The 144,179-nt window shown below is 39.4% G+C and overlaps 2 protein-coding genes across 8 annotated transcripts; both read right to left on the bottom strand.

The window, feature by feature from the left end:
• Positions 1–9,358: 9,358 nt before the first annotated feature.
• On the bottom strand, positions 9,359–102,650 carry ARHGAP18 (Rho GTPase activating protein 18). 7 transcript variants are annotated; one of them, XM_062639680.1, is made up of 16 exons: positions 78,723–78,860; positions 49,900–50,096; positions 47,340–47,575; positions 44,487–44,559; positions 37,130–37,299; positions 34,788–34,953; positions 32,620–32,711; positions 29,846–29,923; positions 27,356–27,515; positions 24,723–24,805; positions 23,328–23,534; positions 22,364–22,510; positions 16,284–16,408; positions 14,336–14,397; positions 11,637–11,742; positions 9,359–10,478 (listed from the first exon to the last, which is right to left on the bottom strand). In XM_062639680.1, the coding sequence occupies exons 1-15, from the start codon at positions 78,806–78,808 to the stop codon at positions 11,651–11,653; spliced, it is 1,974 nt and encodes a 657-aa protein (XP_062495664.1). In that variant the 5' UTR covers positions 78,809–78,860; the 3' UTR covers positions 9,359–10,478; positions 11,637–11,650. The 7 variants fall into 7 exon arrangements, with proteins under 7 accessions (XP_062495664.1, XP_062495665.1, XP_062495663.1 ...); XM_062639681.1 differs by lacking the exon at positions 78,723–78,860 and adding an exon at positions 102,542–102,650 and having other exon boundaries at positions 9,359–11,742; XM_062639679.1 differs by having other exon boundaries at positions 9,359–11,742.
• A 10,012-nt stretch (positions 102,651–112,662) lies between these two features.
• TMEM244 (transmembrane protein 244) lies at positions 112,663–119,762 on the bottom strand. Its single transcript, XM_062639686.1, has 5 exons — positions 119,674–119,762; positions 119,062–119,135; positions 115,520–115,645; positions 113,702–113,746; positions 112,663–112,817 (listed from the first exon to the last, which is right to left on the bottom strand). Exons 1-5 carry the CDS (start codon positions 119,730–119,732, stop codon positions 112,723–112,725), a joined length of 399 nt encoding a protein of 132 aa, XP_062495670.1. The 5' UTR covers positions 119,733–119,762; the 3' UTR covers positions 112,663–112,722.
• Between the last annotated feature and the right edge of the window lie 24,417 nt (positions 119,763–144,179).

Here is a 144,179-nt window from a genome sequence, read left to right on the forward strand (position 1 = left end):
CTGGCGCAGCAGAAAAAGAGAAATGAGAAATTAGAAAGCTGGTGCAAGCTGGGGTCGCATCAGGACATGAATATCTGGCTGCTTGTGGCAACTTACAGGGATTTCACACCGAGGGTGGCTTTCAGACAAGGAGCTAGACATGCATGCTATAGGACTGACTCTCCTCTGCCTCTGCCCTATGGGCAGTGAGTTACACTGGACAGACAACACACATTTGTGTAATAACCAGGTGGAAGTTTCACCACTCTGAAGGCAGAAGAAATCCCATGGGAAAGCAGCACAGAACTGACTGAGCTGCAGGACCTGATCTGGTGATGTAGCATGTGATCAGACTGTGCACGGGAACTGAGCCAGTTAAACCAAAACCCAGATACTTTTGAGAGTAAAGCATTACGGAAGTAAAATGGTAATATGGAGGGCAAAGCTCATTTGGCAGGTAAAATATGGAGACTTTGGCTCTCCACTTGAATGAGTGTTACAGTGTGTCGTGGTTTAAACCAAACCAGACAACTCGTTCACTCACTTCCCCTCGCTTCTTGCCCTGCCCCTACTCGTGGAGGGACAGAGAGTCAAAAAGAATGCAACTCCCACGGGTTGAGATAAGAACAGTTTAGTAACTAAGGTATAACACAAATCACTACTGCTACCACCAATAATAATAATGATAAAGGAAATAACAAGGGAAGAGAATACATCATCTCACCACCAGCCAACCAATAACTTGCCCCCCCAGCCCAACCAAGCACCGACTGATACCTCCTCCAACCCTGCAGTCTACGACCCCTTCCGGCTAACTCCCAGTTACCTCCTGGGCATGATGTGCTGTGGTATGGAATACCTCTTTGGTCAGTTTGGGTCAGGTGTCCTGTCTCTGCTTCCTCCCGGCTTCCCCTCCTCCCTGGCAGAGCATGAGGCTCACAAAGTCCTTGACCAAACCAAAACATCATTGTTATCAGCTCTGTTCCCGAGTTGAAAGTCAAAACACTGCACTGCACCAGCTACCAAGGAGAAAAATGACTGCTACTGCTGAACCCAGGACACAGTGCAATGGGAAAACCGAAGTATTCTTCCAATTATCCCAAAAGGGACTAATCAAGGAGTGGTAACATCTGCAGGGATTCTGAGCTACTACCACCATCTCCACATGATTCATAACAGAGGATCTGAATTACATGTTCCCACTACAGTTTAAAACATGTATGTAAAAGGCTGTGCTTTCATGCTTACCAGTTTTAGATGTGATCTTTATCCAGGAGGAAGCTCATTCCCTACAGCCCTACAAGCAGAGAGAACAGATGTACCACTACCCACCTCCTCACTGTGTGAACACCACTGACTGCAGATACAGCTGAAACCAGAAGGTGCTCAGTTAGTTGCTCAGTCTATAGGGAACGGAAGGGATGAACTATACTAACCAGAAGCTGCAGGGAAGATGCACCACAAAAGTCAGCCTAGGAGAACTGCAGCTTCAGCAATAGTCACCCGCATTACGCAAAGGAGATTCAGAAGTCAGAAGGCAACACAAGCAAGTACTTTCACAGACATCCAAATGCCCGATGGCAGTTCCTGATGGCTGGCTGTGAGCTCCAAGCACAGCCTCCCTCTATAGTCAGAGCATGTGTATGGTCTCTCTCCCACACCAGCTCTGATGCCTAAATAAAGGTTGATCTTACAACGTCATCTTCCCTTTAAACAAAGAACTCGCTCTGCCTCTGTCTCCCTTCTGTTTATGTAGTTTTATGAAGCTTGTAGAAACGTAATTATTTTTGAGACATTCCCTCCCCAACTCAATTTGCAAAAAATGATTGAAGTCTGCCAACAGATTCAAAAGCAATTAGGAGAAGACACACGTAGGCAGCAAGATTATCCCAGGCATCTTCCTTTGGAAACGAGGCTAAAAAATGCAGTATTGTATTCATTAAAACAGTTCCCTTAAGTCAGACTCATAATTGCTGTACTTTTGTTACTGGTAATAGGGAAGATTTTTAAAACAAGTTTTGAAGGATTATCATAGAATCATAGAATGGTTAGGGTTGGAAAGGACCTTAAGATCATCCAGTTCCAACCCCCCTGCCATGGGCAGGGACATCTCACGCTAAATCATATCACCCAAGGCCTCGTCCAACCTGGACTTGAACACTGCCAGGGATGGAGCATTCACAACCTCCCTGGGCAACCCATTCCAGTGCCTCACCACCCTTACAGTAAAGAACTTCCTCCTTATATCTGATCTAAACTTCCCCTGTTTAAGTTTGAACCCATTACCCCTTGTCTTATCACTACAGTCCCTAATGAAGAGTCCCTCCTCAGCATCCCTATAGGCCCCCTTCAGATACTGGAAGGCTGCTATGAGGTCTCCATGCAGCCTTCTCTTCTCCAGGCTGAACAGCCCCAACTTCCTCAGCCTGTCTTCATACGGGAGGTGCTCCAGTCCCCTGATCATCCTCGTGGCCCTCCTCTGGACTTGTTCCAACAGTTCCATGTCCTTTTTATGTTGAGGACACCAGAACTGCACACAATACTCCAGGTGAGGTCTCACAAGAGCAGAGTAGAGGGGCAGGATCACCTCCTTTGACCTGCTGGTCACGCTCCTTTTGATGCAGCCCAGGATATGGTTGGCTTTCTGGGCTGCAAGTTCACACTGAAGCCGGCTCATGTTCATTTTCTCATCAACCAACACCCCCAAGTCCTTCTCTGCAGGGCTGCTCTGAATCTCTTCTCTGCCCAACCTGCAGCTGTGCCTGGGATTGCTCCGACCCAGGTGTAGGACCTTGCACTTGCCATGGTTAAACTTCATGAGGTTGGCATCAGCCAAGTGTGTGAAGATCCCTCTGGATGGCATTCCTTCCCTCCAGCGTATCAACCGAACCACACAGCTTGGTGTCATCGGCAAACTTGCTGAGGGCTCACTCAATCCCACTGTCCATGTCAGCGACGAAGATGTTGAACAAGACTGGTCCCAACACCGATCCCTGAGGGACACCACTCGTTACTGGTCTCCAGCCGGACATTGAGCCATTGACCACAACTCTTTGTGTGCGGCCATCCAGCCAGTTCTTTATCCACCGAGTGGTCCATCCATCAAATTGATGTCTCTCCAATTTAGAGACAGGGATGTCATGTGGGACAGTGTTGAACACTTTGCACAAGTCCAGGTAGATGACATCAACTGCTCTACCCCGTCCATCAGTTCTGTAGCCCCATCATAGAAGGCCACCAAATTGGTCAGGCAGGATTTCCCCTTAGTGAAGCCATGCTGGCTGTCACCAAGCACCTTGTTGTTTTTCATGTGCCTTAGCATGCCTTCCAGGAGAATCTGCTCCAAGATTTTGCCAGGCACAGGGGTGAGACTGACTGGTTTGTAAGTCCCCGTTTCATCCATTTTCCCCTTCTTGAAAATGGGGGTTATATTTCCCTTTTTTCAGTCGTTGGGAACTTCACCTGACTGACTTGATCTTTCAAATATGATGGCCAGCGGCTTTGAAACTTCATTATAAGCCTCTTTTTTCATTTGAATTTTCCTCAGGAGCTCCTTATCCATCCAAGGAGGTCTCCTGGCCCTCCTGCTGCACTTCCTTCTAGTTGGGATGCAACACTCCTGAGCTTGCAGCAGGTGATCCTTGAATATCAACCAAGAGTCTTGAGCCCCCCTGCCCTCTAGGGCTGTATCCCATGGGACCTTACTGTCCTGGGTTCAGCAGTAGCAGTCATGTTTTTCCTTTGTGTTAGCTGGTGCAGTGCTGTTTTGACGTCCAGCCTTGGAACAGTGTTGGTGAAGCCGATGTTTTTGGTTGTTGCTAAGTGATGTTTACCCTGACCAAGGAGTTTGTGAGGCTCATGCTCTGCCAGGGAGGAGGCGAAGCTGTGAGGAAGCAGAGATGGGGCGCCTGACCTGGGCTAGCCAGGGAGGTATTCCATACCACAGCACGTCATGCCCGGGGTGGGGGGTAACTGGGAGTTACCCGGAAGGACACGGGCTTCCGGGTGGAACTCGTTTTATTGGCCGGTGGTATCGTATTCTCTTCCCTTGTTATTTTCCCTTATCATTGTTGTAGTTGATAGTAGCGGTGGTGATTTGTGTTGTACATTGGTTGCTGGACTGTTCTTGTCTCAACCCGTGGGAGTTGCACTCTTTCGATCCTCCTCCCCGTTCCTCCGGGAGCGGCGAAGCGGAGAGCCCCAGTGAGGTGGGGGGACACGGACCTCGATTGTTGTCAGCTCGGCACCACTCACTGGGAGTGAGTGAACAAGTTACCTGACTGGGTTTAAACCACGACACTTCCTAAGCAGGCTCCTGAAGAGGCCAAAGTCCAGGGCAGTGAGCTTGCTGCATGCTCTTCTCACTGTCCTGAGGATCTCAAATTCGAGCATCTCGTGATCTGATTGTATTTTGGTTTCTACAAATCAGACTGATTTCAGCCCTTCTAGCTGCAGGCCAACCAGTTATGAACACCTTTCTCATCAGTTAAATGGGATGATAAGTACTCACCTGCCTCAGATGTGGTCTGTGTCCAAACACAGTGGTTTGAAGATCTCTAAGGAATTGGTCTGCATAAAAAAATAATTATTATATATATTGCTGTGAGATTGGTGCAAGCATATTTTATTCTTTTTGAATGGCTGCAACCTTCTTAAAAGCACAATAGATGTATAATCCTCAGATATATTTATGCATCATACAGAGGAAATCATTCCTTCAGCAAATCTTTTGCCAGGTTAGCTTTCTGCTGCAATTTAACTCATTACTTAGTAAAAAAGCATATTTTACTGGACGGTATGATTGCTTTTAAGAAGAATATCTGATAAAGAAATAATGGGCTGGAAAATGTTTCTCAAACATTTGTCAGTGCTCACTGGATAAAAATGCATGTCCTTAGCCCTTGAAATCATCTCAGGCATGCCGCCACATACTGAAAGGCCTGACAGGAACTCACCCAATGCTTCCAGCACACCCAGACCAATTCGTCTTCCTGCTCCCGATCACCCTCCTGAAACTTCACTCATGCTGCTTGTTGACCTGCAACATGAGGAAAACCTGCCATGCTGCTGCTTGCCTCACTGCTGGTAACATAGGGGCAGATGGTTGGTATGATAAAACATTCAACACTGTCCCACATGACATCCTTGTCTCTAAATTGGAGAGACATCAATTTGATGGATGGACCACTCGGTGGATAAAGAACTGGCTGGATGGCCGCACACAAAGAGTTGGGGCCAATGGCTCAATGTCCAGCTGGAGACCAGTAATGAGTGGTGTCCCTCAGGGATCAGTGTTGGGACTGGTCTTGTTCAACATCTTCATCACTGACATGGACAGTGGGATTGAGTGTGCCCTCAGCAAGTTTGCCGATGACACCAAGCTGTGTGGTTCGGTTGATACGCTGGAGGGAAGGAATGCCATCCAGAGGGACCTTGACACACTTGTGAGGTGGGCTGATGCCAACCTCATGAAGTTTAACCATGACAAGTGCAAGGTCCTACACCTGGGTCAGAGCAATCCCAGGCACAGCTACAGGCTGGGCAGAGAAGAGATTCAGAGCAGCCCTGGGGAGAAGGACTTGGGGGTGTTGGTTGATGAGAAAATGAACATGAGCCGGCTTCAGTGTGAACTTGCAGCCCAGAAAGCCAACCATATCCTGGGCTGCATCAAAAGGAGCGTGACCAGCAGGTCGGAGGAGGTGATCCTGCCCCTCTACTCTGCTCTTGTGAGACCTCACCTGGAGTATTGTGTGCAGTTCTGGTGTCCTCAACATAAAAAGGACATGGAACTGTTGGAACAAGTCCAGAGGAGGGCCACGAGGATGATCAGGGGACTGGAGCACCTCCCGTATGAAGACAGGCTGAGGAAGTTGGGGCTGTTCAGCCTGGAGAAGGCTGCATGGAGACCTCATAGCAGCCTTCCAGTACCTGAAGGGGGCCTGCAGGGATGCTGAGGAGGGACTCTTCATTAGAGACTGTAGTGATAAGACAAAGGGTGAAGGGTTAAAACTTAAACAGGGGAAGTTTTGATTGGATATAAGGAAGAAGTTCTTTACTGTAAGGGTGGTGAGGCACTGGAATGGGTTGCCCAAGGAAGTTGTGAATGCTCCATCCCTTCAGTGTTCAAGGCCAGGCTGGACAGAGCCTTGGGTGAGATGGTTTAGTGTGAGGTATGCCTGCCATGGCAGGGGGGTTGGAACTGGATCTTAAGGCCCTTTCCAACCCTAACTATTCTATGATTCTATGATTCTAACTCTCATGTCCCCATCTGCATTTGCACACAGCAGCTCCCCCTGCACCCCGCTGCCATTCTCCTGCTGGCAACTCCCACTCCCTGCCTGCTTGCAGGGCCCCACATGACAGCACTGGCAGGTGACCCTGGCTCCAGCTGCAGCCGCCAACATCTGCTATCCCAAACCAGCCCCAGACCCTCTTCCCTCTCTGTGGGATGGGGACCAAGGGACTCACTGGGAGGAAGGGACGGAAGAAGATAAAAGGCTTGGTTCGGCCAGCAGCATCCAACAGGATGCTGGGTGCAGGCTGTTCCACGCAGTGACCTGAGCCTGGGCACACTGTGATTCTGTGATTCCATGACAGATTCCTTGTACGTGGCCGTGTTTCCCCCAGCTTGAGGAGCAGCCCAAGAAGCTTTGGTCATCGCTGGCACAGGTTGTGCCCAATGGCAGCACCAGACCAGGTGCCCTGCAGCCACCGGGGGGGTAGGAGTGAGTGCAGACCTTTGGTCCCTCGCCCATGCCCATCCCTGCCCACAGCTGCAGAGAGCCTGAAAGAGCCGCTCTGCCAGGGCAGGGAGCCCACATGAGGACAGTTGGGGTGCCCCAGCACCCAGCGCCAGCCCCCATGGCCCCTCCATCCCTAGGAGCTCAGGGCAAGTGGAAACCACTTGTCTGCCAAAGCCACGTGTGATCACAGTGAATACAAAGAGAGACAGGTTCAGAAAAGCATCAAGAAATGCATTTACAAAATAACAAAGAATAAACAAAATAAACAACAAAGAACAACCGTTCTTCTCAAAAATACAACTCTTCTACCTAAAACGACACCTATTCTACCTAAAAGTACAACTCTTATTCTTAGAACTACACCTATTCTACCTAAAGCTACAACTTTTATGGGAAAATGAACAATCTTCAATGAAAACAGGAACTCTTCTTATGAAAACTTCTTTAAATGTCTTGAAAACTTCCCTCTCCACCAGCCCTGGAAACAAGCAGCACAAGGTCATTTCAGTGAGGCTACTGATGGTCACTGTGTTTGCCACACGCTGGGGAGAGTGGGACTCTGCCGTGGGGCTCAGCCCTGGCTGGGGCTGGGAGCCAGGCTGTATGCGATCAGACTCGGCTCACGTGTCCCAAAGGCAGCGCAGGGCAGCGCAGTGGTGGCACTTGTGCCGCCAGGATGAAGCCACCGGGCACCATGTCTCTGCAGTGGGGCCATCGCACACAGCCCCAGCCCCAGCGTGCCAGCACCCGACCCACCCTGACTGCCAGCAATGGATGGGGGACACGTGCTGCCTTACCACTCATCAGTCCGTATCCATTGCATCATCCTCCTCCACCTCCACATCCACCTCCATCAGTTCCTCGTGCAGCCTTACTTGGGTCCTGATGGTGGCCTCTTCCTCCAGCTCCTGCATGTGTTGGAAAAGCCTAAGGCAAAAGCCAAGAAGAGTGCATTGGTGCTGCCCAGAGCAGTGGAGCGTAGCTGTGGGACAGGGGTCTGGGTACCAACCTCATGAAGTTTAACCATGGCAAGTGCAAGGTCCTACACCTGGGTCGGAGCAATCCCAGGCACAGCTACAGGTTGGGCAGAGAAGAGATTCAGAGCAGCCCTGGGGAGAAGGACTTGTGGATGTTGGTCGATGAGAAATGAACATGAGCTGGCAGTGTGAGCTTGCAGCCCAGAAAGCCAACCGTATTCTGGGCTGCATCAAAAGGAGCGCGACCAGCAGGTCGAAGGAGGTGATCCTGCTCCTCTACTCTGCTCTTGTGAGACCTCACCTAGAGTATTGTGTACAGTTCTGGTGTCCTCAACATAAAAAGGACATGGAACTGTTGGAACAAGTCCAGAGAAGGGCCACGAGGATGATCAGGGGACTGGAGCACCTCCTGTATGAAGACAGGCTGAGAAAGTTGGGGCTGTTCAGCCTGGAGAAGAGAAGGCTGCATGGAGACCTCATAGCAGCCTTCCAGTATCTGAAGGGGGCCTACAAACATGCTGGAGAGGGACTCTTCATTAGGGACTGTAGTGACAGGACAAGGGGTAACGGGTTAAAACTTAAACAGGGGAAGTTTAGATTGGATATAAGGTAGAAATTCCTTACTGTAAGGGTGGTGAGGCACTGGAATGGGTTGCCCAAGGAAGCTGTGAATGCTTCATCCCTGGCAGTGTTCAAGGTCAGGCTGGACAGAGCCTTGGGTGAGATGGTTTAGTGTGAGGTGTCCCTGCCCATGTCAGGGGGTTGGAACTTGATGATCTTAAGGTCCTTTCCAATCCTAACTATTCTATGATTCTATGATAAGTTTCTTCTTAGCACCCATGGACATCCACTTTACGCAAGGTTGGGAAGTACAGGAGGCTATGGAAAATGAGTGCAAACTCTTTGGTCTTTGAAGAAGACAGGCAATGTGAGAAAAGTGTCTACACCCCACTCAAGCATTGTGAACCCTCTCACCATCTCCCAGATATACACTGGAGAATGATTTTTGAGCACAAAACCATCCCTACATGCTCCACAACATTCAGGTAGTGGTATAAGGGGCCACTGCCTGCACCTTCCTTCCTCCCATCCAGTCCTGCAGTGCAGAGTAGCAAGGATACGTCTGGTGCAGCCAAAGGAGCATGGGATTGCACACTAAGAGTTAAATCAATTAATCTCTCAGCTGGTTGGAAAAAAAACCCTGTGGATGTATCTCCTGAGTCATCAGTAAATGGTCTGCTGCCAAATTGCCCAAATAAGGAACCCAAACAGCAATGTCTCCTTAATTATAAAAGATCCTTATCAGCTTACCTGAATGTGATTTGGACTTCCTCCTTGTGCCCTAATTTAAGTTTTTAATTATGAGGAATTAAGAGCCAGTATTTTCAATAAATGCTGAGAGGCTTTGCTGTTCCCTCATATATATCCAGTGTTATATTATGGATTTAGCTAAGGTGTGCTGTGATTGCAGCAAAGTTTTGAACTTTCAGCCCGTACTTCCAATAGGCATTCATACTGCAAGACTCTAACTTACCAATGTCTTTTTCACACACAAAACTACAAAATGCCTACAAAGACATAAAGTGAGAAATTAAAAAATAATCACCGCTTAGTGTCAACTGTGCACGCTTTACTTACAAATATAAGAATTCAAATGAGAAAAGTCAGAAAAAACAACATTTAATTTTTAATTACAAAAGATCTTTTTAAATTAAAAAAGATAATGGCACTAAACCAGAAACAAAGTTATTTAAGAGATCATAGCCACAGGGTGGTTGTAATTTCATACTGAAACTGTACAGCTCTTCCTATCATCTGCACTTTGTTCCTGATTAAAATAACATCTAGAGTTCCAGTAACAAGTAATCTTTTACAGAACTGTAATGTATTATGAAAACACACATAATTTTTGTATTACATGACAAAAAAAACTTAGATTACATTAGATTCATAAATATCTTCCTAAATATTGTACTGGTTTTCTACTCCTTACATGTAAAGAACAGGAAGTGTGGTTTGTTCTACTGACAAAAGTGATTTGTACTACAGGATTCACCCACAGTGGGACATATTGTGCTAACACCACATTGGGGTACTCAACTAGATGGAGCATTGATGGCAATACAGTTCCATTAGACCAACTTCCTATTTTACTCATCCTGCTTTTGAGTATCCTACCACACACTTCTTTTCCGTATGAAGACAGCCTCTGACTTTAAAAAAAAACAATAAATACCTATGCCCCCCAAATTGTTCGTACGCTGTGGATAACTAATAGTAGATGCTTAATTTTTCTATGACCTTTCAGAGTTCTGTTTTACTGCTTATATATAAAAGGGAGAGTTCCAGTGGTTACTTTGGGAACAACAGAGTCAGGGCCTGTGTCCAAAGCTCAGCAGAAAGGCCCTTTATTCCTTTAATCAGCTTTGATCACATTAAAAACAAACAAACAGAAAAAGCAATTCAGTCCTTGATTATATGTAGAATATTCCCTATGAGGTCAATATAATTCTGTGTGCGCACTAAAAGAAAATATTTCATTCCAAGGATACAATTTCACAGTAGTTATTTCAGGTAGTCTGCACACAGCTGTGAGCAGTTAAGCACAGCTGAGTTAGTTTACAAATAAGTTGTAAAGCAGTGCACAAGTTACTGAACCCAGGGTTGCTGTGGGACTGGGGCTCTGGAGCTACAGTCAACAGGTCTTTGTGCTGCAACAAGCCACATCAGCCTACAAATTCATTATCAGTGAATTCCATGGGGAGCTTTCAGCCCTCCTCTGCAAAGAGAAGGATTTGCAATAGTTTGCCGTTGGATTACTCACTTTTTAAGTGGTTTAGAGAGCATCTATCAGCATCAGACAAATCAGAACTTGATTTCTAGCCGCATCCAGGATAGATGAGACATAAAGCTGATGGTAGATAACATCCAAAAAGCCTTATGTGAACTCCATAGTAGACCTTTACATGATTACACAGTAGACCTTTACTAGATTTTGAGTGAAAGGTTTGGTGGTTTGCTACCTATGAAATTCAGACTACAGTTTCCCTCCACAGTTATTTTATTCTTCCTGAAAGTTTCTGTTGTGCTAGTAATTGGCAGGTTTTGGCAGGTCACAAAATCCAATCAATCAGATGTCCAAAAAACCTGAAACCAGTGTATACAGCATAGCTGCATATCATTGCTGGAAAACCTCAACATCTTTCTAACACATGACAATATTCCAGAAAAGACACTGCCAAGAGTGGTGAGCTTTAAAAATGACTCACCTTGTCACATGGTCCTTTAAAAAAAAACTTCAAGAATACAATCAACTGGAATAAGAATTAAAAAAAAAATAATTCAAAAGATCTAGCAAAAAAGTTGCATAGAAAGCATTTTCACAGTTGTTTTGAAACAGTTTTCATCAAACTTTACATAGAGAATGAACAAAATTAGGACTTCCAAAGACAAAATATAATGCATTGCAGTTTTTTCCTGTGAATTTCACACTTACTTGGGAAATTCATATGACTGAGTTTAGGTATTTTTAATACTGTACCATTCAGAAGTGCTGAGTAGGATTTGGTTCTCTAGTGCATTAGCACTGTAAAAACCTATATGAACACACAATTCTACACAAAAAGATTGTAGATCTCTAATATAAAGAGGTTAAACATCTGTTTGAAAAATTAATTCTTCTGATACAAGACCTACCAGATGGGAGGTAGATGAGTGCCATTAAAATATTTAAGGTACTTACTCTAATTTCAAACATGAGTGGGGAAACTGCTATCTCCAAAATTTTTTCTGCAAGTAAAACTGAAAATTTATTGGTAATCACTGTTGGGTTTCTGTCGCTTTTTTCTTTTCCACAGGATAGTTGAATGCTGAAAGGACACACTATCCCTTTGAAACATTCAGCCTTACAAAGTAAGTCCACAGGTTGTTCTTTTACCATTAATTGCCAGCTTAGCTCTGCTTAGGTTTTATAACCCACTCAGCATTTGGATTGAGCTGGTATAGGTCCTTCATGTAGGTATCATCATCAAGGCAGCGTTCTCCTAGAAACAGAAGAGTCATGTGGTTACAACAGTAATGAAAAAGAAAGGAAAAAACTTTCAAACTTCCTGTCACTGTTCTATTCCACTTAGGTTTCCAAGCCCTCCATATGGTATCAAACAAACGTCAATGCAGCTAAAACCCAGAAATGCTCTTACTCTTCCTTATCTGACTTGGAGAGGAAAGGGGGACAGAGGAGGAAGGAAGGGGCTCTGCCACCTCTGTGGCACGTTTTAGGTCAGACTCTTCACACAGACCGTGCACATGGGAGCTCCCCTCTGCAAAGGTTTAGGAAAAAAGGAACAATGCTCTGGCCATTTTGTGGTTAAATCCAGACACTAGTTGCACGGTTGCATAGAAGTCAATTAAAATTTCAGGTTATTTTCCTCTTCATAAATAGAAAGTTTGAGCAAGGTTTGTCCTCCTGCTAAGAAGGTATTACTCCCTATCTGGCCCCTCTTAGTCAGCAGTTCTGCATAGCACTTGTAATGGCTACTGTTTTAAGAGAGAAAAGTAGTTTAGTGTTCTTGGCACATTACAAGCAATTAATTTATTTCTGGTAGCTATGATAAAAATAGCATACACTGATGCATCAAGATCTGTGTACTCCTCCGATTCTCCTCCAGGCAAAGCATTACCTCATGCATTTGCAGCTGTACATCACAGCTCTTCTCCAACTCCACCATGCAAATAGTTGAGGTAGATGGTTTGCATGCTAGACAGATGTTTCCAGCGCATGTGCTCCTGAAGCAGGAGACAAGCAGAGGTGTGATGCTGCAGCTGAGTTTGTCTGACAGCTCTTTGGATTCCTTACACAGAGCAGGAAAGAAGGCAAGACTCTATGCTCAACCAGGCTCAGTCTCCATCTTCTCCCTCTCATCTGCTCTCCTTGCCAGATGGCAGGCTGTATTACTTCCAGGAATTTTGCCCCAACCTACATGACCTGTACCCACACTGCTGAATCAGGCCCTCTCCTCCTCACATGCCTGAACTGCATGTTCGGGCAGTGAGAGCACAGGGACAGTGGTTTGCCATGTCCCTGTCCCGTCCCAGACATGAAGCAATGACAGAAGTCCCATTCAGTGCCCTGAAGCTCTATACTGAGTACTCAAAAAATGTCTAGAGACTTCAGCAGCTCCATCTGCTAGGGGACAGGATTGCAGCATTGCACATATTACAATTATGAACTTAAGTATAAGCATATGAGTGTATCATGAGACTGTCAGGTCTTCTCACTTTTGGGCTACCTCCGTATTTAGTTGGTTGCATTGGGCAGAGAGAAAGGGCAAAGATCAGGAAAGCTGGTTTACTTAAACCTGACGAGCAGGTTAAAGTCAGGAAGTTTCTCCTATCTCAACTGAGACCATTTGTAAGGGCTGATTAAAGTTGAAATTGTCTGGAAGTAAACTATTCAGAGGAAACGTCTAAGCTTTCTGTCCCATATAATTTCATAACAAAACAAACTAGCAACATGCAACTAGCCAGGTATTTTCTCTAAAAGACACAATTTCTGTCACATGTTTAAAGTGACAGTAGGTTCTTCCATTTTCACTGGAATTCTGTTACAAAAACCTTACTTTTATGCAATGATTACATGTCTGTACAATAAAAAAGATATACCCCTCCTGCAAAGAAGTTTTACATCTGGGATCACAACCTGGGATCACAACTACTGTACAGTAAACACAGATACATACTGGATATGAGAACATGGAATACATTAATGTGGCATTCAGTTTAGTAACTTTTTTTTTTTTGCCATCGAACCTGGTAAAACTCCTAAAACATATCTTTTGTTGGGAATATAGGAAAGTTTTATTTTTATTTACTTCAAGTTTTTTGGCTTAGACACACACACACAAAGAAGAAGATTTAGAAGTATTGGGTATTCACAGAATTTTATGACTTCAAATAAAGTTTTATAGGTCACGGTTAATAAAAAAAGTAAATGTAAGCCCAGTCCAACAGTATTTTCTAGTTAGTTTTTTTTTCCAAGCATATGAAAAATACTGTGATTAGAAACTGATTCCCAATGCAAAAATACTTTTGCATTTATTTAAGAAAATTTCAGAACTGTGTACAAAATTATCCTTTGGCATTAACCTTGCTGATCTGCTATTTGCCTTAATCAAGAGGGTCTGAAAGACACAGAGCAGGACAGACTAACTGTTGGAAAATTTTATCACTAGGTCATGTTTCTGGTTGAGCGTTTTTCATCCCAAAGGAACCTGCAAGCAACGCTCAAACTGCAGAGCATGAAGGACTGTAAGCACTCTTATTATGGCTCAGTACAAACTGATGAATAAGATGAACTTCAAGCACCTTCCTATCCAACCTTTCTGTGCTTCTTTACTGTACATACATATCAGGAACATCTGTTAGAGTTGCTGTCTTCCTCTGGGAGAAATAGTAAGAGACTACTAAATATGATGATCACACCAACATTTCTGCTTCCTTCTTTCCAAGGTTAACTGTCTGACTTACTGTCAGGGAGAACTAGGAACATGAATAAAAATGCAACCACAGTGAAGCCCATAGACCATGTGTCAAGGGATCCTATTCTAGCAAAAGAAGTTGTACAGAAGTCGTTCTTACCAATATTTCCTCCTATTTCATAAAGAAAGACCTCTTCTTTCTTGAGTGTTTGGACATTTCCACTGTTGGGAACAAACCACAATGAATTACTATATTTTGAAAGAGCTCATACATCAGCTACTTAGACATGTCTAGGAGAAATTCTGCTAATTAAGATCAAAAGTGTAGTACCTGTCATAAACCTTTTGTGTTTATACTCATTTACTGATACAGCAAGTGAAAAAGAATATCCTTGCTTGCTAATGGAAATAAGTACTCCTGCAAGTGAGCAATACACTACTGAAAAGGTAAAGTAAGAGATATGAAGAAGCTGTGAGGTTTAGAAAAGAATTATAGAATCATAGAATCATAGAATAGTTTGGGTTGGAAAGGACCTTAAGACCATCTAGTTCCAACTCCCCTGCCATGGGCAGGGACACCTCACACTAAACCGTGTCACCCAAGGCTCTGTCCAACCTGGCCTTGAACACCACGCAGCCCTCTCTATTAATAATTCTATTGTTATTAGCAAGTAGACTGGTATTTTGGTTGACAAGAAACTGAACATTAGCCGGCAGTGTGCGCACACAGCCCAGAAAGCCAACCGTATCCTGGGCTGCATCAAGAGTGTGACCAGCAGGTCAAAGGAGGTGATCCTGACCCTTTACTCTTCTCTTGTGAGACCCCACCTGGAGTATTGTGTGCAGTTCTGGTGTCCCCAACATAAAAAGGACATGGAACTGTTGGAACAAGTCCAGAGAAGGGCCACGAGGATGATCAGGGGACTGGAGCACCTCCCGTATGAAGACAGGCTGAGGAAGTTGGGGCTGTTCAGCCTGGAAAAGAGAAGGCTGCGTGGAGACCTCATAGCAGCCTTCCAGTATCTGAAGGGGGCCTATAGGGATGCTGAAGACTTTTCACTAGGGATTGTCATGATAGTACAAGGGGTAACAGGTTAAAACTTAAACAGGGGAAATTCAGATTAGATATGAGGAGGAATTTCTTTAATGTTAGGGTGGTGAGGCACTGGAATGGGTTGCCCAAGGAAGCTGTGAATGCTCCATCCCTGGCAGTGTTCAAGGCCAGGTTGGACAGAGCCTTGGGTGAGATGGTTTAGTGTGAGGTATGCCTGCCCATGGCAGGGGTGTTGGAACTGGATGATCTTAAGATCCTTTCCAACCCTAACTGTTCTGTGATTGTATGATTTATCCTCTGATTTTTCTTCACTGCTGTTGCAAAAGTAAGTATTCTCAAACACTTCGTATTTCTGAAAAAGCCTTATGGTTGGGTTGGAGAAATGACATTCTTGCTGGTTTCAGTTTTCTCGCAACTAGAAGAAGTAAAACGCAGACAGTGAAATAATAAATTCCCCGTATTACAAAGGGGTTCTATTATTGTCACTGCTTAACTGTAATAATATATGTTAAGGCATAGCCTGTAAATAACTTTCTGTCAAAAGTATAAACCCCTAAAACCAGGATTTAGGAAAAAGCAGCTTCTTAATGTCAACTAGTGTATGATATTATTGTTTTAGCATGAATAATTATCTATGATGCACAAATGTTACCTTCTTTTTCTTGTCTAATCTGATTTCTTACTTTGGTCATATACACAAAAAATAGACGTAAATACTTGATTAAAACTTCCCCCTTTCTAAATCGATTTGTATGACTTATGTGTAGCTTTCCTGCTGCCTTGTCCCCAGAAAATTACAAAACTATTCATGACCCATCAGATTAAACAGCAGTTAAGTTTTACTAAGGGCATTTGTGTATTTGTGAAGGCTTTGTGAGCTTTAATGACATAAGGAGCATTAAGTCAATTCCTCAAGCATGTATTTTAATAGCTAATTCGGACGAAATGTTCATGAACTTACCTGGATTTAAGCTATTTTAAAACTTTTCTCTTGATGCAATGTATGAAAAGACACTTCTCCTGAAATGGTAACAAAGCAAAAATGTGTTTGTACCTTTTCTGGCTGAGAAACCTGGCTACTATATCACCAGCTTTCAGTTCTTCTGTCAGCTGTATTGCCATGGAAACTTTCGAAAGATGAGGTGCTTGCACCCGTATCACTCCCTGAGGAACATCAGCCTGCAAAGCAGTAACAGTGTTGGAACAAAGCTGCTAGAAGCTGGCTTTGATGAGCATCTCAAAATACAGTATGATAAGTAACTTAGCACGCTTTTCTGTACTTTATTATCTACTACACTTCACTGCACTGCAGAAAGAATAACTACACAGTAATTCAGTAGATTACATCAGGCCTTCAAATCTTTTTTTAAACTACAGGGAGAACTTTAGAATAAAAGAACGGTAGTGTTTTAATTCTTTTTCAAAGATGTTAAGAATAACAATAACAATTACTGCTGTATTAAGAACACACTTTGGTATGATAAGAAGCATATGAGATTGATATGAAAAGACTTGCGGCAGGCATGAAAGCCAGGCAACCCCCCTTTGCCCCAACTCCCCCTGCCCCACTAAAACTTCCAGAAGAAACTCTTCCGGTTTCATTTAGTCTGAATATCATGCCAAAAAAAAAAAAAAAAAAAAAGAAATCACAAAGTATTCACAGGTCAGTCTACTTTGAGTGATACCTCTTTTCAAATATCATGTCTTTTTAAAACAGATACTACTGCAACTTTCTCTCTCTATTTTTTACTCTCCAGAATATATTTATCTAGTCAACCTGCAGGCCTGACTACATAATGGATTCATATTTTATTTCAACCTGAAAGTCCTTGATGATGAATATCAATCATATTAGTCACAGAGAAGGAGGGTTCCAAAGGATAGTTTTCCTGTTCAACTTGCAGTACGTGACATTAAAAGTTACAAAAGGCATAATTTATTTGTGAATAAGATCCTAATTTCTGTTCCTGGAAATTCTGAGGTAATTTTTCTGTTCATATTACCCTACCATTTATCCAAATGTACTCATTCTGATAGGAAAAGAAATATGAGAGTCTCAGTAGTCAAGGTTGATTATAACAGTTCATTTTCTTCTCCCCCCTGCCCCTCCTCGGCCTATTTACTGCAATTGTAAGGCTGAACATTTCTTCTTCCATAATCAATGAACAAATGTGGGCACCTGTGAATCTAGAATAGCTTCTCTGAAACCATCAGTTAAACGAATATAGAACAAGTATAAACGTGAGCAGAATCAGAAACACAGCTTCCTGAAAAGGCTAAAGGCTCATTACTATACAAGTGATGAGCTGTGGTAAGTAATTTTAACTAAACAATTCTTCTATATCCAGTCTTACTATAAATTGATTTAAAAATACTACATATTATAACTATTTATGTCTAAAGCATTAAGAATCATAGAATAGTTAGGGTTGGAAAGGACCTTAAGATCATCAAGTTCCACCCCCCCTGCCATGGGCAGGGAACACCACACACTAAACCATGCTAACCAAGGCTTCGCCCAACCTGGCCTTGAACACCCCCAGGGATGAAGCATTCACAACTTCCTTGGGCAACCCATTCCAGTGCCTCACCACCCCAACAGTAAAGACTTTCTTCCTTATATCCAATCTAAACTTCCCCTGTTTAAGTTTGAACCCATTACCCCTTGTCCTGTCACTACAGTCCCTAATGAAGAGTCCCTCCCCAGCATCCCTATAGCCCCCCTTCATCAAACTGAGAATGTTCTTTGTAGTAATTAAGGAATCAAAATTTGTAAGACTGCAATGGAGCAAGCTCAAAAAGCAACTTCCTACGTTTTTCCCTACTTTTCTCAAACCTGTTCTTTAAGACCTCCAGCTATGGAAACAGTGGCTGTAGCTGTCTGCTAGGAAGCTAACTCCTGCTTAAAAATCTTCTACCTCTTTCCAAGCTGCAGGGATCCTGCAAAAGGAAAGGGAACTTTTAAGGATGAAATGGTTATTTACAAATATTCCTAACTGGTCTCTCATCAAATTCAGCATGGTAAATTTAAACTGGTTTTCATTTTTGTATACAATTCTGTACCACTTTGTCTCAAATATTTTAACAGAGTTTTTCCAGCCTTCAGCTGGGTAACAGGCTTGTTGAGTTTCTTTTTTTCTTATACACATGCATGTGATAAATGATGTAAAAACCTGCCTGCTTTGAGTAGATGAGAGAAAAAACAAGAAATGTCCACAGAACTGTAACATTATGGTCACAGACAAAAAAGAATAATTACTTTGTATATTCAGACAGTATCATTATTAGCTCAGCTAATGAATGCATTTTGCCACTTTCACCACCTGCATTTACAGAAGAACTCATGCTCAGAAGAACTCTATATGTTCACAGTGCTGAACTATAGACAGAACAGATACTGAGCATCACCTAGCCCATTCACTATGCAAGTTGGTAGGAAAGAAAACATGGCTATAAAACATCTAAGGGCAGAGTCCAGAAGGACCTGTTCTCTCCACAGCACAATTCAAAATACCCAAGTTAGGGCTCCACATCACAACATATAAGCCAAGTACCTATAAGGTAACTGACAACATGCTGAAGGACGGGTCACCTATACTATTTAATCTGTGAGTCCCCTCTCCTGCGTCACAGGCTGTCTCAGGTTTACAACACCAAAACCTCTGGCTGACTTAGTACTTGCACACTTTAAAAACCTGAAGAGAGATACATCCTTACTTCACAGAAAATACACTGGTCTACAGCATTTAGTCTGTAGCAGTCACAGCATCGCCTGTGGGGCAGTCATCTTCTTTCAAAGCGACTTGAATCTAAATTAAGCACAAAAAACCCCAGTGCAGCTGCTTGGCTATAGAATCTGGGGTGGGTTTCTTCCAGATTCTCCTGTTTCATTTTGCATGACACAAATATTCATCTGGCTAGATTAAAAGAGGAATGAAGTGACTATGCAGTATTTTCACTAACAGCTCAGAGGACAGAATATAATATATACTTATTAAATGTAGAACACTACCAAGCAGGAGTGGGGCACAAGCAGTATGGAAAAAAAAACAGGGATTCAAAAGGATCTTGCTACATGGGAGACAAAGTCTGAAAGAAATGCGATACAGCTGTTCACTTTGAACTACAAAGTATTGCACTGAGTCTGGGACAAAGACCTATATAAGGAGAAATTACTTAGCATACAGCAATTTTTTTAGTAAATAATCTGGCACTGCAGTACATAACAAATTCAGCAAGAGTCAGTAACATTATACTGTGAAAATTCAAACAGGTTATGCAAACAGAATGACTACAGGATACAACGGTTATTCTAACCTGTGTTAGATAAGCCCAGTAGCATTGTGTTGTGCTGCTAACATGACTGCTCCTTGTATTGGAACACTAGCAATATACAGAGGAATACAATGACAGATGGTATATATCTGCTGAATGCTAGTAGTTAAATTTCCAGTCCTAAGGGCACCTTTTTTTGCCTGGCTAGAGCATTATGCACCCCCAAAGCAACATAATGACTTAATCCCTGACACTGTCTTGAGGCCATAGGTACACATAGGTATCCTGAAAAACAATTAACCCTCATAAGCCCTCTAACATTAAGCACTCTCTTGTTCAGAGATCTTGCCCAAAGCTTGCTGTAAATGCTATTTAACTTCTATCTTAAACGGGGAAATGTGATTGATAGAGAGGCCTCATCAGAGATAAAATGAAATTTTATCCTCACGAGCTGACTGCATTAACAATACAGATACTGGGGTATTTCTAGAGAGCATGGAAGTGACTCAAGCTCTGTCCACCTATGTTTAAACTCATGGAATGCCACAGCATGTGGTAGAAAACAGCAACTTTCACTCATTTTTTTTTTATTCAGTTGCACACATGATAATTAGTTCTCAGAAGTTTCAAACAGTTTTCATTGGAGTGGGGATTCCTCATAAGTTTGGGTACCTCACTTGCCGTCTAATAGTGAAATGCAGAAACTCCACGGGAAACAATCTCAATTTCAAATTAAGAAAATATAAATTGAAAATTTTGAAAAAAAAAAAAATAAAAAATTCCTTAAAGAATGAAACAATTTTTGACTTGGAAAAATTTACAAAGTTGTCATTCACAATGAAGCCATTTCTGAATATGATTTTAAGAGTAATATATTCTCTGGCACCCAAATTACTGAATGCTTCAAATAAAAATTGTAGCATTTAATTTTGAAGAAAACCCCCACAGATTAAAGAAAATCACTGAATAGTAACTTTACATTTATATTTGAGTAAGAATGTATTACATGAGACTTCAGCCCTAGCTCCCTAGTGGATCAAACAGGCATATTTTACTCTAAAAGACCAAAGGAACTGAACTATAAAAAATAAATCCAAAAACCGGATATTCAACATCAGTTGCCCATTTCAGCTTATTTCCTGTTATTTCTATGTCGAACAGCGGATGGCAGCATTAAGCCTCATCTCATCGTAACTCAGCTGAATTATATTCAAATAATTCTTATTAGTGTAAAACAAATGTCAGTGTTTAATTAGCTTTATTTTTAAATTGTAAGTCCTCATTCTGTGTACAGACTCCTTCATATAAATAGGTATGAAACTAAGGCAAAGTGATGCCTGAGAAATTAATTAATTTTGGACATTAAGAGATGTGTCAAATATTGCATACAAAATGAGGTAGGAACACTGAAATACAAGTCTCCAACAGATACTGCATGCAGCTATCCAAAGGATTCAGCTATCTGCACATTCAAAAAATAAAAAAGGCATACTTGCAAGATCAAACCAGAAAGATTGAGGGACATTACAGCCTATTCATTTGCCATATTCTATTTTTCACTTAACAGCTCTAAAAAGGTCTTTATTAGAATATAAGAATCCTTTTTTGTAACAGTTTGCCATACACATACTTGGTAAGAAAAACGCAGACCATACAGATCAACGCATTTTTACAAGCTACCACAAGATGTCTCTAATTCATCAGAATATTCACTCTTGACTTCAAGCCCACAAGGTATTTTCAATACCAGCTAAATCTGATAAGCATTCATTAGGTTACTAGGACGCACACGTTTGGTGTTACCTGTTCATGTATTAAAATAACTTTGGAATCATGTATTTCAAATGCATTATAATTAAGATTCCATACTGAATAGGGTAATGAGAGCCAAAAAAAATTGTAAATACTAAGTTCATCGAAATCATAAATAATAAACAATTTGAATGTACACAAGATATATTTTTGAAACGTTTTATGTCAGTAGGAACAGTTCCATTAAAATATTTCTAAAGTATGGGAAAAATTAACACTCATGCCACAGGATTTATGGGGTTTTTCATCGTAAAAAAATGCATGAGAGTGTTATGCTGAAAGGCATGCCTTGACATCACTGATGGGTCTGGCAGAACCCATCAGTGGGTCAGTTACCTAGTGGGGCATATATACCTGAGTATATACTATACTGAACTGTAGCGTATATACTCAGGGGTAAGCTGGGAGTTGACACTTGGACAATAGTTGCAAAAGAAACAGTTTATCAAGTTTTTTATATTTTTTAATTTTTCTGTGGTTTCTTGGGTGGGTAGGTTTGCATGTTCTAGCATGCTCCACTTTACAAAGAATAGTTGAAAGATTCAGTGAGGCGGAAGGTTCAGTGATTTTGGAACTCCTGTAGGAAGACAAAGGATTAAATGCTAGCTTTGTTTCCAAACACTATTAAATATCAAATAATGAAATCTAGATATTTATTTTTAAGTAAGCACATGGTCTGCTGTGACTTTCACTGGGCTGAAATGCATCTAAACGTGGGTACAGTAATACTGAGTGTTGTCACAGCACTTCCTCCCTCTACACATACAGACCTAATGTACTTTAGTTTCAAACGCCCAAATCAATACACAACCTGTGGGATATCATTTTTCAGATTAGAAATATTTTGAAAAATCTGGGAAATCAAACAAACAGCCCAACCCTCTGAATGTGTCACACTGGTAACCAATAAGCTATGAAACCCATATTAACTTGCCATCTATTGAAATTTTCAGTTAAATAAATGTAGATATCCCCTCTGCTATGTTCACTTTTTCACTAGAAATTATAGTCTTACTAATAAAGTATTTGAAATGTATGTTTCCTTACATCATTAGGGGTCTTTTCCTGTTTCTCATGCTTTTCCCGGTCATATGCCATCTTTTTCAGAAGCTTCTTCATAGCTTTGTCCTTTTTCTCCTTCTTCTGGCTTTCAGTGTTTTGTTTTCTCACTTGGTTAACAATAAACTTAGGTATCTAGATGTATATGGATAGTTAAGTATGAATATCTATGTAAGTGCCTTAAGTAACTAATGTATCCAAATTTTGTAAACTGACAGATAGTCAGGTAGAACTTGAAAAAAAATAGTATTTCTTTCCAGTCATAATTAAAGATTCAGGTAATATAAAGCTGTGAAACAATTTAAATCCCACTCTATTTGTGATGCTATATTCCATGCAGTACGCTATCAGGGGAAGAGAGGTGGAATCATGCATTGTTTTTACTTTCCTCAGACAAAGAAATTCCCTAAACACTTTGTCCATACAATGGTGATAATAATTTTTCCTCACATGCAGCAAAGGTCAAAATTGTTTAACGTTGTTGATGGGCAACAAAGCCTGAACTTCTCCAATCTATCTAAGCTAGAGCTTTGTTTGAGACCATGACACAACTTCATGATTTATCAAAACATGTTTTATGTAATACGAAGTTTGGCCCAAAAGGGAAATGGACTAAACACTGTTTCCTGTTAATAACTCTAAGCAGAAAAGAATAAATTCCTCATAACAATGTATACTGATAGGCCAAATACAAAGATCCCCCAAGGACTTATTTTTGAGTTCACATACGGTACATACAATATTAAAACTCAGAACATCAGAGCTTAACTCGACCATAAGATGTAATGATTCTGTTCCACTCCGTAAAAGCTACCTATAAGCAAGAACTCAGCTGGATGGGACTGATATGTCTCTAAATCATGGAAATAAGCTCACATTACTTCTTTGTTCAGATGCTTTGTTTGTAAAATGTATTATTTCCCTGACCCCCACCCATTACTAATAAACTTACTGTCCAGAGAAGGTTTTGGTATTGAATCATAAAGCGCATGACATTTGCTGTTCCAGCTGCCATAACAAACTCGCTTTGTTCAATAGTCTTTGAGCTAAACCCATGAAACGTGAAAAGGTTTGGGGCCATCACCATCGCAACATTCTTTAACGTCATTTTATTTTTCTCTCGATGATCAATTACCCTTTGGAGGAATTCAAGCAGTACCTGAAAGAACAACAGAACTTACAGCTCAACTCTGCACATGAAAAAGTTACAAGTGAAACATGATGTTACATACTTTTGGAAAAAGCTCTTCATTCCTTGTAAAAACACATTAGAAGCAGTCAATAATAGGAAGTGCGGATATGTTTGTTCAGGGGACTGTAATGCAAGTTTTGTTTCCTTTAAGTAACAAAGTACATCATTCTTGTTATTTTTGAGGATAACATTTTCAGAAACACACAAATGACTTCAAAGCCCTGCACAGTAAGATTTTTTTTCAATATCTCTGTTATGCAGGTGCATAAGTAGCATCCCACAGATGCTTATGAAAACATTACTGTTGGCTTTTCTTCAGTTGAAAGTGAACACAGTACTGCCAGTTGTCATGATTATGGAAGCATGGAGTAGCTAGTTCTGTAAGGTAGGCAATTCATGAATAAACCACTGCATTGTGAATGACAGGTAGCCAGTTAGAAACTGACAGTCTTCAATTAATTCAGCTCCTGATATTTGTAACTCAATTTAGGAGCTGTCCTGACTGCTTCCACACAGTAAATAAATCAAAGTTGTGTTTGAAAAATAAGTCTTAATAGGATTTTTTGCTTGTAATAGATGTTGTTCTGCATCCTACACAAATTCTGCAAATTCATTTTTGATTGTAGCGATTTCAGTAGTAAGCATGTTCTAAAAAAGATGAATAGCTTTGCTGCAAAAGGACAAGCCCAAATTGGAAGACTCCATGTAATGTGCTGCAAATACCAACAGGAGGTGTAAATTTCTAGCTTATTAAGAAGAGAAACAACCAACACAGAAAAGCAGGGAATAAGAATTAAGAGCTAAACCCATTTCATAACAGCAAACTCTCATCCACAGTATTCTAACATTGTTTTTATTTTTGCAGTGGAAATAATGACTGCTGCTGAAAAAAAAAAAAGGAACAGAACTTGTAAGAGAAAAAGGTTGCTCATTGGGAGATTAGGGAGATTATTATTGCAATCTCCTGGAAGAATTTCAAGCCACATTCTGAAAAGTCATTAGGGAGGAATTAGGGTCCTGAGGGGGTCACTAGTTTCAGCATTGACTTTGAACTGGAAAACTGGAAAAAAAGAATGTGAAGAGACAACAGCACTCAGTGGATTCACAGAAACAGACAAAATATTTGTGCAGGAAAATAGTATTAGCAAATCTAACCTTCAGAGTGTCTCTGTTTGCTTCAGGTAGAAGGAGAACCAAAAGATTCAGAGCTTGCAGTTGCTGTTTCTTCGTTGGAAGTTCTGCAAGTGAAGCACATGAACCTCACTATTTTAAAGTGTCAGCTGTCCTCTTCAAGAAGCATGATTTCTAAGGGGAACCTCTTGCAAAATGCTGAATGCATACAAACGGCTAATTGTCACAGTGTGACAACAGACTGGCAGATCCTTGTTTTCTGATACTCATTTCCAAATGTTCTTTAAGGATTCAGTTGCTGTATGACTCAGCAGACTTCTGGCAATATTTTCTAGATGCCTTGTGATTCTTTGTTTTGCAATCTTATGAGAAGAAAGAGTCAGCTAACAGTTCCTCCCTTTTTGAGCCTGTGCCCTAACATATGAAAGAGTATATTCAAAACTGCTTTCACAGTTTCTCTGATCCGCTTAACAGTTGCATGGTCTCCCAAGTCACCCACACAGAACGAATACCACGTCTTGGTAAGTAAGGCAGGTCTCCAGCAACATAAGCAGCAAGCAGCTGCAGTGGCAAACCAGTGGGGATAAAGCCAAGAACAGACAAGCTTAACACGTATCTAGAGCAGTGAGTGCTGTACCAAATGTAGCGAGCTATAATTAAAGTGATGTTGGTTCCGCCTTTTACCCAGTTGCGCAGTGGTATGCCATTCACCCAAGATACAGGATGGGCACATCGCTACATTCCTCCACTTCCTAGAAAAGCTCCTACATTCTCTCAGTGCTGATCAGCAGAAAGTCCCAGCTTTCTCACGTTTGTCACTTGTGAAAACTTCCTCCTGTCATGCTTTAGAGGACACGCTCTGGCAAGTCTCAAGCAGATTCCTAATGAATCATGCCACACATAAAACAAGTGAAGATAGAAGTACTTGCACTTGACATAGTTTTACCACACTCAAAATTCAGCAGGGCTGTTCCTGTGCATCCTGCTGGAATTCTAACTGAACTGCTTTTTCAAATGTGTTTCATCCAAATCAGTTTGGGAGATACCACCAAAAAAAAAAAAATGTTCATCGATAAAAAAAACAAAACAAACCCCCACCAAACCAACCATCTTGCTGATTACTTTCTACAATAATAAAAATTAAGGACCTGAATAAATAACCAACAAGTTACATTGCCATTTAAAACATGCAAGTAGTGATAACAGAGTGCCTATATCTGCTCTAGAAAGACATACATTAAAAATAAGGCTTAAATTTAGTTCCAAAACACCAGATCACAATGCTCAAAAAGCAGTGAGAGCCAACCTTTCCCTAGGAAGGTAAGCAAAAATGGAATTGCAAAACAATTAAAAGTTGTTACATAAATCAAGGTTTTCTGTCTGTTCACCTAAATAACAGTTGAATTTTAGTTGTTTGAATTACTTAAATAAAATTGTTTAAATTTTGTTGTTTAAGTATTAAATTCTAACCACACTATTGGAATATCATGAAAAACACTGATTAGTGTCAGAAAGATGGCCCTTTTTCTCTACCACCTGATCTTATTACATGTAACCACCAAGACAGGCAGACACTTTATACAATGGGAGGCTATAAAGTGCTGTATCTGGTTTGCATTAAATCCTTTAGCTCAATGTAGAAAGTGTTTTGGATCCTGGCACCTGAGTATTTTCTGAGTAAGTAAAACCACATAAGCCTTCAGAAAGCTCAAGAGGCAAGAAACCCTCCTGGCTCCAATCAGTATCATGGAAGTGGAACAACCTTGAGGAGTTGTTTGCTGCCAGCATCATTTGAAAGCACTCCGGCTAGCTTTAACTTCCTGTTCAGTACTGCAAAATCAACAATACTATGGAGCAGGCTTAAGCACCAGCTCCCACACACTTAGTGGCCTGAAAGGCAGCTCACAGTCCGGAGACTGACGCAGCCCCCCCCTGTTTTTAAGAATATTCATCTATCTGCCCACCCATGGGAATACCCTGAAAGTGTCCATTAGAAAAGAGCCATTGCTCTGCCTGCAGACAAGGGGAACAGATTTTTCTGAAACTTGTGCTCCTGTGTTGACTGGGGAGTTTATGTTTGTGGGTTCTCACTCCTGATTCATTATCACAAAGCTGCCCTCTTTCAGTTACAGCTGATATGTTCGCTGCCTTGGTGACAAGTTGGCAAGGAGGACATTTTCACAGGCACTTGCTGATCTCAAGGGACCAGGGATGATCAGCAGTTCTGACTATTCTGCTCTAACTTCTCCTGGTATAAGTGGATGAAATACTCTAAACAGTATAAATTACCATTTTTTAGATTTTCTACAGAACTACTGTACCTTTGCTGTTTGCTTTTGAGGCAAATATTGTTTATAACCTGATGCCACAATACACCATTTCTTTATAATCCATCTGTACCTCCTAAAGACTGTCAGAAACATCAGAAAGTGACTGCGTGCTTTCATTTTATATGTAAGATATTAACCTTGATATTACATGAAAAATGTTATTTGTACATTAGCAACAATAAGCTCAGTTTTTTCTCAGAAGCCATATTGTTGTTATTCAATTTTTGTTTCTGTTTCACTTATTATTAGCAAAAATACTGCTATGGCAAAGAGGCAATTCACTGCACTGCAATTCTTCTCAGCTGAGACAGAAAGGACACTACTCACTCTGTACATCTTGGAAAGCTTTGAGATATTCTACAGTGAGGAGTGGCTGAGGCAGTTCACGGATGAAGAGTTTTAAAAGACTTGCTGCATCATGCTGCTTTACATTTTCCCAGTTGAAAGTCCCTTCATAAAATTTTGCTTCCAGTTCTTGGCATAGATTCTGAAAGGCAGTACAGAGAGCACCAATAACACTTGGCTGCTGGAAGTCATGCATTATACACACAGCAATACTTTCCACACTTCGAAAGAGGGGAAAAAGGAACATCTGAAATATCACTTAACTCCAGCTGCCGCTGATCTTTTGCTACAAAAAGATAAATTTGGGATTGGAAGCACTGCAAGCAAACACTTAGTAACAGGCAGCAGATTGGCAAATCCTACAGGAAGAAATCCCTTGGTGCTGCCTCAAGGCCAAATGGAATATATTCTAAGAACCAGATATCACACCCACGCACATAAAGGTTATGACTTCCCTTCCCCCAAAATATTGAGATGTGGCTGATACAGATAGCAATTCTGAAACTGCTATCAAATGGTCTTGCTGTAATGCATGCATGGCTATTTTCATATACAAATATGGCCATTGGGAAAACACAGGGAAAAAATTCTGTGACTGGATAGCCGGATGTTTGGCCATCTACAGGGAATCACTTCATGCCACTTGGCACATACAGCTTTGCCTAGCAGTGGATGTCAAATGTGCCCTTTGCAGAAGGGGACTGTACTGCGTAACATGAGGTTATGCAACAGAATAAACAGCATGCAAAGTCTCAGTGATACCTCGTAACTCTGAGGTTGGCAAAGGGCGTGATACTGTTTATAGTAGACATTACCCTGTACCTGCCCTGCTCCCACAGCAGGACTATTACTGGGCTTCAGAGCCGTATAAATGGGAACACACTGCAAAGACTGAGTCCTCCTTAGACTCTCATTAAGCATCAGTACCAGCCTTACATCCACTCCCAGTCTAGCAGAGTAGGAAGTGGCCTGAGTACAGGGCCAATGGCCCTGAGACACCTCTCACAAGTCCCTCACTTCTTGTCTCAGCTCTTTGAGGCAGAAAAGGAGGACAGAGGCACTGGTCCACATTCAGACCAAATCACTGTGGCAAATGGAGTATTAGGTATCTAGATAAAATTAATTGTTATATCTGAGAGGCAAGGGCAGAAATGTCAACTATGCACCCTAATGCACCAATGCTTAGATTTTAAAGTAAAGGTACTTAATTAAGGGGTATATGCAATGCTTTATTTTAGTAATAACTCTAAAATCTATAGAATAAGACAGCAAAATATTTTCCTTATCTGTGCCTTTCTATAAAACTACTTAATGAGGAAAACATTTCACTATTCTATAGGAGAAAAAATTAAGAAAATTAAGAAAAAACATTAATCCTTTAGTATGCTAAATTCTTTGTTTTTCTATAAAATTTTCTATTTGAATAAATTAGGGAACTTAACATCTTTGCTAACAAAACAATTGCTTAATTCAAAGAAGCGTCTGCAAATAAAGAGGTAAAAAAATAATGAAAATCAAATAGCAAATGATCCCCTGCCTTGGAAATCACTGATAAAAATCAAAGAATAAGCAAATAAACAAAATCCCTCTGAAATCATTCCAGTTTGCAGAACTGATGGAAAGTGGAAAATAAAGAATGGAGGAAAATTGTAAAAAAAAAAAAAAAAAATATCTCGTAGTTACTGGTAAACAAAGCCAATTTCCATAATATTCCCTTCTGTTCAGTTGTTTCCAATGAACCAGCTGCTGGACCAAGTTCTACATGACAGAGACTGGCAGACATCTCTGGACAGCTGAATCTACTTAAATGGTCTTTTCCGTTTAGAATTTAAGGCCAGCTCAGACCATCTTTTTAACACATTGACTCTTGGCGTGAATCATGCTGTGTATTTAGTTTCCTGAATTAAGGCAAATACTGGGGAAGACTGCATGTAATTGGCACTCTGCAAAGTGGTGGTGTGCACGGATGTGCCTAACAAGATTGCGCTTAGTGAGTTGTGATATTGCTGTTCATAAAAATAAATGTGAGAGGTTCTTAGTGCATGCTGGCTGCCTTGCCCTGTAACATAGGTTAAGTCTACCTATTAAAATAGGCTCAAATGCCAGGAAAAAAGCTTCCTCCTGGCATAAAAAGACTGAATTAACTGTTCAGATGATTAAGCTTGATCAGTGAAAAAGCAAAAGGCTGGAAAGCTCAAGCCAAGAATTAATGAGATTTTGGCACAACTGAATTTGAAACATAGCCTTGACTCTCCTTCAAAGTTGAAATCTAGTCTTGTCCCCAGAGCTACACTGGATGAAACCATCAGCTTTCTGGCTAATATAACACAATTTTCTTTGTAAAGAGATTTTGCTTTCTGTTTTTCAAGATTTTCATAACAACCCAATGTTAAAATAGATCTGTATGACAAAATGAAATCAGCAAACACAGGTAAGTTTTGGGAAATGTTAAGAATCTGTGCAATGTCTTACCTTTATTCTTGTTGCAACTCCTGGTATTCTAAGAAGTCCTTCTGTTTCCAGAGTTGCCTCTTCTATCTGGGCAATCAACTGCCAAACACAAACCAAATTACATGAATGAAGATGCCAATTAAAAATTACTGGTAGATAGTTCTGATATATTGGAGCTTTTATGCATGTATCTGTGGGTGTGCATATGTGTACACATGCATCTGCGCTGACACATGTAACAAGCAGACAAACACACATATGGATTACAGATGTTGCACAACAAAATCTTTAATACGGCTCTTCCCTGTTTTATGAACACTGTTAAAGAAGAGTTTGTCTATTTTATTAAAAGAGAAAACTGTATTTTTAGGCCTCCTTAAAGTCTCTTCCAAAGACTGAAGCAGGGTGTTTTGTTTTGTTTTTTTTTCCAAAATTACTGTGGTATCAAAACTAAATCCTAACTAGTACTTTTGTTGAAATATCTCAGAATCAAAATAATTAAGATAAAGTTAGTGATACTAACTTCCTCACATATACTCTTCTTCACAACTTTAACAGAGTAAATACTTTCAGGCTTAGAAAAAGCCTCAGTTTTGCAAATACTGGCATTCTCCTAACAAACCCAACAGTCTGCAATCCTACTCATGGCTTAGATAAATTAGTAGAAATTCTATAGAAGTACTTAAAACATGTATCACCAATTCTGTGTCTCTAAAAGATACACCTAGAAGTATTCACTGAAGGATGGATCAAAGAGTATTCAAACTACATTTGTAAACATCACAAGCTGATTACATCATTTTAGCACAAATGGTTCTCCAAGTGTTTAGCTAGGGCAGTGCCTTTGTTTCATACCTACCTGTGACAGCTCCTGAGTAAGAATTATGCAACATAGTTGTGTTTTCTCCAGTAACAGAAATTAAAGGGGGTTTACCAACTACAATATTTATGTAACTGATAAATTCTATAAAGACATTCAGACATAAAAAAAATAACAAAACAAAAACCACAAAGTTATAAAACAGCATTAAAGGTGTCACCGTGGTATATTTTCCTTGGTTAATAAGTAAATAAATAGATAAAAGACACTAACTGGCTGCATCCAACTCTCACTGTAGCTGGCTTACACCAGAGCAGCAGCTGCCAGTTTTATGCATCACACACGAAGTCACTGTGGGCATGTTATGAGATTTGCCACCACAGAATCATATAATAGTCAGGGTTGGAAAGGACCTTAGGTCTGATGGCACCACTGGTGACCACAACTCCTTCTTACACACTCACAAGTGCTATCTTGGCAGGCAGTTAAGAGGTGGCCACTGGCCACCAACAGCCTCCTGCCTACAGGAAATCCCCCCTTCATCTCTATCAGGGCTGTTTTGCATGGCTTCATTAGCAGGCGAGAGACCTGAATTATTATCAGCAGAAACTTCTGGTGGAGACACATGGATTGGTGTTACCCTGAGATTTTCCAGTCGGAAAACCCCCAGACTAAATTAGGTTGTTATTTTTAACTGCAATTCCTCAATGAAATAAAAACTAGGTGTATTTTTCATGAAAAGATATTTTTTTTTTTAATTAAGCAACCTTCCTATTACCTTGGCTTGTTTCATTTCAGTGATAACCAAAGTACATTTAAAAAGCAGCATGCACAAAAATGTTCCTTCTTCCAATTTATATAAATCTCCTATTCTTGGAAAGTACACGCTGTAGAGAATAGGCAGAAGAAATGGAAAACTCTATTTTCATATTCTCATTTAAAGAAAAACTGTATTCCAAGTGATGTCTGCACCTTGCAAAACAAAACGCATCTCTAAGCTAGAAATGTTTATGTAGAATTTTCTTCCTGAAGAACTATGCTTACAATGTGAGTAGGATAGCACAGTGATCAATCACTTTTTGTCATCTGATTTCTTTCTTTCTAGATAGCATCTTTCCCAGAAATATATTTTTAGGATCCTGAGGAAGTAATTTCTGGCATGAATGACACGGCAATAGTTTTAAGAGAGTGATGCAAAACTGCTTTGAGTTTTCTGTTTCTCAAAAAATAACTTCACAAGCAGGTCCACAAGCCTACTGAAATGGTGATGACATAGCACTGAGTTTCCATCAGTGTTATGCCAGGTCCACACAGTGTGTTCTCTCCCTTCTCATGCAGTGAGATTTGCTATGTATGGGCAGTAAATTCACAGTCTCTGTCATCCTTCCCATTCCTTTCCCCATTACCATGGCATCATACAGGCCAAAGCATCCCCCTGTGTACTAAAGCAACTTGAAGAGGGCCGCTGCCACTAACACAGGCAGTTATCCAGGCAGATTCTCAACTCCTAGCCACCTGCCCTGTGGCCCAGCTCACTTCCTAGAAAGGTAGGATCAGCCTGTGGGACAGGGACTGAGAACTTCTACAGAATTTCAAGTATTTGTTCTGAAAAAAAAATAAAGGACAGTCCAACTCATGATGGAAGTTACACCACCTTTACGAAATGGAATTTGGCTGCAGTAGGTTCTTACACAGATTGTCAAGTTTCACAGGCTTAGTAAACTTGCCTAAATCATGGAGACCAGTTGTAACAAAAACCAAATTTTATTCCTTTAACTCAAAATATGTCTGGTACAAGGCAAAGTATTGCATTTACTGAATTAATAAGTAAAGCTGCAAATAAAAGTTACAATAACTTTGATTGATTAGTCATATACTGAAAACTGTGCTACAAGCAGCAAATAAATCCAGGACAAAATGTAATTTGTTTGTCATTTGCAGCATGTAACAAGTTGACTTGTTCATGCCTATTCACCTTTTGAAAAATCAGTGGGATCTTGGTTCCTGGTACCTTCTTCTGATCCTGTTCCAGTAAAACTGACAGTGGGACACCAAACAAGCCACACTCTGAAGAATAATGCAAAAGAAACAGAGATATTATCCACATCTGTTCCAGTACATGTGGTAATGGCATAAACCCACATTTTTGAAGCAACAGATCTATTCAATACATTCAGAGCTATTGGCCTTCTGTTCAAAGTGTTTGAATGTCTTCGTCAATGAAGTTAACACACAAAGCTTTCTGGTTAAAAGGATTCATTCATCTCTTCCTTCAAACATAAATCAGGAGTCTTCTGTTTTGACTTCAAATTGTTATCCACATATTCTGCAGCACAGTGAAGCAAACTGCATAAATGAACCACCTGCATGGTTCTTATATGCAGAATGGATGTGATGATGACCCTACAGTGAAGATCTTCATCATTCAATGCAAGTTATAGTTAAGATGCAAATGGCATGAGTAAAACATCAAAAAATTTGGCTACTAAAATGAGACAGATGTAATTATAACAGACAGCTACTATGAATGCTTCTCTCTATGAGAGTTTTGAAAGAAGAGCTTGACAAACCCTGTGCTTTTGCATTATACAATACCTGCAGAATAGCAAGATCACCATCTCACCAAAAGGTGTTTTGCTTTTGAATTTTCTTTCTTTAATAGAAGCAAAAGTACAGTTAATTCCTGGTTTAAAAATATCCTTTACAATAGTGCTAAGACAATGCCAGTTAAAAAAAAAAGGAATCCAGTCTCAGTTAACCTAGCCCTAATGCAAAACTAGCCTTAGTCTTCAAGTAAATGGGACTCCCATGCATTTATGGCCCAGCTGAATAAAAGTGGATGATCATTAAGAAAGAACTGTATTGATAACAACTAACCCAAAGTTTGCTGACATAGAGCTTCTCTGTCAGAACTACTGACAATTGCTGTATGTGCAATTTTTCTGAAACAGCATATAATACTACATACAGCTAAAAACTCCTGCTTGGTATGTTGCCATGCCAATATTGAGCACAGAACAGCTGTAATTGCTAAAAAGGTGTCAGCCCTTCAGGGAATGTGATATATGTCAAAGAAACAGCTTCAGTGCCAAACCAGGGAATTCTTGTATCTCTATCAGCATAAAAAGTCTACCTATAAAATATGTAGAGACTCATACAGTTGATATCTATATCCCATAGTTTTATCATCTTGAAGATCTTGTCAATAATAAAAGTTTCTACTGAGATGAAGTTGGAAAACCAAACTGAGCCTAGCCCATAATTTTTAACTTTAAAAAAGGCTTTTCATCAATGTTTTTCATGACTGCCTGTCATTCAGATAATAATGCTATGAGTGAAATTCAATTAACAATAAATTTGGTAAGAAGAATCAAAACTAAATCCCAAAATACAGGAGAAGAAAGTATATTGGTGAAAGCACAAGCACTACTACAGCAGAGCAAACAGCATATTCTGAAGACTCTGCTGTTCATTGCTGTATATCTCTCAACCCTCTCTGTTGCTTTTAATTATTTAAAGTGAGCTATTGCTCTGTCACATTCACTGAACCTCAACAACAGGGTTTTGGCCAAAGCTGCCTTGTGATTAACTGGTAACATATTTCAAGTTCTTGTAAAGCATTTAGCAGAAACCAGAAATACAGAAAACAAACAAAGCACTGAAAACCTTCTTGAAAAAAGCACTGTGATTATACATATATATGCTCCAATAGCTTACAGAGCAAAAGGACACATTGCAGCTGTCTTGACATCCTCTGCAACAGCCCAAATCCTCCACTTAACGTGATGCCATTCAGCATAAAAACTGCATTATGGCTTGAGTAAATACTGAATGGGCAAGGCCTATGTGACACAGGAAAGTTTGTACCACACAGAAGAGGAAAGCAGATGGCAAAGGCTCCCAGCATTCAAGCCAAGGGCAAGAAAAGCAAAGACAAAGAGCAGAGTCCCATAGCTGGAGTGACCATGAACTTGCTTGAAGTATGCCTTGAGTTAAGGCATATAATTGAATGCTCCTCAGGACCTATGTTACTATTTATATATTAATATACATTTTCTGCTGGAAAATCATAAAGAAATGGATGCATTTGTTTATTGGATTAAAACAGACCCATTTGGTTCAGAATATGAAACACTGACTCACCTTTGGTTTTGATTTTTACAGCTTTTTGCTGCTTGAATTCTGTCCCAAGTATGTCATAGAGAGCAGTTAATTCAATCAGTGCTAAAGAATAGACTTTCTTCATGTCCTGAGGGGCCAGGTCACCAATCTTTGTGGTCCCTGTTTTGTCCTTCAGCACCCTGAAATTCTAAAAGCAGAGATTTGCAGCAAAGTGAATAATCCAAGTCATAGTAAATTACTTAGCTTCCTTCAGGGCACACCTATCATCATAAATCCTGCTTAAATTAAATCACAGGAGACTCTCCCAAACAGGTTGAAAAGCAGATGATCTTAAAATCATAGGAGGGTTTCGGTTCCTAGTGACTTCTGGAGGTCATCTAATTCAACTACCTGCTAAATGCAAGGCTAAATTCAAAGTCTGATTAGGTTGCCTGTTGCATTGTCCAGCTGAATTTTGAAGTCCCAATAACCTCTCTGGGCACCCATTCCAGTGCTTAATGCTCTCATAGGGACTTCTTTTAATTTTCAAAACAGAATTTCCCCTGTGGTCATTTGGGTTCACTGACTTTTGGCCTTCAACTGTGAACCTCTAAGAGTCTGGCTTTGTTCTGCGTGTAATCAACCACCTTCACCCCCATATCATCACCTTCTGCCCTTTTGCAATCTACAGTGGTGGAAATGGCTATCAGTGAACAATTCTATACACATACAATTGGGGTAGAAATCCCTCTGCAGTTATGCACACAAAATAACATATTTGGCTGCCTTTAATAATAAAGGGGTTCCCTTCTTAGGGAAGGAGGATTCTTAATTATGATTCATTTCTACTACACTAAATGCTCAGATGCTGCAGAGACCAGTATAAGGAACTCGGCTGAAAGGATGAGCAAAAGCAACTTCCTAGCTCATAGAGCTTTTTAGCTCTGTCAGCAGGCTTCTAAAGCAAGACTCTTGCTGCGCCTGACATTAGTGGTTCGCATGACTCAAAGCAGGAAGGCTGACAAGACTTTCTTCCATTTGAAAAGATATATTATACTCCAGTATTATCTTCTTATCCTGTACAAACCAGTGACAGCAAGGATGAATGTGTGGTTATGGTACATGACTACAAGAGCACATACTGAAACATAAACATAATTTAAATATAGTAGATACACAGTCAGTTTCCCGCCTTGAGGTTTCATTGACTTGTACAAACACATATATTTAAAAATAGCTGCCAATGACAAAGGTGCAACAAATACAAATTGTAGATTTAAACAGGTTACTCCCTTGCTTTCCCTATCATTTTGCAACAACTTCCATCACTGAAGAAATCCCATGGCCATGGGTTTGAGCAATCCTTCATAAGCCTAGCTAAAAGTCTAGCTAATATATGTTTTATACAATGTATTATGCATATATATGCATATATACAGAAGTTAAAGTATAGCTATCATTTCCTTGTTACAGCCTGCATTAGAGAAACATGACTCAAACACCCTTAGTGTCTGGTTTATAATGTTTAAACTAGGATACACAGGATAATTCCTATTTGAAGAACTGCACATGTCCTTATCTAGATTAAGTGGTTGAAGAACTGTGAAACATTATTACTTCAGACACTGTATTTACTCAGACATGTTTGCATACACTGTTAGGGGAAAGAAAATAGAGATGTTTTTCACGCCAGTCATTAGTTTACAGGTCATACATAACTGCAAGTTCATGAACTGTCAGATAGAGAGAGATCATCAGAGAGATGTCTGAGGATCAACAATAAAATGCCTGGGAGGATTTTGTTTTCTATTTGGATTCATTCAGAATGAGCCTTTTTTAATTAATGTTTGGAAAGAAAAACTGAGCACAAACTAATCCTTAATTCCCTGCCATTTGACTCTAGACCTCTACAGACCTTTCTGTTCTTCATTCTCACCCCTCACCTATCTGCACTAGATAACTGTACAAGGTTTCTACATGCATCCACCAACCTTTTTAAATGACAACACTGCTTTTTTTTACAGAGGTAAGGCATCTCACCTCATAAAACAGGAAAAATAGTTGTAAACAAATGATATAAGAACACAGTTTGCGTACAACTACCAAGCCACTATTCCACCTTAATATTACCAGTGCATTATTGCTTACACATAGAGTGCATTTTGCCATTCAGACAATGACATAAATAGGCATAAAAGTAGTTACTTCCATGTTATTGAGAATACCATTCCCAAAAATAAGTTTTCTTGAGAAGGTCTATCCCCCATGAAGCTGGATCCGACAACATTCTTCTAAGTCTAATTTACCCACCACCAGATAAATATCAAGCAAACAGCACCACTAGCAAAAACAAAGAATGAGAGCAATAAACAGGAAACACTTACTGGGAGAAGAGTGTCACCCCCTCCACCCTTGCACATTTTGCCTATTGAGCTGTCTTTGAAATTAGCTGCCTGTTCTGAAAAAGATATCTCCAAATTGATGTCAGTGTCCGAAGACGGCATGTCTTCAAGAGAGCTCTTCTGTTCATCAGTTCCAAGACTGAACTTTGGACCTGAAAACAGAGTGAAAAAAACCTACTAATCAACAGCAGTACAATTGAGGAACACTCAGTGAATGACAGTAAGTTTAAAACCAAGTAGAAGTTAATCCTGTGCAAGGGATGGACTTTCTGGTTGTAAATTCACTGATTTCTGCATATTTTTATCACAGTATCACAGTATGGTAGAGATTGGAAGGGACCTCGAAAGATCATCTAGTCCAATCCCCCTGCCGGAGCAGGAACACCTAGACAGTGTTACACAGGAATGTGTCCAGGCGGGTTTTGAATGTCTCCAGGGAAGGAGATTCCACAACCTCCCTGGGCAGCCTGTTCCAGTGTTCCGTCACCCTCACCGAGAAGAAGTTTCTTCTCAAGTTTAAGTGGAACCTCTTGTGTTCCAGTTTGTACCCATTACCCCTTGTCCTATCATTGTTTGCCACTGAGTAGAGCCTGGCTCCATCCTCGTGACACTCCCCCTTTATATATTTATAGACACTAATAAGGTCACCCCTCAGTCTCCTCTTCTCCAAACTATAGAGACCCAGCTCCCTCAGTCTTTCCTCATAAGGGAGATGCTCCACTCCCTTAATCATCTTTGTTGCCCTGCGCTGGACTCTCTCCAGCAGCTCCCTGTCCTTCTTGAACTGAGGGGCCCAGAACTGGACACAATATTCCAGATGGGGTCTCACCAGGGCAGAGTAGAGGGGAAGGAGGACCTCTCTCGACCTACTAACCACCCCCCTTCTAATACACCCCAGGATGCCATTGGCCTTCTTAGCCACAAGGGCACAGTGTTGGCTCATGGTCATCCAGTCGTCCACTAGGACCCCCAGGTCCCTCTCCCATACACTGCTCTCTAACAGGTCGCTCCCCAACCTATACTGGAACCTGGGGCTGTTCCTGCCCAGATGCAGGACTCTACACTTTCCCTTGTTATATTTCATCCCGTTATTCCCTGCCCAGCTCTCCAGCCTGTCCAGGTTTCGCTGGATGGCAGCACAGCCTTCTGGCGTGTCAGCCACTCCTCCCAGCTTAGTGTCATCAGCAAACTTGCTGATAGTACACTCAATTCCCTCATCTAAATCACTGATGAATATATTAAATAATACCGGTCCCAGTACTGACCCTTGAGGCACTCCACTAGTTACAGGCCTCCAACTAGACTCAGCCCCATAGACTACAACTCTCTGGCTTCAATCCTTCAGCCAGTTCGCAGTCCACCTCACTACCTGACCATCCAGTCCGCACTTCCTCAATTTAGCTGTGAGGATGCTGTGGGAGACTGTGTCAAATGCTTTGCTGAAGTCAAGGTAGACCACATCCACCGCTCTGCCATCATCCATCCACCGTGTTATTTCCTCATAAAAGGCTAAGAGATTGGTCAAGCATGATTTCCCCTTGGTGAAGCCATGTTCACTGCCCCTCATAACCCTCTTATCCTTGATATGCCTTAAGATGGCACCAAGGATAAGGTGTTCCATCACTCAACCAGGGATGGAGGTGAGGCTGACCGGTCTATAGTTACCCGGGTCCTCCTTCTTGCCCTTTTTGAAGACTGGAGTGACATTTGCTTTCCTCCAGTCCTCAGGCACCTCTCCCGTTTCCCAAGTAAAGATGATGGAGAGCGGTCTAGCAATGACTTCCGCCAGTTCCCTCACCACTCGCGGGTGCATCCCATCTGGACCCATGGATTTATGGATGTCCAGATTGCTCAACCGATCTCTAACCCATTCCTCATCGACTAAGGCAAACCGCTCCGTCGACCTGACTTTTATGTATGTAAAAAATTCAGCTTCTTATAAAGATCCATCTTTTGTAGTTTTTCTTGACTAATTCTGCTGAGTCATGGGGTTCTCTCCCATGTTACGGAAATATAAAGCAATCCACCTCCAATAGCAGACTCCCAGAATCTTCCAGAGCCAAACAGCTCTGGCATCAGGAGCTTCTTGCCATCAAATGCTTTCCAGCCTCTAAGACTGTAATATCCTGCAACCAAACCAGCAATTATTTCTGTTGGTAAAATTTCAAAAGCAAAACAGAATGTTTCCTCTATTATCCAAAGCACTAATATCTGAGAGTAACATGGAGATCATGTCTTTGTCCCAACATTTCTGTCCTCACCTCAGTCTGAAGAGTCTAGACTCTTCAAAACTGTTTGGACATGGTTCCATGATACAGGGAAAGACTCAGTACATAAAGAAGACCCTACTTCCCTTTCTTTGGTCCTTAAAGGAATAGAACACTAGACAAATTTAGAACTTTTTTTTTTTTCTTAAACCAACCAACAAAAAAAAAAAACAACAAAAAAAAAAAAAACAAACAAAAAAAAACCAAAAAACACCATAGGAAAAAAAAAAAAGGAGAGGCTTCTGCTTTTAGAAAAGCCCAATTTCATAGTACATCAACCACTGCTCTTCAGTCGGAAGTTAAAATATATCATGAAAGAAGCAAGGATACAATTACAATGTAAATAACACTATTGAATACAAAGCATCAAAGCCAATTTAGTCACAGAAAGGTTCTGATCTCTCCTCCATCTCTCCTGTGATATGGTACTCCTTAAAGGATACATCCAGGACTAGGTTTCTTGTACAAGACATTACAAATATCTTGCAAGTATATGTAATGAAACTCAGACTTCCGTAAAAGCAGGGCAAACAAACAATTCAATCCTGCTCATTTCAGTGGGACCATGATTGTGTCACTGACTCTTACCCACAGGAGACAAAAGCCTGGTCAAAGCTAGCATACAGAAGTGCAGGAAAACATGGGATGGAAATGGACATGAGCTGAGGACGGAAACCATGAGCAGTGCATATTCTTTGGTATAGGAGTATTGTGTAACATAATTAATTTCTTTACACCACTGTGGGAAATGTTTGTATGGCCTACAAGAACTATGCTACCTCAAGCCAGAGAAAAACTCCTAGAAAACAGTTACAGGTACAGCAACATTTGACCATGAAAGGTCAAAGGGGAAAGGCTACAGACAGGCTGATGTAAGAAAGAAGGCCTCAGTGAAGTGCTGCTCTACACTGATATTTTCAGAGGCCTAAAAAAGAGCTGAGCTGCAAGCATACAACCCAAACAACAAATGAAGCACCAAGTTTAAAAAACAAAATGACACCAGCCTGAATTTTTTTCGGAATCATACCTATGTCTACTTGAAAGAGACAAAACTGAGACTAGGCTCTGATATTCTTTAGAGTGAGCCCCGAAAATAACCTCAGTCTACTGGAACCAAACTCAGGGGACCTGATAGGCAAGTGGCTGCAGCCACCACAGCCACTCTCCAGTAGGACGTAATGCTTTACCCAACCACACCCATGTCAATGTAATTGATTTAGCGCTGAGACACTTCAAGGGAAGGTGGATTTGAGTCAATACCTTGACTCTACTTGCAACCAAGCAACGCTATGAGAAGTAGAATAAAACATGTCCAAATTTTGCCTATTGTGTGTGATATTCACCACTTGCTCTGTCCAGAATGGCTTCTGCTCCCTTTCCATAGACCCTGAAAGACATCTGAGGCATACACTAAAGATTAAGCTGATCCTGAAACTAGAGCTGCTCCTCTTGGCAGAGAGATATATGAGACCTCAGTAACCAAACATATCCAAGGTCACATTCATCCCTGGCTTCGATCTTTGGCCTCCCTGTGTGTATATTGGTATATATCACATAAATTGTTTAATGAATCCAAAACTAAAGGAAAACAGTTCCAGTCTCCCCAAGTCTTTTGTCATGCTAATGTAGCCTGTAGGAGACCTACATGCTTCCTATCAGCCCAGGAGGGATCTGATGTTAACAAACAAAAAAAGCAGTAGCTCCTGTTTCAGTCCTCTGGTCCTAAGAAGGCGCTGTGTATAGCAGATATCTTGGTAATGCTGTGTTTTTCAAGGTCTGGAAATGCTGCTGTTGTGTGGAGTTTCTGTGTGGTTGTATACAGCCTTGGTCCTATCGTTGTGCATTCATTAACAAGGAAGCAGCTGTAAGAGGAAGCAGCTTTGGTATTCTGCCAACCTGCTACAAAGCAGTATTTCATGAAAGAAACACAAGTGTGATATAGAAAAACGTAAACATTGTCCATAAGGATGTGGAAACCACATTTTGCATTAGTTAGTCCTGTACCCCTTCTTTGGTTCACAGTGCTTTTTAAAGATCACATAAAATGATGGAAATTCTTCAGGAGTGGGGTAGGGGTTACATTTTGGGTTTCTTTTTAATAAGACATAGACGTATCAGAAGCATAAACCTTGCTATTTCCTAGTTTTGCTAGAGAATCTAGAGTATACCCCAATGGAGCTGTGCTGATAGATCTTAATTTATATTGGAAAAGTAGAACAGCTAATTTATCTTATCTTTTTTTACTAACAAAGCATTTCTCTAAAATGTTAATTCATGGATAATTTTAAATAGAAAATAAAAAACTTTGTAAACTTATTCACTAACACCCTATCACTCCGGCCACAGATTCCTCATTTATCGTGTAAAATGAAAAGCAGAAACAAACTCTTTAATTATATGAACATGAGCACATTTTGGTCTTCTTTTTCCTACCAAGAAGGTTCTTTCCCCTTATGTTACATATAGTACACACAATTCTTTCATTCATTTGCCAGATCACTATGCTTTGAGATTGCTTCCATATAGAAGTTTTATCTAACATTCTTTCCTTGTACCTAACCCTGTGTGTTCAGGACAACTGCAGTCCCACAGTAAATTGACTTTTGCTGTTTCTCTATTTAAGTTAATGAGTCCTTAGCTTTTCATCTGCCTATTCTTTCCTACTTATTTCTTGGGATACCTTAACCAACACAGTTATTTACTCCTTTTCACAGGCATCAAAAGGGAATTACTGTTTCTCTTTGGTAGCTGTTGAACGTATTGCTAGCTTTGCAGGAGTTTAGTGAGTGTTATGGATTGTTAAGAAGATAATGTCTTTTGACAGCTTAATACATGATTCTGAATTTTCTTTTAATTTCCTGTAGACACGTTCTGTACCTATATGAAACCAGTAAGCAATTAAAGCCAGTAAGTGAGGGTCCTTCCACAAAACCTCAAATATGCATCTACCAACAAACAAAAAAAAATAAAATCTTAGGAACTCAAACTATTTTGCTTGAGCAGGATCAAGCAGAAAAAGAATAAAAATATAATGGTTTCATATTATTCCTTGCATTTGCTTACATCATTTAAGCAAGAAAAAAGATGTCTCAGATTAGCAAGAAAGGAGCTGTGAGAACAGGTTCACACAACCCATGTACACTCTAAGGGCAAACCATTATCATCCCAAGTCTGACGAAAGCAGTTGGGAATGAAGCATTCAAATACCAAATCAGGAACAGAGCCATCACCTTTGGAGAAGGGCCAGAGTAATTCACTCTAACTGCTTTAAGACATCTCAGTTTAAGCTTTGGATTTTTTTTTTGTAATGTCTGAAACATTTTTCAGGTAAAACCAGTACTATTTCTCTGCCAAAGAGGGTTTCAATTTCAAAATAATGTATTTGGATTTCATAAATATTTAGTATCTCTGCAATATCAGGCATTGTTTACTTTTTTCCTTAAATTCATTCACTGTTTGTATAACTCTAATATGCCCATCATTCTGGAGGAAAGATCACAGTACAGCACTGAAACAGGTGCGGCGCTTTTCATACAACCAAATTTCCATGGTCTGACTGCAAATTGAAATGATTTTTTCCTTCTGCGGGAGCAGAGCCCACTTTAGCATGTTGACAAGAGCAGAACTGTACCAGGATGTAAGCAGGCTGCATTTGCCATCCACACTGCAATCCATGCTGAGCAGAGCTAACATATGGGATTTGCCTTTCACAACTTCCCATTTCTAAAAGATTCATCAGGGCCACTGGAAAAAAGAACCAGATGTGATAAAAACTCTGTAATAATTGTTTGGTAATTTTCCAGCTCTGAATCCTACAGTGCAGTTTATTGACACAAGCACCCGGCATCTCTTCCTTCCCTTGTGCTGAACCAGCAGTCTGGCAGGCATCCCAGTTTTTTTGTTCTTCTTACTGGAGTGAGGTTTGCTGAGAGGAAAGGATTAACAGCACTTCTGGAAACACAGACCTGGTAATATTCTGAGCTGGTTTATATTCATCTCTTCACTTCAACTACCATGCACATCTGGTATTGTCTGGTGCTGTTTTCTAAATTTAATCCTAAAGTAACAATTTTTCCAGAATACTACTGGTCAGTATTCTAGAAGTGGAGCAGAATTTTATTCAATGGCTTAATTACAGGTAAGTAGCTTGCAGAGGGGAACCTGATCTGCCTGCTTGCCTATTTAAGTTACTATAAGCTTCAGTGTAATACCTATGTGCTATCCAGTCCCCTGGAAGAATTAAAAAAAAACACCCCCCAAAACCACAAAAAAAAAAACCCAAACAAGCAAAAAACCCAATCAAATAAAAAAAAAACAAAAAACAAAAAAAAAAAAAAAAAAAAAAAACAAACACAAAAACAAAAAAAAACCCAACATACAAACAATGCAGAATTTTAAAAAAAGAAACTCTTGTATCAGAAGGACTTCTGTGATGCTCTGATCTACCTGACAGTGAGAGGGTCTTACATGGGCACTGCAACCCTTTTGTGTAATCACATGCTGCTGGAACACAACCCCATCTTACACACGTGAATGCTATTTCATTTCAATTTTCCTTAAAAAAGGCAAACAACGTTTTTCTTCCATCCCTGTTTTCCTTTTATTTTGAGCTAAAGATACATAGCCAGTTCTCCATTTGGGGTTGGGTTGTTTTTTTTTTTTTGGATGTTTACAGTCCATTTGTCTTTGAACAGCTTACGTATGCTGTTTATTTCCTGTACTGTACAGCAGAGATAAACCAGAAGGGATAAATTAAGGATCAGGAAAGACCTAAGCATAAGCTGTGAAAGGAGACTTCTCCCAGATGACTCAATTATAAGATGATCACTGCTAACAAACAAGATTTCCCAAATGTCTCAAAGGACACTTTCTACAGCCACACTTAAAATTTTTACACTACAATGCAGGCCAGAACAGGTTTCTCATAAGAATTTCATTTTCTTCTGCTGAAAAGTTACTTGAAAATTGGACAGCCCAAAAGCAAGGGGAAAACCACATAAACATAAACAAACAAACAAACAAAAAAACACAAAAAGAAAAAACCCACAAAAAAAAAGAGTTGTTGGCATTACCTTCTGTTCCATCTTGCATTTCATTTTTGGTTTCACTTGTTCTCATGGTTGAGGGTTCATTTCCATCACACACCTAAGAAAGGTACAATAAATATGCATGCCTACAAAAACCAAATGCATGGTTGTAGAAACTGATTTGAACTCTGCACAGGATTCAAACACATACTCCTGCAATTCAGGTGTATACAGAAGCACACCTGTGTGTTTCAGTAGAAAACCCTTTGCCAAATTCTAAGGGGATCTGAAACCATGGTAATTAAAAAAGCCCAATCCCCCTCTTCCTAAAAGGTTAAATGGGCATAATAGTTAATTTTCCAGAGCTGCATATAAGAAAATGTACTCTTTGAGCTGAAGCCACAGCTTGCGCTGGGAAGATATGGGAAAGGAATCTAGAGGAGACATTTTTGACTGACTGTCCAAATCCCTTCCTCTTGCAAAATCTTACATTGTTGCCTCCCCCACAAGACAACCCCACCCCTTTTGCAGGGTGGCCTGATGTTAGTATCTGTGCTTACAGCTTAGCTTCCCAACAGCAAAACCAAGGCACTTCAAAGAAACAACAGAACAGGAAAGGTTTTGAACCATCTTCTTCTTTCTACAGTTGTGCTACCTAGTCTCAAGATTTTTGCACATTCTATGAACTGGATGACACCTACTACAGAAAAAAATATTTCACAACATGCATAAAATCTATACCCATATACAAATGGGTACACATATACCCATATGCGTTTTTACCCACATATTATTTTTATTATCTTCTTGCCAACTCAAGTCAACAATGACTGTTCAGCATCCTGGATTTTTGACTGTATTTTACTCAAGCACTTTAAAACACCATACTTAGCAAGAAAAAAAAATAAATCAAGTTTTAAAGATTTCTCCTACCAACACAAACCTGTATACTTATTATTTGGTTTTTAATCAAGAAAATCAAGAGGTGGAAGAAGATAGCATGACTACCCAAAAAAATATTACTGCTTCACAGAGCAGAAGAATGGAAAGCTGCCAAGGTACCAAAAGTCGAGCTTCTCTCTGGGAATATGGCAGGAAATTTAGGAGAAACATCAACACAATTGTTGCATTGATGGAAAACATCAACACTATTGTTTTACCTTTCCTCCTGCTTTCCTCCAGGTGAAGGAGGTTACATGATTTTCAGAGGCTATTATTAAACTGGAATGACTTCATACAACTGCAGATGGCTTCAGTCCTCTTTTGTTGCATAAAGAGCTTTCTAATGATGGGACAGTAACAAAGCACTGACAAAAGTTACCTAGGGAGGTTGTAGAAGCTACTTCACTACAGGATTTCTGTCAGAGATTAGATGAATAACCACAAGCAATGCTTTCTGAATAATTATCATGCTTTGGACAGAAGAATGCAGTTTGAGGGCCTACACTTTCAGTCAAGAAGACAGGTTTAGAAGGCTCCCACCTCCCCCCCAGTTATTTCTATATCTAATAAATATTCTAACTGATTTATACATCTTAAATAATTACAAGCATTTGTCTGTTTGCACTACTTCTCGCTGATGTTATCAATATCAAAACACAGTTTAAGAGACATGTAAGTCTACTGAACTCTGTGACATAATTTTCAAACATTACAGTGTGTAAATGCAGTAACATGAGTATTTCTTGTGCTTTACTGAAACAACATACTTGAAAGGGAAATTATACTGCTTTAAACTATGTAATATTTTACTTAAATTGCTTTGCTATTAGATCTTGTAATTTTTAGGTGTAGTTAATTCCAAATCAGATCCCAGAAAGCTTTTATGCAGTTAATATCCCTTCTGTAACCACATGCAAAGCAGAACAGTAAAAGGAAAGTTGTGCCTCCAGAACATACATTTGAGCTTCCAAACTACCCCCACTACATTTCACCTCTATTGAATTTGAAAGGAGTTGCTTAAGGAGAGGAAGCTTTCAGGGAAAGGAGAAAGTTAAACCTCCTCAAAATTTCCCATTGCTGCCACTGCACTGAACAGCAGCAGCAGGAACAAGGGATGGGGCTGAGGTCAGGTAAGCTAGCTATGCACTTCCACCTGGTCAGGGTCTTCCTATAGCTGAAGATCTTGCTGCTTTGGGAAGAGCAGACAGGACACACCACTTCTCCACAGAAGAGGAGTTCTAATCTTAGGCTCAATTTCCCTTCCTTCCCCTTTCCTGTGTATGGGAGAGGAGCTCTTCCATTCAATACCCCATGCAAGGAAACCAGGACCCTTCTCAAGACCTGTCAAAGCAACTTCCAACATAAACTTTAATGGCACAGACAGACCCTGGGAGTTAGCATGGGGTCTAAGTCCCCAGCTGACAGGCACAGAAGACCTACCCAAAATAGAGGAGGTCAGGCTGATGTCCCTTTTTGTTTTTATCTTTGGAGAAAAAAAAAAAAGGGAAAAGAAACAAGAACACCAGTAAGAAGTACTGGCTCCTTTCCAGCAGACCCATAAGGAGGGCTGTGCGGCACTACCACCCAAAGATGAAAGTGAGCTTTTGGTAGCTTTCTGGGTGATTGTTGTCAGGAGTTTTGCTTCTGCATTAAAATGAATTCATAATAATTTTACCACAGAGTGGTTGTTTTATTCATCATCACCTTTAATTTATTCAAGGCCAACATACGTAATTCTTTCAACATACTAAGAGCACTTAATGTAATGTCAAGTTTGAACCAAAGCTGTTCCCATAAACTAGTAAAAAAAATCACTTGGAAATCAGGAAAAAGTCAGACAGAAATCTTCTGGAAATACACCTTTTGTGCCTGGGCATCCCCCTCCTCTCCCCGCACCCATACATGTCCCTCCCTTCTTTCTGCCAGCATCAAACAAAATGATGATCAGGAACCTACTTTTCCCTTTGAGTCATTCTGGAGCCTGAAGATATCTCTGACATCAGGAATCTGGTGATGTTTGTTTTTTTTCCTCATGGTTTGTGTGACAGTTTCTACTCGCTTTTCTACCGCTGCCCTCTGGGTTCGGGTCAGTGTGGACAGAAACACCATGCTTTCCAGGGAGTCGCCAGAGCTCTCACCAAACAGATTTGAAAGACCTGCTTCCTTCAGCCATTCTTCTTCCAGTTCTCCCTCTGAGCAAAGCCAAGAGAAAAAGGCATAAACATTGGGTTTTGAGTATTGTTAGTACACTGTATGTTAATGACATGATAAAGTCAATGCAGTTCACAGGGCAAGTACTACAGGATCCACAATTAAGAATTATCATGACTCTCATGCCATGGAAAAAGCCTATTGTTTCTAAAGAGCTTCAAAAGGGTTAACATGATATCAAAGCTTTTAAAATACTTAATCCAATACAGACTGCTATGGGACAATCTTTATAATAATCTACAGCACTTTTATTAAATCATATACCATTTTATAAATGTATCTGGATATAAATGTGCATGGGGAAGCCTGAAAGCCTCTGATCATTGCTGCTTCGTTGATTTTTAGTCCAGTGCTCAATCTCTTAGCTCCCTTACTGACAGAGTTCTGCCCACTTTTCTCATTAATCCTACAAGCCTTCACTAGCTCACTTTAATGAAGGACCAAACTAGACTACAGGAGTCACCTTAATGCTATTTTTTAATCAGTTCTTATGACATGGTCTCCAAGCCTACTGACAGCCCACAAAACAATTGTTGCTTTAGTTTTATAGCTGATAAGGTATCCTTTACTGACAGATCACTGCACATGAAAGAGGAGAAAGCTATTAAATACCATCACTGATGGCAAAACTTCTGCTTCTGAAATCAGTATCTGTAAGGATACTTTAAGGCAATAATGTCTGTCTGTAGCAGCCAAGCTTGAGCTGAATGCCAACAACCCTCTCTTCCAATGTTCAAGCAACATTTCCATTTTTTAGGTATCTAAAAGTACTTCAAAACTGACACGTCAACTTCATTATTGACTGCAGTTTCCCACAGTGCCCAGTGCACATGCAAGTGGGTCCCTGAGTATCAACAGCATTAAAAAAATAGACACAATGTTTTAAGTATTAATTTTACTATGGCTGTGCAGCCAAATCCTGAGCCTCTCACAAAACTCTCTCAGGTTTTGTTATTAGGGCTGGAAAGAAGGGCTACACTCATTCTCCCAAGCAGATGTAAGCAAGATGTTTCTCATCTCTCCCCTGCCTTGTGTTTGCATGGCTGTATCTCAAGCAAGCCCCCACCTAGGCAGGCCCATCATCCACATGCAGTGTCACACAACTCCCAGGGAGTACCCGTTCCCCCGAGAGGTGCTGCACATTAGGCAAGATGCAGGGCAGAGCAACATCCACTCAAGCTGATCAACTGAACTGTGTTGACTCACTTAAGCTTCATACCAGAATCAGCAGCTCAAGCTAGAGTGGTAACTAGGGGTAAAAAGGCTATATATAAATAAAAAAGGAAATGGTGGGGTTTGGAGTGCAGAGCCTGAAAGCATAGCAGCATCAGTGAGCTGGGGGCTCATGTGCTGCAGAACAATGAACATTGCTTTGCGCGAGAAAGCCTCACTGCTCTTGTCAGATGTCCTGCTTCCTGGGTACATGGGCTCAGAGCTTTGCTACTTTCTCCAGAGGCCAGGCTGCTACCCCCTTCAGAGCACTTGTAAATAGCAGTGATGCTTCAAAACGCTTAGGGAGGCAGAAATGCAAATCCCTTTGAAACCTAGTGAAGCACATTCTTCTTGCTTATGTAGAGATCATGCTAAAATGCAAAACTCACCATTTTAATTTTGTAATCATTTACAAGAGACCGTGGGCCTCTTGTAAGAATAGAAAAGAGGCAGATACTACACTGCTAAAAAATAATCTTTGAGAGAAGGGCGGAATTAAGGATGTTACTCCTCTTTTTTCCTGATAGGACAAGAAAAACAAAGAAATTGCCCAATTTCTTTGAAGATCATTCCCTCAGGAGTGGCCCATAACTGATGCTTCTGAGAAACAAAAATAATACAACTGAACAGTTACAGTAGTTACAAGCGTAGAAAGTTACTCACTAAACTTAAAACCGGTTAATCATTGGCTTGTCTTCTAAAGCGTGAGGTTTCTGCCCACAATAGCTACAATAACGAACAACGCACACAAAGAATGAAAGGGTTAAGTTAGTATAACAGTAAACTACAAATAAAGCTTCAATTGTTGTGATTTGCAAGCACAGGTGCCTTTCTGACGTTCTGCAAATACCATTTAAAGGAAAAACAGCTTTCTATTTATATCTGATAACATTCTCTTGCAGGCCACTGGCTGTTTCTGGTGATACGCATTAGAGACAACAGAATTTTCAAAGTGGAAGCTCAGCAGAGTAGCAGAGTGACCTCCTTTTTGATTAAAGTGTGTTTGGTGGGTGCCATCACTTGAAATAAGACTTAAAGAAAAATCCCTAAAATCAGCAAACTGATGATCATTCACAAGAATTGATTTAATTACCATCTGGCTCTTTCACTACAAGTGCTACTCGTTCTTCATGATTATTTCCTCTGGTTTCATGGATGTTTTCAAGTTCTTTCCAGTAGTCATCCATAGACAATTCATCCAAGGAGTCCTGGGATCCTGAGCAGTCAAATGATGCTCCATCAGGGGTCTTGGAATGGTCATGGTTCATTGTATACTGGCCAGATCGACGGCTATAAGCATAAACCAAAGAGCAATTCCTGATTAGCATTTTAAGATACGGGATATATTAATATATCTGTGACGGCAGTTAGTGATTGTGTCAAAGCACAATACTGTCAACAAACCAACCAAGATACTAGAAATTACTTTTAAAATCTGGAATGTATTTACTATTCCTGTTATACATATCTCCCAATTTGGAACAGCACAGGGGTCTGTATTAAACAGGAAATCATGAACCCAAGTTCTAGTAATCCTAGTTACGCCAGACTTCTAATTCAACTCACAACAGTCAGCTCCATAAACTTCATGGTATGTATCTTCCTAGCATAACCCAGCATCATAAAGAATTTTTCAAAGTGCCCTTTCTCCTGCATAAATACTTATAGCTTGACAGTATCCTTACTTTTTTCCTTTGCTATTCTGCTTTTATTTTTTATGTTTAGTGTCTATGACGTTAATTATAGCTGAGAAAGGACAAAGTAGAATTACTGAAGTTACAGTTTGTGAAGTAAACTGGTGAGTCCAAATGTTTGATAAAGGCCACTATTTGTTTCTATCTTACTTTCTCTTTGACTGAAAGCTTATCATTTTTCTAGTTTGATCCTACCAGTTTTTGGTTCACATTATGTTGCTAAGGCTTTCAAACAGGATCTTTCATTTTAAGTACAGCTGCAACTAGAATAAAAGAACCCAATAAGCTGAAACAACCTCTAGGTCTCATCTTGACCTCATTAAATCACTGAAAAAGAAAAAAAAAAACCAAAACCACTGACCTAACAAAGAATTCTTCTTTAACAGCAAAGGTTGTAATGATATCATTGAAGTTGCAGGTCAGCCTAACAGTCAAATATATCAAATCAAAAGCCACAAACTGATTCAGAGTATCAGTGGATTACATGAGTAGCAACCTGATCTAGGTTCAGAGTTGGCCCTACTTTGGGTGGGGACAGATCAGACAAGATGATCTCCAGTGGTCCTTTCTAAACTAGGTTATTCTATTATTATGGCAGTATATCAAAAATTTGTATGAAAAAATAGTAAGTTCTTAACATTTCAGAAACTTCTTCAGATGCCTTTTATGTCTGAATTTGTCTCCATATTCTAAAAAAGAAGGCATGGTTTGGGGTTAAGTAATAAATATCACTTATTCCAAAAGAAAAACATAACAAAGATCAAGCATTGTGGATTTATCACAATGTAAATGCAGCAAAGTAAGACCTACCTTCCCATTTGGCTGACTTTGCAAGTTTATCTAGAATTAAAACAAAAGCACCTCGTCCTTACATTTTACCTTCGGAAAACTGATGCTTGTTAGCTGCCCCTAAGTAAAAAAGCCATACCTTTCTCTCCGAAGATAAGCCCCTTGTGGCCAAGTCACAAATCCTTTCACAGCATATGTGCCTGATTCTCTGATAAGAAATACTAACTATATGGACTTTGCCTTTAAAAGTAAAGAGCCTTATGGAAGGACTATGAGTTTCCACCTGCCCTGCCTTTCAGCTCCAGGTACAAGTTAATAAATAACAATGAATTACCAAGCTGATATGCACCCCAACATCACTCCTTAACCTGTCCTTAGTAGAAAGCCCAAGAAAATAAAAATATGTAAAGGAATGTTTAGCTTCTGTATCAATGGCAATAACAACATCTTGTTAGTAGCGCATGTTACCCAATAAACACAATTTCTCCATGGGGCTATCTCAGTTCTTAAACTCCTCCTGACAGGTGTGTCCCACAAGTGACCTGTGCCGCTTGTGAATCACACCAACCACTGCAGAAACACACTACTGGAGCCACATCAGAAGCGTCCCCAGCAGCCCACGTAGGTGCCAAGTGTGACTGAAGCAGGTCAGGCTTCCCAGCCTGTGCCCAGGCTTCCGTACTCTTGCAGCTAAAGGTGCTCTGAGCAGACTGGATCCCTCTCACAGGCTCTGTACACTTGAATTTCAGCCTGAGTGAGGTCCGATTTCAGCTTATCGTTCCTTGGTTTAACCCTGTAGAGCTGCTCAGCAGCTCTTTGGTGGCCTTTCACCTTTGGAACAACCTGCAGCTGAAATTTAACTGCCACAGTGCACAATGCAAAAGATAAAACTAACAGACTGAATATGTTAAAAGCATGCATTTTGGCAGGCTCTGGCAGGCTAAGGTGGGATACGCTGCCACAGGCCTGCTCTACTTGACCAAACATAAGGCTTTTCCTAGCCTGACCTTTCCATCTCTCATTAATGAACCAATACAGCAACTCCCAACTTTGAGCTGACTGTACTGCCACGTCTTGTCATGAAAGCCCTCACAGAGAGAAAGGCACAAATGACCAGGAGAACATTCCAAGAAATATTCACACAAAAAACTCACTGCTCTGCTCTGAATCACTGCTTCAAAAGAGTCCATATTGCTTTAGGCCATTCCCAGCTGGCAGCCCCAGCATCAGCAGCGCCTGGGCTCTGCCACACCACTCCCACTCCATTCACTGATTATTTGTCTTCCCTCATCTGACTCAATCAATCCCCCATCCCCAGTTTCTGTTTGGACTGCAAACTCTTTCAAAGCCATATGCATTTGTCCACATCCAGAATTCACATTTATCTGCACTAGGACAGAGAGAGGCTTGGGCTGGGAGAGAACAATTGCTAAAACTTCAGCTAAAAGAGAAGGTCAGATTTTACTTTCAGTTCATTTGGTTCAGTGTTTCTTGCTTTGCATATCCTACCAGAGGAAGACACCAGTGTAGCAGTACTTCGTGCTTAATCTGCACAGTAGTTGCTACAGGCATCCTTATATCGCTATTCCTCCTGTGAATCCCTGTGCACAGAGGCACAGACAAGAAAGACTCTGAAGATAATGAGGACAGTTGGTGTAAATGAGAGAAGAAAAATAATTAAAAAAAAATCACAGCATAAGGAGAAAGAGATTGCCAAGTAGGATTTTCATTTTCGGGCATCTGTTGACAAGATGAAGAACATGGGATTTCTGCTGTGACCTTCCACTAAATTCAATCCTTCTCCAAACATATGCTTAGTAAGCACTACTGCATATCACACAATGAAAATGCACAGGTGGGAACAAGTTAAGGCCAAGAAAAAAAGAAAGAACAAGGGGAAAAGGAATCAATCTCAGTAGTAATATTGCAAGGATTGTGGAAGCAAGGTATATTTTTAAAAATAATTGATTCCACATTCATAGAAAGGCTCATTAAAAAATATCTCATAAAAGTATTTCAAATGCCCCATGTTGCAAGCTTTAAAATTTTGTAGAAGACTCCTCTCCAAAAATCTATTAGTTGGAAATAAGTAGAATTTATTACAAAAAAAGACATTACTGCAGTTGCAGACAAGAATTACTTCTCAAGAATATTCTTAAGTTTTTAGATGTTCATTTTTGTATTTAAAATGTGAAAAATGCAGCTGCTTTTCAGAAGTATCTTCAAGGAGATCTCTCTTCTTCTTTCCCCAGAAAATGTAAACTACCACTAAAACATAATTTCCAAACACTACCCATTTTTCATTTCCAATTACTAAATGGCAAGTTTACTCTCCCCCCTCCACTCCCCCCCCCCCCCCCAAAAAAAAACCCTCATATTTCCGTTAAGGTCTTCACTAACAACACTCACAAACTCTATTCAAATCTTATTAACATCCATTTCCAATCATTAGTAAATAGGTTATTCTGCAAATAGCTTTACAGGGAGCAGTACAATACTTTAATTTCCAAATTACAGAGTCAGTTGTGACCTCTGATACTCAGACACATGCCCTTTCCAGCCAATGAGATATTTACCTGTTTATCTCAGTACAAAACTGAGCCTCCAGGTATAAAACCTTTTCTTCAGTATAGTTACTGCAGTCTCTTACCAGAGTCAATTTTCTTGTCCCACCCACTGGAGACGCATTTATTAGAAACACCAGGGATGCGAGACAAAGCACTCCCAGCCCTTCCAGAGGGGAGCCACTAAAAACTATTCCGGTAATGAACACCATTCATTACATTTACAAGGAAAGAAATCAGATTTGGGTTATTTCATTAAGCACTGATGAACATCACATTGTGGCAAGTACTTAAGGGCGAAGAACTGTGTGCAAATATTTTCTTCAGCCTCTTTTATTTTCCCTCAGAAAGGACCAACTGTATCCTTTCTTAGACTATAGGAAAATATGACTCTTCACATTAATCACTGTTTTACACCATAATAAAAATGTGGGGTTTTTTCAGGTTCTGTCAGCCTGACTTTGATTTCATTAACAGTCACCTTATACTATAGTATGCACTATATATATATGCTATTATATACACTTTACCTACTATAATCTATACTACTGCAGTTGTCTTTCTTCCTTGTTTTCTTTCTGTATCTCCCTGTCCGCTCCAGTGCCTTTTTAGCAGTTCACAGCTGATACTTGTCATGTGTAAACTACAGCAGCTAGAGATTAATCAGTTAGTAAAATGGACTTTCACTGGCATTTCAGATAAATTCAGTTCACAGAAAGCTAATTTTGTCCTTTCACTTTTCTTGCTCAAGAATTAAGGACTATGTTGCATTTTAAAACAGTGAGTGATGAGAAAAATATAATCCCTGTCATTTCTATAGTGCTAGCCTCTAATTTTGGATCTGAACACGACCTTTCTACATTGCTACTTAAACATCGCGATTGTATGGTATCCTTATATTATGTATATATAAGGGTAGGCAAACACTAAACGTGTAAATATACCGAAAAGCAGAAATACTAAATGCAACTATGTTGATTACAAAATGAGGGAATATAAGTACACTGCTGAACCAAACAATAGTTTAACAATGCTAAAAGAGAACTGGAGTTCCTTTAAAAGGATTATTATAGTAGAGCTCACTGACTCCAGGAAAGGACAAAGTCCAACTACTCAATACTATAAGAACATAAAGCAAAAAGATACCAGTCTGTATAATATGTTACCTTCTTCCTGAAAAAAAAAAAAAAAAGCAACAATGTATGAAGTCCAAGTGAAAGGGAGGAGTAGAAACTGCTCTGCCTGGAACTTAGGAATTTCTTTTTCCACCCGATTTTGCCAAATTCTGGAATTCAAAATTCAGACCTGAATAAAAATTGTCACAAATCTAAAAAGTGGGACAACGGAAGAGGCCATCTGATTAATGGGTTTAACCTCAGTTAGGATTCAACTCTTTGGGGTTAAATAGCTGCCTAACAAAGCCTATGGGAGTCTTAAACACTGTCTTTAAACAGCTCCCAAACTGAAGGCACATTTACTTCACACAGAGTGAAGTAGATGACAAAAACATATTTGACTACAGCTACATTAAAGCAGCAGCTTCTGAAATGCCTGTACAAAGGGAGTCATCACTCCTAAAGCCAAGAGGCATTGAACACAGGACTTGAGATGCAGCCTCACCAGTGCCAAGTACAGGGAGAACAATCACTTCCCTAGTCCTGCTGGCCACACTATTTCTGACACAGGCCAGGATGCCGTTGGCATTCTTGGCTGCCTGCGCACAAGCTGGCTCATATTCAGCAGCTGTCAGTCAGCACCCCCAGGTCCTTTTCTGCTGAGCAGCTTTCCAGCCACTCATCCCCAAGCCTGGGACTTTTTCTTTGCTGAGCCTCATACAACTGGCCACAGCCCACTGATCCCTCTGCAGAGCCTTCCTACCCTCCAGGACATCCACACTCCCAGCCAACTTAGTGTTGTCTGCAAGTTTACTGAGGGTGTACTTAATCCCCTCATCCAGATCATCAATGAAGATATTAAACAACACTGGCCCTAATACTGAGCTCTGAGGCGTCTGGAGCACTGAGTGTTAAAGATCAAGATCTGACCCATAGCAAACTGCAAGGCAGATAAAAGGAAGGTCTGCTGTTGTGGGTTTGTGATAGACTCCAGCACTGTGGCTATAAATAGAGTGGCACACTCAAAACAGAATTATCTTGTTGACATAGGAGTTACAAAGTTAAGCAGTAATTTGACTAAGTGATTTTAAGTTTAGTGTTAGTACAAAGGCTAACTAGATTTAAACAACAAAAAAATACCTATGGGTACAGTGGCCCGTTTTGAAAATTATTTACTGAGTAATTACATCCATGAGATGCTGTGATCTTAAATATAAATACAGAACTTCCCATATCCTTTCAAATCTAAACAACTAAAAAGATAAGGAGAGGGAAACAATGTGCTCTCCTGTCACTTCTTGGAAGGCTTAGCTACAAAAGCGTGGGAATAAATAAAGCTCCTAAACCCAAAGTTCCCCCCATCCCTCCCCTGCTTGTAAGAAGCCAAGCAGCACTGCAAGGTGCAAAGACTTCTTAACTGAATTAACCAAGCAAGCTCTAATCTAATGGTTGCAGCAGCTGCCTGTCTTGAGCTCCTTTTCTTGGCTGGGCCACTGGCCTGGGAAGTGACCAATAGACCTTCCTACAGCCATGGCACCTACCAGAAGGGCATCCTGATCTTTCACAGTTTCTAAGCATTCCAAACTGCATTCCAAAAATCAGATGTGAAGATAACGCAAGGCCTTGATTCCAAGGATGTGTTACATCAAGAATTTTTATTACTAAATCAGTTATTTTAGTGGTTTCAACCTAACTTTTAAGAAACTTATCTCTGTCACACCACCCCTTCGCACAATCTCCAGTATTTTGCAGTGTAGCTTTAAGCACCTTTCAAAACCTTCTGTTTAAAAGATCAAATTGTAATCTATGTGCCATCAAAGCAGATTGTCCTAAAATAACTGAATTTTGCATAAAACCACATAGTACTGTCATTACCTAAATGAAGTTAAATATTTTTTTAACAGTAAACGTCTTCATCTTTTTATCTGGCTTAACATATTAAAATGATTCAATTTCACTGACAGCTAAAATCTCCCATCAAGCAAAAGCCAGCATCTCTAGGTTTCACAAACAGCATATAATCCTTGAGCAGTACCGACCAAGACCCAAGTCTGTACGGTGTCCAGAACAATGCAAAAATATTTCTTAACCCTTTAAAAGGGCTTCATAACTTTTAGAAGGCATTAGAGGAACCTTAGCCTGGGCTTGCACTTCTGCTTTTCATTCTAGCTCCTAAATCTTGTCATCTGTCGCAACAACTGCATCCTTTCCTTTCTACCTTTTCTATCATTTACTTTTTCCATGACTGCAAACTTTCCTGCAACTCAGTCTCTCCAACAGAGTCATACAGGACATGCAAAGATAACAGCAACAAATCAACATAATTTCCAGTATTTCTGGTGAACTGACACTTAGCATTCCTCCTCTCCCAAGTTAAAACAGTTTTATTTTGGCTGCTCTGTGACCTTATGGGACATTCTGAATGTCAATTGCAATCAAACTTGCACAAATCCCCCTTAAGCTCTGAAGAAAGCCAGAGAAGTAGGAACTAAGGCAAAGGTCTGTTCTCCTTCCAAAGACAAAGTGACTGCAAAGAAGGTATGAAACAGTACTCATTTTCTAAATGAGCATAAAAAAGGCTGAGTAAAGAGAATCAGGTCTCAGGATTTTTTTGTAATAACCATCAGCTGCTATTAATACCTGTTCAGAACTGCTCTGCAGAGTCACAAGAAGAAAAAAATAAAAATAAAAAAAAATAAAATGCAAAAGACAACAAAACAAACAAAAAAAAGCCACAAAACAGAACCCCAGAAAACCCCATAAACTGGCATTTTAAACCTCTCCATAAATAATAAATGCAAAACAGGCCAAAGTTAAGGATGCCAGACTGTAATTCTAAAAAGTATATACACACACTGTACTGCTTCCAGCCACATCCTCTATTACCCCAAGCCGTTACTGAAGAAAACAGGAAGGAAACTGGCAATGACATAGACTATTACACTTAATATTCAAATCCACTGCACCAGAAAGGGGAGATTCCAGACATGATGCCAAAACTTAATCTGTCTGAAATACATGCAGCACTTCTAAGAAGTTTAAGTATTCCTTGACATTTCCTTCAGCCATTTAAACTCTACTTCCAAACAGATAAATTATAATTATGGTAAACTGATACACATGCACACCCTATCTAAAATGATGGTGCAGATCATTGGCCCCTGTGTATGACTGACAATGTGAGATGTTTTATTATCAAAAAAGGTGTTAGAACTGTAACATACATACTTTTGAACATCTGCAAAAAAACAGGTATTTGATATGCCATCCCAGGTCGGTTTAGAATAAATGTGATCTTGTTCTACTCCACACAAAACAAGAAAGAATTCTGGATTGACAGCTGCAGCCATGAAGTCTGTCTTCCACAAAATGACTGCACCAGCTGTGTTTCCTTGTTTTTGCAGGGACTGCTGCGTTCCAATGTCTGAGCTGTTCAATTCAGTGCATGCTTTCAGTTTTATTCTTCAACCATAAAACACAGAACCCTGCTTACTTACTTTAGTGAAAGGTGAGAGTCACAGACTCAGATTTGGAGCTTTAAATATAACATTAGATTTTTCTATTATCAGACTTGCAATAAAATTATCACAATTGGATAAACTGAGAGGTAGTATCAGAATAACTCAGCTTTGGTTTTACTTCTGCATTGACAAAATGAAGTAGACTAAATTGTCTCAAGTCCTGCCATTCTGACATTTTAATTCCCATACCACTTGAATGAAAACTCCCAAAGGCTTTGAAAACACATTCTTTTTCTTTTTCCCATACCCAGACATTCTGGCTGAAAAGCATACATTTTAGAAACAGCTATTCCTGGGAGCGCAAAATCCACCAGAGGGGAAAAAAAGGGGACAAGGGAACCTGTGTGACCTGTATAGGTACAATCCCACAAGTGGCACCACATCAGAAGTAGCCTTGCAACTCATGCTGACTTTTGAAAGAGCTGGAAGTGTTTACAGAGCCTCAAGACCCGCTGAATTAAAATAGAAGCCAGTCTCCAAACTCAACATTCAGTATATTTCCCTTACATATGACCCTAATTGTGTTTAAAGCTCTAGTTTAACTGCCCACAGGTAGGAAAATGAGGAAAGGAATGGCCTCACTCAAATCTCCTTTGTCACATTTTTGGCTCTGACCCTTGGTCAGTTCATCTACCTTTCTCATTCCTTCCAAATGTCTTCTACATCACCTGGCTTCATATGGACACAGACGTTTTCCTCTGCTGTTTTGATTCTTTTAATTCTTTACAATTCATATCAATATCAAAAAAAAAAAGTATGCAAAATACGTTGTCTGTAACAACTCTCATGCTGCTTCTTGGGAAAATACCCGAACACATCATGCACATTTCAGAAGTACAATTTTCATGTAATCTTCTAAGAGAAACACTGGAACTAATCTTCTCACAAAGAAGAGAATAAAGTCTGTGTAAGATTACTTCAGGCTCCACAAATATCAAAGAGAATAAACCAGGAAGTGAAACAGATACAGTATTTGTAATTCCATTATTGAGAGGCACAGAAAGGAAAGATTTAAATAATTTATTTTTCTTATCACAGTAGGGAAAAAAAAAAAGTATAGCAACAAAGCCCAGTTTGAGCTATCCTGGCAAATACCCGGACCATCTAGTAGTAAAGTACAGTTACAGCCACGAAATGATACTGGAGTCACTTGTGTGCCTTTAAAAGCAATTAGCTCTCTAAAAGCATTAGCTCTTACCATGCTGAAGGACCTATTAGATAGACCTATAACCCTGCTACTTGCAAATGCATGGCCTATAGCACAATTCAGTTATTCTGTTTATGCCTGAATGAAACTGGCAGACATGCACAGTCAATTTATTACAGTATCATCCTTACATTCGGAATAAATCATAAATTAATTCATATGAGCATTCCCTAACAGCAGCTAAGGAAATCTATTCAGGGGTCTGAAGATATTTTATAAACAAACTTTTCGTTGTCCGAACAAACCACCAACAAAAAACCCACTAAGACAAAGTAGATAAAGGTGCTCTCACAGAAGCTGGATGAGAGACAGCGAGGAGGAAGCAGGAAGGGCTGACGAGAGCAGCACACACAAGGCAGGCCAGCACTCAAGATCACTGAGGGATACAGGTCTGTTCAGAAACAAAACGTCAGAGAAGGTGCTTTTAAGGAGCATCCTTAAAGGCAAGTGGATAGGGGACAGGAAGGCCTCAAGTACACTGCAAGGGATGGACCATCTGGATTTAGTTCAGGCTCAGCATGAGGAAGGAAGCATCTGAAACCAGCTTCAAAAGCAGCCGCTGGGATTTCACCTGCTCTCAGAGCAGCTAACACAACAATGCCACATGTCTCCTCCACACATGAGGTGAACCTGCTTTGAGGAGCTCCTCTAGTAGGAGCCAAGCAGAGTATGCCATGGCAGAGGCAGAGGACAGTGCGGGTCTGCCCAGAGCCAGCTGTTTCCTTCCTATCCCTTCCCCACAGACCCACTGCACAAAGGGCAGCAGAAAAGTCCACTGTCGCCTCAGCAAAAGAAGAGATTGAAAAGGGCAGCCAATCACAATTCTTACTTTTTATCTTCAAAGGCAACTATTAAAGCCATGGTCAGTAGACAACCAAGCAAGAAGGAAGCAGCTTGGGACTACAGATTCTCACCTTCCCTCTCCCCCTTCACTACCACCTCTGTTTCCTGAACATTGGCAGCTCTCTGCAAAGATTTACTGACGCTTATATGCATACGTATGTCCTTTTGCTTCCAAATCAAGTATACAGATGTAGAGCTACCAATCTGAGTATACATCCGCACATGTGCAAGTTTGGAAGCGAGTCTACCATAGTGCTCACTATTGTGCTACCTGCTACCTGTCCACAAGTTCTGAGCATCAGGGCTTGAATACAAAACCAAAACTTCAACGGTAAGGATTTAGATGAGGTTTGGGTTTGTTCCGGGAGAAAAGACAGACAAATACAAACATATCACAAACCAAACAATAGGGGGAACACAAGAAACTAACACTGGAAAATAAGGAAAAGTAAACAAAACATGCAAATTAGATACCAGTCATTTTATAAGAACAACTGTTCAAAATGAAAAAGAAACACTGAAAAGCCTATCCTGTATGTATCTTGCTTAGTTGATCACGATTTTACACATAATCCTTCTTTCTCATTTCAGCTAACAGCATTACATTTTTTTTGTTCTGCACTCTTAGATCTGAATCTTTTTTGGTGTAAGCCATCTCTTTGGCATGTGGGTAAATGGTCAGGGAGATCATCAAAACTTAACACAGTCATAGAAGACTAGCATCATATTTCAAGGTGGCAAGAGGAAGCATTCAAGACTTGTCAGAAAAGGAAGGCTGAGAGTCACTGCTTGCTCTGCAGCCGAAAAGAAAATGTGCTGCTAGTAAAAGGAGAAAAAAAAAAATTGTTTCCAGAATTATGGAAACAGAAAACCAACAGTGCTCTTACCAACTTTAGTTTAAATTACATTCATCAAAAAGAGGATACAGGCAGGGACTGCAAGAACCTGGGATTTGCATATTAAATACTGGTAGTAAAAGAATAACAAAAAAAAAAAAAAAAAACAGAAAACCCCCAAAGTGTCATTTTTTAGATTTATAAATTATTTAGATCATAATTCTTAATAGAAATTATTTAGCAAAATTTTTTTTTTTCCTTCCTAACCAACACACCTTTCTTTACCAGCATTGTAAGAACATGAGAGATACCAGTTTCTAAATGAACATAGAGGTGCCACCTCTGTTTTTTCAGCTGATAACGTTCTCCATGTTTATTGTTCTAAAAAGGTATCATTCTGTTTTGGAAGATATCAATCAGCTATATAAAGCAACATCAATTTGTCTTTTTAAAATGACTGCATCCCTAATATTAGATGTAACTCTCACCCAGCATTCCCAAACGGAACACTTCAGTTGAGGGTTAACTGCCAGCAAAAAATGCATGTAAAAATGACATTATACTCTTCTAACTTTCCCCATATATATAGAGGTTAAATCCCTAACTCAACTTTAGATGTATTCCTTTGTGTAAACAGAGTAAAAATAGCACTTACTTGTAATACTAAGTAGCTATGATTACAGACCCGAATAATAATCAAGGAAAATGAAATACAATGCTTCACATATAACCATTAAAACTGAAATAAGGCACAATCCATATGCAGATGCTTCTATAAATAAAACCTCTTTTTGCATTTGCCATATGTACACACACTGTGTACAGAAGAACAAGAGCAATGTTATGGAATCTTGAGTATTACTATCTGTGATTTTTAGTTACAGGCCCAAGCTCCCTATGCTAGACATCTGTACTTCCCATTATGAGATGCATCTTCTACAAATGAATACCATATGTTTTTATACAGTATCATATGTACACAGGGGAAAAAAAAAAAACACATTTACTGCATGCAATATTAAGTCACATATGAAAACTCCATTTTAATTAACTTGAAAACATCATGACAGTGATCCATGCCTGCAATGTGGGGGAAAGGGAAGGGAGGAAGGAAAGAGCCTGAATGGGCCTGGCCTGGATGCACAGAGCAGAGACATTTCTAGACAACAGGGAAAAAAGTGTGAGGCAAACAGAGCAGAAGCTGCAGGGAATCTTGCAATTCCTTCACTCACAGCTCCCAGACTGCACTGTCCAATCACTCTGTCCCGTCCCCAGCCCACATGTCACCTTGAGACTCAGGGCAAAACCCTGCTGGCTTTCCAGGTCTGAATCACCCCCTAATGCACCCTAAAAATTAGGGAATCGGCACACACCAACAGTGCTGGGGAGGCAGTGAAGGGACTGAACATCTCTGGACCTGAGTCAGTTTACAAACACATCCTTTGAGCTCAGGCAAAGTGACACATTTCAGCCCCTTCCTACCAGAAGTGTTAAAGTAAAAGCCTTCTTAATATTTTCTGCATTAAAAATGCACATTTGCAATCTTAAAAGTTTCTTTCAATACAAGAAATATTTAATTCAGTAGCCAATTCTCTTTCAGATCATAAAGAATAATTCCCCAACCAAAATAACATACCTGGACAAAGCCTTACATTTACAAAGACTATACTCGTGCTGACAGATTGACACAGAAATGGAATCATACAATTGTTGACATCAAAAGGGTTTAAAACCTACAATGTAAGTCAACAGAGCAACAGCAAGGGGAGAAGAAAGTCTGTAATAGAAAATTTGCAACATGTTTTAACATGAAGATGAAAAGGAGACTTTCAAAGAAAGACAAATGCCTGTATAACTAAACTATACTGTTTTATCAATTCTCAAAAACTCAAAACCAGTGTGTATGCTTTACAGCTTCTGCTACCCTTGTCGGGTGTTTTCAGCAGAGGTGCTCAGGTCTCCTTCCTCTTTGAAAGTCAGGAAGATGCAATGAGGAATTTACAGGTATTTTCCCTGACTATGTGTCCTCTAGGCAACTGACCTCATTTGCCCTTTTTCGCTGTTTCCTGATACTTCCCTTGGAAGTAAATCAGTTAGAATGATATTTTCTCTCTCTCTCTCTCTCTCTCTATATATATATATATGTGTGTGCATATGACTTTTTATTACCAAGCATATACACTACTGTTTTACACAAAGAGGTAATACACTGAAGCTGCCTCTTTCCCAAGAGTGCCACAGTAACACTATTCAGCTCCAATTCCTCCTCTGTTCACACAGGATTCACACCAGTGCAACCTCAAGCGCCCCAGAGGGACGTCCCCAAGGGGACACCTCAAGGTCACCCCACCCTTTACAGTAACTCAAGAGGCAAGCATTGCCCTTTGAGCACCTTCTTGGAGCAGTCTAAAACCACACCCCAACCATGTGCCAGACCCTGGGATCTCCCCATCTTACAGGTAGACCCATTGTCCTGGGCTCAGCAGTAGCAGTCATCTTTCTCCTTGTTGGCAGCTGGTGCAGTGCTGTGTTTTGACTTCCAGCCTGGGAACAGTGCTGGTGATACCGATTCCCCTCCTCCCTGGCAGAGCATGAGACTCGCAAAGTCCTTGGTCAGGGTAAACATCACTTAGCAACAACCGAAAACATCTGTATCACCAGCACTGCTCCCAGGCTGGAAGTCAAAACACAGCACTGCACCAGCTACCAAGAAGGAGAAAAATGACTGCTACTGCTGAACCCAGGACACCCATCCAAAGACAGCATAAGCAGTCAGGCCTATTGTACACAAAGTCCGATCCCAAGGAAGGTGAAAGCTCTCTCTCTTTACTAGGAGAGACTACATGGGAAAACCCCAGCTACCAGAACTCTTAGAAGACTGTGTGATAACACTGAGCAAAGCCAACGAGATGCATGGCTGAAGCACCCCACTGGCTCAGTGTGCATCACCACTCTCTGCAGCCACAGCAGAGAATAATTCCTTCTTCAGAAACAGTGATGTGTCTACAACAACAGAAAAGGCATCAACATCACCTCAGCATTGCAGCCCCAACCAACAGCTAGGCTTTCTTCCACTGGGTCACCAGCAGACATCCAAAGTAACACAATCACCCTCCGAGTAGTTAAGCCACCTCCGACAAAAAAAAAAAAACAACAAAAAAACAACAAAAAAATCCAACCATAACAATGCCACTGTTTTTTCCCTTGCATTACTCATTCAACTTGACACTGCAGAAGACTTGGATTTCCAGGACTGTACAAAGGACTTGGAATGGCCCTTGTTGTTTTTTCCTTAATCCCATTTAATCCTAGAGGTCATTAGGAAAGGATGCTAGGCATCCTTTAACGGAACCAGAGTGTACAGAGTCACATCTGTCTAGAAGTTAACACACATGAGCCTGCCAGAGCTGGACATGCCAGCCACCTTGCCTTTCTATCAAACTATCATGCCAGAGAATCTGGGCAGGCAGACCTTGGTGTATCTAACAGAAGCAACATGCAAGAGATCTTGCTCACATCTCCCTCACTTTAACAATTTCCTCAGCATTGTGGAGAGCTCATTCACACAGGTAACGAGCAGGCAAACTCCCACTTGCACAGCAGCAGCAACTTGGTGACAGCCATGCAAAGCAGGTGCTTCTGAGAAGAAAAACCTGTAGCACGAGGGATCCTTGATAACTGAAAAAGACAAAGCAACACACTCTTCTGCTTGTATGGTCACAAGCTTCCTCCTTAAGGAACTAAATGGAAATGGATGTCCTCTTAGCAGTGGCACAGCTGACTGTCCCATGACCTCTGGCTGCAGTAGTACTCCCCCACCCTTCTCAGATGGCAACCAGTTGGGAGCAGACTGGATGGTACAAGCACTCACTGAACCTGAAGATCATCAAGGTGACAGCAGACTTCCCAAGGTAAAATTGCTAAGCCACTGTTTGACAGCCCATCCTGGTGGAAAACTTTCAGTGAGGGAATACAATGTAGTCTGGATCAGGATCAAGGCTTGGGAAACACATACTCTGCACCTGCAGAGCTAGTGAGGCCAGCCACAAGGCAGCTTACAGAACAATAAATTAATGTCCTTCCCTTGAAGATGACATGGCACTTAAAGAGTTGTTTTAAGTAATTTCCTCTATTCAAGTACTAGCAATGGCTTCTCGTGACAGCAGCAGCTTGAAATGGGACAAAGGATCATCTCTGGCTACCTCAGAACAAGGTACAGAACCAAATTAACAATAAAAATCAAACCTTTAAATACTTCAAGTTCCTCACTGCTTACTATAAGCTGCAAAAGTGTTGCTTCTACTTACAAAAGCATCTTACGCTTTTAGGATATGTCTCCCTGAACCGCTTTAATTTTCTACCTTAGAGCAAAAAAATACAACTTCATACTAACATTTTTACTCAGATAATTTTAGTTTTAATTTAATAGCAAAATTCTTCTGAAAACTGGTAAAGTTTGAGTAAATGTACTTAAAACCAGACAGAAAATAGTTCAGTAATGATATAAAGAATATACTGGTTCAAAAATGGGGAATGCATCTAAAATAATAAAGCATCTAACATAATAAAATAAAATAAAAATACAAAACATGTTCAGCAATTCCAAAGTCTTACAAAAGTAAGATAATGTCAAGTTAAATAGAAACTGAGATTATTTTCATGTCAACAGTGTGGTGGTGTAATGGAATAACTTACTTGAATAAGTCACCAGTGAAGTTTCGCATGAAAGTGACAGGTGAATGGCCTTTATAATTATTGGAACAATGGTGTGTAAAATGAGAAATTGTCCAGTGACTTTTCCTTTCTAGATTTCCAGCTTCCCAAGTATTCTTACAAATGGGTGTTTTTTTGCAAAGATCGCATAATATTGTGGGACATCAGACAGATACCAGAAAACCTCTTAATTTTAACAGGTTTTCAGCAGTCCTACACTATTTTGAGTGTAAGAGTCCCCCATCACTTCAGAGATAGTTACTAACAAATGATGTTGCATACTGTAACAGAAAGCTTTTTCTTCACAGTGCTTATTTGCAAGTTGAATAAAACAAAATGAAAGGAAGATAAGACCAATCCTAAGGAAGAGGTTAATATGGATACCTATAAAATTACATATGTGCTCAGATGGGATGAAAACATCACTCCATAGAAAGCAAAGATCACTGTACAACCACATATAATTACATAATATATGTATTACAGAATAGAAGGAAAGAAATTCATACAGAGAAGAACTTCTAGCCTTAATTAAAGGAAAAAAGAATTGCACAAAGAAATTTATAGTAGGGCAATAAAAGGGGTTTTGTATCAAAAAATTGTTGCCTAGAGCAACACTGCTAGCTGAAAAATTCAAGTGTTCCTAGCCAGCAGACTGAATAACATTTACAGTTGTACACAAAATTACACAACTCAGTATACATTGTAAAAACAAATAAAGGCATTTATTAATACACCCATGTAAAAAATGTTCACATGTACAGGCACTAAAATTATCTACAGCCTTACCTATGAGGAATGCTGAAAATAAAATGAAGAGGAAGGGGAAAAAAAAAATCAAATCAAACAAAACCAACCAAGTCAGCATACGCAGATATGACCTTGGTTCTTCTATTTAATAAGAACAGTATCTCTTACTGGTGACTTATGCAAGGCAACCTTCTTGAAGAAATATCCTTTACCCAATTGAAGCTCCTTTGGATCAAAGTTGAATTACATTTTTATACAAAAACATCCATCTGAGAAGACTTGGAAGGTAAGAAAAAAATAGGGGTCCACTGTTCACGTCACCAACAACGATGTGGAACAGCTCCAGCCCCAGTATTGACCCCTAAGGGATGTCACTCATCACTGGTCTCCATTTGGACATGAAGACACTGACCACAGATCTTTGAGTGTGACCATCCAGTCAATTCCCTATCCACCAATTGGTCCATCCATCAAATCCATGCCGCTCCAGCTTAGAGACAAGGATGCTGTGCGGGATGGCGTCACATGCATTGCACCAGTCTACATAGATATCAACACCATACCACACACAGGGGAAAAGAAGAAACAGAAGACCAAGTCAGGTTGAACGAAAGGTTTCTCAGCCTAGGCTCAAACCCCCATGAATACAGCTACACAGCTATCTGACAGGGTCGCACTGATGCTGGGCTATGGCCTGAGCACACTGAAGTGGACATGTGCCCCAGGACAGCTACCACTCAGCACAGGCCAGTAATCTGTTTCCCAGGAGTAATCCCGGCATGCACATGGAAGAGAACACCTTGCTAAGAGATAGCCAAGACCCTGGCTTCAGCCTCCTACAAAATTTTACACACAAGCTTAGATTAACAATACACAACTTGAAGAGTTTGAAAAGACTGTCATATAAGGTTGCTTACACTGAGTGCTTTGGCATCTCACTCCATCCCATCCTATCCTGTCCCATCCCTTGCCTTGCTTCTCACTAGCATGACCCTGTGCAGACATACCAACAAAGAGTCTGGATCCAGATGCATTTTTCAACCCAGTTGAACTGCTAGCTGCTAACTCTACTAACTGGACCCCACTTAGCACCCACCTTCAAAAGCATACAACAAACCCTGAATTTACACCTAATTTGAATGTCAGAGATTAAATATATACATATATTGAAAATTAAGAGAAATTACAACAACCTATACTGAGGTCTGTGTTTAGTGAAATCTATATTAAGCCATTCAGCAAATAGACAGTGAGCAAAAACACGTAAGCAAATGTCTCCCTTACACGCCCTAATACAGGATGACAAAACTTGCTTAAACAATCACTTCAAATGCTCAGGCAAGGCCCAAAACCCAAAACACTGTGACACATCACACAGATTTTAATACCATGCATCTTTGTAAGCTATTTCCTGATTTGAAGTACAAAGTGCCAAATACCACCTTCCACAGCATGAAGCTCATAAAGTTTCCCATAAATTTTCATAAGCAACTCCTACTTACTATGAGAAAAAAAAGATCACATTTTAGTTTGCTCTTGTATGTACCATCCACAGTAAGAAATTCAAACAAATAAAGTCTTTTTCTTAGGAGAAAACTCAAAGGAGAACAAGTGTCACACTGTAAGTACTCTTCTCTGAAGGAGAAGGCAGGCAGAATTTTGGTCAGTGGTCAGATCCATCGACATTTTAATTAGTACATAGTATTTTCAGTTACTTATATTTGTATAATATCTTACATATTTAATGTTTTAGTCTTTTTTTATCCTCAAAACAGGAAACATTACTGTGATTAAAAGTTAGGTTGTGTTTCCTATATGAAATCATATGAGCTACTCTGACTATACTTAGTCCCGATACTGTTTTGATGCACTTATTACCTTGGGCACTACAAAATGAAAGCAATCTCCCTGGTGCAAAGTTCAGAGCAAAGAAAGGTGTGTTTAAGCTAGGCACAAATCAGTAAGCTTTCAAGAGCTTATCAACTGACAACTAACCATAATTTAGAAACTGCACTTTAATTTACCTCATTACAGTGTGCGGGAATTCAAGCTCAGCTTTTGTTTCTTCTGGTGAGGCAGGCTGCAGGATGTCACATGCAGATGATGAAGGGCAGGCAGGTTATCCACAGCTCTGTAAAAGCAGTGCAGGTGTTCTCTGCTGCACAATGCACCTTGATTCCAACGATCTGTTCTCACATTCCAGCCTGCCTTTTGCAGGTTAGAGGCCATGCACATGACTAAATCACTGAATGGTATGAGCCAGGACTAAATGAGCCAGAGATGAAGCTTACGCAAGCTTCAGCATAGCTACTAAAGGATAAACTGTACCTGAACTGACTGACAACTTGTCAGGGCAAAGTTAAGCCATTAAATATGTAATCTGAACCAATGGAGTTCAATTATATCAGACGAGCCTCTCACAGGATATGGCCATAGCCAGTCCAAGGACTCATAAAAATGAGTTATCTTGTCAAATAGCAGCCCCATTATGCTAGCACAGATGCAGGCTGCTCCCAGAGAGTTCTGTCAAATCCTTCTTTCCTGTGGGTTTCCATCACTTCCCTTGTGCCAGCACCATCACTAAGTCACTTGCTGAGCTAGGCTACGGATCCAGATCAACCTACTTCAATTAGCTCGTAAAAGCCAGTGCCAGGGCAAGAAAAATATTAGGAAGGTTTAGGTGAGAGATGGAAGCAAACTCTACTTTCAGTGTTCCCCACTCTTTTTAGCCTCCACTTACCTCAGCCTAGAACAGCTATGACCTTTACCTGATGTACAGTCACTGCTGGATCAGGGCAAGCCTTTGGAGGCACTCTGAGATGAAAGAAAAACTTTAATGAAATACTGTGGCATCTCTTTCCTGAGATAATACTTTCAACAGATCAAGAATATATTCCTCAAGTCCACCTGAAATACAGGCTTCTCAGGAGAAGATGACAGCCAAGCCACCAGAATGAGTTTAGTAGAACATGAAAGCCTACCCCCTGAATGGGTTATGACAATGGGCTCGACTATTCCCACAACAATAACACCATTACTAATGTTCCCTTATCTGGTTGTGACAAAGGCAATCAGGCCTTTGTGAAGCTCCAGAAGCTACACTATGGAGTTGTTAGTTCTATCATCCTCTTAGCAATTGTTGACAGAGTAAGCATCTTCCGCTGGCTCTCCTGTGGTCCGCTGCTGTGGCTGGCCAGTGAGTTACAGCTCTGCGTATGACAGCACCTACCAGGGCTTCCTTGATATTCAGTACCTGAGGCTTCTAGTTACCACTCCAAGCATCTTGCTTCATATCTGGGATCACAGACTTGTAGCTACAGCTATAATCACAATTATTATATGACTCCTTGGACCACTGCAAGCCTACAAGAGCTTTCTGCTTTATTTGTACAGCTAAAATCTAACCTTGCACTCTCTTAAACAAGGCGCAAAGCTCCCTGTTACTTCTGGATATAGTATACTCATGGACCTTACTGTTCCATTTTATTAAAGGCAGAGAATTTCTGCTAGAAACAGTATTTCCCCCCACCAACTACTACTCTGGCAATTACAAAGAAATCAGCTAAAACCAGTCAACTGACTAAAAATAATAACAATTGAAAGATGTACTTTACGTTGACTGAACAATTCTCACACATCCTCTTAAGTATTTTCCTGGTTTTCAAGTAGGGAAGTGAAATAAAAATATCTGACTTCCTTAAACTACAGTAAAAGCTGTCTGGGTGATTTATGGACTCCTGGACAGGAAGAAGAGGTAGTTAGAGGAGTGGTAAATTGAAGATTTCTACTGATGCTAAATCAAGCAAAACATGCCAACTGTTGTGCTCCAGTTTGGTACCAAGTATGCATGATAAGGTATTTATTTATTTGCTGGAGATAACATTATTTTGACTTTCTTCCTTTCTCATGTGTGGTGTACCCTCAACCATATTTCTAAGCATGCTAAGAACATGCACAATTGCTCCTCTTCAAATACTTCACCCCAAACCCTTTTGCAGGGGGCCCTGCAAAGGCCTAACACATTTTTATTGTCACCTTTTGGCCTAAGAAGCCTCCCTAGGAAAGAAAGATATTGTAGAAAGATGACATATAAAATCTCTGGCTTTCTTATGAAAGCATTTCTAGGCTAACAGGATTGGGATGCTGTAGCAGGAAGGGCAGAGAACAGAGTCACAGAACAAGGGAGAATATCGAGCAGCGTATCCTCATGGGAAGGTAACCAGTAAGCAACTGGTTTTGTGCACACTTTTTATTCTGCTGTAATACAAGAGAGCTGGTACAAGACAATGATCAAATACTAAGCTCGTAGCTTCAGCTTTTTCAGGAGTGCAGAGGGGTAAATTGCTTGAGTTCTCATCCCATACACTGTTTGGGGTGCCCCCAAAAATATAACTCAGAAAATGATGGCTAGAATTGTACTTCAGAGCTAAATTGTTTCTTAATACACCCAAATACTAAAAACCAAACCCTCTACTTATTTCTCCTATTTATTTGGTTATCTAAATATCTAAATTCCCTGCCTGAACATGCTTATTTAGAGATCACACTACCAAGGCAGAGGCAGGTTCATTGCAAAACCAGTGCTCCCCACAAACAGGCCATTGGCACAACGGAAGCACTCAAAACTTACAAATGGGGAATTTTTCTTCCCCTGGCTAAACTGATTTACTGAGGAGGCTGGAGTGTCAATCAGTGACACACACGTAACAAGAATCTGCAATACCACACACAGCAGGAACCTTGCTATATCACTTACTGTAATTACGGCCTCTGTTCAGCTGTAGTAGTCCGATTGAAGTTGTGAACTCAGTAACTCTAGTAAAGAGCACTAACAATAGAGAGAGTTGCTAGCGTTGCAAATGTTACCAAAACATGTATGAGTATCCTTTTAAAACCTTACAGCTTTCAACTTCAGCCTCATTAGTAACAGTTACAAAACAAGAGTAAAATACTGGCAATAACAATAGATTACAACACTTTTTAATCGAGTGCCAGTACCAGCAGACTGAAAATTCCATTAGTCTTATTTGAAAACAAGTTCAAACATTCTGCTCTTCAAAGAAAAAGAACCTAGAGAAACTATTAAAAAATATTCAATTGATGCCACTCTTGGAGCGTACGCTGGAGTTCAGAGTCAGACAGGTCCTCTAGCGCTTTGCTCATTGGAAGTTCAGTTACATTCCAGTTTTGCATAGAAGTCTAGTTGCTTATAACAGCACATCTAGTAACACATTTTATATTGCTCTGTATCATCTAGATTTGTACACACTCAAGCAAAAAAGGGAAAGCCTGTAATTAAAATGTTCAAAAGCCCTTTATCCTTCACATTCCTTACAGCTAGACAAGCATGACATCTCATTCCTCATCTGTCATTAAAATAAAAAAGAAAGCCTACATACAGAGGGCCCTGGTTTTCCTCTTTTTTTGCTATGTAGCTCCACTGATTCAGCACAGGTATTCTTGTTTTAAATCTGTTTAAGGACCTGACACAAAGTAGAACCAAATAGACTGTTTTCACTGACAGTGAAAGGCATTCAATCAAATTTACACCCACAACGCAGAATAAGCTGGTTGAAATGATGTTTTTTCATCATACTGACAGATGCTGAATGGATGTTTAAGTGCAAGAAACAGTGACCACGTCATCACAATGAAGACTGCACTCAAAAAGAAGAGCTTGAGCAGATCTACGGCTCAGAAAGTACAAGCAACTCAGGAGTTCCACCAGGATACTTATAATAACAACAACAAGATGGCATGACTGCAGTATGAACAATTGGCTGAGGTGGTAATTAGCACCAACAAAGTGAATTTACCTGTGTAGGTTACACTTACAAGACTGGCACTGAAATACTGCATCTTATTCAGGCTGGGGGTTGAAAGAGAAGCAAAGTAGCAGGGCAAGTGTAAATCAGAATGCTGAAAATGCTGAAATATCACAAAAAAGGATTTTCAGACTGAAGAAACAGAGGGACTCAAAGAGAACGATTTGTTCTGTCTACCAAGATAAAATGGAGCGGCAACTTGACAAAAGGTAACAGGCACTAGGAGGGCTTTTTAATCGATTAGAAAGACACAGATAGAACCAAAGACAGGAGCAAAATAAATTCAAATAATAAATAAGGTGCAAACTGGGGAAAGAGGGAACCCTATGAAGCAGGAATCTGGAATCAAGGAAGCAGGAAATGTTGGGATACCATGTCTTGCTGTCAATAGATCAGCTTACTAGGACTAATACACCAGTTACTAAGCAACACATTAAGTTACTAACTTATTATGTGTTAATGTGCATTAACACATTAATATGCAGTATACCACATATTTGCACATGCATTAAGTACAAAAGATGCAAAAGCAATTCTAAATAAAGCAGCATTGTTGCCTGTCAGTTCAGGAAATGTTGGTAGGTATCAGACAATAAACACTCTGGCAGACAAATGCAAGGCAGGAAAGATTTTTCTAATGCATTTAGGTAAAGCTTGTGCTCATGTAGGACCTGTAAACTTCGCAGATAAAAAGACTGTTAAGCTTTCATAAAGTCAACCATAGTGTGACACACCTTTGCTATACAGAAACAAAGCAACACATGCAAGGTACTGAGCCATCCACACTGGCATCACAAAAGACAGGTTACAGGGACTAGGAACAACAAATGCTGTAATTATATGGAGAACTTGAAACCTGTGCTGTACTAGCAGATTGCAAATGAAATTGCAAAAGGCTGCACCAACTTGAGTCAGTGGTGACTAATCAGCTTGTGACTCCGGTGCTTGTACACTGAACCTTACATGTATCCCTCACAGTACTTTAGTCCTTCATACTGGATTTCAGTTCCAAGACCGAGTCACTGGTGGGATAAGAGAGGGAAAGGAATGAGAGCTTTTCTCTCTGAGAGAATGGAGATGTAAACTGCCCTTGAAAAAAGGGCACGAATTCATGCTTTACTACTAGATTTCTTCCTGGCTTAAGATGCAAACTATTAAATCTTCAGATTAAACTAAGCAAATACTTGAAGAGTGAAGAATGCAGATTATTCTGGTTAGGAAAGAATAAACTCCTCTTGTATGTGTGATTTGTCTGTTACAGTCAATGTTTGAAAAACTCGTATTTTGGGCAATTCATAGCAGAAGTCTTTGTCATTTTTCCAAGCTCGTAAGACATCTATCGTGTTTTGTTTCTCAGGGAGATCAAACAGAGAGTGACTGATTTAGATTGCAGCTGCCTGTAGAAAACACCAAGTATTTTATGCCCCTCACTTGTCACCTATCCCACAGTAAACAGATGCTACCACTATGAAGTTAGTAAAGCCCATTTTTACAAAAAGTTATAAAAATTTTTTTTTTCTTTATGCAGATTTAAACAATAACCCACAAAAAAGGGCATTACTCTACAACAAAACCCAAGACCCCCAGTCTCACTGCCACACAGATCCAAGCTGGCACCTCCCAAAGCCATGTGGATTCAGTAACAAAGCAGGATGGTGAACCCCAGGGACTGCACGCCTTGGCTAGCGGATGTCACTCGAAAGGGGAGACCTGAGGTGGTGGCAATCTTCTCCCTTACAGTAGGTGAGGGTCACAGCACTTTCCAGAACTGGTCTGGAGGTTAGGTCCATCTCAGGGAAACTCAACTTATCATTCTCGTTTTGCAAGCGAGTACCAACAAACCAAACACAAGCTTTAAATAGGGTGAATAGGGAGGATACATATAACTGCATGACCTCTGAGGAGGAAAAGCTGTGTCCTACACTCTATGAAATGCTGGAGTCCTTCTTAACAAGTCATTAGCAATAGGAAGATTCATAAGCCACTCAGAACCATACAATGTTAAACAAGCACTGGCTTGCGAAGCTTCAAAACTCAAACTGGTCTTCTGATCTAAGTTAAAGAAGTGCACATAATGTGGGCAGCAAAAGTGCTGGCTGCTGGTAAGCAAACACAGCGACTCATTGGGAACAGGGAGGCTGTGACACACAACCTGGTGCAGTGGCAGCATCCCAGATAGGTCAAAGGGATGGAGAGAAAAGCAAAGTCAAATCTCCAGTGGCCATCATGTTTAAAATTGTCTATTACTCAGTTTGCATTTGAGGCTTGGTTCCTGAAAAAGCTCTGAAGCTTATTTGCCTCATGCACTGGTATATATACATGCAGTTAGATCTGCATACATTCTGTATGCATTCACTTGTAGTTTTGCTATATCCCATTCCACATCCACTGAATACTACAAACTTGGTCTTAGCCTTAGAATAACATTTTAAAAGCTTTTTTACATATATATGCATATTCATATACATACGGATACAGATATATACATAGATATACACATTCACTCACTCTACAGAACAGAAATAGTCCTGTAGAGGACTCTCTGGATGGCATCTGATTGCTTGAGGGTCAGCCCACACAGCCACATGAGAAGACTGTTGTTACCTGAAACACCTACATGTAACTGGCAAACATGACATAGGACCTGGCAGTCCTTTCTGCCACAGCGGATGGGGTAAAATTTCCCAGCAAGGATCCTACATGGCACTGGAAGTCTACACTTAAGGGCATGGATTTAAAGTGCAAGAGGGTGAACAGCTTACAAGCAGTCATTCAAACCAGGTCTTGGAATGCAACCTGTCTGATTCCCTGTTACTTTCCACAGTGCATGTAACAGCAAATGGGAAAAAAAAAAGAAAAAAAGAATACTTAAAATCTTGTACATGGGCGTAGTAAAGAAAAGGAGATGACACTAAAATGCAAGTATCAGGACAGCTAACAATGCATTAGTGGATCTAATGGGTTAAAACTGGGATGTGAGAAAATTGAAGTAACATGGAAAAGAGAGCTGTTAAAACTGAATATGACACTGAGTAATCTGCCTTTGATTTCTCCAAGGAAGTTCTTAGATATATGCTTAGGTATACCACAGCAGTCACCCACAGTCATTATCAACACTATACAAAGATATTCTTTTAAGCATTACTTTAAAGTAAAATATGGTCAAGATAAATATGTAAAATACATAAAATGTAAAATATGGCCAAGATAACAGCTCTGATGCTATTCTTTGCATTGCCACTGCCAAGGAAATATTCTTATATTGTCAAACTTGGAAGTAATCACACCAAGGCCATTCTAGATTGTACCTTAGTGAACCAATGGTAAGGTAAGCCTTTCCTAAAGGAAGTATTTCACAGGCTCATTGTGCCTTTAAAGGACCAAAAAAGAATAGAAAAGTCACTCAACAATCAGAAGAACTCTAAGTCTTATGAAGTAAGAATTCTCATATGCCTGAAGGAAAAAATGAATGGTTAGGAAGTACAGCCCTTCCATAGGATGCCACTTGGTTTGGAGCACAGCCAATGTATCGCTTTTTCCAGGATGTACAGTGCGCTGTTTCCCTAACCCTCCAAAGACAAAGCATCTCTAACATGCACTATTTTGAATGCCTATGAAAAAAAAATTGACATAGTTTCTTTACTAATCTTTCACAAAAGGGCTGCTTTATTGCAGCTGGCAGTGGATTATACTGGCTTCCTAATATTCCGATCCCCATTAAAATTACACAGTTTTCAATTTAGCAGAGGGATGCTAACCTAGATACTGAGAGTTGCTCTTAGTTTGTTATTTTCTAAAAGGAAAAATAAAAGGCTCAGTTTCACACCAGTAATAAAATGCAGCATCTGGAGCACAGAACTGATACACAATGTCAAGAGCATAACGGAGGAACTTATTTCTCCCTATTGATACAATTATCACACAGCTCTGCACATGTTGGGAATGTTGATAAAGAAGAAGTTATAAAAATGGAAAAAATAATCCCACAGAAATGTTACAGTTTCAGAAAAGTTTTGTTTGCTTGTTTTAAACAGGCAAAACAATAACAACTGGTCATTTCCCTCCCTCCCTCCTCCCACGAAAATGACATTTCTAACTTCTCTCACTTCTGAAGTGGGAGAACACTAGGGATCCAGGGCAGGAAGGAGCAAATGAATCAGGACCATGGAGTTGAGGATCCTCATTAATGAAAATGGGAGAGATAGGGCTTAGGTCCGAATTTAGAGTGACACAGCAGAAAGGCAGGGAGGTGTCCTTCTGGGTCTTAGTTTCATGAGCTAAATGGCAAATGTGCATGGTCTGGAAAGCTTAACACTGCCAGTGGTGGAACTCAGGGAAAGTAACTGTGGGAATCCCCTGTTCTACACAATTATTTGCTACAATTCAGGAAACAAGGCTGCTTTGCACATTTATTTCTCCTCACAGTCCCTTAATCCCACATCAGAACATTTCTTGAAGGATCACCATTACTAGCATGACAATGTCTCAAGTTTACCCAGGAGTCTTCCCCAGAAGCAGCTGCGGAGGAGCAGGAACCCGATGAGATCACTATCCTAACAGTGTGTGAGGCAAGTTTCTAGGACACAGAGGGGCCACTAGGACTGTGCTCATGCATCTAGGGCCTCTGGAGTCTAAGAGTAACTGCAGCTTAGAGCCATGTATCCAGGCAGCCCTGCATTCAAAGGGCAGAACTGATCAGAACAGTCTACAGATACACAGATCCTTATTCAGAATTCATCCCAAGGAACAGGGATAAAAAAGCAAGGTTTTTATCTCCTTCCATAGAGAGTTTGAGGAGAGGTATGAGAGGTAAATACTCCATAAACAATAACAGAAAAAGTGATGGATTTTGTTTTCTTGCAAAAATGCATATATTTTGCATTCAACAGTAAACAACTAGATCCCTTACATATGTAGCTAAGATGATATCAGGACTTAACAGAGCAGGGTTGATAAGCAACATTAGTTATGGAGAAGGAAGTACCTCAATAAAAACAGAGGCACGGCTTTGTGGTTCAAGCATGGGACAGGCTGTATTTCTCAGTTCATTTCTCGCTTTTGCCCTGGACTCCTGGTGTGACATACCATGGTGCATCAGTTACCTTTGTCCAGTGTGACACACTGTACTTCCCTTTATCTTCTAATCAGACTATAATCTCTTTGATCACACACACCCTTCCTATAGAAACATGGAAACAGTGTGCCAGTTTCAATACCTTTCCAGTTTCAGCTGGCTTCTGAGCATTAATAATTATCAATGGGACCTTTGTTGACAGTTTCAGCAAGGATGAGGCAAGACCAAATGTGCCATGAAGACAAAACTCTCCTTCCCGTCACAGTAGGCTGGTCATTGTAGGGTAAAGCCAGTGGTGCTTCTGCCTGTATTAAACACACACTGCAAGGCACGAGGGAGGTCCCCAGCCTTCATACAGGCAAAGTTGGCTTCTTTGCCTATCATTAATTTCACCTTTTCAGCGCAATGACAAATGCTTTAAGAAGTGTCCTTACCTCCACCTTCCTTCCACTTACCACATTAAAAAAAAAAAAGAAAGACTAATAACGTAAGGAAAAAAAAAGCAGTAAAATGCAAAGAGATTATAGGAAACTGCACTGCCTCCTGCAATCAACCTGACCCCAGAGCCGCTGGGGTCCAGCTTCTCCCGGCGCCGCGGGGCAGCACCCATCGCTGCACCCTGCTAACCCTGCACGCTCCACCGACCAGAAACAGCTCGGGTTTCACACCTACAACGCACCCGGGCAGCCATGGGCCTGTTTCCAGCTACACACACCTTGACAACCGCCAGCGTCTGCTGTTTAGGGACTCTCCGCAGCCCAGCAAAACGCCCGCGGTTTCCACGGCGTGCGACGGTTACTGGAGAAAGGGGTGAAAAAAACAAAGGGAAAACAGTGTGGGCGGACGCGGCACACCGTGCAGAAACGGAGAAACCCTACCAGCCCCCGGGGCTGGAGAAAGCACCTTCTCCCTGCCGCTGAGCCGGCTCCGCTCCTCACCCGCGGCACGGACCGCGGCACCGAGCGCACCTGCCGCCCGCACTCACCCGCCGGGGCGGTCGCCGCCGCCGTCGCCGCCGCTGGGGTGGTAGGCGGTGAGGACCACGCCGCGGGAGCCGGACCGCCAGCTCATGGCGAACACCGCCACATCCCCTGTAGGGACGCCGAGGGGGAGCGGGACAGCCCGGTCCGACCCTGCCCGGCCCGGCCCTGCCCGGCCCAGCCTCCCACCAGCAGTGCTTCCTGCGGCCCGCTGCCGCCCTCCGCCGGGCTGGGCCAGGCCCCTCCTCCCGGGGAGGACATCCAAGCGACCCGCGGACGACTCCGGCAGGACCCAGCGGCTTCCGGAGCGCTGCAGCGGACGGAGCCGCAACGGACGGGGGGCGCCGTTCGCGTTCTATGGACTCCCATACACCATACGGTGTTAAAAACCAGTGTTCTTCGGCCAGGCTGGAGTTTAGTTTAAACGTCTTGCAAAGGAATCGGTGAATTAAAGAAAAGCTGCCGCAGTTTCAGTCCTAAGCTGCCTGGAGTGCAGCAGCTGCGTGCCACACGGGAATTGCTGCTCCCTTAGAGGTGCCTTGTGAGACCGCGGTGTTGTAAATACATTTTCGACGAGAACCTTCTAAGAAAGATAAGGGATGCGTTGAGTGACTTCCGTTTCACTGAATCACAACATATTCAGTGCTTGGCTTAACCTAACATACACCATTATTTATTTGTTTGGGTTTATAATTACAAGCTATTGTTATAAAAATTACAGCAGGTGATAGCATCAGGCCGGGGCACCAGAGGACTGGGCTGCTTCAGAGCTGCTGGGCCTTAAACCAGCTACCATTAGCTCCAAGGTCAGGCTTTACCAACCAGCGGCAGCTGGAGCTGAGCAGCGTTGTGTTGGCTTTTTTGGCAGGGTCAGCCTCTACCTCCACACAAACTCTGGTGAGATAGGAGTTACTGCCTTGGCATTAGTTTTGAATTGGTAGGCAAGGATCTGTAACACAGCATTCAAACCTGTGGGGTTTTTTTCCACAGCAAGTATAACATAACTTGTAAATGTATATACACTATTCAGTGTATATACATAATTTTTGTCTGCATTCACAGAAATGTGTGATTTGTCTGAATTATAAACTCTTTGTGCCAGAAGTGAATGGATCTACTTCAATATGAGCACAGATAGCTTCCACTGCATTTCACTTTTCCTTTTAAAATAATTTGTAAAGAAATCATGCTACTGCTTTGCTTGCATGTGAAAAGTTCAGTACCGTGCTATGGGAGGTGCTGTGGAGCATGCAGATTCCGAGCCTTCACTTATTTAAACCTGTACACCTGAATTGAAAAGCTGTGTGCAGGTGCAGATGGACCACACATTTTTCAGAGTCCTTGATGCCTACAGCTGGTGGCTTTGCAGTTCACAGGTTATACCCAGACATAACTGTCTGTCATTGACTTAATCAGATAAATTCATCCAGTGGGTTTCTTCTTAAAAGGGTGGCTTCCTCAAGAGTGCCAAACAGGACATCCTCGATTTCTTTAAAAAGGGTAATGTCACCATGGAATTTTGAGAAGAGTGCCATTACAAGCACAGGAAAACTTGGCTGTCATTCAATAGACTAACCGTTACAGAGGAATCTTTTCACTTCTTACACCACTAAAGTTCAACTGGTGCCTTAGTTTGAAGTTCATATAAAGAACTGGGGGTAGTTAATAAACCCTGCTTCTTCCTTGGCTTCTGTAAGATGGTTTATCTGTAGGCAGCTGGCCATGGCATTTTGGCTAAAACATTTTTTTGTATTGTTTTTAATCAAAACTTTCACATTAATTGGTATTTTTTTTAAAGAAAGTCTATTTAAAAGTTGACTTTTAAATATAAGATAAGCTTTGCATATAAATTAAGAAAAAAGAACAGGTCTATCTTGGACTATGTGGACTTCTTTTTTTAAGATTTACAGTACATAGAAAAGAGGCTGGTGCTGCCCCACGTCCCCAGATATTCTCTGTCTCCAAAGGGAGTGGGTAAAAGAGAAGGCACAGCTACAGTCCTGCTTAGTAACATAGCTACAGCAACTTGACTAGCAGTATGCGCCAAGAGCAATACAAAGGGATAAATTACCTGCATGTACCCACTCACAGGCACACATGCACAACCAAGGACACAAAACCACTGCAAAATTTAGAACCATGCAAAGATTTCCCTGGAGTACTCCCATTGCAAAGGTACAGCACTCTCTCTGCAAATCAGGCTGTGTTCAAAGGCAAAAATTGGCCTAACTTCTCACATAAATACATGAACAAGACTCGTCTGTTTTCAATGCTCACTTTGGAAGTACATAGTAGCCTTTTAGTACCTATAAAGGGGGTCTACAATAAAAATAGAGGGAGTAATGGCTTTAAACGGAAAGAGAATAAATGTAGATTAGCTATTAGGAAGAAATTCTTCCCTATGAGGGTGGTGAGGCCCTGCCACAGGTTGCCCAGAGAAGCTGTGGCTGCCGCATCCCTGGCAGTGTTCAAGGCCAGGTTGGATGGCGTTTGGAGCAACCTGGTCTAGTGGAAGGTGTCCCTGCCTGTGCAGGTGAGGTTGAAACTAGATGAGTTTTAAGGTCCCTTCCGACCCTATGATTCTGTGATTCTATGTTAAGCATGAGATGAGAAACATCCCATTAATATATGTTATTATATCTATTAGCTAGTGCCAATTCGCCAATTGTGGTTAATTGTCAAACAGCCTATGCAGAATGCAAAATTCATTTCTGAAGGACCCAACCTTTTCGTTTTAAACTAAACCAAGAAAACTAAACATGTAAATACCAGGGTCTTTAGGACCTGGCCATTTCTAAAACTTCAGCTAATTGGCTGCATGCCAAATACCGCACTTTCTTATAAAACTGCCTTTAAAGAATAGCTAAAAATAACAAAAAGAAAAGTAAAAACGTATAAAGCATTCTGTGTTTTAATGAGAGCTTTCCAAAGCCCATTGCCCAAACTAAATATATATTAGGTGCTCTAAGAATAAAAATATGAACTGCTTTGTCTTTGATAAGCATCTTGAAACACATCATAATTAAGCCACACAATAACGTGCTGCACTGCCACTGTAAAAAGAAGAATGCAGAAATAAGATGTAGCCAGTGCAGTGTCACCAGAGACTGCTCAAAGAAAATTTTACTGCAAAATGGAGAAGGGGAAGAACCTGCCTTGTTCATGGAGAGGAAGATTAAGAATAGGAAAACCCAGAAATTTTGTAGCAGGCAACTGGGGTGTGAGAAGGCTTTTGTAAGTACATCACAAGGAGGCTGGGAAAACAAGCTAGAAGGAAGTAAATTATATTTATAAATGAGAGTAGCGATTAAATTGCTGATAAAACCACCAGAGATAGTGATTCCTGTCTTAAATCTGTCCTTAGTATAATGCGCTTCAAATGTGGATGTGGATTTAGGAGCTTAACACGAGACACACTTTTTTCTTTGTTATGTTTGACAACTTAGTAGGATCAAACTCTGTCCTGTTACAACAGCATAACACCAGCATAGTTTTCTTTGATGAAATTATGCCAAATTTAGAGTAAGGCCAGATAAACAATTCTGATTAAACAATAATACAGATGTATTATTGCTGGGAACTGACATGAATATCACTGCTGTCTTTCACTGATGTATCTTCTGCCTAAACCAATTTATAGTCAGTAATTGCTGAGTTTGCGGTTAACACTCATGTTCTTAACAAGGTATGGACATGCTTATTTGGAAAGTAAGGTTGTTCATAATCAACTAGATAAGAATGCACCATTCGAAGCATATAGGTTTATGTGACAAAGGAGTTATCATTGAGAAAAGAGATTAAAAGTCAGATGTGGCAATGGAGGCATGGACTCCAGCTGTGATGCAACCAAAATCCTTTATTGAGGGAGCTTACAGGCTTTTATAGTCCTTTGTCTAGCCGTTAGTAATTGTTAGTATTGGTTAGTTTCTTTTTGGTACTTTTTGCAACATCATACGCTTTTCCCAGCCAATGACAACTGATCATGCGCCTTTTCAACCAATCACATTATTGTCCACGCGCCTTTGCTTGAACAATTTATTTGTACCCAGATGTACAAGCACATTTTTCTGTTACCACTTTCTGCTACTTTATCACTTTCCATTTTCCTTGAACACACATTCTTTTGTCACCTCAGTCCACATTGGAGACTTTCATTAGCTCCTGGGAAAGTCCCAGGTACAACATTATGTCTTTGTCTTCAGTAAATTCTTTGTTTCAATATCTACAGTTCTTTGAGATTATCTTGGTGTTTTAACTTCAATTCCTCTTGACTCCCATGGTTTGCAGCTGATGAGGGTCAGGTTGTTCGTGCTCTCGTTCAGGTCTGCCGGCGCAGCTTCTTGTGCAGCATTCCCCACAGTCAGAAAATCAGACTATCTTGCCACAGAATCCAACTTTTTCAAAGAGTTTAAATATTTAAATGAAGATGTCATGCAGTTCCTTTACACTCAGTATAATCAGTTGCTGGAGCCAAGAAGTTCACGCACAGTTCTCATGCTTAGTTGTCTTTACAAAGAAATTGCTAAAAGGAGAACTTCTTAGCAGTACCATCCTTCATTGCAGCTTTACAGGGTTTGAATATGCATGTTTTCAACATATGCTTTTACTCTTCACTGCAGAGCAATTTTTTTTTTTTTTTTTTTAATTTTCCCAAATAAAAAATATGTCACACTGATTTTCATACTTTGTATAAATACATGACTGGATATTTTATATAGGTGATGGGTGATTTCTCACATTCTATGCTCCTGATGATGTGTCAATTATCAGCAGGTAAAAATGCAATCCACAGAGAAGCACTGGCTTGAGGAAGTAGTAACAGGTCAGCTTACAAATTCAGATTCACAGCCTGACTTCAATGGCAATAGATGTATTTATTCCTGCTGAGATCCAGAGATCCCCCTGGAACCAATGCCAGTGCTGCAGTAAAAGTACAACTGTACTTCAGGACTTCTGAAGTATCTTTTTTAACATAGGAGAGTTTCGTCCTTTCTCTAGCATTATGTACTGTAAAATTTGTTCAGACTGGCTTCATATGAATTGGAAAATGTCTCATCAGTTCACTCACCTAATTCACATTCAAATAAAATGGTAGCACTTCCATTGTCAAAATTGTGTTTCCAGGATTCCACCTTGCAACCAGAAAAGACATAAAATGGAAAGTTGTTTGTATATCACAAGATGAAATCTAACCCTTATTAAGTGTCACACTTCGTGTATTGCTGCACTCCACTACATAAAAAAACACATACATGAATAGTGTCCTGCAGCTGCTAGTAACCAATGCTAGGAATAATATAAAATAGAATATTACAAGTTACATATTCAGGATATGATTTCTGTTATTTATTTCTTGATGTCTGCACCCATGCAAATGATTTTATCCAACACTGAAAGTCTGTGGAAAAAAAATCACTTTTAGAGGGTAAAATCCTCTGCCCTATGTTAGACTTCCACTTCAGGGCATAAAAATGGATCACAATCTAGAACTGCCCATTTATTTCCACTGACTAGAATGGTTGACTGTGTTCTACTCATGTGACCTACATTCAACATACATGACAGTTGAGTAGGTCACATGCAGATATCCGCATCTGTCAGATAAGCTCCACCTTTGATGCTTTTATGTTGTCCTTCAAAATATAAAGATTCAACATTCTGTTTGAGGGGAGACCTTATCACTTTCTACAACTATCTGAAAGGACGTTGTAGCAAGGTGGGTGTCCATGTCTTCTCCCAAGTAACAAGCAATAGGACAAGAGGAAATGGCCTCAAATTGTGCCAGGGGAGGTTAAGACTGGCATTAGGAAAAATTTCTTTACAAAAATAGTTGTCAAGTACTGGAAGAGGCTGTCCAGGGAAGTGGTTGAGTCACCAACCCTGAAGGTATTTAAAATATGTGTAGATGCGGCACTTAGGACTTGGCTTAGTGGTGGAGTTAGCAGTGCTGGGTTAATAACGTTTGGACTCAATGATCTTTAGGATCTTTTCGAATGATTCCATTTTCTAAATGGTTCTATGATTCTGTGTGCACTATGTGGCATACACAATATGGAGTAGTTAGTATTCTGACATGTACAGTACTGGTGTATGTAGGAAGTGTTTCAGATCAGCTTGCATATCCGTGAACATCAAAGATGGGGATGAAGTTACACACATGTGAACAGAAAGCCAGTGACATATTTGCTATCCAGCATATTGCAAAAGTTTCTTATGGTCTGATCCTGCAAGCCAATGTGTATCCTATATTCAAATTTTCACAGGATTTTTTTAATGGGAAAATATGTCCAATACTATCAGGAGGCAGTTTGATATGTGAGGAAATTTAGCAAGCCAGACAGAACTGGCACAGAAGCAACTGCAAGGACATCACTACAGGTAAAAGGACTGACACCCTCCCAGCTTTCTGAAAGTTTTCACCCTTTTCCTCACTGCCCTCCACATACATATTTAAACATCTGATTTTTTTTCCCATAGCAAGAAGAGAATAAGAGGGAGGGACACTTCTTACATTCCTCTCTTTTCTTGCAAGTTGCTCTAAAATGCATCTGGCACACTCTGGTGGCTGCTTTGGTAATTCTTAATTCGATGACTGAAAAAGGAGAAACTAGCTATGGATGATGATTTTGAGATAATCCATACAAAGTCTAATGAGCACATGAATTTATTCTAGTTTATCAGATTTGATTTTTCTTGAATGCAGTCCCTGGAGAAATTCAGTGCTTGTTCATTACAGCCCATCTGCTTACCTTATATTAATCATAGGGGGGGGTTTGAGGGATGAAGTTCTCATCTCATCTGCTTTATGTTTTCACTTGTGATCAGATAGCTGCTGAATTTTGCCCAGAGGTATATCAGTTTCAGTAGTGGTGATTTATCCACATTTATTTGTAGTGTGACCTAGCACAAACCCTCGTATTAATTCTAGCTTCCCTTTCCATATCCATATAACAGGGCTAGTAAATACCTAGCTATTTATGAGGATTATTCGCCACATGGTCAATTACACTGAAAGGTACCCAAAAAACAGAGCACATTTCTTGCCACTACACCACTATGTTTACTTTCTTTTGGTGCATGATTTAATAGGGGAAAAGCAACATGGATTTCTGTATCCACAAGCACAGAGAACATATAAGAAGTCTAGTACACTTTGCAGTACCTCCATATGAGGTATAGGATTTTTGGCGAAAACTTAAGATAACTGATGTTTTATGCTACTTTTGGAAAGCCAGCCTCAGTGCTGGGGACCAAGGGATTTTCACTGGTGACTGAATGCCCCTTTTCTCTTGAGCTAGTTTTGATACTTTTGGTTTTATAAACCATGACTTCAAAGATGCTGCTAATTAGGAAAAGACAATGTATTTTCCGAATATAATGGTCTCGATACTTCTTTGTTCTCCCAAGGTGTCACCTAGATGTGATGCACACCAAATGCATTCATTGAATAGGTAGATATACTCTACTAGCATATGAAAATGAAATAAAGATAAAAGAAAAACTCTGGAGCATAGTATCTCATGTTCCTGTTCAATCCATTTTACAAAGCAGCTGTATAACTCTTCAAGAAGAGGTTTTATGGGTTAAACTTGCTATGTATTTTTGGTTTTCTTTCAGGGAGATATCTTATATCCTTCTGACCATCCTTGTCAACTCTGCATCTGTTCCAGTTTGAACTGATCTTCCTTAATTATGAGGGCCCTGAACTGTAGAGTAACCGGGACCTTGTACAACATCACACTCTCCTGACACAAACATGGTATTGCAGAAAACATTAGGTTTTTTTCACAGCTTATAGATCTTCTGTGACTGACTGAGCATATGTGTGTATGACACTCTTTGAGCAGATTTGCTGAGCAGTTTGCATATCAAGGCACATTTAGGAAGGTCATTTTGAAATTTCTTACAGAGCGCTAGGGGCATTCAATTTGTTATTGTGAGGGTGCTGTTATGTAAGTGCCAGAAATCCTGGTTTGCCTTTTAGACATCTCAACCAACACCAAACCCACTGGAAAAGCAGGAGCAGAGAAGATTCCTGTAGCTCACAACTGCACCTCTTCCCCTTGAAGTCAGGAAGTAGACCGCTATATTCAACATTTGGGGTATAACTGAACGGATGAACTGACCAGCTGAAGTTTCATTGAGATGGAGATGGTGATAGCAAATGAGAACATGCCTGAAAATAAATGTATGATTTGCTGCTTTAAAAGGCAGACTGTATTCATCACTCAGGATCACAATCTGTGTCAGCTACTCCCCCCCCTCCCCCGCTTTAGATCATGTTTGAGTCGGGGCTGGGATAGTTTTTTCAGTCTACATCTGGCTAGGAAGTTGAAACCTTGCTCTGTCTCACACATGTTCACTAAGTCAGTCTGCACATGGAGTGGGAGCTCTTCTCTTCATTACCCTTCTAATTTTGCTGTTGCCTGCAGATTTGATCACAGCTGAATTTGCGCCACTGAAACATCTGGTGAAGTAAAATGTAGAGCAGCCATGAAGGAGAAGAGTTTGAGTTCAGTCAGTCAGAAAACCTCATGAAAATTGTGACACAATCCTAAACTGAGCGAGCCAGAGCTATCCAGAAATGCTGCTTTGAGTTGAGAAGAAATGCTTCAGAACAAAGGAAGGAACAATTGCATGAGTCATGGGCTACAAGAAAGAAACCACTTCTCTTCAAGGGCTTTGAAACTGAAGATTATCCAGTAAAACTTCAAGTTAAACAAAGCAAAATATTCTTAGCTCTTTCTTACTAACAAAAATACTTATTTTGCATCATTGTCTTTCATCCCAAACAATCTTAGAAATATGTTTCCTTCTCTCACATTTTACACAAAGCAATCAAATTCATCCACCCTTATTACGGAGTATTTCAAGCTGTCAGTATTATTTTTTCTGTTTAGAATTGAAACAATCTTCTGAATTCAACATTAATTAAAAAAAAAATGGTTCATATCAACTCAGAAATTCATTTTCCAGAAATTCAACTAAAATCCAAAAGAGGGGCACCATACTTTAACCACATGTGAAATCTTGACTATAGTTTAAGAAATATCATTAAAAACTACAAGGAAAATTAATATGAATGCTTGTGTAAAAACTTGTACAAGAAATACATGTGGTTTAGTTTGTTTCTTTATGATTGAAAGCAGCCAGTGAGAAAGCCGAAAAGATGCCAGTCATACAACGAGAATAATAAAAATTCAAAGCACTATTATAGCTGTACTGTATTGCTAGGTACTTACTTCATGAGTAATTCTAGATTGATGCATAGCCATACACATTAGTTACAAATAATTTTAAAGCAGTCATCAGATTTGTAGCCTCTAAGACCTCAGTCCTCAAAGGGTACATTTGTGACAGTCACAGATGACTAAATTTAATAAATCACTTGTTGCAGATAATTTGCTCATCTCTGACTGCAGAGAAATTGTGATAGACAAGTTTGCACAGCAAAGTTCAGACAAAGCTGCTGAAATACAAGGCAAGAATATATTAGCACTGCTGTGCATTTTAGAAACAATAGCTGGTGTTACAGGAGGCTAAACTTGAAAGTTTGCTTACATGGGGGTATCATCTGTGCAATTTCTGCAGGAAAAACATGATGTTTGCAGTTCACTTGGAAGATATTCACCCCAAAAAAAGGATATTTATGTTATAGTGGTTAGATTTACATTGATTTAATATAGTATCTTATTATTTTGTAACTCACGCTATGTACAATACTGTTCACCATATGTCCAGAAACAAAACCAAAAAAAAAAGAGAGAAGCTGAAGTATTTTTTAATTTAGCATGCGTATTGGGAAAAGCAATGTAAATGTACATAAATAAATGAAAACAAACATATACATAACATAAATATTATGAAGGCATCTATGATCAAGTCTCCTGAAATTTCCATCTGTGAAATGCAATGGTAGCTTCACTGGGAGAAATTAATATAGTTACGAAGAAAGTCAGAACTAGAGTGCACAGCACAAAACAGGCCAGGAAGTGGGGTGGCTTTGCAGAGGAGGATGCGCACACATGCCCACCAGGAGGGAAGAGCACCCAGGGAATGGCTGGAGCCATATGGCTGCCACACGGAAGCACAGCTTCAAGTGAGCAGTTACGACATGAAGCTGCATCGGAGGGTTGTGGTCTTTGATGAGAAGCCATCTGCAGCCCTTGGCTAGTGCTCTCAAATCAGGGGAGGGTTACATTTTGGCACCTGAAAATGAATGGAAATGGTACTACTAACTTCCATCAGTGGAAGCATGCATTTTCCTCAGGGACAGAAAGCAATTCACAGGAACCAGGACCACCCCCCTTATACGTTTTCATGTATTTTTACTAAATTCAAAACCAAATTGCCAGAAGGCAGTATAAACTGGTCACTAGTATTTCCATCTCAGAATTCACATGAGTCCATCCATCTCTTGTAATGGGACAAATTATCTAAAATATGAAGGAATCGTTAGCTTCTTTTTTCTATCCTTCCTTGACCATAAAAGAAAGCATTCTATTACTTTACATACTCTGAACTTGTATATATGAGAGATATTATAGCATTAAGGAAAGATATTATAGCGTTAATGAAAGATAACATTTCTGAAGGGGTACACTGTTTCCTGCCAGAGTATAATCTCTATCAGTAACCATGCATTTTAACAATACCTGTATAGGAAGTAGCCTGCATAAACTTTTGGTTTTACCTAATTTTTCCAAACTAATTTTCTATCATCTTTAAAACTAGAATATAAGAAGGACTTTGAGTAGTTTAAGGTATTTCACAAATTCTCATGGAGAAGAGACTCATCTTGCATGTGAGCATGCATGACGATGAAACTTGATAGAAAATATTACAAAAAACATACTTCTGAAACCATGAGCTCTGCTGCTCTTGGGGGCATTTAGCACCTATTTAGTTTAGCTTTGTTTTAGAATATCTTACAGAAGTACATGTGGGGATTATCATCTGTAGGAGCTTCCATAACCTGCTGAAGGGTGTACAAAAGCTTAAAATACACACATGTAGCTCCACTCCAGGGAAGTCTACAATTTTCCTAGAATTATAACACTGATATTAACAAATAGCATAAAATCACATTTCTGTTAGCTTAGCTGGTTAGAGGTGATCAAGTAGTAGTCATAAGAAAATTATGTTGTGTTTTGCATCTCTGTGCTATCACATATAATCTGGATTTAAGAGGACAAGCTACATGCTGACAGTCAAGTCAGAAGCATGGCAAAACCAGCACAACCTGCCACAAACTAGCAAGCTTCAAATATTGCCCAAATGTTTTTCTCCCTTGTTTCCTGTACATGCAGACACACAATGACCAGCACTTGTCTCTGGTCAATCAAAAAAAAAAAAAAATTTGAATTGCCTAATTGACCTTATCATAGATTGTGTTATGTTCTGTTCTTATGGAGACAGAGATGATAAATATTCACAAATAGATAAAAGGCAAATTGATAAATTAGATGGTAAATGCCCACATTTTAGGACAAGAAATTACCAGATTTCCACAGTTGGGGTCACCAGTGCTTGTGGAAAAGGTAGCCTTATTTAATCAAAGGCTCAAAAAGCTTTAGAAAATGGGACTATAAATGACAGGACTAGAATACAACAGCTTTTCTATAGCCAGAGCACACAAAGCAAAACGTTGACCCCACTGAAGTCAGAAAATAAGCATCTACTGATTTTCCTGGGACTAGCCCTGAGTTCCTGTCCTGTGAACTCAACATCAGCTACAACGCTTGGGCTCCTTTACGCTTGTCCCTGAAGGAGAGACAGGCACCAGGGTGGCTCCAACCAGGACTTCAACCCCCTTGCTTTTCTGCTGGCCTAGTGCAGCTGGGGCTGGAAGGTCCACCAGTCTGTTTGGGCTTCTAAATTGTCTGCTGAGAAACAAACAAATACATTTATGAGGGAATTGTTTGCTTTCTGGGATTTTGATTCATAAAACATTTGTAATATTTAAATTGCTTTTTCCTTGTGTTTTGGTTTTGTTTGTTTGTTTATTGTGGATAGCTATAGCACAACCAAATATTTTCTTATTCTGCATCCTGTTTGCATTTTTTGCTTAGATCACTATCTGATTTATTTCAACAGTATTCTTTGTGCTACACAGGTCTTTTATGAAACAGCAATATTGCAAAAAACTTACACCACCTGGTTTTGGGGGTAAAAAAAAAAAAAAAATAGGTGGGAGAAGGGAACAGCAGTGTGAAACTCTGCCAGAATTTCCATGTTGTTCTTGGCCCCCCATCCCATGCTTCCACTGAAATAGGATTATGAGGTGTCAGCTCCCTCTCCCCTTCAGGTTCAGAAAGACACTTACAGTTGAGTCTGAGCACTTGCCAACAATACCTGATTTTGGAGCACTTTCCCAAAAAATCAGAAGAATTATGGAAAAGGACCTTTCTCACTAGAGCCTTTACGTGTTAATTTTGCCAGCTGGACTCTTCTAGGATGGGTAAAGAAAAAGACCCCAGTGTAGGTAAATATTATACGAGTACGTGTAACAATTAGTACCTGTTCTGGAATGTTGGTGGCTGTAGCAGCATAAAGTGCAGCTTCTCTAGAGCTTTTACAAGCATAGATATTGTTTATAAAAGAAGCCCACATTTCTCATGGACGTAGGCTGGTTTTCAAGAGTGCAGAAGCCCACAGAACACACACAAAAATCACAAAATTAATCTTCAGCCACTGAACCTTCATCTGTCTATCAGTTTTAGTTTTACCAAAGCAGCAGCAGAGAACATACGTCTGCATGATGACTCTGGGGCTCCTGGCCATGAATAAATGGTTAAGGGGAAAAAGCTGCATGCCTACCAAAATTAATCTTTTTCCTTTTCTTAGCTTGTTAATTTCTTCCCTTCAGTTTCTTTGGGACATCACCAAAAATTAAGACAAAACTGCTATAAAAGATTACAGTAAGAACAGAGGCTCATAGGAGCAGATTTCAAGCTGAAGGTATTTCTTTTTTTCCTAGCTCCAGTTTGAGAGTTATCTGTTTGTGGAAGCATCAGGTTCTACAACATTATCTATGCAAATCGCATTTTCTTTCAGTAATCACAGGAAGGCATTTTTACCACAAATCAGCACAAAGTATAATGTGTGCTGTAATGTTATGAAGAAATGTATATTACAATATACAACCATAAGAGTTTTAAATATCTTAAGTGCTGCCTGAAGTACATGGACAAACCTGGAATATTGTTTCTCCCCATAAGCAAGTGCATAATTTTTTAGCTGCCAACAAGCAGTGAAAAGGTAGAAACTTAGGACATTGCCATATCCCACCACCACAAATGGCAGCCTCCAAGTCTCCAAGTACCCTGCTTTAGGCAGTAGTTCCTTAGTTTTAACTATTCAATTCAGGGTACTATAACTATTTTAGACAAACTTATTTCTCATTCTTTTGACTGCAGGGAAATCCTTTAAAGAAAAGCAAGCTCAACATTTTTCAAATAAAGCTTCATCACTTCATCAGGAGCCAAATTTCAAAGCATAAGGACCCAGGATGTATATTGTAGTTTGTATTATTCACATTTAGGAACTGAAAGTACAGAAGTGTTGGAATAGATGATTGTGTACCATTCTAAAATTATAAGCATATAGCAAAATACAGAATTCTGGGAATATACTTACAAATGTACCAATGTCATTTATACTTCGTGTATGTAACCCAAGTTACATGGCAAACCCTTTGGCCTAACATACTCTTACTGAAGTAAATAATGCACGTTAATAATAAAATAAGTATTGGTGTAAACCGTACAGCCAGATCAGGTTTTCTGTTAAGAGGCTGATTGCCCCCAACATCCAAACAAAACACAGTGGCAGCTGTGTTTATGTTTAAACAATATTCTGATTTAATCCATTTAAATACTGTTTCCAGTTCAAGGCTTAGTTGTGTATACCTTGCTCATACTAGTAACTTAGAGATTTTACTGCCAGCTACTGTAATTATAGGATCAATAAAAAATGATAAAAAAATAATAATAAAAAAACCACCAAAAAAACACCCGAACCCCAAAGGGGGAAAAGAAGGTGGTCTACAGGTGAAGACTGGGGCCTAAATTAGTAAGATGCAAACTCTGAAGGGGAAAAAAGAAGCATTTTATCAACAGATTGTTCACTGTCATTTCCAGAACTAAGGGGAAATAACTATAATTACAAGGAAAAAACTGGTTTGAAACAGAGAGTGGTAGCATTTCACCAAATGTATCATTACACAGTGGAATTGCTTGCCACAGGATGCTGGGGAAGCTAAAAGCTTATACAGGTTTTTGGCAAGACCAGACATGTTTGCGGAAAAGAAATCCATGAACTAAACACGTTAGAACATCTGGCTCAGGAATTGCCTAGCAGCATATGGCTGTAAGCTGGCAAAAGCACTGGGAATATTGGCCCTGCTTTAAACCTCTTATGTGGGTTTCTTTTAAAAGCAGGTAGGATACCAGATAGATAGACTTTTGGTCCAGTCCCATACAGCTACTTTTATGTTCAAATAGGTAATAATCTAAAATATTTCTTGTTCCTTGCAACCATGAAAGTAGTGTAAAAATGCATATGAATGACAAGAAATACAAATTATGATTCAGTGTAGAGCAATAGCAAAAAACTATTAAATTATTTTTAAAAATTATTCTTAAAGAAAAGTTACACAGCCTTTTAATTTTATGATTTAATTTCTTGAACTTTCTGAGGATAAAACTTTTTATTACATTTAAAAGAATCACCATTTGAGGAAATCTGGATCGCATTTAACATGCCATGGACACAAATAACACAGTCCTAAACCTGGATCTTGTGATACAGTTTGGCCTGCTTCTGCTTTGTAGAATTGAAGCAATTTTCAATTCTAACCCCTGTAGCTGAAGCATTTGAAACACAGAATAACGGTGGCAGTGTACTTATCTGCAGAACACAGGCCCCTTTCTAAATTACAAGCCAAGATTTTAGCTCATAGTAGATGTTCAGTGTTATCTCAATTCAGCGAATTATGCATTGGCAAAATAAACATGTATTTAAATTTTAATGGTGCATTTTAGTCAGGTGAAAGTGTTGTGTTTATGCCCTGATTGGAAATGTAAATATCAAAAATGTCATTGGACAAACAGAAGGACATCCTCTGCATCACTCCAAATTTCTGAGTGATATTTTGAGTTGATGAATTACAACTGTCAAAGACATTTTGTGATAGCAAAAAGTAAAATAAAAATAAAAAATAAAATGTCAGTATATTATCAGCTCCTATGCCCTTTGAAAAATTATATTCACATGCATCCCCAGAGCTCATAGTCCAGTTCATACTGCTGATGCCTGCAGACTGTCCCACTGATCATTTGGTTTTGGTGTCATGTTTGAGGCTGTATAATATAAGCAGAGTATTCCATATTTTGTTTCATTTTATTTCATCCCTAAGCATTTGATCACTATTCATACATTCTTCAGTGACATAAAAATGCCTGAAATGTTTAATTCTATCAGGGCTTGCAATATTTTTATTTTGCCACAACTATTCATATTTGCATGCAAAGTCTCATTATTGGAAGCAGCAAATATGGAAGGGGACTACAGAATCCAGTGATTTACTAAGCTAACAATCTTAGCTAATACAAGAGTATGTCCAAAGATACCCTGAATTACAAATTAGTGGTTGCACAAACTTCACAGCATGATTCTAACAGTGAATAAGAAGTTCAGTCTCTGTGCAGACAGTCTGTGGTGTGTTACAGCCTGTGGAACCATCATCCTCAAATATGAAGTAAGGAAATCTGTTTCTCATAATGCATAACTGCTAGGGAGAGAAGACAGCCAAGTAGCAACATTTGTCCTTTCTGTCCTGCTATTAGGAATATCTTATGTTTTGCAAAACAGTGAGCAGTTTTGGTTTTGCTTCCCTCAACAGTTACTGGGCTTCTGTAGATGGATTTTGGAGACCTTGACCGTGAGCCCATTCACCCCCCAGCAGAAGCTGGGAGTTCTGCTGCTAGACATTAAAGCTGTCTTTGAGTATTTCTGCTGTCAATAATTAAGAATGTATAACAATTGCATAACAATTCCCTAACTGACATTCACATAATCCTTTCGTCCTTTCCTGTGTATTGGGGTAGCTGTTATCCTTAGCATGACCTGTAGCACACACACCCAGGGCTGGGTAACTACTGGGTGCAAACCAGGTGCCTTCCATAGCTTTCATTTTTCGTGTAGACATCCCTATTTTCAGTTCAAAGGGCTTCACCTGAAATTATACTCAAGTACTTTAGTACTTTCAGTTCTGAGTTTCTACTCTTCAAAGGTACAGAATTATTTGCCTGACTTTCAGTGTGACCCTTGTTATTCCTCCACTCCATCTATGTCTGTATTTCATGGTGTTCCCAAGCTGAACTCAGAAAACATCCATAAAGGACAGGATCTTTACCCCAAATTCTCCCACTTTACAACTAACAGTGCAGACCAACTCGAAAGGATTTTTAAAAAAAAAAACAATAAAAATACAAATGTTTGGTCTTCTGCTTTCAAGGAATACTTTCTCACTTAGCAAGCCTTTATTTGACCTCCAATAACAAATGTATTCAATATATGTGAACATACTGGTAGCTGTCAGTTAAACCAGCACCTATGATGAGACCATGATTCAACAGTGTGTAAATCAGATTCTCATGGATTAGTTTTGGAACTCCAAGCTTCACCTAAGTACCTCTGCAATTTGATGCTCAGGGAATACCTGAGGCAAATGCAATTTTGTGTCCTGAAAGTAGCAGTTGGCAGGAAATACAGAGATGTCAGCCTGATGTTGAGCTCCAAGGCGTGATCCTTCAGCTTCAGTGGCTTCAAAAGACAGTCCAAACTTCATGCTTAGCCTTCTTCTAAGAGTGGCAGTTACAAAGTATCAAGACATGCAATGTTAGTTCACATTTTGATGTGCCCCAGATACCTGTTTTTAACCTTGGTACAAGTTCTGGATCCTGCTGACCCACACAGCATGCTCCCAATGACAGAACTAAAATAAAACGTGGATACAGAACAATGTTCATTGGTTCTCTGGGTACTTACTAAAGCAGCTGCCAAAAGTAAGCAGGACTATACTATATGTAATATGTGTATATATTTAAGAGGTTTTTATTGTGATAAGTATGTGCATTTACTAAGACATAAATTGGAATGACTGAGCTTGTAATGGTGCAAGCAACAATCTTCTACCACAATTTTTCTCATTAGTTTAAGGAGGAAACAGCTGTTGCCAGATGGCAGCATGATGCCAACAGTCAAACAGGAAGATTTACAGCATTTGAGTCATATTAATCCTAGTGCATGAACATTAATAGATGCTTTTCTTTTCATCAGAATGACTAATGTAGCTAATCTCTGACACTAGCCTGAACTTCTGACTTGCCTAAGAAAACTATACGCTGTTGTTAGCAGTGTAATTGATGAATTAATGTTTCCTTTAGCATAGAATGTCATGAAGAACTTATAAATCTGATGTAAACCATTAAATGGATAGCAACATGAAGCCCGAAACACTAAAATGGTATTTCTGTCTTAGCTCTAAAGACATCCTGAAAGAAAACACAACACCCTGTCCTGCACTTAAATTCTATCATATACAGGTCATTGTGATTTCTTCTTCATCAAATTGAGCTAGACTTTACACTCTGTTGAGAGAGAGAGTTCAAAGGAAATTGCTAAGGACACAGAGTGCAGGGGCAGCCAGTGTATACCAGGGAGTTCACTGCATGCAAACTGCTGTTGCTTAGAAGCAGCAATGGAGTCCTGAAAGACTGAGAAGACACTTGAAACTGACATTTATGTTCCACCCTCATTTCACATCAGTCTTATTTCATAGAATCATAGAATAGTTAGGGTTGGAAAGGACCTTAAGATCATCTAGTTCCAAGACCCCTGCCGTGGGCAGGGACACCTTACGCTAAATCATATCACCCAAGGCCTCGTCCAACCTGGTCTTGAGCACTGCCAGGGATGGAGCATTCACAGCCTTCCTGGGCAACCTATTCCAGTGCCTCACCACCCTAACAGGAAAGAATTTCCTTCTTATATCCAACCTAAACTTCCCCTGTTTAAGTTTTAACCCATTACACCTTGTCCTATCACTGCAGTCTCTAATGAAGAGTCCCTCTCCAGCATCCCTGTGTATTTCGTAACACTGAGGGTCTTTGCTGATCCCATTTGTAGCAAGTGTATGTACACACGTATGCATTCAGAATTCTTGTTTTGAAATTAATCTTAAAAAGTCTACTTACTGCATATGACTGTTGCATTTAAAATTATATATGTTTAATGTACTTTTATTATTATCACCTATATTTTGATGGGGTTTACAGCTACCATTATGATAGCAGTCATTTTTTAAATTATTTCAGTTTTGTTTCGATCAGTTTTTATTGATGATCTGGGTATATCACTTACCAGAAAGCTGAGTGTGACTGTGGCTTTCTGGGGAACAAAAGCTAACTACAAATCTGCTGCTGCAGACAGTTCAAAGGGTTATCACACAGCCCAATCACAGTATCACAGTATCACAGTATGCTGGAGATTGGAAGGGACCTCAAAAGATCATCTAGTCCAATCCCCCTGCCAGAGCAGGAACACCTAGATAACGTTACACAGGAATGTGTCCAGGCGGGCTTTGAATGTCTCCAGGGAAGGAGACTCCACAACCTCCCTGGGCAGCCTGTTCCAGTGTTCCGTCACCCTCACTGAGAAGAAGTTCCTTCTCAAGTTTAAGTGGAACCTCCTGTGTTCCAGTTTGCACCCAAATCCTTAAATTTTATTAGAAATTGATGGCTTAATTGTATTAACTATCCAAAGTAAGTTTTTATCCAAATTAAGTTTCCTTCTTAAGTTTGTCTAGAGGCAGATATTAATCTTTAAAGATTACTGGATATATAAAGCACTCGGTCTCATACATATAATTACAAATCAATACCAGGCCTCTAATTCACAGAGAACATGTGCTTTTCTCTGGCTAAGGAATCTTTTGTCTCATTATATCCAAGTCTAATTGCATTTGCTGTCATAATAGCAAAATGTAGCATTTATCCATGATGTTAATCTGTTGCTAGTGCTGGCCACCAAATGTAGGACCATATGCTTCTCAACTGTGAAGAGCAGAGAGGACCACAATTGTTTTCACAGAATTAAAACTGACAGGAAAAATACAAGGGAGACCAGTTCTCCTCCCACACCCACCTTTCGCTGTAGTGATCCCACGCCAGAACAGGGTAGGAGCAAAGGTCCTACAGCTCACCTCCATTTAATCATCTGAGACAAACAAAACTTGTTCTAAAGAACATTTCTCTCCTAGCTGTCAGATGTTATCACAACTGCAATTGTCTTTCTGCATGTTCATCTACACATCTGAGCAACACAGACTGCAATGGATGCCACCACCCAGGGGAGTCAATGGCCCTTCTATGAGCGAGAGGCCCAGAGAGTCCTTTCCTTGCAGGGGAGATGATGAGGCTCACATGGTACAAAATAAGGCATATTGCTTTCTCTTTAGACAGTTAATTTCTTATTCAAAGCAATCAGAAACATTAAAGACTACTGAAATTCTATTATCCCTTAGCTGCTATTAAATGTGTATCACATAACAGCATTCAGCATAAAAATTGATCCACCAGGTCCAAGACAAAGAAGACATATGATATACTACTGTAGCAGCATTAATTTGGTTTATAATTCTTATTTAGAAGTGGTCCAGCCTTCTTTCCTCTGAATAATACTTGTACTTACAATCTTTGTTCATTTTTCTGTCCAAACAAAAGTAATACAGAAGTATTACTAAAGTATTGAAGTACTACACTCATGATGGCTGAGCATCATCTTTCCTTGCTTATTTGAATAAGCATAATATTCAAAGGAGGATCCCAATTCTCAACACGTGCCATTCCCTTTCAGGTGAGTGATCATTCCAGCCATTTAACTAGTTCAATGTGACAATTGCAAAGCACAAACCGAACCACTACTGCACTTTCCTACATCATAAGACTGTCTCTTATTGCAAATTTTAACTGGACAAAATGAGCCCACTTAGCACAACTTTCCATAGTTGCTTGAGGTTTCTCCATGTTAGGGCCATCATAATAAATTGTACACAGGAATTTCATAGGTTTATTTCAAAAAATGTCAATAATTTCTATAAATGCATTAGTAAGTGGTAGTTTTCTGATAATCCAGGTCTGTAAAAACACTCCTACAAATGTTACATGGCAAAATAGATGGCGGAATCAGAGTTCTGATTTTGCAGTTCCTCTGTCAGTTGTACCATTTAGTGAAAATACTGTTTTCTGCTTGATTTAATAGTGAACACATGCTTTCTTTTTTTTAACTTCATATTTGAGTCTCTCTCACACACACAGTTGCATGTTAATTTCTCTGTCCTTCATAATTCCTGTGCCAAACTCCCCCCATAGTTCTAGGAATCTGTTCCTACAGAATGGACTATAGGGGTTAACTTACACCTGTGAAGAGGGGGAGGGACTGTCCTCTCACTTCTGCTAGGGGAATTGACTTCTTTAAATACTATAATGTATTGATGCATTGGTGCTTCAGATTGAATTTCTACAATACAATTTACTGTGAGAATCTCCTTCATAACACTGAATGTTCCCTCTCCCCGTGAATGCCTTACATTCATAAGTCTACATCTTTGTCTTCAGTTTGCTTGTGTTGCCTGGTATTGTCCTTGGGAGCTGCTCTATCTGCTGCTGTCTCCTTTGTCTGTTGTTCTTAAAGATCACTGCTCATTTGATCATTTTTTTTTTGGTATGCTGCTCTGCTTTCACTTGCTGAGCAATCTTTGTTTATGTAGAGATAATTACATAACGTACCTTTATAGGGAAACATCTCATCTTGCTCAGAATGCAATTTTGTACTTTTACAATTATTTTCCTGCCTGATCCATTCCCATTCAGTGAGCCTACTTTTGTCTGACTGAAACTAATCACAAGTTTATAACCAAGCTGAATGGGACTTAAATGGGTACAGAACCATCCTCATAAGGGCTAATTAGTCAAGGTAAATGTAAGACCATGTACTGCTACATGATTTCTTCTAGCAATTGTGAGTCCTGTATTTCAATGTATTTACTTCTCATTTTCAGAAAAGGCATTTTTTAGAATAGCTGTATAGTGTCCAAGGTTGTAATATTATTCCTGTAACTTCGAAATCCTGCGTTTTGCAAGGTGTCTGATTCAAAGGTAAGACAGATTCCTATGATGTCCACATTTCTGCTAACTGTGCAAGTCTTACAGTAATTCAAATTAATTATCTGTTTCTCAGGAAGTACTGAATTAAGGGCATAATTATGATTCTCTAAGGGTCTGATTATAGTAATTGTTTGGGCTGCCCAGTGTACTATTTTACTGACATAGTCTAATCTTGTCACAAACTGTACTCTTATGAACTTATTAAGTACAGTTTTTCAAGCTCAAATATATTTTTCTTACGGCATATTAGCATAATATTTATTCACTTAACTGTGGCAGAACCTTAAAATCCAATTCATGGACCAGAACTTACACAGAATACAAAAACGACAGTTGACCCTTAGCATTTCTGCATATGCTGCACTTGGGGGACAAAAAGGGACAATACTGATGATAAGCATTTTTCCCACCATACCAGCCACCTATTTTTAACTCAGTCGAACAGCTTATTTTTCAGTTTCCTTGCTGTTAATTGTTTTTTAACTACTTTCACTCTCGCTTATAATAAAAAATATTATTGCATGGCTAGCCAGAAGCCTACTAAAATGATTTAATCAGAAATAAATATATTTCAAGAATATGTCCGGCAATTTCACATTTATGTACTTTCTATTGTTTTCCTTGTTATATTGCTGGTTACTTGCTACTGGAGGCACAAAATAAGCATATAGTAATGCCTAATAGTAGCTGTTCATGCCTGACTGGCGCAGATTGAAACATCCATCACCTATCTATCATGATTTCGTGACATGGATGGACAACAGTATTTTGTGATTTTGCCAAAATCAAGCTGCACTTTAAGCTTGCAGATTCACTAAAGATGACCGAGTGCCCTTCCACAATGTTCTCTACATGCTCTATCTGACTGATGTGTACCAGTTCCAGGGAACACTTGCTAATTTATGTCCTGTCAGATACTGCCACTATGAACCCTTCCACCAGTACTCAGTGAAGTATCTATTCTCTTATTTAGCTTTGACAAATGGAAACATCCTAAATCATGTTCACTTAGGACTTACTCATTTCTTCGTCTGTTGCATTTACCGAGTCCCTTTGCTGCCACATAGCCAATAGCTCTACTTCTCCAATAAAAATGAATTGCTGGACTTTTTAACATCTTCCCTAATTTTATCAACTTCCTTCACTCAACTGTAAAATAATCAAATTCTGCTTTCAGCCAGGCCACCGATCATGCATTTGTTAAATTTTCAGATACGCTCATCCAGCCTGAGTTTCCTTTCAGTTTAGTAAACTTGGTAGCCTCTTTGCATCTTGTCTCATGATACTTACAAAACACTTGACAGTGATCGGGCTGCTGGTGGTTTAAGAACATCACTGCTTAGCTGCAGTCTGCCATCTGTCTGCATTATTCACCATTTCCTAATTCCTTTTTATAAAACCTCTAAGGAATAGTTCTTTTTCTTTTTTTTTTTTTTCTTTCTTACATTTATTAAGCAAATAGAGCCATGAAGCTCTGGTTCAAAATCAGCAGTAAGATGCTGCTAAACAAATAACCACTGTTTGGAGGAGGACAAGAGGAGAGACACAGGCGTGAGGCATTGATGGAGACTGTTCCTTCTTGACTTCCCTCTGTATTTGCTCAGCAAAAAAAATGGCAGCATAAACCCACAGAAATTTATACAATTAGAGCTGTGATTTTGGTTAGGCTTGTAGAATAGGTTAAACCATTTTAGCAGTTAAAACATCCAATTGGGAAAAAACAGGTTAAAACCCGGTGACATTACATGCTCCTCTCATGTAATGAATGCCAATTCATACTATTTTTTAATAATCATTAAAAGATATCTACAGACTGCAGATATCAAGCTGTAAATCATACCAATAAAAAGTTACAGTACATATGAGTACCCTTTTTCCACTTATTCCTATGGCTACCTTGCAAAAGTTTAGCTGATGAAATCAGTTCCTAGAGCTGGCATACCTTATGTGAAAGTGTTGCATAAAAACATCACTGCTTTCGTAAATTTAATTTCTGGCTCAGGGTATGCTGTTTCTTGATAAATTTTCTGTACATTTTCAGTCAAGTTTTTTGATGAACAATAAGTGAGAAAAACTCTGATTCAACAAAACACATAGTGGAACATCACCAGGACTGCACATTTCTTTGCTTTCTTTCCACTCAAAGCAAACATTTGTATTTATCTGCTAAATTCTAATTAGAACAGATGATACAAGGAGAAAATAGCTTAGTACTGTATCTTGCCAGAAATCGCATAAAGACGAAAAAATACACTATTTGTCTAGTCCATGCTACTGTAATCCCACGAAGCGCCTTGCCGTCCCGCGGCGCTTGCAGGAGCCCAGCGCAGAACGGCTGAAGCGCCGGGAGCGAGCGCACATAGAATAGCCCGGCCGGGTCACGTACCGGCTGCGGGAGCAGACCCGCTCCCACCCACCGCTCCAGCCCCCCTCGACAGTCGCTCATTCCCGGACCGCAGCCCCACACCTTTCCCTCCCTGCCCCTTCCATGTCACGGTTCTTGAGGTGGGCCCTGCGGCAGCGCCCAGCGGGAGGGGCGCTGGGCGGCGGCCGCCGGGAGGAGCAGGGCGGTGCCCGCGCTCGCCCGCCCTTACCTCAGGTGCAGGTAGTGCACCAGCTTCGTCACTACAGTCACCATCTTCCCAGGTCACCTTCCCCGCCGTTGACCTCCGGGGAGCCGTTGACCACACCAGAAAGGCGATGCGACACGCGTCTCCTCCCTCGGAGGCTCTTTCCGGCTGCTTCACAGTCCTCAGTTCCCTCGGGGCGGCAGAGGCTTCACCTCTCGGCCGCTCACCTGCCCTCCCCGGCCACCGCTGCCACGCAGAGGCCCCCCCGGGCAGAGGGAGGAACCGCTGCCCTCCAGCGGGGCCGCCCGACCTCGGCCCCGCCCTGTGCCCGCCCCATGGGGACAGCGCTCAGCTGCCGAGCTGGGCAGCGGGGCAGAGTCACCGCATCACCACGGGGTCTAGAGCGGCTTGGCCGTGTTCCAGCCGCATTTCCGCAAGGGGAAGAGAGTGGGGTTTCCTGCCCGGTGGCCGAGCCCCGCTCCGCCTGAAGCCGTCGGGGCAGTCCCCGCCCGCCCGTTTCTCTCCGCTCCACTCAGCCCCGGCCTGCGGAGGGGCTACCTTGGCACTCCAGGCAGCGGGACGATGGGGCTGCGCCCTGTGGCCTCCCGGAGGGGCAGGCTCTGACGGCGGTGCCCGAAGGCGCCCACGAGCCACCCCGCGTCTCCGGACTAGGCAGAGGCCCGGGAGGCCGGCAGGGTTTGCCCTTGCTTCTGAGGTGGAAGCCCGGCTCCCCTAAGAGCTGGACACGGACGCCAGGCTCCCGTGCGCCCAGGGCCTTGTTGGCGCCCGAGTACGGGGACTGTGGGCCGGCTGCCCGGTCAGCTTGCGCCGTGAGAGACGGCGGGGGCTGGGAGTGCAGGGGGTAAACGCCCACGGGAGTAGGAATAAGGGCCCATCCCAGTGTGTGTCACGGCTAAGAGCCGCGCGGTGCCAGTGTGCTCGTTCAAAGGCTACTCAGTGAGGGAGAGCTCAACGAGGAGCAAGAGAATGGCTGCAGGTATGTACAACCTGCCTGTACGGAGCGGGCATCTTCACACCGTTCGGCTCAGCAGGAGACCGGGGAAGAAGAGATTTTGTTATGGCATGTAGGCGCTTACGCAGGAGGATTTGTCACAGCAGAGAGCTCTTTAATCTACCAAAGACATAAGAAGAGCCAAATGACAGAAGCAGAAGCTAGACAAATTCTGGCTTGGAACAATGGAGCACCTTTTGTGTTACCATAAGGATACTGAAACAGTGAAACGATAACTACAAAGCACTACTGGATCTTGGTTCTTTTGAAATTTTAGCTCTACAATGGCTGACTTCCTTATATAAGCACATATAAATAATCTCTATACCTGTTTGGAGTTCTGGAGACAATTCTGTGGTCTTTGTTACTGTGGAAGATCAGCTTAGATGATCAGAACAATAACTCCAGGTTTCAAACATATGATTATTAATTAGTTTCTGGTACACTCCAAATTGAGGCTGTCCCTTCAGCCTTTTTCTCCCCTTGTGTATCTACCATGGGCACTGAACCAGGCAAGGCTCTTGAAAAAGTACTGTGTACTCTGTAACTCAGGGATGATCATAATGCACACACTAACCTGAATGAGGAAACAAAACAAAAATGTATCCTGTATTTTCTGACTCAGAATATTTGACTTGATTACTTACTCTAATGAAGCATTTCATTGTGTTAATAACATTCAAACTCCTGAAACCTAGAAACAAAGGGAATTCACAGTCCATAAAATGTTTCCAGTTTGCCAGGAAGTATTTGGGGACTGTGGATAGCTTAGAAATAAGTAGTGCTACAAAGATATAACTTAAACATTTGATATAAATTGGAAGTACCTGCAGGTTACTATTCAGTCACTGTACCCTCTTGAAGTGAGCTAGCTACTGTAAATTGTATTTCAGTTTTTGTAAGAAGAACTGATTGGAAAAGCCCATAGACAGGAAGAATTTCAACTCAGTGTGTGATTTGCTGTAGTCTCCAATCCCCGCTGTCTGCATGTTCTTGACAGTATCAGACTTGTGAGAAAAGTGTGTTAAGTATTTGCTGATGAATAAGAATACAGAGGTTCTGTAAAAGTACAGAGGTGATGCAGATACCTAATAGTTGGGGGGGTGGGGGGGTGTTTTTTTTTTTTGTTTGTGGGTTTTTTGGTGTTTTTTTTTTTTTTTTGTAGTGGATAAATACCACAATTTGATTGTTTTTGTCCCATTTTACATATGGTTTTATGCCACATATCCTCATACTTGTTTTCATTAACATTATTGTTTTATGCTCCCTAAATTATTTCTATACTTCATGTATTTCTGTCAGAGCTCCAAAGTAGGTGCCTTTCACTTGCTACCTTGTTCTTGACACTGTGCTGCTCTCCACCAGTTATAGCTCACCTCCATCGGTGGAGCAGAGGCAGACTGTTTCACCTCTAGCAGTTTTAACACAGCTGGCTTCTTTTTTTTGTGTTTAATGATAGCCCTTTACATAGTTCTTCTTAAAAGTCACTATTTCTTACTAGCATTCCTTAACTAATCTTTACTTGCTAATTCTATTCTTGTAATTATTCATATAACAAATTTGTTTGCGAAAAGATTTAAGAACTGATGTAGTTGTGATCTAACAACGCTTATAATTCAAATGCTTGTTCCCCAAACCATATGAATCATTTTACTAAACTAAAAATTGATCTGATATATTCAGAGTTTTTTCTTTTTTCTCTTGCAAGAATTTAAACTTTCCATGAAGGAAAAACTTTTCTGAAGGTCCGTTTTACAATTTCTAAAAGAACCTACCAAAATGTTTGAAGTTCAGCTCTGTTTCAGTATTGCTTTGCTTTATTCTATTGTTTTACTAACTTTTTTACATCATCTTCTGGTGTATTTCAGTAGTCAACAGGATAACGTATGTATTCTGATTTTATTCTGTCAACAAATGTGTACAAAAAGAGTATTTTTCCTTGAAACTTTTAGATTTTGTGTAATTGGCATTTTCTAGCAGAAAGATACCCATCAAAGAAGTTTAACTCATTCCAAGGGCTGAAAATTTAGCCCACTATTTCACCATGCTAAGGGTGAAAGCCAAGCTTTTCAGGCTAATGTATTTGGCTGCACAGAGTAGACAAGTGAAGCATAAACTGTTGGAAGGGGGAAACTAATATCTAATCTTATTAGTTAATAAAAGTCTTATTCCCAGCTGTATCATTGTATGTTCTTTTAACAGTATCTAGCTGGTTTAATACAATTGTTTTTTCACATCCTTATATTTTCAGCTTGTGGTCCTCATTGAGATGTATATAAATTGGCAAACCTCAGCATGTCAGAAGAGCGTGTTGGGGTAGTTAGGTTGAAATAGAAGAAGACTAGTGTAATAAGTGTAATTACGGGTAAAGAATCTGAGAAAGAGCTACCACCTTTTGAAGTCAAAGCTTTGCCTTCAGAGGAAAGGATTCAAATAAGCTCCATGGAGTGAAGAGGTACAGTTCGTATAAATATAGTCTCCATCAAAATGCACTTTGAGTATTGTCAGAAGAGTTCACTGGCTCTAAAATAGATCAGGTGATTACGATGAAGTGTCAGGAGAATATAGGAGCTCTCAGATGTCTTGAACATATCATGTTCTAACACATAAAAGCAACCAGTTCCACCTAGAGAATGAAACGTTCATAATTTAACACAATCTGCAGGCAGAACTCCTGAAAAGAGGCAAAAGATTCTGGGGGCAAAGCTGAGTTGCCTTTGGTTGCCTGAGACAGTTTGTGTTTGTGAGGCTGGTGAGCTATAGCAGCAATTGTGATTGTGAGCTCTCGAATTTGTGTGAGACTTGGTTTTGATAATTTTGAAATGTGCAGGTTTTTTTCTCTTTTTTTTATGGAGAAAGCAGGTTTGAGAACAGAAACACACCCTGTGACTTCTCACATCAGCAAGGTTCTTACTGCAGCCTCAGAAAGAGCATTTATGATTGCAATGAAGTCGTAAATGCCCAGCATTTGTACTGCTATAGTAACCTAGTAATCTAGTAGATATATAATGTAATAAAAGTGGAAGGAGTTTAATCTCTTCATCAGTTGGTCTGTATCACAAACAGTACTTGCACATAATCATAAGCAATAATTACATGTGCTTTATAATTTGCTTTCCTTAACAAAGCAATAATATATTTCAAAGTTAAAAAATAATGAAATTACATAAAATATGTGCCTTCCTTAAAATCTCACCAACTTTCCATGTATATTAGTTAAGAATATATGGAACAGTTTTTCCTATCCTATTTCTGTGTAAACTATGGTGAAATTCGAAATTTGTTCATCTGCTATTAGTTGGTTGCCAGGTGTCATTTTTGCCTTATTTGCCTTCCAACACAACCTGAAATCCTTGTGAAAAAAGGATACTCAAGCACTTAGCCATACTGTTAATGTCCATGGGAAAAGGCACTGGGGGGGGGGGGGGGGAAGAAAAAAAGGCTCAGCTTCAAGGTAACAGCAAGACATCAATTTTCTGCTTTTGAAATTAACATAATGTTTTACATAATGATCCTCTCTGCTGATCATTAAAATAACGTAGTTACCTCGGCAACTGGAGAAGTCTGCAAATGTTACCTAGTGATACATAACACATTCTAAAAATACATACAACAAATAAGGTACGAAACATTATCATTTCGGTAAAAGGAAAAAAAAAAACAAACCAGTAAAAACACCTTCTTGTCTAAGCAGATTTTTGAGAGAAAATTTCTGTTTAATGCGACTTCATTTTTCATCAGAACCAATTTTATTTGCTCAAAACCTGAAGAGATGATGTTTCATTTCCTGACAATGGAAAACAGTAGCTGCTTTTCAATTACAACTTACATTTTTCCTCAAATGTTTCAATGGCAAATGTTCAGAAAATAAAATTTGTTTCTAAAGGGTTGCATGCTTGAAAAGCTGCTGGAAAACATGGCTCACCAAAAAACTGACTGATCAATTTGATCTGGAGAGTTTACTGCTTTAGGTCTGAATGTATCCAGTGTCACTGCAGCCCTCTTGTTCTCTTGTTGGTACCCTGATGAGTGTAACCTGAACAGTGGAGATCTCATGGGACTGAAATGAACAATATTGAAGCAGCTACATTCTTGAAACACTCTCTTCCTTCCACCTTTGACACTCACTGCCTGCCCTTCTCTCTCCTGGACATGTACTAAGGAATACTGCCTACTTTCACAGGATTCACTGTAATTTTCCAGTGAAGTAGTGTTGAAACAATTCCTTAGAATTCAGATTAATTTTAAATACTAAATCCAAATTAATGTAAATATGAATTGCCATTGAATTTGCTCTTGTAATTTGGCTAATATCTACAAATATTTTTTCAGTTAATACCATATGAAATATCAAACACATAGAGGTTTTTTTGGTAATTTTTAATGGTACCTCTTTGTGTGGACCTTCATCAAGGTTTATGAAGTTAATCAAAGCATGTTTTCAGTATATTTTGACTGGTACTGTTGTAGATGTAACTTAAGTGCAAAGGTTCTGAAGACTGCTAAGGATTTGTTAATTCTTAATGTGTTAAAGCATTTTGTCATTAGCTGTGTTTTATTTAAACACTCATCTTTTTGATGCTGAAAATCCGTTAACAAGTTTGCTCTGAGAGAGGGTCTGGGTACAAACAAGTGGTCTTTTGATAGAGTATTATTCCAGTAGAGATAACATGATCTTTGCTGTTGGAAGCAGATTGGACCCTTTGTTTACAACTCATTTTGCAAATCCAGAACAAACAATCTTATACAAGGATTTATTTTCATTGCAAAATATGGAACATCAGTGGCCAGGCTGTGACTATCTTTGATTTAGGACAATGACAGCAAGGTACTGAAAGTACCTTGCATATTTCTTACAGGCTCTAGTTTGAGCCATCATCCTTATATTTGATTGCAGCTGCTTTCTAGGGGTAGACAACCTTAAAAGTTTGGGGCCAAGGCCTTTCCCTAAATGTTTGTTGTCCATACTTGGTATCCTATTGTTGCTTTTCAAATCCCCTGTCAAAGCCAATGCCATGCTACAACTACATGTCAGGGTGAACATTCAAGCACATCTTTCCCTTCTTTCACCCCTGTTGGCAGAAGAAGTCTGACTCTATGAACTGGGAGAGACTGCAAGGTATTTGTTTGGTCCCCTGTGCTGGAGAATGGATGGAGTAGGATGTAAGTCCATCACAGCCTGTGCCTGCCCTACAATAATTATCCTAGTGCATCTAAAGAGGGACTCTGAAGGGGGTGGGTATCATTCTCCCTGAGCAGAGGAGAGGTTGGGACACTAGTCTACATCTTCAGATCATAGCCTCACACTAAGAGGTTTAAAGCCAATAATAAAGGTATTAATTACACCATCACATTTTATAACCATTCCTAAGACTTTTATCCTCTCCGTCATCTGATGAGGGAGTGCATGCCGTCTGGGACTGTGATTAGCTCATAAAAAGGACAGATTAGAGCATTAGCCATTACTGAGCAGATGGATCATTACACAGGATCTTAAGTGAAGAAATAAACATTCTAAGTCACATTTGGAAGACGCAAAATATTTAAATAAAGATTTAAATGCCTGTGGAGATTAACAATGACATAGCTTTACGGTATGACAACATATACACCAGATGATGAAGTGACGAATGTGTACGGCTTGCACATCTTTTTTCAGTTTAAGAAAGCTTACTTGGTCATGATGGGTATTTCTAGTCAAGAGACTGTGGGCCACAGGAATCTTGTGCATGAATATCTGCAGTAGGAGACTGCAGTCAGGTGACTCATCTACCCATTGCTGGTGATCTAGTATTCATACTGTGTTTTCTGTAATTACTGGTACTTTTAGAAATACAGAAATAATGAGTACTGTAGGGTTTTGGTTTGCTTGCTTTTTGAAACTTAAGTACAAAAAAGATGGAAATGTTGCTCAAGTAATTTACAGACATGGAAAAAATTACAGTCTTAGTTGAATAACCAGCTCTTGACTTCACTAGGAAATTAGAAGTATTTAAACAATATTTTTACACAAAATGCCAACTAAAAATCATTATGTTGTCTGTACTCCATAGTTTGGTATTTGGTTGGTTTTACACATTTGAGAGAATCTTCTGGTCCCAGAACAACTATTCTAATTGGCTTACTCTTTGACATTACACTGAAGGCAGTGCTATTAGCCTAGAATATGCTTAGAGTCTCCAACAAACTGTATTTCATTTGCATTTTGTTACAAGCAAGACACTTCATTTGGAGCAAGAATGAATGCAGAGTATTTTAGAGAGGGCTGAATTGAGAACTGTAATCTGTCTTAGTAGTTGGTTGGATAGGATGAAAAGGAGTTTCTTGCCTCTGAAAAAAAAATGTTAAAATTACTTTAAGTATGGTATTATTAAGGTGTGCCATTTATGTACTGGTCCGTTGATTTTTATATCTAATATTTGCAACTTCTAGCCTTCTTCTCTACAAACTGCCTGGAAGTGGATAAAGCTTCCATCTGCTTGTAATGTGTTCTAGGCTCTTTAAGCCCCCACTGATACCTGTGCAAACTCATGACTACTAGACTGTATCACAAGGGGTTAAATATCTTAACACCAAGCCCACACTAGCTAAATTAAATAATATTCCTTTGTCTAGCTGAGTCAGAAAGCAGAGAATTCTGTAACTTCTGGGGCAGAAGCTGCAGGCATAGCATCTCAGATTACAGTTAGAACTATGGATGTGGAGACACCTTTCCTAGAGTCATGTATACATCACCAGAAATACAAATTGTGGTATACAAGTGGCATAGAAGTCGCATGTCATGAGACTCCAGAGCTCCAAGTTCAGTCTGCAGATTTTTATTACTTTCACTGATCTTGTCCATTTCTTGCTTTCACTGTGCCTTTTTTTTAGAAACACATGTCCCTGACGCTGTTTTCTCTGTTTCCCTTCTGATTTCTGTAGTGGTCTTTTCTTTATGTCTTTGGCAGGTCTGTTGTGAAACATATAGAGTGACCTTCATTTTCTTCAGCAGCTCTTCTTTCCCACCTGTGTGTTGACTGTTATCAGTCACATGCAAATTGCTCAAGTGGGTCACTTTATTATTGTTCCAGAAACAGCCAGGTTTGTCGTATTCAAAAGTACTGATTTGGTGTATCAGATAGAAATCACACACTATTAGGTATTATCTCTGAAGTCTTCTAACCAGGTAATGCCTACACAGATACAGCTTATGTTGCTTACGTGATGAATATTTATTTGTATATCATGAGCTCTTTCTACACTAAATATTTTGTGTAATATTTATTATTGATGGTCAACATAACAGTGATGGAGAAGATGAAATAAATAATGCTGAAATTTTCTCACAATTCTGTATCTGAAAGTAATGCACAGAGATGATGTCTCTTTGATAGCTGGAGTGAGGCTTTTAGTCCTTGATAGAGTTCTTGATGTGATTGTTTTTCTAGCACTGGCCTTGTTGTATATGCTTTGGAGGTATCCTGGGACTAAAGCACTCTTCATATTAGCCTGAAGGTATCCCTTTTGGTGATTTAAGTTTTAAATAGAAAACAAAAAGTCAAAAAAGTCAAGACTGGGCAACAGACCTACAACAAGCTCCAGCTGGGCTGACATGCATTGAGGAAAATCCCATCAGGTTAAAAATAGAAACTTATTCCACCCATGGATTAAGTTTATACCTAATCCACTCATGTTCTGCCACATGGCACACTACCTACACACAAAAGTGTGAGAACAAGTACTTCCTTTCCATCCATTTTTATAGTTCTGAACTGAAACAAATCTAGAAGAAATGTGCAAGCATTTTTCAAACACGTAATACCAGATGGTTATTTGTACACTAATGTTTCTGGAGATACAAATCGGTCAAACTAAAAACAGTCCACGGTTCATACCACTGATAAGTGCGGGTCAGTTAATTCACTCTCCAGAATTATCTCAGCTGACTTCATTAAGTAAAGTCTACCTCTACTTAATGCTATGTATTTACATATCTGGGTTGTCTCTAAAATGACTTACATATCTACCATTCATGAGATACAAACTCATTCTTTTGGGAGTCTTCTGAAACATGCTTCTTACTGAGTATGTGCTTTCAGTATTGAACCTTCACTGAAAATTTTAAAGCTTGCAATAAATTTTAAGATGTTTGATTAGATCAGCGGGGGACAGATTCTTCAGAAGCATTATTTGTTGAGTAAGATTAAGGCAAACGCACATATAGCACTCCTGTGCAAACAAAAATCCACTCTTGCTCTTCTGAACAAACTGCAGTTGAAATCCAATCACTGGTATCGTATTTAAGATGAAGTTGCCTTCAAGCAATTTTCCTGTTACAACTTTATTATGGTTAAAGAGATAAAGAATTACTTGAAGCCACTACTATGGCTTGTTTGTTGGTTTTAATTCCACTACCCATAAATACACTTCTGCATTGACCACTTGCAGCTGGGTGAGAGAGAAAGGAGCATGTAAAAAAGTGGCTGTCAGAAGCCTTTGCCTTTCCTCATTTTCCTCATTCCAGCAGAGCCGGGCCATAAATAGATCATTAGCAAGAGAACAGCCTGAAGCTATTGTAGAAAACATTTATCTGTAGCATCCCTGGAAGCAAGGGGGTCAACCAAACATTGGAGATTGTACATCTTGTGTGCCTGCTGTTTTCTTGACTAGCTTCTAGGTGAAAACTTTAAGATGGGAAGAGATGGGGAGCTCTGTGCTGTTCACAGATTCTTCTTTGCCAGGGGTTTGTAAGTAAAGACTGCTTTAAAACTCCAGTGATTTATGCTAGATAAGCAGACTTTACAGTTTTGCAGTGCTTATACAAGGTCAGACTCCAGCCTAAACCAGAGTCAACATTGCATAGAATACAATAGATACCAAGCACCCTGAAAACATTCAAGTCTGTTTTTCCCTTTTTCTTATGAAATTTTGCAAGAGAGTTGTCTCATTGCTCCTATCCTCCTTATGGTTTGTTGTATTTTAAAAAAGAGACAGCATATCTAATAATTTGTTTAATGGAAGTTGCACATACAAAAGCTAAAAGTGATTACATGCAACAGCTAAGACTGATGACATTGACATTGAAAACAAGATACAAGAGATCTGGTAAGCTAAATATTCGCTTTACGATTAGACAGTTGCTAACTTAATTATGTTGTTAATGAGACCATAGAATTCATGTAAATAAAAAGACAAGTTCTAATTTTCCTTTTCAAAAATCATCTAGAATCGGGTAAATGAAGTTGTCTTTGAATAAGCAGTATGCCAAAATCTGTCCTCCACAAATCATTGAAATTACTCCAGATCCTGAAAGAAAATATATGACTGTTTTACATTAAATTTTATAGTGGAATACAAATGTTAAAACCTTAAAAAGTCATTCTCTTTATCTTCAGTTTTCTTAAAAATGGCCTGCCTAGTTAAACATTTTGCCCAAGGCTTTAAGCACCTACAAAGATATCAGCCCCAGCAGCTGCTGCTGAAAAACCAGTTACAGGACAGAGAATTTATTTGCCTGTCCCCATCATTTAGGAATTTACTGCAGCTGTTGATCCTTGTTATCCATCATATAAAGCAAGGCCAGAAGCTAGCCCTTTTACTTTAACTATTTTTCAAGATAATATTTTCTAGTTCAAAGCTATGCTTTTAATTTTGCAGAAAATTAGATGTTCGGAAATATAGGTTTGCTATTCACAGTAAGAAAATGTGATGACTGGGATTTATCTCAGCTGTCATAAGTACCTGTGCATAGTATTTATAAAAATTGCCTCTGAAGGTTCCTGTTTCTTTTCATTGATTATAAGGGTTATGAAAGAAGACTTGTTTGGACAGCTGCCTTTCTAACACCTGAATTAAGTGAGATAGTTTGATTAGTCAGGACTTAATCATGATTTATTTCAAGAACATGAGTGTATCTGCTGTTCATTAGCTAGATTAACAGAAACTGAGTACATTCTGGTCTTAAAACAGAATATTTTTTTAGGCAAGGCACATGTTAGCCCATCGTTACTTGCATGTGTCATTAAAAGAAGTGTAAATGAAAGTATATATCTATTCTTTAAATTAAAGATATGCTATATTAATTCTCAAATTAGTGAGACAACAGACATTTAATAGAAACAATTAATAATTCAAATACTAGTTTTCTAGGCAGAGTCTACCAATTTAAACTTTAAATAATGTAATTATACCTAATGCCAACCACCAGTGTAACATGAGGGGGAATTCAGACATAACTGCAAAGAGAAGAAAAGGAGAAATGCAAATTGTTAAACAATAAAGATGGGGACATGCAAGTATTATATTATGTTATCAAAGGTCCTCTTAGTTACGTTTCATAAATTGTATTTATTGAAATTGAAAATCCATATTTAGGTCCTGATCATTCAGATAGTGGGGCATGCCATTAAGCTTAGCCTGGTGAATGATCCCATGGAAGTCAAGTCTTAAACCTAGTGTGTGCTAAAGAGAACTCTTCGACTCTGTGGAAGAAATGTTTTTTTTATTAATTGCGTGTACACAGTTTAGCACAACAGAGATATCGATCCCCTGGTAGAGTGCCTACATATTGCTTCAATCCAAATAAATTAAGCTGCCTGACATTTTCAGTTAAATGGGTGATGCAGTGCATGGCAGACAGGTTAGGGCTGCACACTACAAGTTAGCACTGTTGCACGGTATGCTCTCTCCTGTGCCAGGCGCTGCCCTTGCCTCGTGCAGGCTGACCCACATTTCCACTGCATGATCAGCTGCATGACACAGCATTGCCCTCCCTCCCCCCCAGAAAAAAGCTGACAGGAGTGTAGAGCTAGTAAAGTATGCTGGGGGACATATTGCATATACTGGCAGCTAAGCTCGCCATCAGAGATTTGGTTGGGCATCTGAAAGAAACAATAACAAACCTGGGGTTGTTCGGACATCAAGATGCGTTATCTAATATAATTATAGACCATACCTTCCTGCATGAATTATATATAAAGCGGCTTTTGTTGTAGTTTTTGTAATTCTTTGATTTAAATACTAAAGTTATTCATAAGGAGCAACAGTAGTTTAAATTCCAGGAAAAAAAAAAAATCAGTAGATGAGAAATTATGCTTAATTTCTTAAGATGAAGTTTCTGTTGGTCTCCAGTTGTGGGAACTGGGGAATCTCTGTCTGTGCAAAATGCTCAAAGGCAAATGGATAAAGCACTGGAAAATGGAAGATGAGTTATTAGATAGTAGGGGGTAGGGATAGTAGGAAGTAGGGATAGTAGTCCTAATTTGTGAGTAATATTTTTTCCTATGTCTAAATTCTAGAATAGATACACTGAGCTCATTGTTACAGGAGAAAAGGATCCCCAAATGGGCTCTGGCAAGGATGGTGTTAAAATATATTTCCTAATCAGCTATAGCAGCACTCTGCTAAACAGCATGAGAAGAGGGAGCAGGTTACCAGATGCTGGCAAAAAGTGATGAGTCTCATTTATAGCAGCCAATTCTTTCCCTTTTCTTTCCTTTGAGGGAAAGAGTTTCAGGGCAAAAAAAGAGGCTTCAATGGCAAAATGCTTAATTTTCCTCAATCAGATTAATTTCAAATTATCTAATTTATAACTTTGAATCAGCTTTGCTGCAGCAAGCCTCATTTTTACTCTAAACTAGAGCTGAAGTGTTAATGAGTAGTTCTTAAAGTGTCAGGACATGGGCAGCTATTAGTTTTTTGAGTTACAGAAAAACACACCTCCCAGAAGCTGAAATTCTGTATTTGATATGAACTGCTAGATTATGAACTAAAACTCTGAATTTCTTATAAGAAACTAGTATTTTAAAATTCTGCAGCAAAACCAGAACTGAGTTTTAAATGGCAGGATTTAAATATATGAATGAGTCAAATGAATGGAAATTACGGGTATATATTTATTTAGCATTAAGGAAAAATTAAGTTAGTCCAGTAATCCAGTAAATCAATCATAGTTGATTGGTTCTTCAATTTGTGATACTAGGCATATATTTAGCAGTAAACCTACTTACCAGCTGAAGTTATGATGATATGAATAATAGTAACTGTTACGGCATAATCCCAAACCCATTCTTCCACAACCAGGGCAAACAACAGACCACAAATGAAGAAAGTTATTTCCAATGATATTACAAGAACTGTAAATGAAAATAGGATATTTACAGCAAACACAGTTTTGGGATGCTTTTTCTTATATTCAAAATGATAGCAATAGGAAGTTAAAATGTCTGAGATGGTTATTAATTTTTTTTTACAAGATCAGATATTATACTAATGTCTCCATTATAAAGTTCATTACTAATTTTGCCACAGACATCTTCATGAGTTGTATCTTGATTTGCCTATAGACTTTCAGATGTTGTATACTTCATGTAAAAACAAAAGGATTAAGAGGATTATGACCAGTATCTATAGCCTAGAGAAGAAATAGCATGGAAATTTCACTTATGAACTCTCCACACTCTTTGAATTACGGTGCCAAATAGATTTAGCTGATAATGACTTGGATAAAATTTTTCTCATCCAAACCAGATTTGTGTGGTTGATAGATTGTTTGGTATGAAACTTCATAGCTTTCTTCCTGTTGACTTAATAGCATCATTTAGGACATATACCAGAATATATACAGATATATATCAAAACAATTATAACAATTAAGATATGCAAGAGGAGATAGAGCAGAGAGCCTACAAGGTGAGTAGAGGCCACCCATCTGTATTAATTTCATGGTATGTACAACCTGGAGCCTGGCTTTTCTCAGTGCTGTCATAGGTACCATGCTATCATTGTGCCTGACGTTCAGCAGCTAGCTCTGTGTTTGTTAAACCATAAATGAGGATTACCAGAAAATTGATAACAACTACATTATGTTGTCAAAAGAGACCATTAAAGTTATCTGATCAAGAAAATTCCTTCTCTCAGTGACAAAACAGTGCATTTCTGTCCCCTGGTTTTACCTCTGGAGTGTGCCAAGCCATGTGATGCCACCAGCTTGCATCAAACACCTCCCTTGATGTGGGCACAGCTCTGCAAAAGCAGTGGCAGGACAAGCTGTGCCTCCCCCAAAGGCAGGAGAACAGTCTGGAAGGCATGGGGCAGTGACACTGGGAATGGTGAGGAACCTCACATGGCTTTTGATGAACTGTATTCTTCAACACAGCGATGAAGTGATGCTTAGCTTGTTTTACTTGCTTTTACATGTAACAGGATAAAACCCGATAATTTTCAGGGGAAAGTTTGACTTTATGCTGGGTGGGTACCTGGTTAGCAGGGGATTAAACGGAAAAACGTGTGATTTCTCTTCTGGCCATAATGGTGCATTTGTAATTCACATGATTTTCCGTGTAAATGCATTTCATTCTTTTTCAGTATACATGCATATGAAAGTTGTATTTTTAATAGATTTTTTTTCACTGTTGCAGTAATGTAATACCTAAGATTACTGTAGTTGAGTAAAGAGGCCATCGTTATCTTTCAACTCTGTATTTAATTTATACATTTGGCAGCATTTTGCACTTTCAATTTTATTATTTTCTTTATAGATTTTTTAGAATTTTATAGAATTCTTTATAGAATTTCTCTACAGAATTTTATTTTTTTCAATTAGTTCCTACTGTATTAAGGTATCTATCACCCAACAGTTTAAAAACATGAAAAAAATAAGAAAAAGGTAAAAAGGAAAGTGGGTAGTAATGCTGCAAAAAATTTAATGTTTAACAATGTATTTTAGTATTTTTAGTTTATTTCATATCATGATGACAGTATCACTTTAAATTATGCCAACAGTTTCATAATTTAGAAAGTATGCATAGTGTAGAGAGATGCTGTTTAAACTTTTTACAAGACTGGGCCAGTAATGACACCTCAGTTCTCAGCTGACTTCATTCTTATTTTGAGGTTATCTTTTAAGGACATAATTTTGTTTTTAACAGGCACAAGCGAGAATCTTGAGTAAGCTAATTTTCATTTGCGACACCATTCAGAGACCTTTGCTCTGTCTCTGTGCCCACAGACTTTAAACTGGTCCTGTTATGTTTTGCTACTCCATGTTATTTCATTGGGTGGACAGAAGGGAGGGTGGAATCCTAACCACTCGCATGAAATAGTTGCTGTCTTTGGCATAAAAAAATGCTGCATCAAACTAGCTGATAAAATTCTTTTGGGAAAAAAAATAATATTGAAATACAGTAATTACATTAGGGCCCTTAAAAGTCATTCTAATTGAATATGATTTAATTTTCTTTTCCACTGCTGCAACTGAAATGGTCTTTTTTCCTCTGAAATCAGTATTGAAACTGTACAAATATCCGTGAATTTGTATTACTCCTTTTAACGTGATGAACTAACCAATTTGCATTTGAGCTTTACTTACTTTACTGACAGATGATGTGGTTTGCCTTTGTAAAAGAGATTAAAAATCTGGTAAAATTTAAGGTTGAGAACTTCAGACAAAAATGCATACATTTTTATTAGGGTATATAAATTTATGCTTAGGGTTTGAGCTATAATAAAACCTGAAATTTTAATGCCCACTGTATTAGGCATTACCAAAGCAAAATTTCCATTATTTGAGTGTATCCCAGATATGGATCTAGTAATTTATAAGAAATTTGCTGCAGTATGAAAAGCAAATTTACAACTCTCTGAAGAAACTTTACAGAGAAAGGTAACTGTTCTGCAATGAAAATGAAACATCCTGGCAAAGCAGAAGTTTTCTTCATATGATGCAAGATCAGAAGAGCCACTCAAGGAAAAATCTTAACAATCACTTGAATGAGCATGACCAGCAGGTTGAAGGAAGTAATCCTGCTCCTCTACTCTTCTCTTGTGAGACCTCAGCTGGAATAGTGTGTGCAGTTCTGGTGTCCTCAACATAAAAAGGGCATGGAACTGTTGGAACAAGTCCAGAGAAGGGCCACGAGGATGATCAGGGGACTGGAGCACCTCCTGTATGAAGACAGGCTGAGGAAGTTGGGGCTGTTCAGCCTGGAGAAGAGAAGGCTGTGTGGAGACCTCATAGCAGCTTTCCAGTATCTGAAGGGGGCCTATAGGGATGCAGGAGAGGGACTCTTCATTAGGGACTGTAGTGATAGGACAAGGGGGAAATGGGTTAAAACTTAAACAGGGGAAGTTTCATTGGATATAAGGAAGAAATTCTTTCCCGTAAGGGTGGTGAGGCACTGGAATGGGTTGCCCAGGGAGGTTGTGAATGCTCCATCCCTGGCAGTGTTCAAGGCCAGTTTGGATGGAGTTTTGAGTTACATGGTTTAGTGTGAGGTGTCCCTGCCCATGGCAGGGGGGCTGGAACTAGATGATCTTAAGGTCCTTTCCAACCCTAACTATCCTATGATTCTATGACAACTAACAATACAGAAATAAGAACTGCTGGCAAGATAAATAAGCATTTAAATGCACTGTAGTTGAAATACAGAAATCATTAGTATTACTAAACAAATAATTTAAAATACTGTCCATAACAAAGACAAGTTTACATCCACATGCAATCTATTTTCTTGATTGAGGGAAAAAAAAAAGAGAAACAAACTTCAAATACCTAAATAATAGGGGTTAATCCATGAGGGATTTGTCTTAAAATCAAAAGGTGCCAAACCATCCAACATTTTAATCCTGTGGAAACAGAATGAATAAATTCAGCCAGAGATTATCAGTAATGCCTTAGTGATTACATGACATACAAGTGCTTTTAAATATGATTTCAAATGGAAAACTCTGGGCTTTTACAAGCTCTCTAGGTCCCATTCTGTGTTGTGGTCTTGCCTTTGCCCACTTTTATTTACAATGTTTGTCACTTTACATGCTAATCAATAACTTCCCAAGAGAATATAATTTGTCTTTTTATCGACTGTAAAATCTTACTTTTCCTTTTTTCATGTCATCTTTTCTCTTACATTCAGTTATTTACATAGTGCAAGTGTAAGGAAGTATATTAGAACCAACATTTTATATTAGTTTTGAGTCTGTTTGCCAATTTGTGAATTTGAAAGAAGGTCCAGGTACAATTTAACTAAATTTGAAAAATGCGTTCACAGAGTATCTGGGACTGGATGTCTCCAGTCCAGAAGCTTCCTTTGAACAGTCATAGCTCTCCCCATCATATCGAGTTGCAGTATGCGAGCATATCAGACTAAAGACATGGAAATCTTACTTGAATACTGCGAAGCACAGAGATAGGACCACATAGTACACAGTGTAGAAAACTACCATGCATATCAACAGGTTAACCAGAACAACCTGCAAAAGAGAAAGACAGTAAAACCTAATGTCATGTTCACACCAAATATGTGATTGTCAGAAAATAATTCCAGATTTCTATCAATCATAACGTAGGGGGAAAAACAGAAAATAAAATAGACACTTTTTTTTTTTTGCTATTGCTGATTATAGACAAGTTACTAAAGCTCTTTGGTGCATTTCAGTGGGGCTATAATGCACAGCTCTTTGTTTTTATCATGTATTATAGGACAAAAGACATCCTTTTCCTATTTCTTGGCATCTTGATTTTTTTCTGCTCTTTGAGTGAGAAAGTAAGCCCATTCCCATTAAATATCTGGGGCCTCTTCTGAAATGAGGGAGTGCAAAGCCCAGGGAAGTGGAGGAGTCACCATCCCTGGAGGCATATAACAGACGTGTAGATGTGGTGCTTAAGGCCATGGTTTAGTGATGGACTTGGCAGTGCTATGTTGGCAGTTGGACTCAATGACCTTAAAGGTCTTTTACAGCCAAAATTATTCTATAATTCTATGATTATTGTGTACCAACTACTTACTGAATTTATAAATGTTCATAAAATGAGGACATTTCTTGACAATTATTACAGAGGAGATCTTGAGAGTTTAAGTTCATCCAGATGTTTAAATAAACCTAGTTTTAACTTAAAAGAAATGCCATCCTTGCAAGTATGATGAAACTGTATGCACATTAATGCAGAAAATTGTAAAGCAGTAACTGTTAAGTTTCCCATCATCTAGAAAATGTCAGCCTAGTGCTTACTTCCAAAGGTAAGGGTGTACACAACTTACATCAGTAATGAGGGATTTCTGTTAAATATTTTTCAAAGTTTAATCATTTGTGACTTTAGTCTAAATAAATTCCAACTCCAAATTGAAAAAATACCCATAAAAATGTAAGTTTCATAAAGAAATCACTATCTTATGATCCAATACTGTGTCTGTAATGAAAGAGAAACACTGTATAGATAATTATATAAAGGATATATATTTGCTATGATACCTTGCTAGCATTATTTTTTTCATTCAATTTCAGTGTCTTCATTTCTAAACTGAAGTGTCAGAAGGAATGAAGCCAGAGAGAAACCTGTAAGCCTTCACCTGATAAAGTTCATAAAATGACTTGAGATCCTTTCAAGTGAAGCATGGTTCACACATCTCCAATCATCTAAGCTGGCTTCCTGAATTATGCAGACCCTAGGACTTGTGTTAATTCATACAGGGATAATGTAAAACTATGTTTTGAAGGATAATATGTTTTGGTAATAATCACAGTCTTGCGAATGTGGAACACTTTAATTTCTGGTTTTCTGTGATGTATCAGTGACACTCCAGATGTTTATTTGAGAGGATGTATAGCTACATTTTGCTTTTTGATATTAAAGCATTCAAGTTTCTGTTTTAAGAGTAGGGTATGGTATAAATTATTAGCCCAGGTACGGCACACATAATGAGTTAAGACTTTTGTTGTACTTTCTCCAGTTTGGCTACCAAATATTTGAAACTAACAATGTGTGTTTACCCGACTCATCTGGTAAGACCTCCATAGACCTCCAAACATCCATTATGCAATAATGATCTAAGGGCAACATAATTACAATATACAACATATACTGATTCCATTATTAAGTAAATATAATTTGACATCTAAATGTGGGCCCTAAGACTGCACGTTTTTGTTCCCTGCAAGATCTCGCGCTGAATTTCCCCTGAGATCAATGGAATTAAACTGACAGCATAGGAGTTCAGAAGTTTTGTTGTTTTACAGGACTTCTTGTCTGTGTTGATCAAAAATAAATTTAAAATGGAAAAATGAAGCATAAGATGATGACATTTTCTAAGTACAGATATTCATTTAGAAGTAAAGCCAGGATAAGTGACCCTGCATAACTGAAGCAGCAAAATATCAGGGCCCCAGTGCAATTTCTCAATGTATCAGAATGGCAAGCAGAGACTACGGACTATGGACTATGCATATAGTGAAGCATTATATCAATGCAAAAGATGCCAGTCTTTACCTCTTTGAATGTGACACCATATTTGCAATGGGAATAAATGCTAGAAAAAATAGGTAACAATTAATAAAGGAATAGGACTCAATTCCGAAAAAAGGTAGAAGACATAACATGTGTATAGGTTGGTTTCAGGGACCAAGATATGGGAAACAATAATTGCATATTCATAACTAAAACGGAAGAGGAATTATTTGGAGGACAACTAATAATAAAGGAATGAAACCAAATCCCCAAAATATAAGATACTATGAAGTTTAAACAATCATTTAGAAAAGTTTGAAAAAGACTTGCTTTTTTATATATTTGCTTTTTTATTCAAGAATTTTTATCTAAATTGGTTATTGGGTGTCCTTATCATTGCTGTAGATTTTGAGTGTAAATTTGGATAATGTTCTTGGCAACTGACTGAATATTAATAAAGGAAAAAAAAAGTTATAAAATCTTTTCAAGTCCCCATTTTTAAATAAAACACAGTTGGCAGGTGAGATGGCAGTGAAAAATGTAACACAAGCCAGCTCTAAAGTGCAATTTCCATTTTAACACAGTTTGTTATATGTTGGTAAAAGGAGCCCTTATTCATGGAGTCAGTGACCCTGAAAAAGCCTGTAGATGAGCATTAGCTCATACTAACTCGTTTTTATGGGCTTCTCTTGCAATATTGTGACACAAAAGCCCTTAAGGCTTTGGGTTTTAAGGTGGGAGAAGATGAACAGAAACAAGGAAGAAGTATTACCTCTAAACACAGCACTGCGAAGACAAAGTGGCATCCAATTCGGTGCCAGCAATTTTTAAAGCAAGTTAAAAAATTAGGAAGGTGCAGAGAAGATCCACTAAAGGGAGCTGATGGCCAGAAATGGCATTGAGGGTTGGTCTTTTTTCATTAGGACTACAGCCCTAAAGAGGTCAATCTGTTTAGCTCCGAGGGCTGATTTGATTATGATGGATAAGTACCCTCACAGGCAGAAAATACCAGGTACTTAAGGGCTCTTTAATCTATCAGAAAAGCCACAAGAAGTAAACAGCTACAAGTTATAGCTAGACAAATTCGAAAGATGTGTGAAGGACATTTTTAATTGTAAAGGCAATTAGGCAATGGAGCAAACTGTCTTTGGAAAAAAATAATGCTTCAAAGCAAAACCAGATGGGTCTCTGGATGAAGCTTCACCTAAACAACTCTGATGTTTGCTTCTGGCCTTAGTTATTTGAATGGCAGCGTTTTGGATAACATGTTTACAGAACCACCCGACATTGACAGAAGTGTGGGTTCTGTGAATTTAGCAAAAGATTTCTTTTTATATTGCTGAATATTGAAAAGTGCTAAATATTGAATAGTACATCTACCTCCTACAAGGACAGAGTGAGAAGCTTTAGTTTCTAATGCAATAGGAGAGAAATCCACCATGCCTGTACAAATTGATACTTGCCAATAAGTAAGCCTAGCACAGCTTTGCTTCTTTTCCTATGTCAACATAAAGCCAAACAAAAACTGAGAACAATTAAGCTCTTCAGCCAGGTTAGTCTGAGGGCTAAATACAGCTTTCCCTTTTTCACTGTCATCTTATTCTAAATTAAAATTGGCCAAATAGCCCATTTGATCACTTCTTTTCCACAGTGTAATCCATTGTTGCTGTAATGTCCATTGACTACAATGTGATATGCACGTTTGGCAGCCATGCTGCCTCCTACCCACCTGAAAGTATCTCTAAGCATTTGAAGTTGGCATATTTTTGGTGGGGATAATTTTAATTCCCTTACTCTGAGCAGAGGCACATTTCCTGTAATTCTCCTTTATCCACTGCCCCTCCCCTAGCAGCTGCCTCCTTGAAGCCTAATCTGTTCTAGATGTAGATTCGTACTGTAATAAAAGCAGTTAGACAGGACTTCAGTAAAAATCACAGAGCTGAAGGATGGCTGTGAGCCAATGACCAGTTGACCTCTAATTATAGTAGGTGAATTCCTACTATCCCTTGAAGTCAGCAACAAATTTCACTTGTGTCAAAGGCCCAGTATTTTTCTCTGTGTAGCCAGAATATTCTTAGTCCCTGTCCTAAGGATGTAGTCATGTATTAGGTATAGCATGCCTTGCTTAGTTGAGTAAACTAAGGAAATGCATGTAACATGAAAATGAAAACCCTTTGAAAATTTTTCCAGTTGCATCACATTCTACTTAATATTTTTCTTTTTATTTCACTTTTCCACTGAAATTTAAACATATATTTTTTAAACTCAGAATACTTTTTACTTTCAAACGCTTTCTTTCTAAATATTCAGGTATTTCAAAGCAAAAAAAAAAAACCACCAAAAACCCCCACCAAGTTAATGCAGGGGCATTTATTCAATATTAAAGAAAAAATCTTAGGAAATCACTGGTGTCATCAAATGTAGGATTTTATTAGACACTTCCAAGAACAGTATCTCATAAATGGAACTACATCACATATTTTGAAGAATAAGATAATTTATTGAATATTGAAGAATAAGATAATTTCTGAAGAATAAGATAATTTATTTGAAGAATAAGATATATTTTTATAAGATATATTTTGCAGTACTTACTACCAGCACTATAGTATAAAGTGTCCTTTATTTTGCAGTTTGTTGGTTGGCTTTTTTTTTAGGAAGAAAACATTGAAGAACACTCTGTAGGAATGAAAGCAAAGCTTTTTCGAGCCCCACAGTAGCTGTCTAATTCTCTAAATACTATCTGGTGACATACAACACTAAAGAAACTCAATTCCCTTTACCTTGGTTTCAGCAATTTTGACCTTGAGAGCCATGGACACATGATGAGTGAAAGGAAGTGCTGTTGCTATATTCCGTATGCCAACATCAGCAGGAAGAAGCAGCTGTTTTCCACCCAAAAAAACATTCATATAGGTGAGTATAGGACAGAGTGAGGTAAGCAGATTGGATTAAACTGAATTGAGACAGAAGCCATCTGTGAGCTAAATGTAAGCTGCTGAAGAGTAAAGAGAAAATCCTACTAGCTCATTTAACGTTCATACTTTTGTAGCCACAGTTAGCCAAAGCACATCTATAATATACCTTACCTATTTAGAAACAACATTATTAACATTATTTTCTACCTTCTATTTGTTTTTTTTCAGCACTCATTTGATCAAAATTCCTTGGTGTTATTACACTTTCCTACTTTTAATTAGTTTTACAAGTCCTAATTCTATTGACTATGTAACATGTAAAGTGGTACATTCTTCACAATGCTCTTTGATAACATTCATCTTCTGACCATCACTTTCTTACATCGAGTATAATTCACATTAAATTAGTTATAAGTAGATTAAGAAATGATGGATTTATGTTATGACTCTTCTTTTCCTGAACATTATTTTGTTCCTTCAATAGAATGAATTTTAGTGTGCTTTAGAGCAGATCCAACTTCTACTGAGCAGTTCTTTAATGGATTCAAATTTGACTTTTTACATGCATGTTATTTTTCAGTATGCTGTGTTATTTTGAAAAAGGAGGTCATATAAAGGAACACTTCTGAAAATGAGCCAAGAATTAACTTTTTTTTTGGCTGTCACTAACATAGTACGTGCAAGTTTCTTTAGTTTGGGGTTTTATTTATACAAAATGAAAGTATCTGCTTTAAAATATAGTCTACACGCAGCAAACAAGAGTTTTCACTCATGGATTCCATAGCTCCAGACTATGAATACTGTCAGAGAAATTACTTCTTGTGCAAAATGCTTAAATCCTATGTTAAGGGCTGAAGTGATGTCAAAGAAATAGACTGAAACAAAATTAAAAAACTAAATTAATTTGCTTAATTGCAATAATCATGAGTAGCAAATTAATGAAGAAAATTCTGCTTTAATAATTAAAACAAATATTTGAAAGGAAAAAGAGGTTTCATTCAAAGAGCATCCTATCTACACAAAATATCAGCTGGAAACAGCCATAACCCAAAATTAATTCACATAAACTTTTTGCAGTAGCTCTAAGTAGCAAAACAATTGTAAAAGTAATGGATTGCATTAATCTAAGACCATTACTAAACAGAACAGGTGTTTACATTCACTGGCTTACTTCTTCACAAAGAGTCAACTCAATTAGGCAAAGACTACGGATAAAACCGAAGTCACCAAGCTCGACTAAAATGTAATGTAAGTTATAGGCACGGATTTTGTTGGGGAGACAAAGAGGTTCTGTTCTTATTACACAGTTGAAAACTCTAAATACTGTAAGAGAAAGGATAATATTTCTGTCGCATCCTTGCTTCAAGATTGGAGACACCTGTATTGTTGGAATCCAGTGAACAGACGCAAATAAAAGTTCAATTAGAAGAAACTGTTTGTGACCCAAAATACTGAATACATCACTCAATAATGAATGTTAACTGGAGAGATGTGTTGCTGTTAGCAAAATGGCAAGATAATGGAATAATCACTTTTTGTATTTCTTCTTCAAATTCAGTAGAGAGAAACAGAACACAAGGTTTAATAGAGGTTAAAATAAATTATCTCTTTTGGTTTCTAAAGGATGTACTTTTAAACACTGACTATTTTCTGGAAGCATTATGCTGCAGATTTTTATTAAAGCTATGAGGAAAAATAGTACTCCATTACTTTTAATCCCCTGGAGTTTATGCTGATTTGCCTTATGGAAACATTTAGGAAACAGGTACTTTGGTAGGGTATCAATATTGTACCCTCACATATTTGAGAATAGTTAATAAATACTGTTATTTTGCATTTGGCTGTACCCATATACTTTCTTTGCAGTGATATGTAATGGACAAGGTTTAAGAGACTGACAAAATTGTTGCAGAATAAAGAATTTGGAGGTGAAATTAAGGATATTTCTATAGGGCTGTATCTCTTTTTAAGAAACTGATAATGGCCTTTAATACTACCCAGGCAATACCTAGTTCCTATGTGCTACCTAGGCCAAAACAAAAAGTCAATTTGTAATAATGAACTGTTAGAAAGTTTTCATAAAACCTTCCTGCTAAGTTTGCTGTCTAAGCTTATTACGTAGGTTTTTTAGGTCCCATTTAAGTCAACAATTTGTGATGCTGTCAAATAGCATTGCAGAAAAAATTAAGAATGGTTTCAAGAACTGTATCATGCAGCAATACTGCATTGAAGTTAACAAGTGGTTTGTGTTGCTGTTGCGCTGATTGTTTGTGCTACAGCACTGTGCCTTAAGAAGTAGAGCTAGACCCAGAATCACATTTCCTAGGTTATTCAAAACGTGAAAAAAAAAAAAGATTTTAGATCAGGGAAATTACTAAAACCCAAGGTATATCGATTCATTATCCTGGAATCTTTTAGAAAATACGAAGTTCAACCAAAGGGATGCTGTCTGGGTTGCCTGGTGGGACATTTTTCATTAACTGAAGGAGGATGACATCAAAAATTGTGTACTCTGTCTCCATCTGCTGATGGGGAGGAACTCTACTGACATTGCGTACGAGGATGGAAGAGCTTGGAAAAATAAAGTGGCCACTATTTTTGTTCTTTCACTGCAGTGACTAGAAGACTCTCAATGCCGTGAAAGGAACTTTATGAAACACATCTTTAAAAGTAAAAAGCACTACATTTCTTGTCTGTTACTTGACTGTTCTTGAATGCATTACAACTCTAGCAAATACAGCTTAATTGTATCCTATGAAAGACAGCCCCTACACTTTGGTGTTGATCATATATGCATTATACAGCCTCAATATGACAGCTTGGCTCCCATATGGAAGGAGCTAGAATTATGTGAGTTCTATGCTCTACCTCCATGAGGATTAAAGCAATTGGGTTCTTTTCTTCTCTAACCTCGGCTGCAGATGGATAAATTTTGAAGGACAGGAAATCTGAGAATTAAGTGGAAGCAGGGATATGCTTTGAATGTATCAATCTTCTATTATTATTAATAGTAATGTGAGTTCCAAATTTTGTTGGATTTCTTTAACAATGTCCTCATTCCTAATAATATAGTGTAAAAGAGCTTTCAATGTAATTGATTAAATAAGAGGTGAATTTTAGGGACTTAAAGCTCCTGAAAAGTTGTCTCCTTGAATTTCCATGAACTCTAAAATGTTTATAATATTGAAAGAATTCAACTAAAAAAAAAAAGTATCATTCTTTTTGATTTTCCAACTGCAAATGAATTGGATTCTTTTAGAGATAATTAACCCCGATGAGCTACTTGTATCTAAGGAGCTGGCTTAGCAAAATAATAAACAACATCTTTTGTTTTGTTAACCGATGCTGTTGGCTTTGTGAAGAAGTTCAATATAAAACTTAAAAGTATTGGCAAAGGAACCAATTTGGTAGGCTTTATTTATTCAAACTGGAAATTAATTGTATTGTTTGTGACTGGTGTGGGATTGATAGAACTGAAAACAAAGTCTTCTGTTTATCCAGAGAGAAGCTATAACGCAATTGCAGCAATGTAAACTTTCCACCCTGACCCAACTCTATGTCTAAGAACCAATTTTAATTGTTTGTATTTAAAAAAAACAATATTTGGCCTTTCTGCTGAGAAACTTAATGTGCTGATTACCACCGCCTACATTTTGAAGATATTCTGGCATCTCCGCTAGTGTTAGTGGGAATTCTTGATGAGTACAGTGAAGCACTGAAAAATCACTTTAGGCCCACAAAACCTGACCCACAGCTGTAGAACTGGTGCTACTGTTAGAGAAAATATCATGCTGGATTGAACAGCCTGAGAGAGGCCAGGCTGCTGCAGCTCCATATCCCCAGGTCCAAACTGTAGCGTGACTGAAATGTATTCCCAGTAAGCACACACACACACAGAGCATACATATGCATCACATATGTGCATATATATACACACACACATACATGTATGTTACACAGATCACAGGCACACAGAGTACTCACATGAGCACAGACACTACCAGCGACGTCATCCTGCTCCCCTCCCTGGCTGAGAAGTTTGGAAGCACTTTAGTGAAAAGATAATCTATGAATATATACAAGGTAGATCTCCCCAGTATCTGGGTCAGACACTGTCTGCCAGTAGCTGGTCCTTGGATCCCAGTCATCCCTGTTGTTGAGACCTGGATATATGAGCCCCTTAGGCTGCAGCCTTATTCCAGTTACTGGTCCAGACTCACACATGCAAAAGCACTTTTCCGCATTTGTATCTCTCCAAATCACTTAAATCCCCCATTTTCCAGCCTTTGTTTCCTCCCCTGACATCCTGTAACAAATTCTCAGCAATCACCAAAACGCTCTTCTCCTGTGTCCCATGTGTTCAATCCTCTTGGCCTGAAAAGTAATCCAGGGCCTCATATTGGGTTTCACACCTGGGCAACAGTGCTGAGGCTCTCCTGGTAAAAAACTGGACGAAGACAGCTCCTCTGGAGGCTCTAATTTGGATTCCTGCCTGCCACTGTGAGTCCATGCCCCTCTGGGCTTGAAGAGATGAACCAGTGGCTCTCCTCAATGGGTGTGGGAACAGTCCATCATGGTATAATTTGGGACCCTCCTCCAACATTGTCTCTCTGCACTATTTCATGGGACTACAGATGGGTTGTTATCACATAACCTAACAGCTACCAAGCCTTGTTTTCCACTATTTGAAAAAGCCAGAACCTAGCTGACACAATATAGTGGGTGATTTTGGAATGGTTGAACATTTTATTATTATCTATTTTATAATTGATTCAAGTATAGTTTTTATACATTACGCTAAAGCTTAACACTATGTGTATCCTAACACCATAAAAGTGCCATGAATGCTCCTGTGCCACATGGCATGACGTGACTGGTGTGTACTCTACTAGGCAGGGTGGCTGATCACAAGCTGCCCAGGAGGCATGAACCAGGTCTGTGCCAGCCTCCCCAGTTGTGCTAACCGGCATGGGCTAGAACCCTTTCCGGCAGCACTTAATGTAATGTGCAATCCCATTTCTGTGCCCAAGAATGTTTCCAGTCACTGTTTTAATTTACGGGGGTAGATGTAACTGTAGAGTCTCTAAGAAATGACCTAACAGCCTCATTTTTGTTCACTGCAGGCAGGTGTCCCCACTTCAGTAATACATTGCACTAATTAACCATCTCTTTCTGGTGTTCTGAGGAGAGATACCAGGACTGGGCATGGAAACTGTGCTCCTTTTTCATTTGCAGAAGTGTACCTTCTGATTGAAAGGCTGATTCGAGCACTGGAATGGTAGCAGAAAGAAATTTGCACTGCCAATGGCTATCATAAATGTGTTAATACAAAGCTGGGAATTGCTGGGGAATGACTGTCGGGGCACATACATATTTGCACATTTACCTTTGCTCTCTGAAGATGGAGTTTAAATAAACCTGCCTCAGTGCTTTTACACTGGGTTCTTAGGATTATGCAGTAAATTCTTCTGCATGCATTTTGTCCTGCTCATGGGGTAACGCTTTTGCTGTATTTATTGGTATTTAAGGAAAATGACTGTTTTTAAAATGGCAAGTTTGAGAGCAAGAGATGTCTGTATAGAGACGTCAGGATAAAGTATGTATTTTCTTATTAGACTGAAAATTGCCACAAATTCATGGCTTTAGTTATGTGCCTTCTTGATGTGGAACTTGTTGTTTTAATGTAAGAAAATGCAGAAATTCTAAAATTGATCTGACGTAGAATAAACCATATCTAGGGTGAATTTCCATCTACAAAATTTTCTCATTTATCTTTATTTTTCTGCAGTCGTAGATACACTGCATTTGCCTAGAAAATAAAAATGTGTGCTGTTGAAACAATCACATTATTCACATGCTTGAGTTTAGCGGGTTTGAAAATAAGAGTAAAGAGCACTGAGACATTGTCTATTTTCAGACCTGTCGTTTCTAGAGGAAAAAAAAATCTTCCATTGACAAGTAAAAAGGTATTTTTCCCAACTTTTCACTCCAGAATCAATTTTGGATCTTCAAGTCAAGCACTTGAATACAGCAGACATATTCTGCTCTCAGTTACACCTGTTGAACTTCATTATCTTCTGTTCTGTCCTAATTACACAGAGACAAACTCATTCACTTGACCTTGGTGACCCTGCCATTAGAACTTTAATTAACTCCTGTGACCATGATTCATGGCCCAGAACAGAATGCAAGTCACTTTATCACAACTAGGTTGGCAACTGGGGCTATAGTATATTTTCAATGAATTGAGCATTTGTCTGTGATCACTGAGTAGGAGGTTGAATACAGATGCATTCAGTAACTCAGTGACACATCTATGCATATTTATATTTTTGACTACTACAGTGTAAGCAGACATACCATTAAGCTCAGAAACCTGATAAATTCTCTCATCTAAAAAATTCTCAATTTTACTGCTTCTCTGACAGTAGATCCAGCTAATATTTGTCAGAAAACAGACAAAAAATTGTATTTAAGACATCTCCAAAATGTATTTCAACAGCTTTTTAGTACAGCTCCAGTTTAATAGGATTCATTATTAAATGGTTTTCTGCAGAATGATAGCTAATATGACATCCTAATATGAATTTCAGCAGCCTAAATCTTTCCTAAATCAAATTTTTCACATCACATTGCTTGAGTTTTCAGAGTTTGGGGGATTTCCCCACCAATTCAGGATACTCTAAAATTGGAGAACCTGCGTTCACTTCTGGCCTTTTATCACCCTTTGGTTCCCATCATTCACCAAGGTTATCTACTGCTACATATTTGGCACGTCTTGTAGACAGACTGACATCAGTTGGCTGTCAAGTATTTCATCTCCATCATTATAGAATTGGGTCCCAGTAGATTTTAAACATGCAGGACTCATACCTTTTTACTATTTTAAAATCAGGTCTAGGGACACTGTACTCTGACACTGGGTTTGTTTTTTTAAGCTTCTTATGAAATGTATGTAATTCCTTCTGCAGAAGGCAGAAGTCTTTGCCACTTTGAGTTTGAAGCAATGAGACGTTTATCTGTGTAATAAGGTAACAGCATTTCCCTGTGTCAGATACATTTCCCATGTCACAATACATATGGTAATAATAATAAGGCAATGAATAGTGTAGTAACAAAGATCATTTAAGTATTACAAGCAGATAAACATCCGGCTACTCTTAAGAATAGTGAAATTATCATTAAAAGTAAGGAAAATATACCCACATACATAAATGCTTAAGTACTACCAGGCCATCCACCACCAGAATGTACATCTTTTTTGCATTTCCTGAGCGGATTCTGGTAGCTGCTTTGGGTTAGAAGGTATGGCATGTGGTCGTTAGCTGTGACTAGTCTTTCTGTTAGTAACTCATAACCCTAACACAAACAATCTGACTTGGCCATGTCTTTGCTTTTCCCACACGAGCAGCTGCAATTCCAGTCATTGAGACTACTCAGGTAGGGCCAGAGTTTGGCTACGTGAAAATTTTCAGTAACAGCATTTCTTTTAATCCCAGAGAGACTGGTAGGAGGGTGAGACGGGTGACTTAGAAGATGTCTAATTATCAGCATTTTGTTCCACCTTCTTTCATATAAAATGCTACAGGTGATATAGATCCAGCCACACTGTACAGAAAGTGCAATTGGAAATGGTTTTATGTTAGTCAGCTTAGGTCAGGATTTTTTTACTGCTTGAATGTACAATGCTGGGTATACATTCAGTTACCCTTTGAGGCTTTAAAATATTTTTTAACTGATAATGGACGTCTTCATGAAACTGATAATTTAATACACCTTGGGGTTTAAAATAACAGCTACCGTTTAAAATTACTGTGTTCAAAATAGTTGCCACTAGATGGCAAACTAAGTGTACGCAGGCTTCCACACAAAGGGAACGTCTCCGCTGTGTGCTAGGTGACCAGGTGAACGCATAGCATCAAATTTGTCCTGCCCTGATTCCGTTGAAACCAGTGGAATTATACCAGAGAAACAGATGGCTCTTTAACCTTAAGTACTGAAAGCGCCTACAGTAAGTAAATATCATATTTGTTTCTGTCTGCTTGTCTAAATGAAGTCTGTTATAGTAAAGCTTTTAACTTCACACAGGCAAAATGCAAGAGTTGAGGCCCATCATTCAGTTTTAGGTACCAGGTAGGTTCCATGATACTTAAAAGGTAGTGAGTGGCACATACCGACAGAGACAAAAGAGACTTGAAAATCGGAATCCCTTTTTATGTGTGCCCAGTTGTACAGGACCCATGCAAATGGTCACATTTTACAGCCCCTGATCATGTGCCACAAATCTCGGATTTAGAGATGTCTGTATCCATCAGTTCACACAGAGCCTCAGCTAGCGCCAGGACCTCTTATGACATTATCCTTTCCTTTTCCTTCATAATACTGCAATAATGGATGGCTTTTTGAAGTAGATGCTGCACATTTCCATTCACAAGTGCTATTTGCGGTCACTTCCGAAAACACATTAACCTACTCAAGATCTTGATTTTGTCAGTTTCACACCAGTGCCACTTTACTGTTACTATCATTATGCAAGAAAATATTTTATGATCCTACATTAAAAAACAATTGGCAGAGGCCTTATATCTGTTAGTATACTTTTCTATTGTGCACTGGTCTGACACGAGTAGTCAGAAACAGAGATCTCTTTTAAAAGCATGAGTAAGCCAGAAACTTGCTTGCTGTATTCTACTTTCTTACATTAGCAGATGTATATATATAAAAAAATGCATGCCTAAATATTATGTCCTTTCTGTGCCATTAACTGATGTTGATAGCTATCTTTGATTAGTTTCCATTTGAAACCAGAGTTTTCATCTACATTATTTTGTTATTTAATTTGTTAGAGATTTAACAGTTCTTAAAGGCAAAGGATCAGCAGTTGTACTGCCATTTTCTTATGGAAATAGGCTTGAAATTTTGATTTGGAATTTATTTTTAACACTAGTTTAGCTTACTGGTGCTATGCTATCAAAAATAAAATCGGGGATCTGATTTAAATTCTATTGGTGTGGCAAATTGAAAGTATTTGAAATATATGCAGAGAGTTTAGGACACACGTCAGAATCTCAAGCAAGATTCATTCTAAAAAGATCTGCTTTAATCCAGTTCCTGAGAAAAAGTGTAGTAGGTCCATTGGACTGACTGGATGGGTGTGCAGTTCCCTCTGGTTTTACCAAGTCTGCATCTAGTGAAGTGATGTTTATCTTCATCCTTCATAGGCCTCGGGGATATTGTAGGCAGTGCTCTCAGCATGTTGTGAAATTATAGTTGTGCAGTAAAGCAACCATTACAATTGGATCTCTCACATAGGGCCGTTACTCACCAGCAAGAATCAGTACGGTATTTTTCTGCATCATGTACAATTAGCAATATGTGAGTGAGTTATCCTCCAAACTACCAGAGATCAACCACACCTGGATATGGGACCTCATGCAGAATGAATTCCTGCTTTAAGGCTGTGCTGAGGATCTTTGTTTTTGCAGTCCTGCGTTCTCCTCATATATTCAGATTTTCACTCATTACCAGATTTGGAGGTGGAAAGGAATAACCTTCACATTAGACCTGACAAGTACTTGAGAGGACTTTTTCTTCCTCTGTAGTGTGAAGTGTGGTTCATCTTCTGAGATCACATCACCTACTGGGTCATCAGCTCTTGCCATGACCTTGGGCATACGTGTCACCTTATGCGTTCTGTTTTCTGACTGTGGCTAACAAATCTCTTACTCTTCTGGGCATTGAAACCTTATTCATCTAGCTTAATTGCTTGTATTGAATGTAATACAGTAACAGATCTGATGTTCTGGGTCTACTGAACTGAAGGGGTCTAATGACCCCTTCTGGCTGTAGGCTGTGAAAACAAAAGATCATACCTACTGAAACTTGCAAGGTCACCTTACTGCAATGCCGAAAGCTACATTTTCAAGCTTTTCAGCCAAAACACTGGACCACTACTCTGCATATACTGTTATGACTTTTTCCTTGCAAAATTAATTACTCTTGAAAATTTAGCTCCTTCACAGTCTTTCCTTTCATACAAAAGGTAAGGGAATCTAGTTCTTACGCTAAATCATCTCTTTCATGGTTTCAAGGGGCTGTTTAAAAAAAAAAAATTGAAGTATATAGTGGTTTAGATTATAATTTCATTAACTTGTTTTCAAGACAAGACAGTGCCTTGCTCAAAGGAAAATTAGAGAAAACCCCTGCAATGTTTTAGATCTGTAATTCAAATGCAGTAACATTCATTCTCACAGCCTGGAAGACTGAAGTCATTTTTCTGCAACGGATTGTTAACTTTTCCTATGAGAAAGGAATTTTTTTCAAGAAAGTGTGCATGCATCCTCATACACGTTTAAAATAAAAAAAAAACCACATTCCTTATTTTTGAATGACCTTTTTAGAAGGGAAAGGATTGTCTCTGTTATCTTAAAAGTTGAGTTGAGAAACAGAAAAGGGTCTGAGGACTTAGCTTGTTTCTCCCATGGACTTTCTCTGTGCAGTTCAGGAGGCCTGAACCTTCTTGTGCCTCTGCCAGCAGTCAACAGTTAATGTGGGAGAATAGCAATTTTCTCTACTATAAGTTGTTCAGAAGTTTGGTTCAGGGGGAGGTGATATTAGAGCTGTTAATGCAAGGTGCCACAGTGCATATGTCCAAAATGTGAATTAAAAAAAATAAAGGGGGGAGGAGGGAGGGAGGGAGGGAGGGAGGAAAATGGGTGGGTGGAAAGGAAAAAAAGAATAGCAAAATTAGTACATACATAGCAAATGACAGGTTCTAGTTTAGGTTTTCACTATTTAATGCTTGGGGGGGGGGGGGGAAACAAACCCAAAACCAAATCAACAAAACCAAACAACATCAGAATTATTCGGTGTTATCTCCAGTTCTGTTTTTTTTTATAATTTGATCATGAGCTGTAAACACCACTCCAGGATTATGACTGTCCTGAGTCTGATTTCAGCTGAACCAAGCATTCTCATGTTTTCCCTCGTGTAACCCTTTGCTTTCAGTAGTCTAGCCTGAGAAGTTACATACAAAGCTGTTCTGCTGTTAGGCACTTATCTGAGTATGTAATACCTGAGTCACTAAAAGATATAAAACACTCTTGAGCTTCACCCTCCCACATTACTACAAAAAATGTTCCTTTTCTATCCCAGGTTTTTGGCTCTGTATCTTCCTACATTAGCTGTCATTTAATGAACCCTACTTGGGTATAAAAGAATCACAGTCTGGGTTTCCTAAGTTTGAAAATGAAATGAATGCAACATTTCAGACTATTGTTCCACTGAAATTAATTTGTCTACATGGTATTTTACTGTAACTCCAAACTGTACTCTAGTTTGTATCCAAAAGTTGAGGTTCTATTTTAGTTAAAAAGCTTAACCATATAGGTTTTATTTCAGTAAATGCAACGTACAACGGTTTTCTTATTCCGGAGCTATTGTTTTTTTCTCCCTACGTATTTCATTCAAGAATCTATTTGACCCCTTGTATGAGATGAATCGTTAACCAAAAAAGTGCCAAACTCCCTGTAGGATGAAATAAACAAATCCATGTAGTTTTGCCTAAATAAAAGATTTTTATTGAGGTATTTAATTTCAAATCAATTGTGGAATAACCAAATACTACATTTCCAAATGCAGTGTGTCCCCAGCATAAGGACATGGAACTGCTGGAGCAAGTCCAGAGGACTGCCACGAGGATGATAAGGGGGCTTCAGCACCTCCCGTATGAAGACAGGCTGAGAAAGTTGGGACTGTTCAGCCTGGAGAAGGCTGCGTGGAGACCCCATAGCAGCCTTTCAGTATCTGAAGGGGGCCTACAATGACGCCAGAGGGGGACTCTGCATCAGGGACTGTAGCGATAGAGTAAGGACTAATGGGTTCAAACTTGAACAGGGGAAGTTCAGGTTAGATATAAGGAAGAAGTTCTTTACTGTGAGGGTGGTGAGGCACTGGAACAAGTTGCCCAAAGAAGTGGTAAATGCTCCATCCCTGGCGGTGTTTTAGGCCAGGCTGGACAGAGCCTTGGGTGACATGGTTTAGTGTGAGGTGTCCCTGCCCATGGCAGGGGGGTTGGAACTAGATGATCTTAAGGTCCTTTCCAAGCCAAACCATTCTATGATTCTATGATTCTCTCTAATTCTCTATTTGGAGTGACATCTGGACCTGAGGAACAGTTTGAGGTAAGAAACATTAACTGCCATAGACTGGGAAAGCAAGAACTTAAACTGTTTTGTAATATTCAGTGTCCAAGGTGCCAAGGACCTGACTTTTCAAGTCCTTACATCTGAAGTGTTGTTCCAGGAGAATTCAGCTATGACTAGCCAACACCACTTCAAACTGGATCTCAGACTTCTGGGTAGCTGGCTGAAAATGAGTAATTAGTGACCATCTGTGAAAATTAGGTTAAATTTACTTGTTTAGTATCACAAGAACTGTCAGCGGCAAAGAAGGAACCTAATTTTCAGCATCTCCATGCAGGTGGCTTTCCTTCTAGCAATCCACCGCTTAATGCATTTCACACCTTCTAAACGCCAGAGTCAATGAAGCAGAAGTTTTGTAATCTTCAGTTTATAACCTTGTGAAAACCCAGAGGAGATTTCTTATAATGGGGTTCCATGAGTAAGGCTGGCTTTCTGTAGAAGAAATAATCTATCATCATGCCATAATAGTGTATCATCATGCTTGTGCCCAAGGGTTCAAATTAAAGTTTCAAAAACAGTATCAATGTTGGCATTTCCTATGTGTTAAAAGCTTGCATTTAATTTTCCCTTGCACCTTTAAAACATTGTTTTAATGTTTTGTTTGACTCTTACTCACAGTCCTCTTTATGCCTTTTGCATTCATATCTTCTTACCTACCCAAATAATTCAGCTTAACCACTAACCATCTCCCAAACTATCATTTAGCCCTCTTGCACTACCCAATCCCTGATTTACCTGGTGTTCATTTTCAATCCCATTGCCTGAAATCCTCCTCAAATTCACTTCACGTATTTGTCCTGGTCCCTTTGCTCAACTGACCTCCATTCTCTTCCTTTTTCTACCTTGGTTGTTTGCCATCCTCTAAATCTTAACTTCCACACAAGCTTCCAGTCCCCATCTCCTGCACCTACACATGGCAATTCATGGTCCCACTCTAGATCATCATGCTGCTTCCACTTCTCTCTCCATGTATACAGCCTCTAACTCCTAAATGCCACTTTTGCCTACACTGCATTCAAACCATTTTTCTCTTCTGCACTTTGTCAACTGAAAGGTCCCTGAGAGGCACACATTTTGTGGTGCTTGGCTGTAATCACAGGAAAAATTGTCTGTGCAGCCCTGAGTATGTCCACAGCAGACAGGCTCTTCAGAGGTTTTGTCTCTAGTTTAAATCTGTAGCAAGCCTTTGCTTCACACTTTTGATATGAAATTTTTAAAATGTGGATAGATTTTTCAGATTTTTTTAGCTGGAATATTTCCGTAGCATAAAGCCCCTCCACTCCTGTCCAATGTAGTATTTTTACTTCAGGAAGTTAAGTAAAACTTCAAAGGTAAAAATGTACATTTTCAACATGGGCAACATAATGCACTTTTTGTCTAGTCCCATTCTCATAAAGGCTTACATTATTTTATCTGTAAATTGAAAAACAAACAATAAAATGATCAGGATAAGGAAAAGCACCTGGTAAGATTCTTTTCAGTCTAAAGACCATTTGGCAAAGTTATAAGAAACTAAAAGAGGTGTCTTAAAGGGTAAAACGTTGGGACAACTTCACACAGATTGTGCTATCAGATACAATCAAAATATATACAATTGCAAGCACTGTGTATTAATTGTCTCCAATAGAATAATTTCCAAGGTGCCAAACCTCAAAGCAACTTCAAGCTTTGCATTTATAAAGATGAAGAATATTCAAACAAAAATGTATGCATACAAAATGTTCTTCCAAATACATATTACTATCTACACAGAACTACTCAAGCCTAAGGCCCACCTTTCCAACAGTCTGCAAAATTACGGTATATATAGTATATAGGAAAACTATGTTATGTATTCTTATATACATAATACTTACATGCACAACAATGATAAGTTCGTACTCCTATCTGTTTTAATTTAGAGTGCATAATTCACCTAGGCTCCAGGTTCCATAGTAGATGCTCAGTTCCAGAGAGGTCAAAATTTAGATTGGGTGTGTTGGGTTTTTTTTCATCTTTTATACATAGGAATGAAAAATTGTCATATTGAAAAAGTGAAATATTTTTTCACCTTGAAGATCAGAACTGCTAATTTTTAAGCTACTTGTCAATACTCGGTATGACTTTTACTTTTTTAAATCAAGATACCTGGACAATACAATCCAGATTTTAAAGGAGCTAATGATTCCCACATCCAGTGGATATTATTCCACATCCTGCATGACTCTGACACACACCTTTTCCTGTGGTAGCAGTGGAGAGCTGGTGGGAGGCTCACCAGGAAGAGCTCACTGCTCAGGCTCTGCTGAACCCAAGAGCACCAAGACTTCCTGTACCTTGGATCTGGGGATGTTAAGACTTTACTCCTTTTTTTCTTGCTGGTAAAAGACCAAGTGTTTTATATCCTCACAGTCAACTCAGCATGAGTTTGGATTGCCAGAGGGGCATGGGAGGTGTTTGATTTTGTCAAGAAGCAGTGATTCTTGTCAACCGGTTTATCAAAAACTGCTTTCTTTGTGACTCTGCTTGCTGGGAATCATTACATAGCAGATGAACTGCAGTCAAAAGCCAGGTTAAGAAGTCAGAAAGAACTTCAAATCTTTGAATGAGTTACTTATTTCCCCTAATGTTTGTGGCCCACAGAGGCTTTTATATGTGGATGACAGGGACGTCTTAAACTTGCCATCTAGGTCTACATGAACTCTTCGGTTATCGGATTGGAGTGACTGGGGTGGATGAGTGGGGATGGGAGCTGTTGCTGGAGCTGGGGAAATCTCCCAGCTGTGCATTCCAGATTCAGGTGAACCTCAGCTGTTCTCACATGCTGCACAGTTGTGCAAAGTCACTGGAAGTTCAGTTCCCTGGGCTGCCATAGCACCCTTTAGAAAGTTATAAGTTAAGACTTCACAAAGCTGTGGAGTCCAATAGAAAAGATGTAAGATCAGAGGAATCTGTAATGCTCACTGCAGTTCGTAGAGAGGGCTGCACTCAGCAGTTTGATATAATTACCACTGTCACTTTGTTTAGCTGCTTTAATTTACACGGCTTATTTTTGGTCACATAGATCAGTCTTTCCTAATGCCAAGTATATGTAAAACACAGCAATTATTTTATTTTTTTTTCTTAACACTCATAATGTTAGTGGTATTTTCACATTCTGAAGTTCCAATGTATAAACACAAGATCCACTAAACTCATGAGGTTTTGGCTCCAAAAATGTTAGATTCTTTCAGACACAGGCAAAATTTTCAAAATGGTCTAAAAGTTTTTGAGCCCACCTCTCACTAGTAATTAATGGCCTGTTGATTTCTGTGGGCTTTTGGTTGACCAGTCGCTGAGTGGGTTTTAGAAGTACATTTTACCCTCCAATTTTTTATTTTGCCTCATTTCAAAAACATACATAATGATCATGCTATTGCAATCTCACACACATATATACAGAATAAGGCAGTTACATTATTTGAAGGATTGGTGCCCTCGTGTCTATATTGGTGCTCTTATTTAAAAATATCAGCATTGCTATCTGACCCACTAAGCACCTGAGAAATTTGTATGATTTCCCGGGATATAGAAACTACCTGGTCATACGTGCCAACTGGAGAGTTCATCAGTTATGATGCAGATTTGATCTACTGTATATTCTACTGATCTTGATCTACTGCAAATTTCTGCTATAGATTTCTTCTTTAATTTGGTCTATGTTGGAACAGAAGCTAAAAAAAGATAATAAATTATTTTGATGGTTCTTCAACAACCAGAGCAAGATGACCTTGTAATCTTGATTAGTTTTCAGAGAACTGGGCTCTGTGTCATGGAGAACAACTAGTTTTTGCTCTTATTGACAGAGTGAGCTGAAATACGTTTGAGCCAATGTACGCCAAAATAGAGCTATCTTTCAGCTAAGCTCAGGTGGCAACTGGAACCTAAATTTGCCTCAGGTGGCTATTTTTACATCTGTGTTAAGGCAGAGAGACTAACCAGTGGAAAAAAAGAAAACCAAACAACCCAGGAGTTTTTTGCCTTTTCTATGCTGTACTTGAATGACTAGATTTGTATTTTACTGGTTAAGCAGCCAGATCTATGCTGCAGAAACACTCCCCCTTACATTATAAACTCTGTATTAGAGCTACGACCAGGCAAGTGCAACAAGGTTAGAAAACTGTTTCATTCTAATGTCCTATTTTCAGTCATTCATTACTTACATATTTTAGGCTGAAATTTTCCATGCTTAGCTTCTACCAACACTTACTTTTCACCTGTTAGAATACTAATGAGAAAAAGTCTCTGTTATGAATGAATTCCTGCAACATTTTTTAAAACAGTAATGTTATAGACAATAAAATTTAGAATTTTAAATAGAAATTGATATGGATATATTCATTACTTTGGAGTACATCATCCTCTTACTGTGAGGAAAACTAATTCTGAGTTAACTAACCTTTAAGGATTCGCAAGTTGGCTTGGAGCACCAGTAATGGTAGCTACAGTTAAAGAAAGGTGTTCATATTGTACACAGTCTGTTGGCTTATAAACAGATATTCCTTGGTAAAACAGATATTGCTGTGAGTATTGTGAAGTATTAAATATTCACAATTACCATGTTATACATTCAGCTCTTAGCTTTGAAGAGAACTACAACTTAAATTATTTGGAATTTATGCTTGTGAATTTGCAAACTGTGCAAGAGAGCAGCGGTGACAGTAGTTTTAAATACACATTGGTTTGAATTCCAGCTGAGCACCTACCTTGTCTATGATGAACATATGCATGTGTCTGTTTCTATAAGCATGTCTTGACATATTAGCTATTACAGCAGGAGAAGCAGCATGTGCAGTAAGTTTATATAATCTATCCTATTCAAATCTGCAGCTGCAGATTCCCTGATGTGTGCAGAACTGTGTTCACCAGAGCCCTATTTGGATCAGTTGGAGTAACGTAAACAAAACTGTACAGTACTGTGGCCTATTCCAGAAATGAAATTATTTTAATTTGACTTAATATTTTTTGTATGCATCTTATTCTTCTCAGACTATGTCATCTTACATCGACCTTTTGGTACAAATGCAGATAGTGATACTCAGAATCAAATACCTATCTTACCTGCAAACAGCATTGTACCAGGAAGACAAACTGTTCATGTGTTGGTTCACATGCATGTAAACCATCCATCCTATTGCAGAGCTTCATGGGTGCATAATACAGACCAAATATCACATGGCTTTCCTTATTTAAGTCCATTTATATAGGTGTTTTCTGTCTTCAGGAAATTATACAACAAATGCCATTTTATTATAATGTGATTTTGTTATTATTGATTTGGGTCAGTCTATTTTTATGTGTGCATATATAACTCAATTATTTGTTTCCAGCTGAAATTTGGCTTACATTCCATACAGAAGAGCAACCCTGTTACTTGTCAAAGATTAAGTATTTTTATATAAATAAATGTACATATAGTATATACTCTTGCTCATTCAGATATATTTAGGTAATATCTCTTTTTCATTGGATTGATACTCAGAGCTATGTCATTCAAGACAGGTGAAGTCAGAAATATTATGAATGGAAAGAGATCATCCATCATCATCATGCAGAAGACAGTTTTTACTAAAGTTTCTGGACTGATAACTGCAGTTCAGATATTCACATAGTCTATAATGTTAAGCATATAGGGGGGTTGGAACAAGATGATCTTAAGGTTCTTTCCAACCCTAGGTATTCTGTGATTCTATGATTCTATGTATATGAATTCACTGTATAGGTAATTAAAAGCAATAAACTCTTAAAGTATATGTTTAAATCCTACTCTAAGGAATGTTCTTCACACCATTGACTTTACAGAAAGCCTTAGCTCCAAGCTCAGCATGTAAGAGAGATGCCAGAAGTTAGTCATTAAGAATAGCCCCTAAAAGAGGTTTGTAACAATACCCTTGCACATCATCATCACTGTGATTATCTTTGTGATTAAAGAATATACATGGTGCTTTCAGAATTATTAAATATTTGTGAAATTATTAGTTACATCCATGTTTGCCCAGGTGAGTGGTAAGAGAGGAAGACACTTTCTCTTTGGAGCCAAAACAGTAGTCCATCATTGATTTTTAGCCAGTTATCTCAAAGTTCTTCTGTGCTTTTTTGCATACTAACAAGATTGAAATGTTCCTTGGGAACCAGCCAACACACTCAAATGCAGTTATTTGTGCACTGCAAATCTAAAAGTCCTTCAGTTTTAACTGAATTTTTCCAGTTTAAGTATTTGCAAGCTAGGTAAAATAGAGTAGATATGCTTCCCAACACAGTACTATAATGATTATATGGCTCATGTTCCCATGCCACATCATCTTTCTTAAGCCACAGAGGATTTTCGGTTTGCAAAAAATTGCCTGGGTGGGTAAGAAGCTAGGAGGACTCGATGTAAAGTGTTACATAAAGTTTGCCTTGGAACATGTGAAAATGAACTAGTTTCAGCAAAAGTATCCTTTCTGAAGTTCAGTTCCTCTTGGATGCTTAAGAGTATGCATCAGCTCTGTTATCACTGGATACTGGAATCAAATGATGTTGTGAGAAACTGTAAATGTAAACCAACATGAGTAGATTCTTCCATGAACAGGCATCAGCCTGCACAGACTACTAACACATACAGTTCTGTACTCAAAGCAAAAAGAATATCCTGCCTGCTTTGTTGTGGTAGCCAGAAGACCGAGTTCTCCACTAAAACATGTTTGTCGAGCCTTGCAATCTGTAGCAAGCAGGTACTCCCACCTGTTATTATTGTGAGCAATTATTTTTCTAAGAATATTAGCTCACACTCATCAATATTTTCTCAATAATAAATGAGATTTTGGTAGCTAGATTTCTTAGCATGAGGCCTTAGCACATAGCATAAAAGTCCAAAATGAGAACTCCCTTTTACTTATGAAGCCACTATTTACATTTAGATGTGTCAATCCATGATAGCAGGTATATAGCCACAATGCTCACTATTCAAACCCAGGAACTGTAAGAGTTGGATCCACAAAGCCTCATGACTCAGGATTGGCAACAACAGAATATAATTTTCTCTGATTCTGAATAATCCATTTGTTGTCAGTCTCAGAACCAGGGCCCATTAATATTCTCTGTTGCTTGTCAAAGAAGGGAATGCTATTGCTGCATGTCCATGTGACATGACATCATTGGAAAAATGTTATGAAGGATGCACTTCTGACTCTGCAAGGGATGTTGGGCCTAACAGCAAATAGGAAAAGCTTTCTCTATTGCTTTAATTGCAATCGCATTTCATAGGCCTAGAGGATACCTGTTCTGCTGCAACCCTAATTCTGAATTCTCAGATAAGAAAAAAACTCTT

Source organism: Pezoporus occidentalis, unplaced genomic scaffold, assembly GCF_034315485.1.
Source record: "Pezoporus occidentalis ecotype Australia unplaced genomic scaffold, CSIRO_AGI_Poc_V1 ctg61, whole genome shotgun sequence".
NCBI lineage: Eukaryota > Metazoa > Chordata > Aves > Psittaciformes > Psittacidae > Pezoporus > Pezoporus occidentalis.

Excerpts from the sequence above, each read along its gene's own strand:
- ARHGAP18 (XM_062639680.1), bottom strand. The coding sequence starts at position 78,808 with ATGAGCTGGCGGTCCGGCTCCCGCGGCGTGGTCCTCACCGCCTACCAC. Across the intron at positions 32,712-34,787 it reads TGTAAAAATCAAAACCAAAG|AGTGTGGCTTGTTTGGTGTC; the intron begins GTGAGTCAGTGT and ends ATTATTCTTCAG. Across the intron at positions 14,398-16,283 it reads AGGTTTCTCAGCCAGAAAAG|TGGAAATGTCCAAACACTCA; the intron begins GTACAAACACAT and ends TGTTCCCAACAG.
- TMEM244 (XM_062639686.1), bottom strand. The coding sequence starts at position 119,732 with ATGGTAGTTTTCTACACTGTGTACTATGTGGTCCTATCTCTGTGCTTC. Across the intron at positions 119,136-119,673 it reads CTGTGCTTCGCAGTATTCAA|GATTAAAATGTTGGATGGTT; the intron begins GTAAGATTTCCA and ends CTGTTTCCACAG. Across the intron at positions 112,818-113,701 it reads ACACTGGTGGTTGGCATTAG|GATCTGGAGTAATTTCAATG; the intron begins GTATAATTACAT and ends ATTTTCTTTCAG.